Raw genomic sequence first — 121,242 nt, 5'->3', positions numbered from 1 at the left:
CGAAAACAATACGGCCGATAGAGATCTTTACCCGAGTTTCTGTTACAAATTAGCTTTACTAAATATCACCAAATTCATTATCAACTCGACTTATCTTGCACCAAGCTTTGCAATCCTGCAAACGTCGCTGGTATCCACCAACCGCTGCCACGCAGACGCTGCTGCAGTGGCTTAAACCCGCCAGTCTCGGCCATACTGACATTAGCACGTCTCCGTGCTATCCTCATAACAGACTTCCTTCATATTGTACATCTGCAAAAACAAAACGAAACCGCAGAGATTACTGTGTCACACCGCTCGTCTTATTCTGACATCATACGTATCATTACGATTTACGAATAGTTAATAATCATATCAATTAACTGTAAGAATGTTTGACCTTAAGGACATTAATAACTCCAATACAAAATTCTCTCCGTTACTAACTCATGGCAACATGGCTCAAACAATCAAACCATCTGCACCAAATGTCATTTCGTACGATAACGTCGACAACATCATTTCAAAGATTTACTTCTTAAATTTAGTAGAAGTCAAACTTCCTTATTCCTAATTTACAGATTTTAAAGTTTTGACGTTAAGTAAAGGAAAAATAACCAGTAAAGAAACAACAATAATATTCGTAATGAAAACATCCTGTCATTACATGCCATATTTTCATTCAGTTAGTAGCAAACTCTAAGTCCTTTTTTTTCTTAGCAAGCATAGCTCCTAGGCACCAGATTCAAATTCTCGTAAGCGTATTTATGATTACGTTAAAACCCAAAGATTTAATATCAATGCCAACCCGTTTTTATCGATTTTACTGAATTGTACTCGTTAATTCTAACATCTTTGCGACACCCACATTAAGTCCTAGACACAAAACCGTTTCAACTAGTTAATGTCAACAAACCATTTATTTACTTGCACTATTACAACTTAAGACCGAAGGCCCAATCCGCTACGGGAAAGCCATAAACAAGAAAATGAATTTAATTGAACTTAAGACCGAGAAGAGTTTACTATCTGTCAAATCTAATCACGTCTAAACACATTTTCGCTTTTAAGAAACAGCTACAAGATTTAATTCATTTCTGTTTAAATAATTTTCATTAAAACTGTCAGGGTCATGTCAGTTGACATTCAAAGAACTCGCTATATTTTTAAAATTTTGACAATCAGTTTCATTTTTCTGAATCGTCAATCATTGAGAACAACATCCTTTAATTACAAAATTGACATGACATTATTGATTAATGACAAATAAAAACCCCGAAAAGTAAAATAACCGACTCACTAAATAACTCCGAACATAACTGCATTGCACAAATAACCGAAATACTAATTGAACTATTATTTTGGTGCCACACATTAAACCAATAGTTTTAAATTATCGAATTTTACTAGAATACGTCACGACTAGTGCCCAATAGCATAACAGCTAAAACACATAATAGTACAGAAACGAACTCACCGGATGATTAAGTTGAAACCAACTACTGTTGATATGAAAGAACACACATTCACGCAGAATGCATTCAAAGCATTCAATAGGTTGCACGACCCAATTGCTTTTGGGAGACCTCTAGATCGTACACAAAATCAAATAAATTTATCATAATCTTCCACATCAACGTTTCTTATTTACGTTCTACCAAATTAATTGCGTAGTCGGAATAATTTTCTTTAATGACGGACGGAAACGTCATGTTATTTCTTTTCTTTTCTCAATGTTATATTTCACGGAGAATTTTACAAATACCAACTGAAAAAAATTGCGCTCATCTCCATTTTCTCAATTACGACTTGAACCGATATGGATCCCACTTCTGATAACGGCCGGGGTGGCTCGCTATCAGAATTATTATTGATTGAGATCACTTGTGGGCGGCTATTAACGGCCGGGGTGGCTCGCTATCAGAATTATTATTGATTGAGATCACTTGTGGGCGGCTATGGGTAATATCGGATTCAAGGAATACACTGCTTATCACTTCTCAACTCGTTATAATTGATTCACAGGCTCATGTACAACGAACAATGCTTTAGCTACGAACCATATTTCCAGAATGACTAATGTCAGATGCGCATCGTACAAGAAGTCTCTTCGAACACAGCTCGTGTTCTAATTTCGATTTATTAAAGTTGATTTCTTCTTCTGATTGCGACATATATATATATATATATATATATATATATATATATATAATAATAATACCGTGTAATATATATATATAATATATATATATATATATTACACGGTGGTAAACGAGCAAGCGGCCACATGAATTCGCCGAAATGGCGAAGCGACCGCTGTTCATAGACATTCGCAATTGCAGATACGTTGCCTACCCTCAATCGACAAAGGAGGAGACGCAAAAAAGAGAATATTTAACCTTCCCATGCATATCCTCCTCCATCAAATCCACTTCCCCTTCTCATGTCTTCGCCTGTCTTCTGTGTGGTCGTGGTATTTCACTGGGCGAGCCGACCAATTCGTGCAACTGATGTTGTTGTTGCTGGCGTCTACCACTGTTAAACTACTATTACATACCTATACACTAATTATTTATTTAATCATTTTATTTATTTATTTATTTATATTAAACAGGGTATAATAAACTCAGTTATAATAAAAGTGTCTATAAAGCTATACTCGATACTTGAAACTTTAGATTGCTTGGTGAAAGGAAAGCCTGTTATGCCATAATTTAAAAAACTGATCAATTACTGGACAACAAATTCTCTTATTTAAGCAATTAAATGTATTTATGAACATCGTAATTTATTACTTTGTCGTATTTTCTTGCAAGATATCTTTCTGTATGAAGTTTTTGTTGATAACAGTTGTAACAAAGTTGCGCTAAAGTTTCATAAATTATTAAGACAGGAAGAGTAACCTAGTTACATAGTATCTGAAATAATCAACTGACCTTATTTTATTGACATTATTTGTTTGAAATTTCAGGTTTATATTTTTCATATATATTTAAGTATATTAAATATACATGACTAGTGTTCAAATGGAAAAAAAAAACTCAATTTAATTTCACAGTGATATAATTTTCTAAAAAGCAGAGTTATTAATTATACAATTCAATTGTGAAAACGATTTGCAAATTAACTAAATACAGAGCTCGGCACAAGGTTTGATCTCTGTTACTAACGTTTCAAATTAAGCCTAGTTTTCTATTTGAAATAAGAACTTGACGGGAAATTTCTTTGATTTGATATAAAAAAATTTATATAAATTTATATCGAAGTAATAAAAAGCTGACCTTATAAAGATGTGTCAACTATAAATCAATGTAAATAAACAAATACCAACTTTAATTTATTACTTAACTAGCGACCCGCCCCGGCTTCGCACGGGTGCAATGCAAAATATACCTACTACAGAATAAATGCACAATTTATTTAAGGTACTTAAATGGATAAGGATTAATGCTGTATTGTTTAAAATCACTTCGTAAAAGAATAAAAATGGTTATGCTGGGTTATCCCTAAGAGATAGACATATACCATCGCGGACTTTTTTGTTGAACTTTTTAAGGTTAACAATACTGTAGTACATTATTTTGGTCTATCTCGTAGGGTTCAGCCAGCGTTTGCAATATAAGCGCAAAAAAACGTGCTTATTTACGACATCACATTAGAAAACTTTAAATTTATCAGTGTTTCTCTACTATATTATGCATTTATTATACATAAAAACCTTCCTTAAGAATCACTCTATCTATTAAAAAAAAACCGCGTCAAAATCCGTTGCGTAGTTTTAAAGATCTAAGCATACATACGGACATACAGCGAAAGCGACTTTGTTTTATACTATGTATTGATACGAATTATGATCAAAGTTACTCGCATCGCTTTTTAAAGTAATTACAGAAACAAGAAAAAAAAACCCTATTATCTCCAACCATGTAACACCCCGGGAAATCAACGAATTAAATAACTCTCCACACTTTATAATCGGTTAAGTTATAAAACAAAATTCTATTACAGTAAAATAGATATTCCTACTCAAAACATTACCTATCAATTGACAAAATAGTGTTTTCCGTTTGTCTGTAGAAATAAACCAGGGTTATGTACTACGACGTTACGTGCCGCTACGATTTTTAGAATATCTTCGTATGTCGCATAAATTTAATAGGGCTAGCTTCGACTAAGGGTGTTGCCGGCACTGGAATAATACTAAGGCGTATTCGTTAAGCACACTTGAAGGCGCTATTGAAAGTGTTTGAAGATGTTTCTTTCTTTGTTCTCAGGTTTGGCGGTAGCTAGCCCGGTGGTTAGTGCGTGAGTTGGTCGACAGAAGGCGTGTCGAGCGATCTCCATGATCTCGTGCGTGCGCTGCGGCAGCTGACACGAGCTGGATGACATGTCCGCGAAGAAGCACTCGCCGCAACCGAGTAAGTTTAATTTTAGCTTTATATTTATCAGATCGGATAGACGGACGGATATCGGATGACTTTATCGTACGACAACTAGTAGTTACTAACTATTACGGTTTTTAAAAATCAAATTAAACGTTTAAAAAATAGAATTCTTTAAAAACCGAATTTAACATTTTAAAACTCGAAGTCAATGTTTTAAAAATTACATTTAAATTTATATTAAACAAACTGGCCTCGAATTCCTCAGCGCAGAATTAAAAAATAAATAAAAAGTTGCCTATAATGTGCCTGCGCGCATCAGCTACCTTCCCACAAATTCCCGTTAAAATCGGTTCAGACATTCCGGAGATTACCCGAAACAAACGCAACCTTGCGGACAGACATACTTACAGATAGATAAAAAGACAAACAGAAAAAAAAAATTCAAAATTGGATACTGGACATTACATAAAGACATTCCAGTTTTATTCATATGTATACATGAATCTCTTTATATGTATACTTGTTCAAATATACTTACTAATTCCTAATTCTATAACTAATTGCTAATACTCATTAATATTTTTTTACAATATTTACTACAATTGATAATATCAACGTTTAAATAAATTAAACGGCGTTTTATTGAAACAACCCATTTTTATTTTAAGCTATTGCAACAGTTAAAAGTATATTGTTGATGTAAACATTGCGAGCTTTCAACGATAAGGTATACAAAAGCTCGTTCGTGTTACACTATAAGGCTCTGTGACATATCTGACATAGAGTAAAATCAGATAAGCTCCGGTCCCTTGTTATATTGTATTCCTTTTGCCGCCGTCATATTTCAAGATTACATGGCATTATTATAAAATACTAGCTTTTACCCGCGACTCCGTCCGCGCGGAATAAAAAAATAGAAAACGAGGTAAAAATTATCCTATGTCCGTTTCCTGGTTCTAAGCTACCTGCCCACCAATTTTCAGTCAAATCGATTCAGCCGTTCTTGAGTTATAAATAGTGTAACTAACACGACTTTCTTTTATATATATAGAGGTGAACTTATTATTTAATATTTACATTTGATACCAAATAGTGTGTTTTCGTTTTTCAAATACACATTACTTCATACAAAAACATTTTTATTTAATTTTTTTAGAGGGAATAAGAGAGATGAAAATGTTTTTGTTTTTAATTTTATTAATTTCATTTAATAATGGCAACCCTTTATTACACAAGTAAAGTATAGCATCAAGACCCAATAGAAAATAAAAAGTAACTTTAGAATGTGTAAATAAAATAGTTATTATAAAAATGAAACCGAAACAATGTCAATTAACCGTTAGATTAAAAAAAATAGAAAAGAAAAACACTAAACGCGTTACACAAAGGAACACGTGAGATGTCGTGACTCGAATGATTCCCAGGCGAACTCTACGCCGCAAATGTCGTATTTCTAATAGCTGGGTACTACGACTATTATTTATACTGGGTATTTAACTCCACTGGGTTTTTACAACATTTTACATGACGCAATGACGTTAAAGCATATTTTAGCGCTCTAACAATTTATGAAAATGTATAACTATTGTTTGTTGATAGATATTTTTATGAATGCCGCCTGTTTGCAATTTCGTATCAAAAGAATTCACAACGCGTTTCAATTCGGCAATTTATAATGGTCACACCTCATTGATAGGGACTGTCAGTCCATGATTTTTACCGGCTGTGCGGAAAATAACAGCTAATGAAGTATATAACCGGAAGTCTAATTTTAGTCCTCTTTCCCTTCCTATCTTTTGTTATTAAGAAAGAATGGGAAGGGGAAGTGGATTTGACGGAAGAGGGACTGAATACGAAGGAGCAATATTCTCTTTCTTTGCGTCCCCTCCTCCGTCGATAAGAGGTAGGCAACGAATCTTAAATTGCGGATGTCCATTTCGGCGAATTCTGGTGGCCGCTTACTCGTTTTTCACATGATATAAAAAAACAATTTGTGATTGAATTCATTCGACCTGTAATTTGATAAGTTATTATAATTTGCTTTGGTAAATTACAAGCTAGTGGCGTGATTTGACGATTACATACAAGATTTTAATAGAATCAATTAGTAACCAAGCATTTAATTCTAATAAAAACAGTGTAGCAATATAGAATACTAAAAATAACAGCCCCTCATTAAACCAGCACCACATTATCAATATTCCCACGTGAAAGCCTAGCGTGAGCTAAAGTTCACAGTTCATAGAATATTTATGCTAACTAGGACGACGTTATGCAGAATTGAGAAATTAAACGTAGAACCTTTCACAATGTCCAAGTAAGTCCTGAATAAGTAGAAATTTTTTATTAAAAAAAGACGGTGTTGTCGTTTTACAATCTCCAAATAAGCTGTGAAATGCAAACTGTTGTGACAGAAACTATAAATGTCAGTTAATTTATTTGTTAATTAGTTATCTAGCACTTGTTACTTGGAAATTGTTAATGAAATAAACTAGAAATAATATAAAACAATAAAATTCGTAATTTACAGATATAGACAGAAGTGGTTAATGCCAGATGTCCCCTAATATTTTACATTTAACAATAATATTATTACAAAGTACTGGAATGGCGGCCACGTACAGGTCGACGCAGCGTGGGCAGGCCTTTTTTTTTTTTTTTTAACGTCAGGAAATGCATTTACGCACCCCTACGCCGGGCTGTGCAATGGCGTAGGGAGTGTGGGACTCGCCGGCCGCAGAAGGCGACCGGAATACCCACTAAAACCTGACTGCCCTCCGACGCATTATGGCGGGGCCACGGGGACGCGTGAGCTTACTTCCGTGACCCCGCCTGGGCGTGGGCAGGCCTCCCGCAAGATGGACCGATGATCTGGTCAAGGTTGCGGGAGTATCCTGGATGCGGGTTGCACAGGACCGATTATCGTGACGATCTTTGGGGGAGGTCTATGCCCAGCAGTGGGCGTAACGAGGCTGAATGGATGGATGGATGGATAAAATTATTATGTGTACGCTCATGCTCTTTTCAATACTCATCTGTAGGATGGAAATAATTTCTGAAAAACGCATGAAATTCAACTATTCGATCTATTATAATGTATTAAATAAGTGTGTCATATCAAAATATGTTAAACTGTTAGGAGTTGATTCGTTTAATCAAAGCGACGCAATAAAATGACAAAGTTTGCAAGTCTTGCAATATCTGGATCTATGCCAAAGAGACCCTTACGTCTAGGTCTAGCTATGTCTTAACATGTTTTAGAAATGAATACTGTCCAAACGTAGATGAATAGATAAGGATTACTTCTTGTATATATGCTTCTTTTATAATTACAAATACACATATTATGCTCTTTAATAGATAGTTACATAAACACACTCGGAAACATTTAAAATGTTGCAATGGATTTCCATGAAGGTATCTTTAGCATGAAAAATATAAGGGATTGCTTATTTAACGACAACACCGGTCTTTGTAACTACACAAATCAGGTTGTTCAAGACAGATATTTTAGAAATATAAATGATGCAGGCTTGTTTTTCTTTATTTACCTTCATAACAAAATGTGAGGAAAAGTAGGTGATTTTTTCCGGAAACAAATGTTCGTTCATATGTTACTCTTGTTTCGAGAATCTCGTCAAATTAACATACAACGAAGCTCTTTGTTTATGTACTTTTGTATGTAATGAGTTTATCTTATGTAAATGTAATAGATTATTTTCATTCCAACGCCGTAATTTAGTAAACAAAGGAACGATGACTTTCATACTTGGCTATTATGATCATTCACCTTTTTTAGTTATTTTTCGAAAATTGCGAAGTGAAGTAAAGTATATCAAAAGATAATAAGTAAAAGATAAGAAAGGAAAGTAAAAGATTTAAAAGATGTTGGTCTGATTCATTTATTTTATTATTTTTTTTTCTTTTTTGTTTACTTTGTTGAAATAACACGCGGCTTGTAAAATAGGTCATATGACGAGTATGTCGAATGTAACAATATAAATAGTCAAAAAAAGCGAACAAAAAACTAACGAACTAAAACGTTTTAACGTATCTTTGTTGCAATAACAAAAGATAAAGAAACCAATACCTTTTGTATAGAATAAACTGTTTTTTTTAAATTACCTCGTTTTCGTACCTTTTATTGTCATGATCATGATTACGAAGCATTTATTCGAGGTTATATGACCGTAGAACTCCACTACTTGACACTTCTGTTAACACATATTGGTATGTAACATAAAATCTTAATAATATTATAAACTAGCTTTTACCCGCGACTCCGTCCGCGCGGAATAAAAAAATAGAAAACGGGGTAAAAATTATCCTATGTCCGTTTCCTGGTTCTAAGCTACCTGCCCACCAATTTTCAGTCAAATCGATTCAGCCGTTCTTGAGTTATAAATAGTGTAACTAACACGACTTTCTTTTATATATATAGATGCGAATGTTTGGATGGATGGATGTTTGTTTGAAAGTATCTCAAGAATGGCTCAACAGATCTTGATTAAATTTGGAATAAATTTAGAGCATAGTCTGGAAGAACACATAGGCTACTATTTTTTTTAATACCACGCGGACGGAGTCGCTGGCGAAAGCTAGTAGAATTAAAAGAATGACTACAATCACTATTTAAAACGTAAAAAAACTTTAGTTTACTTAACTGGGACTTTTCACTTTAATAGTATCTTAATCTAAATTAATAATTTATTGATAATATTGAACAAATAATTTATCAAGAAAAATATTACGTGACATAATATAGACAAAGAAAAACACAATTTATTCCCATCACGTAACATAAAGAACGTGACATACCTAGAAATGACTCGTAAACATAATTTAATATTATTTTTGTTAGTAAGCAGAAATACTCGTAATCAAATAATTTTTCGATACTACTAATTTGTCTAGACTTAATCACGTACAAACATTTTGTATTGGACCCTCTCACACTATTTCCTTTAAAAAAACTAACTAGACTCAGAGTAACATCCAAAAGTCTAAATAAACAATAACAATGAAAGTAAAATGAAGCAAAAAATTACAATAAAAACGAAAAACATTCTTAGATTTTTGAGAACAAACTACACAATTTTTATTAAATTCTGTTCAATTGTTTAAAAATGATTAGAGAACAAACATATAACTGAAAAAAAGTTTTTAATTTGTATAATAAAAAAATAGTCATCCGTTCGAAGTTCAAAAAAATGCTAATAATTAAAATTCAAAATGTAAACAGACTACCAACATGTTAATTATATGTTGAAACAAACTTCATCATGTTGATGTGCTACTTAATGTGATAGAGGGGAACTGGGCGTTTATCAGATTTATCCCACGTTAAATATATCTCAACATGTTGGTGCATGTCCACGCTTGGGGGACGTTTAACATAATTGTAGTCGATAAGATAGTGACTATATGTTGAAAGTGTAGGCTTTGATTGAATATGAGTTAGAATGTAGGAAAAAGCAACGATAATCTATATATATAAAAGAAAGTCGTGTTAGTTACACCATTTATAACTCAAGAACGGCTGAATCGATTTGACTGAAAATTGGTGGGCAGGTAGCTTAGAACCAGGAAACGGACATAGGACATTTTTTACCCCGTTTTCTATTTTTTATTCCGCACGGACGGAGTCGCGGGTAAAAGCTAGTAGTATATAAAATATGTTACGATAGTATAACTCTCACCATTTTGGAAACCATATATTTTTTGTACAAGTAATACCACGATTTCTTTTGATAGCTTAATCCCTACGAGACTATAAAAGCCTCATTACTTAGATACTGTGTAAACATTTAGATTTAAGCTACAGCAGGAATAAGCCAGAAGCGTAAGAGAAAACACTTTAAATGAATAGTAAAACAGCTTGGAATAAATGTGTGCTTAATACATGTTACCTCGTAAGTTATATAAGTAACCTACTTGGCTTATTGATAGTGTATTAAAATAACTCATTTCAACACTTTTGATGTACTAGAAAAGCAATTTAGTTTAACTAATAACAATACATAACAGTAACAGTGGTAGATATCAGTAATAACAGAATCTGTTGCTAGAATTTATTTGCTCGTCCGGTGTAATACCACGACCACACAGACATGCGACAAATGGAAACAATTCTGCGTACACTATGATGAGTGTGCGTTCCGGAAATCTAATTGTAGTCCTCTTTTCCTTTCCATCCTTCTTTTAAGGAAGGAATGGGAAGAGGAAGTGGATTTGACGGAGAACGGGACGCATAGGAAGGGGAAATATTCTCTGTTTGTGCATCTTCTCAGCTACAATTTCGAATGTCTATAGACAGCGGTCGCTTCACTATTTAGGTAAATACAGGTGGTCGTTTGCTCGTTTGCCAACCTATACTAAATAAAAAATGATCGTTATTTTATAAAGTAACAAGGGTAAATTGAGTGTAAGCTCTCATTCGTACAATAAGTGTGAACCGTATCATAGCGGATTACCTTCCTTTGTACGCCAACTGACTGCATCTTACAGCTCAGTGAATTTTATATCGGGAATTAAATGGTGCTTTCTTATTCATAATGCTTTTAATTCAGAAAATATTCTGTTTGAAAGATAATTTAAAATGTGTCCACAATCATGTTAACTTACTATGTTAATTTAACATCTATATATATAAAAGAAAGTCGTGTTAGTTACACTATTTATAACTCAAGAACGGCTGAATCGATTTGACTGAAAATTGGTGGGCAGGTAGCTTAGAACCAGGAAACGGACATAGGATAATTTTTACCCCGTTTTCTATTTTTTATTCCGCGCGGACGGAGTCGCGGGGAAAAGCTAGTTAACATTAAAAATGAAAAGTTTGTTTCTGCCAACTTTAGAACGAATAAAAGGATCTAGATTAAAATGGGAGATAGATTAACGAGAGATACAAATTTAATTTTTAAATTTTGGAACGAATTTAATATTAAAAAAAGAGACTCCAACAAAAACATAACACGAATACTGACTCAGTTTAATATTACGGAAAATCCCATGTGATTTCAAACGTAGGCGTGTTATAAATAAACGTAATAAGGTTAGATCCTGGTGTTTTATTACCGGATAAGCCTCACTCGACTTAAGGAATTCCTTTGAAATCTAAATAAGGGGTGATATCGAGGAATGGTGAAGATTTAGCAATTTATTTTTCGATCAAGATAAGAAATAAACTTGTAAATTTACGTGTTTGCCTTTTATGATACTTTTTCTTAGAATGTACGACTAAAAAGGTAGACAACCGAAGAATTTATGTATGGATTGTGTGAAAGGAAACATACGTAAGGAGTGAATTTAGATATGAAAGCTAATAGAGATGCCGTACATATTAGAGTAGTACATACTCCAGCCAACTCTCCGTAGAGCAAGATGATGATAATTTTTTACTGTACAAAAAAGTTAATACTCGTTTAAGCTGACCGTTTGATTTGAAAAACAACGATATTTTTAAATATTAAAACTATAATTATTACTGGTCTTTATTTTGGTCACACTTATCCTTTTAGGAAACAGAGGTGAAAATATGTTTTTATGAAGGTTTATCAGCAGTGGAAACTATTACAAGTGGATAGGATATTTTATAAGTGGAATTGGATCTCTGACTTTGGACTTACTTATCGAATAGAATACAGAATTATAAAATAGTAGCTGATCCAACAATATTAATATTTGAATTTATATATTCCGCTCACCTTTCGCATTTTTTTCTTTCATAACTTTGTCCTGACAATAATAAACAAAACAAAAAAGAAATATAGCAAAATATGTCCATCCTTTCGCGCGTGATGCGATATGTATCTTAATAATTTAAATTGTATTTCGACACAGACTATTTTATTCATTACATTGTAATTTCCTAGAATTATTAATGCAATTTGAAGCCACACCGAGCCCTAGTTTCCAGTCGTATAATGCTTTTAAAATAATTACTATGGCTTGTGTCATGAAACGTTTTACTTATTAATATTCGTGACTTTAATTTTGTTCAAGATGCAACTCACATATTGTAATCACTTAGGTCGTTAGATGGCGTAGTGTTCTTATTAGATCGCACTATGGTTTGGTTAGCGTGGTAATGTATACGGACCGCGAGTTAAAAATAAAGACACGCTCAGATCAGAATACAGTTGTGGTTTTATTTCATTATTGACCCTTCTAGTAGTTCACAAATTTCGAGGAGCTGTCAAGAAAACACGCGAAGTGTTAAACATTTGGTCCTGAACGAGCCGAATTGTTCCCGGTATTGTTTGGATTCGTGGCTCATTTGGCCACACCAGCGTGTACTCGCAGTGGATCGCTGCAAAGGAGTACGCGTCATCGCCAGGAGGTAGCAGTTCACAAGCGCCTACCGGTGGAGTTCAAGACAAGGTCAACGGGCGTCACAGAGGGCGCCACCCGACACTTGGACGTGACGCATATCAATCACAGAGTGAGTGAGTCAGTGAAGTGCAACTGTAAGTACAATTTAATACATACAATAAATAGTGCAAGTGAATTAGATCAAGAGATTTTGAACCTTATATACATGAAGATTTTAACTTAGAAAATTGTTGAAGAAATAGAATTTAGAAATTCGTTTGAACTTTAAATTAGTAGATTTTAGTTGTTAATTGTTTTAGTTATAATACTGTGTGCATGTTAGACTTAGTGTAATTTTATACAAAAACGGAGGAACGGGGAATCTATGCCGATTTCTGCGGGTAGTAAACTTACCTTTTAAACACTTGTAAACGTTTTTGCATTATTTTAAATTTATGTTGCTTATAATCATTTTCATATTTTACATGTGTATAATATAAAGTATTCTATTTATTTGCTTTAGAAACTTAGTTGTAGTTTGCTGTATTTAATATTTATTGCTTATTAGATCAATCTCGAATGTTCAAATAATTTTAGTGTAAAGGTTTTTGTATACAAATATTATAATGGAGGGTTTAGTTAATGTTTTAAAGGACATTCAGAATGTCATACAAAGAGGTTTCACTAATTTTAAAAAGAATCCCAAGGATAGGTTAACCGTAGAATATATGGAAACAAGACTTGAATTATTAGAAAACGATTGGGCACGGTTTAAAGAAAACAATACTAAATTACATGAAAAGTTCAAAGCTGAAGAATGTAAAACATTGGTAGACATGTATGATAGTACGGAAGAGTCATATATTACTTATAAGTGTTTACTCAAATCATTGTTAAATAAATGTAGGTCGGTCAATTCGTCAGAAAAAACTGGTTCAAATGATACTTCCAAGTGCAAAGGTTCAGTTAAGTTACCTAAAATCACTATACCCACATTTAGTGGTAAATATAGCGAATGGACGACATTTCGGGATTTATTTTTGTGCCTTGTAGATAAAAATGAGAGTTTAGACAATGTAGAAAAGATGCATTACTTAAAATCGCACCTTACGGGCGAAGCAGAACAATTTGTAAGACATAAAGAAATTTCTGACTTGAATTACGCCCAGTGTTGGGCCAAGTTAGAAAAACGCTATAGTAATAAAAAATATCTCTCAAATTGTATTCTAAAAAGATTGTTTAGTCAAAAGCGTATGTTAGTTGAGTCTGCCGCTGGTCTCAAAGAGTTGCTCGACACAACAAATGATTGTCTTAGTGCGCTTACTAATTTAAATGTCGATGTATCTACATGGGATATTATCATCATTCACATAGTCACTTTTAAACTTGATCCCGAAACTCGGAAACAATGGGAGTTAACTACAAATAGTAACGACATTAATGAATTACCTACCTACGAACAATTTGCCACCTTTTTAGAGAATCGTTTTCGCGCCTTTGAAAGGATAGAGCCAAACAAGGTTCATCAGGTCACCAGGTCCCATGTTCCTAAGGCAATGGTAACGACAAGTTCAAGCAAGATTCGCTGTGAATATTGCTCTGATTCACACAAATTGTGTTTCTGTAAGAAGTTCGCGAACCAAACAGTTGACTCAAGACGGGACTTTGTTGTAAAACATAACATATGTTTTAATTGTTTGGGTAGCAATCATAGTGTTTACAATTGTAAGAAACAGACAAATTGTAAAGTGTGTCTAAAACGGCACCATTCTTTACTACACCCAAGTGGTGAGTCCGTAAAGAAAGATCAGGATATACGAGCTAATGTGATGACTGTTGATGCTAGCTCTTCGGCTAGTGTTGATCATGTTGTTGCGTGTTTATCTACCAATAAAGTACCTAGAACTCGACAGGTTTTATTAGCTACAGCACTGGTTAAAGCAGAGTCCAAGGGGGGTGACTTTCAGTTGGTAAGAGTATTGCTTGACCAAGGCTCTCAAGCATGCTTAATCACTGAGGCCACAGTTCAATACCTAAGACTTCCTAAAATTCCAATTCAAGGAATTGTGTCTGGCTTAGGTAATAGTTCAACTGTTGCAAGGTACATGGTACAAATAAAAATTCAATCTCGGATAGATCCGCACTTCAATTTACAAGTAACAGCTTACGTGTTGACGAAAATTACGTCTTATTTACCGGAGCAGAGCATAAATAAAGATATTTTAAAATGTATCAATATATCAAGTAATGATCTAGCCGATCCCCAGTTCAACCAACCTAATAAAATTGATATTTTATTAGGAGCTGATGCTTACAGCTGCATTCTGAAGGAAGGTATAAGGAGAAGTCCATCAAGTAACTTGATCGCGCAGAACACCAATTTCGGATGGATCTTATCAGGTGCTGTAAATAATTCAAATGAAAATTCTAACTTCACACACAATAATATTAATGTAATGCATACACAAATAAGAGAAGAAGATGTTCTCAAGCGATTCTGGGAAATTGAAGAACAAATTAATAATAAAAAGATACTTACCCCAGATGAACAAAAATGTGAAGAATTTTATACCGCTACTACCTCAAGACGAGAAGATGGTAGATACGTAGTAAGATTACCATTCCGCATTGAGGACCCTCAATTTGAAGATACTCGTTCCGTAGCTGAAATAAGATTTAAATCATTAGAAAAAAGGTTAGAAAAGGACAAGGAGCTAAAGGAAAAGTACACTAGTGTAATAAAAGAATACTTACAATTGGATCACATGAGACCTGTAAATGATAATAAAGGGGATGTTGCTGTATACTTACCTCACCATGCAGTGATACGGAATGACAAAACAACTACCAAGGTAAGGGTAGTCTTCAATGCATCGGAAAAATATAAGTCAGGTGTTTCGTTAAATGATACACTCATAGCCGGTCCATCATTGCAAGCAGACTTGAGACATACTGTGTTGAGATGGAGAGTTCATCCTATTGGTCTAGTGGCAGATATTGTTAAAATGTACCGTCAGATAAGGATAGCTGATGAGGACACCAAATACCAACGAATACTCTGGCGTGATAGTCCAAATAAAGAAATAAAGGATTACGAATTGCTGACAGTAACGTTTGGAACCACTTCAGCTCCTTACCAGGCAGTCAGAACACTTCACCAGATTGTTTACGATGAAGGTAAAGTATATCCGCTAGCAGCCGAGAAGGTTTTAAATTGCTTTTACATGGATGATTTGATGACTGGATGCTATAATGTAGAAGAAGGACTAGCAATTTATAAGGAAATGACAGAATTGTTAGGAAAGGGGGGATTTTTATTGCAAAAGTGGAACAGTAATAATGAGGAAATTATAAATAAGATAAATGAAGCAGAGAGGCAAGGAATACAAAATCAATTAGATCAAAAGCAAATAGTTCAACAACAAGGAGGTCAAAAACAAATAGATCAATGTACGGAAATGGAAACTAGAACAAGCCAACAAGGAGAAAAAAATAATAAGGACATAGAAGATAAGGGAATAGATCATAAAATAGACAATGTTATTAAAATTTTAGGACTATCTTGGAACCGCAGCATAGATGCATTCCAGTATACGGTGAATCTTCCACCGCAGACAACTGCACCTGTAACAAAAAGAGCTGTAATTTCAAATATAGCACGTTTGTTCGATCCTCTAGGATGGCTAGCTCCGAGTGTAGTGATAGCAAAAATATTTATCCAAAAATTATGGCTCGCTGGAATTGAGTGGGATGAAGAATTAAATCCTGAGTTGAAACAAGAATGGAATACTTACCGACAGGAATTGTCTCATCTTACCCAGATCGCCATTCCACGCTGGCTTGGCACGAACTCCAACGATGACCGCGAGCTACATGGTTTTTGTGACGCTTCTAAGGCAGCCTACTCAGCTGTGGTATACTTGCGAATGACGGATGTCACAGGCAAGGTCAACATTGCCTTGTTAGTTGCAAAGACTAGAGTTGCCCCTATAAAGCAGATCAGCATTCCTCGTTTGGAATTGTGTGGAGCAGTGCTCCTTTCAAAATTATTGATGGAAACGGCGGAGGTATTGCAGATTTCAACGAATAAAATCTTCGCTTGGACAGATTCTACTGTTGTTTTAGCTTGGCTAAATAGTCACCCAAGCAGATGGAAAACGTTCGTGGCCAATCGCACATCTGAGATATTGACTTCAATGCAACCATCTCAATGGTTCCATGTGTCAACGACGGAAAACCCGGCAGACTGTGCATCAAGAGGACTTTTACCCAGTTTGCTTGTAGAGAATTCCCTTTGGTTTTCTGGACCAACTTTTCTTAGTTCAACCATTATTTATAAAAAGCAAGATGTTCTGAAAACGGACTTAGAGCAAACATTAAAAGTTTATGCTGTTGTAGCTTCAAGCAAGGATTGTGATATATTTCAAACTTTTGAAAGATATTCCTCTTTATCAAAACTACTACGAGTAATTGCATATTGTCGTCGATTTAAAAATAAAGGTAAAAACGATACTGACTATTTACAGAAAAAAGAACTCGAAAAGGCATTAGAATGCTGTATAAGAAGAACACAGGAAGATACTTTTAAGGAAGAATATGTACAATTGCAAGACAAAGGGTTCTTACGGCTAAAGAAAAGTAAGTTAAAGTCATTGTGCCCTTATTTAGACGAAAACGGTTTGATTAGAGTAAAGGGTAGACTAGAGAAATCTTCGCTAGACGAACAGATGAAGCATCCAATAGTATTGCCAAACAACGCACATCTTACTCGCTTAATAGTAGCCGACGCTCACATCAAGACACTACACGGAGGTAATCAGCTCATGCTAAACTATTTAAGATCAGCCTACTGGATACTTGGAGCAAGAAATTTAGTTAAAAGGCACATTAACAAATGCGTGACCTGTGCTAAGCAAAGAGCCAGTACCAAGGCCCAAATAATGGGTGACCTTCCGTCTGTCAGATGTAACCCGTCGAGACCGTTCTTGCACAGTGGTGTTGACTACGCAGGTCCTATAAATGTAAGGACAACAAAGGGTCGTGGTCACCATTCATATAAAGGCTACATATGTCTGTTTGTTTGTATGTCTACGCGCGCTTTACATCTAGAAGTAGTCAGTGACATGGGTACGCAAGCATTTTTAGCGGCCTTTAGACGGTTTGTGTCTAGACGTGGTCATTGTGCCAAACTTTATAGTGACAACGGCACTACATTTGTAGGCGCTTCGAGAGAGTTACAGCGACTCGCGCCATATCAAACTTCTATAGCACAACATTTAGAGGCGAACAACACTGAATGGCATTTCATTCCCCCACATGCTCCCAACTTCGGTGGGTTGTGGGAAGCGGGAGTGAAATCAACAAAGTTTCACCTCAAACGGGTTATCGGTGATGCGACACTTACCTATGAAGAGCTTACAACACTTCTTACCCAAGTCGAAGCTTGCCTGAATTCGCGACCGATAAGTGTTATGAATCTTAATGATCCTGGAGAACCAATACCATTGACCCCAGGACACTTTCTAATCGGTGAACCTATAATTTCAATACCAGAGTACACTAATTACGAAAGTTCAAATGTTCATTCTCTAACACGATGGCAATTTGTTCAGAGGATGTTGCAATCATTTTGGAGACGTTGGTCTCAAGAATATTTAAGCAATTTAATGCATCGTTATAAATGGTCGTCCAAGGCTCAAGAACCAAAGATTGGTGATATCGTTCTTATAAAAGAAGACGATATGCCTCCTAGTCGTTGGTTGATGGGTCGTATTATAGAGAAACATCCCGGTGATGATAAAATCACTCGTGTAGTTACGTTGCGCACAAAATCATCTAGTATTATAAAAAGGCCAACTAATAAACTGTGTATTTTACCAGTATTCGAAGAATGACATAGTACTTTTCTTAAATCATGTTCTTTTTTATTATTATTTTTTTTTGCATCTTATTTTTCTTACTAGTTTGTAATCATTATATAAAGTATTGGTTAATTTCAACATGTTCAATTGTCTCTTATGCGTAATATTGTCAATAAACTTTATAAAAAATAATGTATCACAAATCTAAATCAACGGCATGTTTATAATCATTGGCATATTATCAAGGACATTCTTCCACTAAATGTCCTTGGTGGGCGCTATGTTCAAGATGCAACTCACATATTGTAATCACTTAGGTCGTTAGATGGCGTAGTGTTCTTATTAGATCGCACTATGGTTTGGTTAGCGTGGTAATGTATACGGACCGCGAGTTAAAAATAAAGACACGCTCAGATCAGAATACAGTTGTGGTTTTATTTCATTATTGACCCTTCTAGTAGTTCACAAATTTCGAGGAGCTGTCAAGAAAACACGCGAAGTGTTAAACAAATTTTAGCATTGTTTTATTGCGACACACACGTTTTTAGAGTCGAGGACTTTTATTTTCTACCCATTTAGGTGAAATATTTGACGCTTACATTGCAATTAGGTTGAAAACTAAGTGCAAAGGAAATCAAATTCTTTAACTATATTATTCATCATTTTGAAATATGACCGATATAATTGAAACTTACATTCACAGTAGTTAGTATAGTTGGGCCAATTTAATAAATCATATTTGACACATGGATGTAAGAACTGATCGAACAAACATATCGACATCCCTGTCATTATCTTTGACAAAACAAAGATAACAATATGTTTTAAAAGGTTTTATTTTCAGAAACCCACAGTAAATTGATCCAACTATAGTTGTCTATAGTTAAGAAATATGGTTTCAACACTTATGTTTAGCTAACGAACATGTATTCACAGATTATATGACTATACTAGCGAAAGAGGTACAATGGACAGTGTTAGAAGAAAATCCTTAACTTTTAGCGTATACGCTTTTGACCAGTGTAGCTTTTTATAAATACTGTATGTAGTTAATTCATTAATAACTCATTTTCATTTACCAAAGTCGGCAAAAATGAAATTCAGTAGAAGTTTCGTGACCTTAATTATTGTGCGTGCGGTCATGACATGAGTTTTGTTTAATAAACGAAATTGCGTGTTAAATTTTTAATATTATTAAAAATACACCAAAGGATAAAACACTGGCTAAAATATTACAAAACTTAAATTAGTAGCATTCGTTTGGTTATTTTTTACTACTGATATTATAAAACCATAGATCATAAGTGGGATACGAATTTAATTCTTTCACCACACACGTGAGTTACGAATGTAGAAATGTTTAACCATTTGTAAATTTAAATAACCGTATAAAAACGTGAATAATATGTTAACACCAAGTTTTACATTGAATACATATGAGAAAGGATTCCTTGTGATCCCTAAAGTGAAGCACGCTCGTATTAAACTTAAAAGCTTTATTTTACTACACAACAAGATTTATATCAATAGCTGTTAAAATGAGAACTTTTTGTCTGAACTATTATTATATTACCAACTAGCAGTTGCCCGACATTTCGCCCGCGCGAACTAAAAAAAAGTTTTGTAATAAATGTAGTCTGTCACCCAGACATAGTGTAGTAGTGTAGCTTTCCAACAGTATAAGAAATTTTTAAATCAACTCAGTAGTTTCGGAGCCTATTATTGCAAACAATAATACCTATCATTCCTCTTCATAATATAAGTATAGACTATACTTACATTGTAAAGATGTAATGTCTGAAGTATACGTTTGTAGGGAACTGCCAAAACACTGACACAAAATATAACACCATATTTTGCATTCATTTTTCCACATTAAGGACAGTAACGTGTAACTAGTAATCAATTTTGAAAACCAAGAAAATAAGAGCGAGAAAAGAATAATTAAATATTACTTATTACAGTTCAACCTGGATAAGCGAGGAACCTCTATAAGCGAGAGTTATTGTCCGTCATTGTCTTCACACAGACAACCTTCATAAGCGAGAAATTCAGGTTAGAGAGAAACCTCTATAAACAAGAAAAATATTGTGGTCCCTTCGTCTCTCGCTTAGCCAGGTTTTACTTTATTAATATATAAATTAGATTATTATAAAAAACCAAACTTTTCTTTAACTAAATTAACTCATAAAACTTCGTTGGCTCCCGCATACATAAAATTATTAAACAACGCGTAATGCGACAAGGTTCTATTCAAAGTTAGTAATTTAATTCTATCCCGTGACCATTTTAAGTTACGCTGTGTAAATATCTATGTCGGATAACTTGATTTAACTAGACCTTAGTTTAGCTTTATCATATTTGAATCATTCCAGAGAATTGAGTACTTTCAATGGTTTTTTTTAAACCTAGGTTTTTTTATTTCATACCAAATAACATTTAAGCATTTTTATCTACTGAGTAAGATTCAAAATGACTACTAATGTATTAGAATATAACAAACAAATCTTCCTTTTTGTACAATTTACAGACGAGAACAATTGAAAGCATTGCAACTAAAAGCCTGCAATTTCTTTTCTTGGTGACTTCATTTGATAGAAGTCGCAGCCGTTTCGTTGATATATACATAGAATTTTCTTTTCAAAAGCAATTTAAATCAGGTACTAAATTATGCCACGAACACAAAGGTTTATTCTTTGTAGAAAAGTTCTATTTTCGTTTTATTATGCAAATTTACTAAAGTACACCTTGTTAGGTAGATTGGAGGAAAAGGTTTTCCTTGTTTTTATTCTTGAATTTAGAACGTAGAGTATATTGTTTCAAAATAAGTAACGACCTCTATTTTCCTCTGCGGTAAAACACATTTTACAGATAAACAGAACATATAGAACGATTTTTATATCTTAAAACCTATTTCATTATTATAATACTATAAGTATATCCCTAAGTAAATAGCCTATATTTAACACTAGCTTTTGGCCGCGAGTTCATTCGCGAGGAATTAAAAAAAAAATAGTAAGTAGCCTATGTGTTCTTCTAGATTATGTTCTACGTCTGTGTCAAATTGCATCGAGATACGTTAAACGGTTTTGGAGATACATGGTGAAAAATATCCATCCATCCATCTCAACTATCGCATTTATAATATTAATAAGCCTATGCTTTTAAATGTAAAAAAGTCCACATATGTATAATTTGTTGTATTGTTTGTCAGAGCGGTCGGAGGCGCTGAGCGGGCGGCTGAGCAAGTCTGCGTCGGAGCTATCATGTTCATCCCCGCAAAGCGGACCAGCGCCGCCACGTGCGCGCTCCGCACACCACCACGCGCCGCTCTCGGTTGTACACCGCACGCATCACTTCTTCACCAACTTAAAGGTATAAATCAATTCAAATATATCGGCGGTTCAAGGTAACTCCACTAGCTTTTACGCTTCGATACTCCTAAATTGTGTTCTGCACTGCGACACAAACGATGTTACGGGCCGCTAAGATATTATAACCTCAATATTTACTGTAATAGGTTCCACTGCAAAAGCCCATGTGTAATCTAGAACGTTTATTTCCTACACATTTCACGCTCACAATTACACCTTTTAAGTTGACAGTTTGCTGTTCAATATTCGATCCTAAATGATCCATATTGTCCAAGAAAAAGTCCATAAAGTCCAAGAAAATAGATACTGATATAAATAAATATATGTATTTACATTGTTTACCTTCTTATTATTTTTGTGCTATAGTTTCGAAGTTCGAAAATTTATTTTACTTGACTAATTAAGCCCCTTATGCTTATCGTTAATCGTTAAATTAAAAACGACTATTGTTATTTTTCTTTAAATGTTATAATAATATTTATTATAATATTTACTGTACAAAAATGTCGCAAAAGAACTTATATAATTACAATATTAACCATTGTACTGTTGCAATTTCATTAATTGTAGAAACGTGTTAATATCGTGTGCAAATTGCGGTATAGTTATTCATTCAAGCTGTTAGGGTTCGATAAAATATGAATTACTTATAGTTGTTACATATTGCAAGTGGCGTGGTGGGAAATAGGCGTATTTATACATGTGTCATCATTATGTGTCATCATTATTATTTTCAATTCAAATGAAACGTAATATTTATAACACTACTAGGTGTCGCCGAGTCCGTCCGCGCGGAATTAAACAAAAAACATGATATGTAGCATATGTATTCTTCCAGACTATGATCTACATCTGTGTCAAATTTCATCAAGAACCGTTGAGCCGTTCCGGAGTTTGGTTCCGTTCATCTAAACTTTTGCATTTATAATATTAGTAAGATTTAAAAATCGAATTTGTAAGAAATATGATATCTGGATGTATATAAATCTATGGTTCTCTCACCCTCCAGAGTCGGTGGCAGAGGAGTCGTAGTCGCGAGCGGTGTCCGGCGGGGACAACGTTTTCGTTGGCGCCGGGGCCCGACAGCAGCGGCAATGAGTACGCCGACCACAGCTCCGAGCACAGCACGCCCGCGCACTCGCCACGGCATCGGATAAAGAAAGGCGAGTCTAGTATATGTTGATTATCACTTCTGGCAGTAAAACATGGAGGCGTTTACACGGCACGTTGATGAGTGAACACCGTGTACTCGACAAATATCCATGGACGGCTACCACGCGTGGACTGCGAGTAAACGACGCGCAGTTTATTAGACGAAGGAGATGAATATAACAAGACTTCCCGTTGTGAGGCATTATTTTAAAGCAACATCACTTCTCCATTTTGCTTAAGCTGTCTCACAGCGGTAGTACTGGCGTTATATTATTATTATTATTATTATTATTATTATATTAGGTAGGTACGACGCGGATGGGCGACCGCTCAGGGCGCTGGACAGAAAATCAGTGACCCTGAGGGTAGGTAGAAATTACGGATTTCCATTTGACGCTATATTCGAAAAATCAAGATATTTTAATATTCATGTGAACTGGAATTTTTATATCAATAACAATACCAGCAGATACAATAAATTGGGTTTTATCAAATTTTATAAACGCATTGTATTTTGTTTTTATAACACCATCTCTTGGGGCACAAAGAAATATTTAAAACCGCGCCATCTAGTGACGCTTGTACCATTCTTATTAGCGCCTCCTTGCTTTGTCCTTTTTTGGAATTAAGTTCGAAAACCTTGTTAAAGATGGCAGAATATTAAGAAAAATGTTGATCTGAAACAAAAACTGCTTAATAAACAATTGTCATAGATTACACTTTGTATTTTTTTGTTCATTTGAATTTAAAAAAGTTGTAAAATTTAATCAAATGGACCTTAAATTACGATTAACGATAATGCTTTTTATTTCTTTATTCGAGGCTTTGTAGGCATTTATATAACCCACTATATACACATTGTACTAAATCAAAATTATATTGTGACGTACAAAAAAAAAATTACTCAATTACTAAAGTGCAGAAGTCATTAATCATATCAAACAGGTTATTAAAGATGAACTTGAACCCACCAATGTCAGTCCATTATATTACGACGTTATTCATGTCGACATTATGTCATCGAGCCACAAGTTCAAGAAATAAATTAACTTTAATTATTTTAATTATAGTCTATTTCAGAATAAGTACATTTTAACAGTCATTGTTTCATAATAATTTTATGTATCAATAACTAAGTACAGTAACATTTTCTCCATCGAACATTAAGTACACTGCATTTACAACAATCTTATTGAAAGATATACCACTAACTACCGCAATTAAAGTTGTTAGTAAAGATTTCATATGATAAACCTACACTAAGAGACTCCCATAACGGTCAATTAAGGTCTCTGAGTCCCCCTTACTTTTAGTTTAACACAAGACATGATCTCAGGCAGTCTACATGATCCTTGATCTAATTTGTCCTCATTTAAGTAAATCAACACTTGTGGCCATTCTTAGTACGAAGGTTATTATTATCAGTGATTTAACTACAGTTGTGTTAGCAAGTTGTGTACAACAAATGCGTTTTTGTTATCAAATGCAATTTTTTCGAATCATTTTGAATTTTTCTTAATTGTGTTAATTAATTTTTCAATACGTTTTAAATAAGTATAAGGGCCAATATGCAAATTGACAACTTCTCAGGAGAGGCTCTCAAAGTTTCAACCATATAGGACAAGATGCCGCATAGGCACTTCAGCAAAAACACGTTAATACCTGTAAATGTGTATTCGTGTTTAGTGCATGTTGTTAAATCACCAATTTGTTACTTTGGCCCTTATACATAGGACCCATAAATCTAGTGTAGTGTTGTTTTGAATACAAGACAATAGGAATGGATGTGCTTGGTGTTTTTAACGACATAGCTGATATTTGTAAGTAATTATAACTATCTAATGTTTCTTTTAAAAGTAAATTATCTTTGCCTGTGTGCATAAACGACAAATTTAATCCAATATTTCATATTTTAAATGTTCGTATTATTAATTTTATTCAGTTCGTTTCTTGTTGAAGATGTACAAATTTAATTTACCCTTAAACAATAGTGCATCTTATTTTGTTTCTATTTAAATATAGTACAAAATTTTATTCAAATCTTAATTATTTCAGTGAATGCATCTTGAATGTCTTATTGCATTTTTCATATAAGTACTAGCAACTATTCGACAGCACCTTTTATTATGAGCAAAATAAATGAAACGGAAAATATTTTTCATAACAGACATTGTAATATAGTGAAAGTTCTACGTAGTGCCTACAAATGCTACGGAAAGCGTAGCACCCTCTACAGGTTTTCGCGCTGTATTTGTGTTTTATTTTGATTTGTTTGTGGTTTCCATTGTTAAAAATATACATAAAGCATATGGTTGTCTCCGTATTTTTCTAAGTAAATGAAAATAAAAGAGAGAAAGTACGAGTATTTTAAATGAGTTAGATTTTCCTTAGCGTCATTCAAGTCTCAACTTATGAGTTTCAATTAAATATTAATTTCCGTATCCTTTTCATAGGAGTGATGGATTTTATTTAAACAAAAACGATTAAAATTGCTTCGTAATTAACTTTTAGTTTTTAGTTATGACAATAAACAAGTTAATAGAAAAGTTGATGTTTCGGCACATTTAAAGCCAAGTTAAATTTAATCACGATTAAGTTATTCTCGAGCTTAGGTCAAAGGTGACAACTTTTTAACGTTAAAAGTGCCGACATCGTACGTGCTTTTCAGAGTTTATCTATATATGTTAATAACATTGAAGTGTCTATATATTACATCGAAAAGATATATATTTCATAGCTGACAACGAAAAACGTGTTAAAATCTTTGTATGTCTATCTGGGCGTCAATACGCAAGGCAGCGTTTGTTCCGGGTAATCTGCGGAACGACTAGGCCGATTTGGACAGGATTTGAAAGAGAAGGTAGCCGTTGCACGCGGGCATATTAAAGGCAAGTTTTTTTTAATTTCGCGCTTACGAATTCGCAGACGACCGTTAGTCTTACAATAAAAATAAATCGTGCGTTGTTTATTAATACTTTATTTATTAGCCATGAGTTTACTATCGAATCACTTGTTGAAAAATATATAGTTATCTCCATTTTTCCAAAGGAAATGAGTGAGATGTCATGACTAGTTAGAGTTACTCATATTGCATACATATGAATGCTCGTAAACGTGGGTGAGGACATGACTCTTGGATGCTCACCCAAAACGATTCTAATTTATGATTCACGGTTAAATTAAATAGGATCATACCGCAATGCTGTATTTTTTAATCTCGTTATCAATAAGCAAAGGACGAGAAAGTAAAGAGAATTGGAGGGGAAGGAGTTTTTATTTTCTATTATTACCCCCGTATTTTTAAGGTAGGCAAAGCATCTGCAACCTTTCAAGTTATTGGAGATGTCTATGGGCAGCGGTCACTTCAATACTTTAGTAATATGTTACTCGTTTCCTTTTAATATAAAAAGTGGTAAACAACTGCAGAAAATATAACCAAGTTACTTCACGAGAAAATATTACGTAATTTTTTCATCAAAACGAATTTGAAAACTACTTATTTTAGTATATCGTAATATCAAAATAATTTGAGATAATATAAATTTTATAACACAACTCAAAACTAGGGAGTTGTCTTAAGTCTCCCAACTCAACGTTATTACGGAGTAAGTCATATGCTGAACTTTATAAGTCATTAGAACTTCATGTTATGTACTTTCTTGAAAATAATTAAATGCTTAAAACCAAAAGAAGAGAAAAGTTTTCTAATAAATAGATAGCATAAGAATTTGTATTTCTTATCTAAAAATATTAATTGTTTACAAAATGAAGTGATTAAAAACTGTAATGAGAATCTATTCTAATGTTTTACCAATTATGTAGATCTAATGTTTAAAGTTATCCGACGTTCTTACGATGAAGGAAAACATCGTGATGCAACCTGTACATAACTGAGAAGGGTATTTAAGTATTAATTATACCTTAAAGAATATCTGATAAGATCTAGGAAACATAATATATAAAAAAGAAATACTAAGATATGTGTGAAGTCAACCAACCCGCACTGTGCCAGTGGTTGACTATGGCATAGTCACGCCTAACTTAGACTAGGCTCCGAGCCCCTCGATGAGGACGTTTAGTGAATTGATGATGAAATGTTTAAAGTATCCAATAAAGTAATATTTTTTCTAATTATACTGTCTATCTAATTACATGTCAATCTATTCACGGAAAAAAAATAGATCAGACACATTCCAATCCGAAACAATTAATCAACCGATCATCATCATCAGCTCACTATACGTCCCCACCGAGGGGCTCGGAGCCTACCCCAAGTTAAGGGTGACTAGGACATAGTCAACCACGCTGGCCAAGTGCGGGTTGGTTGACTTCACACATATCATTGAATTTCTCCTCAGATATGTGCAGGTTGCATCACGATGTTTTCCTTCACCGTTAGAACTTTCAACCGATACTTTCACAATAAATAACGTAGCCGTTTCTCTCCCTTTTTAATAACATTTGATGTTTAAGTTTTGTAGCAAAATTCTGTGACATCTAAGATTACAAGACAAGGAATCATAAAAAAAATTGTAATTGGATATGTAACCTTTGTCCAATCTATTGAACCCGTATAACCTAACCTACATTTATATGAATCCTAGTTTTAGGCAGTAGCAACAAAGATGAGCAGAATTCAGTATTGCTCGCAGCGCCGTGCGAGAAGGTTGTGTTTGGTGTGCGTTTTATATTTTCCCGCGTTATTTTTTTGATTGCGTGCTGGAGACCCGACCTTTTGTTTTATCTGTGATATACACGAGGTTCCTCGGATATATTGCGTGTAATTTTGCGAATGCAGTGTTTGTGAAAATAGTGTAATTATTTCATGGGTTTTGTTATGGTTACGGTTCCTAAATGTGTGAAACTAATTTTGTACTAGATTTATACGTTTTTTCAAATAAGATGTAATAATGATTAGTGTACGATAGTCAATCATTAATTGTATTTTAAAATGTAGACAATTTGCGGTTAATGCTACACCTAATTGGTAAAGCTATTAACTCAAATGCAGCCAAAAAAATAATAATTTCCTTCTGTTTTATATTATAAATCAAAGTATGTATGATTTTTTATAATCCTTACATAGGAAAATAATCCTATTTCATGACATTCAAGTTTTATTTTTATGATTTTTTTTTACGTATATGCGTAAGAAGGGGATAAATTCAGATATGACGGCCGATATAGATGTACGGAGAAGTAGTACATACTGTGCCGATACTACATAAGGATAAGGGCAGGTTGATGATGATAATGTTTCCGTTCGAAGAACCAACAAATCATTCTTCATTAGGCATTTATAGTATTGACTTAATTGTTTAAGCGCAAAAAACTGTTATTTACTATATAATATAAGGTAGTGTAACCATAAAGATAGCTTTAGACCAGAAGTGGTCAAATCGAGATCTACCGGTCGATCCAGTCGATTCAAAATAAAAAAATTCTATAAGTAAAACTTAACGTAGCGTAAGTTCCTTACGCGCATTGCTCACACTAATATAAATAGGTATTTACTAAGAATAATTGATAGTTTTATTATTTCCCTTTAAAAACAAATGCTACACAATTGTGAACTGAACTATGTTGTTTAAATTAAGATTTCACAAAGTTTTTTTTTATTTATTTATTGATATTAAACAGGGTACAAAATACAAAGTTATATTAAAAGTGTCTGTAAACCCATCGTGTGTTTGTAATTGATATATCTCACAGGGTTTATCAATAAACAGTTGATCTGTTTTAATTAAGTCCTGCAAGGGACGCCAAATTCCCTCATTAATATTCCATGCCAAAAATTCTAAAAGAATGAAGATGTAAATATTTATAAGTACATTGAATGGAAATGTGTTGCAAGATACGTTTTAGTACTACAAATTCCTTTATTCTAGACACGACTTTGAACATGTATTGCATACGAAATTTCCCTCGCGTCTTCATAGCGAATGAACCACTCCCATTGAAAGTTACAAAACAAACTTTGAAACTCATCAAGTGAATGTTCCCTATAGATTTAGTTGTCTCCTCTGAGATTTTAACTTAAAATACTTTATAAGTAATCTTACTAATATTATAAATGCGAAAGTTGTGATGGATGGATAGATTGAAGGTATCTCTAGAACGGCTCAACGGATCTTGATGAAATTTAGCACAAAGTCTCGAAGGAAACCAGCTTCTAATTAAGTCTTCTTTTTAATTCCGCGTGGACGGAGTCGCGTAGGACAGCTAGTCCATCTATAAATGTGCACATAAGTTTCAGGTTAACTCAAAAAGTAAACAATTGATTTTAAAACTATTATTTTTTATTGGTCTATCAATGGGAGCATATTTTTGAACAAAGACTACCGATATTAAATTGAACATTGTTAACACTTGTACATTATATTTATGTAACGTATATTATACATAATTGTACATATTCATAACCTATATGGTTTTATTGTATGGAATGATATTATATCATAACATTTGTAAGCCCAGTTTCAGGAGGGTTCATAATAAAATTGCCAACAGTTTGTGCCTTTGCGTAAGATGCAGAGTAAATAAATGACGGCAATTTAGTAATTCAGTAATTACATTGTTCGTTTAGGTTAGTACCTAAACGAATATATTACTGCCTTTATTTTTTGTCTATTAATTTTAAGAATTAATAACATTTAACATTATACGTAAGAGGTTTCTAATTCCACTAAGAGTCCTCTAGTAGTCTCCAAAGTGCAATAAACTAAGTGTAGATTTAGAAAGGCAATACTACTCGTATGGGTCATCCTAAATAACTAAATACATTTCTGAGTACGATAGCAATAAACATATAAGATTTCTATCTCGAAATTAAACGTTAATAACTTACATCATATAATACACTATAATGTTAGTTGCCGTCAACAGCGGCTTCAGCAAGCCTTGCTAAAGACATTGACAAATGAACTGGAAACTTGAGACTTGAGAAATTGTACTCCTGGCTATAATTTCATACGATTAATTAGCTCTCAACAGCAACAATAATTATAATGCTACCAAGCTTATGTTATAGCAAGTTTCTAAACAATTGTGTTAAAAAAGTGAACCAACCAACACCAACTAAGCAGTTTAAATAAAATAATTCATTAATAAATAAATTCTAATATTAGCTTATGTGAAGTCTATTTTGGAAGGTATTATACGTAGATAATAAAAGCGAGCGTCCCGACAACGTAGAGGCCGTAAAAATAACATAAAAAGGTACCTTCTTTCTAGTTAGTCTGTTGTACTCAGACGTAATTAAGTCAATTTTTATTGTCTCTTTAACCTTCCGCTCCCACTAACTTATAGTCAAACAAGGATATCTGAACCGATGCTTTTCCCTTATAGCCTAGCCGCGTGCTTTCATTAAAGCAGTCTCCGTCGCCGCAGTGGAAATTTGGAATGGACTACTAGGGGATTACATGTAAATAGCGATGTATCTTTATGGAAATATGCAGTCCCTGGAATCGGAATTAAGAAATTACATCGTCTAGGACAGGGATTCTCAACCTTTTTTTTGTTGCGGCACATATTTAACAATTTCATAATTTGGCGGCACACAAAGAAAAAAATAAAAATTATTTACTTACACACAACACACTGCATAAATAGTTTATCAACTGTATAAAATTAATTGTATCTATTATTAGACGTATCATTTCTAGACGCAAATATTTTTTTTCAACTATTTGGATTTAAATATATATTCATGCTAAAAATATTTTTCTTTTTAAATGATATAATTTAATAATATTAACATTATTATATATTTGCAAAATTTGGCAGCACACTTTTGAAATTTGGCGGCACACAAAAGTGCCGCGGCACAGTGGTTGAGAATCACTGGTCTAGGACAACCTTTACTGACATTGTAATTCGCATTGGAGCCAAAAGTATGCTTGTTATTTGTTTCTTCATTCATATTTTGTACATCTATTTCAATGGAAGTACATTCATGGGTTTCTTTCTCAATAATTGCAGTTTTTATATTTAGGATTTGGTTGGGAAACTACACTGTACCCGGTTGATATAATTATTACAAAATTTACTGTTAGATTCTTTTTTAATTCCGCCTTGACGAAGTCGCGGGCAACTACTAGTATTTAATATATATCTATTAAGTCCAACACGGCGCGAAATGAGTTAGCGTTCAAGTTGTAGCTCGCAATTCCAATCGGTTACTTACGTAATATTTGCAAAGTGGGTCGAACTGTAAGTGAATTCAAAATTGAATATTATTCAGAAGAAATTTTCTCACTTACATTGCTCGATTTTTAAAGTAGTATTGAAATTCATAATTGGTGCTTTTTATACACTTTACGAATAACATAGGAATCCTAAATTCCCCGAATATAATAGATATTAACTTTTGCCCCTGAGTCCGTTGCGCGGATTAAAAAAAAACCTTAATAAGTAACCTATACACTTGAATCATTTCTTTTCTTTATCATCTTATCCTATTCTCTACGGAGGCTCGGCACCAACAACCTCTGTACATTGACAGGTTATAAGCCGTTGTCTTTTGTGCCTATTTGATTTTACATTTTGGCGCTGATGGTTGCGGTTGGTAGCGGTGGTGAGGATGGTGGTGAGGAACTAATAATAGAGATAGAATAAACTACCAGTAACTTCAACAGGCGCGTTTAAGTTTGAACGAAGCAAACGCTGTCATTTCCAAAGTATGATCTATCCATTTATAAAGATTTGTGGTAGGTACAGTATGAATTAGTCTTCCATACATTTCTGTCAGCTGTCATATCAGAATTCACTCACTTCTTACGTATATCCTCTTTCACGCAATCTATCCATACTTTCTTTCTTCTTTCACTTGACTGGTTTATACTTTAAAACTTTACCTACGCAAAGCAATACTTCTTGTAATTTTAAGTAATTTATTAATGTCCAAATTCATGATGATGATCCTCATACAGCTGACAACATACAACTGATATATTTATTGGATATAAAGGTAGCAACCGTCATATTATCAAGCAGTTGTTAACCCTAGTTGTAGGCTGTCACTAAATTCTGAATAGATTATTCGGTTGTCTACTATTTTATAAAACGATTCATGTACCCGTTTACATAGCTGGGGAAACTATATCAATGATATTAAATCCTTTGCGTGACAAAATAATAGTCTAAAAGGATGCATATTGTAAAGAAAATCTATTTTTAAACATCGTAAAATTTCACTTCCAAAACACTTGTATTAAATCATTGTTAACCCTGTTATTTTATTTTCAAAGAAAAAGAGTGACGGCAACATTATTTTCGAGTGGCGCTTTAATATGTCAATTTTTTACATGAGATAAAGTTTCGTATTCAACCATTGTTGTAGCTAATTTATATTCAAAATGCGTTTATTTGGCGTTACTGTAATCATTGTACATTATCAGCTATCCGGTGAACACGGATTTCCTATTAATTCTGATTATATATCTGTATTTATTACTCTTCTCAATATGTAACATAATAGGATACTTTTGCGATGAGTTCCATTAGGTAAATATTACAAAATACATATTTGTTATAATCATTTTTGTACTTCATTTCATACAAAGCAATTAATATAATTTTGGATCTATCTCAAGATTCAAATATTGATTTCGGCCGTTGTTCTCGTGTTGAAATTTATTAAGAAATGTTATTAGTTAATAATATTACGATTAATCTTTGTACTGTTTTGTTGAAAGTAATATTTATGTTCCGTGCTCTGAATCAATGTTCCACAAGAAAACACGAATTTGTATTTATAGACATACAAAGGTAGTAAGAGCTGGTAGAGTTAGCTAAACGAATTTACTTTGTCTTGTAAAGGGAACAGTGTACCGTCTAGACAAGTTTACGTCGGATACATGTTTACCTAGAACACGGCTATTGCTCCGCATTTTATTGATTCAATTTTACTTCTTACTAATACTATAAATGCGAAAGTTTAGATGTATGGATTGTTAGAAGGTTCTCCCGAACCACTCATCGTATCTGGATGGAATGAATGTAGAATGTAGTCCAGAAGAATACATAGGCTACTAATTAAATAGTTTTTTTAATTCCGCGCAGACGGAGTTGTGAGCGACTACTAGTTGAATTAAAAAAACGACTGCTATTTTAGAAATGAAAATATTGTTACTGTTTTGTTTTTAGGCAAGAGCATAAACTAGTTGAATTCATACCAAAGCGATGATGTGCCAAAATCAAAAGCTTATCTTTAAAATAATGTTAAACAATGTAATGTGTAAGCAATTTCAATGACTGTTTTTTTTTTTATTTATTTAAAGGCACATCTTTGTCTCTCATCCATAATAAACAAAATGTTTTTTTTTTCATAATACCAGACAATAAACGCTTTAATCGTAATCTTTAGTTAATGCCATGTTAAGTGCCAGAACTTTGTCATTGACTGTATTAGTAAAATGGCTTATTTTATTATATTTGTCTACTCATTAAATCTATCCCTTTGATAATTCGTAGCAGAGTTATTGCTTAAGCAATTAAAGAAGAAAAACCGAATTATTTCCGTACACAATCTTTATTACTTTGTTTACTACGTCTTCTTGTCTAAGCAAAAGTTTTCTACTATTTATACGATATCAAAGCTAAACTATATATTGTTACTACTACAGTATGTAGTATTTCTTTTAAAAAAAAAAAAAACAAAATGGAATCAATCTTCAACACAGTCACTTTAGTTAAATTCTATTCACGAATTACATCAACTACGTATTCATCACGTGATATCCCACTTTGTTGACCTTTGTGACCTTGAGACTTCGTGTCAAGTTATCTTTACTTAATACAAATGTCACCTAATGACAGCCATTTGTTTTTGATATTTTACGTTTTGTAAACGAATGGCTTTATACTTAAACAAATTTAATTAAGTATATCACAAAATTAGCTATGCATATAATATAAATCACATCACTTTATCCCACAAAATTACAAAATCCTGATATAAAATAACGCATTGATTGGTAATATGTGTTTGTGTAACCTACATAAAAGTATTAATTCAATCAATTTTGAGGTAAACGGCCGAGAAACAAAAGAAAATAGAACAACATAATATAGTATTTCTTTACATAACAATAAACAATACAGTGAAAGTGACGAACGTCAGGGACGTTTTAATATTTCAGCAGTCTACACGCGATGTTCCACAAAAGTTTATCAACAATACAGTTTTTCATTTATCAACTAACTCAGTTCGGGACTTTTATATTTCCCTTTCCAAATCTTTACAATCAGCCAGACTTAAATTCTTTATTAGGTTATTAAGCTTATATCTTACTACGCCCTTAGTGACATTTGAAGGAGGGTTTGATGAGGAGCAGTAACGTTTATAAGTGTACTTTCTAATAGTGACTACTAATAGCATCTATAATATTATAGAGTAAACTAGCTGTCTCCGTCCGCGCTCAGTTAAAAAAAATGAAAAATAGGTGTTGGCCGATTCTTAGACCTACTGAATATGCTCACAAAATTTCATGAAAATCGGTCAAGCCGTTTCGGAGGAGTACGGGAACGAAAACTGTGACACGAGAATTTTATATATTAGATAGAAAATATTTCTTTTTAATTACCTAATGGCTGTGTTGCGTGACAACTATCTGCATCGGACAATTTGTATGATTATAATCCGTTATTCCATTTTAAGAGTGAATGCTACTGATAAGAGATAGTACAACTCAATAATCGATCCTTTGCAAATATTATATTTAAACAACGTACACAAGTAAATATATAATGTTTTCTACTGAATTCTAATACGCAACAATCAAAGATTACCAAAATAATAGAAACAATCTTCATGAGTCTTCAAGTACAGTCGAACCTGGATAAGCAAGAGTCTGGTTTACAGACGACCTCCATAAGCATTAAACTCGTGTAAGAGAGAATCCTCTATAAGCGAGTAAAATATGGCGCACTTGGATTCTTGTTTAACCAGGTTCTACTCAGGTATTTCATAAAAGAATACTGTCATAATTAAATTTACCGTCACAAAATTAAACGTTAAAATTTTAAATGTAAGAAATTCGCAACAACTCAATTTCGGACATGACAGACGGTAAACATAATTTGTCTTTGAAAAATTTCGCTCACGCAGTTGCCCTTGACATTGTTGGCAACGTTCCAAAAACCAACAACAGTGTGAACATTTCTTTTTTATATCCAGAAAAGGAATTTACCCTTTTATCGTGTACCAGTTTAATAAAATTCTTATTTATTGTTAATATAAAATAATATATTTGGCTAGAAATAACGGGAATAATTTATTATTGTATAAATAGAAATTTATTTGCATTAGGTAATTCAATGCTATCTGTAATTATAATACTATTCCAAATTCTATTCTATTACTATATTCCGATTCGTTTTTATCACGTATTCTAATAATACAATAATATTGCATTTCCTTTTTTAGAATTAAAAATTATTATTTAATAATATAAATAACAAGCTGACGCTCGCGATTCCGTCCGCGCGATGTTAAAAAAACTTAATTAGTAGCCTATGTGTTCTTCCAGACTATGTTCTACATCTATAGAAAATTTTATCAAGATCCGTTAAGCAGATCCGGAGATAACTTCAAACAAACATCCATGCATCCATCTAAACATTCACATTTATAATATTAGTAACTTTTTTTTTGTTACTTTCTGATGTATATGTTACTACTGTATGTTAATTAATTAAATTACTAAAAAGTGTTAAAAATGCAACATTTAATATTCGACAATTACATAGACAATAATAAAACTTGATACAGACTATAAATGTGTTCAAAATGGCGGCAGAGAATATCGAACGCGTTCCTAAACTGTGTACTTATGAAGAAACTTAAGATTGCAGTCAGGAAGTGGCGAAGTATGCGCCTCTTCCGAAAACGAGACGGTGAGTTGGAAAACGTTTAAGAGAGACAAGGACGAAGATCGGCAATTCCTAGACAGAACAAATGAGATATTAGATACTGTCTATTTTCACTAGTTATCCGTGTCATTCTTGACAACTTATTATTGATTTTTCTTCATCAGATTTGTCAACAACTCGTCAACTATCGATCGATCAACCGTCAACATCTGGTACACCTGCACACCTACAACGGCCCATACCTGCCGACTTACAACTGGTGAGTAAAATTATATGTAAATACTAAATTTGAAATACTGTCGTCGTCGTCAATCGAAGGGCTCGGAGTCTACCCTATGTTAAGGGTGACTATGCTTGAATCAACCACGCTGACCCACTACACGGATTGAATACATATATATCTTTGAATTTATTCCTATATATATGCAGGTTGCATTACTATATTTACCTTCATCGTAACATATTATGTACTGAAAAAGTCCGTAGTTGCATTAGCTGCTGTACGACTGCCGAGCATGACTTTCGAACGTTCGAAGTTTCGCGAAAACCGCCCACGACACAAAAGTGCGACTGTCTACGCATTTATAACTCTTCTAAAAATAGCAATGGATAACGGAGGTTTTATAGCTTTTGTTTTCTTTTCATAAAAAGTAGAAATATGACGTAATTGACCATAAGTATCAAGTTGTTTATGTCGATTGGTATCTCTTTGCTATTACTATAAATTCTGAATTCTGAATTAATAAATGTTATTACTGTGAATTCTTTCTATTTAATACAAGAGTAATTTTTACAATGTTAAGTTGAAGTTCTTTCCTACTTCTGTTGAACAAAATGATAACCTCTTTTCATAAAATAATTTATGCAAACAAATTCTGAAAAGAACACGGAAAACATGGCGGTGAAATTTCCATATTAAAATTAGTTTCCAAAATGTTTTTCTTCAAACTACTATAACTTTCATAAATGGACAGTTATTACCACCAGTGTTACCTACATAGTTAATACGATAAGACTTCCTTTCCCCATTACAATATAACAATAAGCAATACAAAAAATGTTACAAAACTTTACTTTAATATGTGAAAGAAAACAAAATTTAATGCATACCAGTGACATTCGTAATCAAGTCTTAGTACGTGACATTTTAAAATTAGAACATTTTCCCCCAAAAATTTATTAATAAAACGTAATTTACTTTTTAAGTACATGTTAGTTTCCCTCAAAAATATATAGAAAAATAGATAACCTACTTGTTAACTATGAAGGTTGGTCGCTTTTCTTTCGTCAGGATAGTTTGATGGCGAAGATTTCACACGATTTTACAGCACCAATTTTAATTCCAACCACATTTGTTGAGAAGAAGTGATTTTCTCGAAACAATATACGACGCATATTTAAAATGGTTGTGTTATTATACCTTTTATCACTATTTGAAAACACTAGGAATAATATGAGCAATTTCTTTCATTTTCAGGAACCAGACGAAGGGCAAAAATTAAGGGAACAACAATTAAGACAATTCGCATTCTTCCAACTTAGGGTACATTTAAAAAGAGGCCAAAATTTAGTCGCCATGGATAAAAGCGGTAAGTTCAAAACGCACACCACAAAACACAACACAACCTCAAAATAACACGTAGATTGGCTGTCACACGAAAATATTTTTAATAACTATCACTCAAAAAAAAAGTAATAATATTTGCTTTTATTAGCACAAAGATCCTTATTTACATGAGCAAAAGGTTTAGAATATTTAATTTAATTTTACAAAATATTTCCTTTTTAAACTGATTCAGTCTAAAGCATCAGTGACGTACAGCTTGCGTTAGCGCACTGAAATAAATATGTTTTATTTAATTACTAATTCAAAATGTAACTAAAACTTTATAATTTTAAAATAACATATTTTAATATTGTTCTAAACCTTATTATTCTATGTTAAATTTAATACAAAACAATTTTAAAACAAACCACTTATCTTCTTTTACACAAATACACGTATTAAGGAACGTTAAATAAATATACTTTTTCTTTTTATTTGCACCTTACATTTTTTATTGCGCGTAGTTTAGTGCTTTTGCTTTAGTAGAATTTTGTATAAATTTAAACACATTATATTTAACTTTAAGTTATATTGGATTTCAGAACAAATAATACAATTGGAAAATGTAAATCATAATTCTCGTGTTTAGTTAAAATTTTATTTTTTTAATGTAACGCCCAAAATCATATGTTGTATTTTAAAAGTAAACGAGTGGGGTTTTCTTTCGTGTACGAGTAATAACACAGTTATAGAAGTTGGGTTTAAAAATTTTAATAAGAAAAATTGGTGTCTGGCCTTTTGTCATAGATTAAAAATATCATCGAGTAGTAGAGCTTACTTTATAAATTTTTATTTTCGCTTTTTAATCTAATTATACATTTTGTGGGGTCGAAAACCAGGTTTGTTATCAGGCACCAGTGACCCGTACGTGAAATTCAAGGCTGGCGGCAGACTGTTGCACAAATCGAGAATAGTGTATAGAGACCTTAATCCAGTATGGGATGAATGCTTCACCGTACCAATAGAGGATCCATTCGTACCAGTACAACTTAAGGTATGTACATGTGTACCAGTTTTTGTGTACTGAACCCTTTCATTCTCTAGCAAAAGGCTTAAATTTTTACTGACATTGACAAGTGACATTGAACTCTAAACCTTCAGTTGTAACGATGAAGTATTCGACTATCGCTGCTGTTTCTATTTTTTCATTGAATATGTAATGGATGACAATATGTGTCAATACAAGTGTCAGTGCCGTGGAAACTCACCGTAACACTAAAATTGTACATTAACTAAATTAGCAAACAATGGCTGATCATACCATTGTTTTGTTACAAAATATTTCTTCCAGAGAATATTAATATCGTACACGAATTTTTCTGCAGTTGTGATGTTTATTCGTTATGTCATATGATAAGCGTTTTTTACCGCTTAGTTTTTTTTATATCATAAGGTGGCAAACGAGCAAGTGACCACCTGATTCTGTGAAATAGCGAACCGCCCGCTTCCCATAGACATCCGTAATTGCAAATGCGTCTTTAATCAACGGAGGAATGGACGCACAGAAAAATAATATTTCTCTTTAGTATGCGTCCCCTTCTCCGACAAATCCTTATCCCATTCTTTCCTTTATAAGAAAAGGGTGGGTAGGGGTAGAGGACTAAAATTAGGCCTCCTGTTTTTTTATTATTTTAATTTACGCACTACAAGTTTTGCAATAAGAAAATTTGAAATGAACAACTTTCCCGACATGTAATAAAACTAAATAAAAACGGCTGAAACTCACGCAATTTATTCTGTGGCGGCACCCTCTAGTTTTGATCCCATCAAGGCCTCTTCTTTAGGGTTAGGGACTGTTAGTGGCGAGACCGGATAGATTGTGTGAGTATTAGCCGTTTATATTTAGTCTATAAAAAGGTCTCACGAAAGTTTAAATAATTTATTGTAATAAAAATTATAAGCTGTCTTTAAGCCACTTTAGCACTCTACACTTCAGGTGTAATCGTTTGTCAAGCGCTATTTTATCCTGAAAAGAATTCTAGTAGGAAAATTCAGGTTGAAAAGCTTTTTAAACTTCTAGAAGTTTTAACTGACATTCACTATACTTCCAGGTGTTTGATTACGACTGGGGTCTACAAGATGACTTCATGGGGATGTGCTATTTGGATCTGACAGCGTTGGAACTCGGCAGAACCCAGGATCTGGTACTCTGTCTACAAGATCCGAACAAACCGAACCAGGATATGGGAGAGATTGTGTTGAATGTCACGCTATGGCCAAAGTCACAGGAAGATAAAGACCAGGTAATTTTATCATCTCAAATATTTGGTAAAAGTTTAAAAAGATTGAATGTCACTGGATTAGCGACATATACGTCAACTCGTTAATCCATTGGTATTAATTGATAAGTTATGTTAAGAAACACTTCTTTTTTCTCTAAGCGTCTAGTAGCTGCAAGTTTAGTGGAAATAGAGTCTAAGACTTATCGTTTTGTAAATACTACTACTACAGCACTAAATTATGTGAAGAGATAACATTATAATTTTTTCTCTATCAGTATATTTAAACGATCGAAAGTTTTTGCCAATTTTAATCACAACATACTCTTGAAATTCTTACTATAAAAGACACAAATTCTTTTGCAAACTTTCATTTAAATTAAACACATTACACCAAATGTCGTTGTTTCCATATTTTTTATCCGCAGTATCGGCTTTAACAAATAACTTAATATAAATGTAAATTTCCTTTTACGATGATAATATTCCGTCCCAATTCGTTATAGCAGCGATTTAAGCCTCAATGAAATGTAAATAGTTTGGAATATCCGAATATAAAAGTATCTATAGTACTATTTCATAGAGCAGCAATAAGTAACTTAAAATTCAAATAAATTCAGAAAAGTACGTGGTTACAAGAAACTTTAAAGCCAGTAAGATATATGAAAAAAAAAAGTTACGCGTACCGACTCGATGCCCCGTTCACCGCCTGCAGGTGCCTGGTCACTCTGTCGGTGTCAGTCGAGTCAAATAAGTCACTGTCATACAGTCTAAAGGCGCCAGCAATGCCGCACTCCTGATGCACCCGATGCACCGCTTCCCGTAAGCGCCCTATAGACGCCTCGTTATCGAACCGAACGCGGAACCGTAAACTTAGCGACCCTGTACGCTAAAAAATAATAGACACGTCCGATGTGCTATCAAACTGCCGACCACTTCCTATGCTGACACGATGAGCTCTCTCGACTCACTCCTTCCCCGCACAAGCCCCCCGCAGGCCCCACGCCCGTCCGTAGCGGAGAGGGATTTCTAACTACCCGCTTGTGCGGGAGAATAAAAATGAATCGATCTACCTACATGAAACCTGTATATGTCAACCGCGAAATTCAAAAATATAGTTCGTCATTGAAGATGACGAACTATAGTGCATCTGTACCGAACAGTGTTAGAACATTATTTGTTGGGTGCACGAATTGGCCGGGTCGACCGGTGAAATACCACGACCACACGGAAGACAGACGTAAACTGGAAGCAATTCCTCGTTTCATTTGATGAGTGTGCGTGCCGGAGGCCTAACTTTACTCCATGTTCCCTTCCCACTCTTTTCTTATAAGGAAGGGATGGGAAGGGATGTAGATTTGACGCACAGAAAGAGCATATATCATCTTCGTATGCGTTCCCTCCTCTTTCGATTAAAGGTCGGCAACGCATCTACAATTGCGGATGTCTATGGGCAAAGGTCGCTTCCCTATTTTGGCGTATTCAGGTGACCGTTTGCTCGTTTGCTATCTTATGATACAAAAAAAAGCTTTGTTTTTAATCAGAGAAAAACAAAAGCCGTCAGGTGCTACCCGACCATGACATTGTCACTAAGATAATTTGGAAATATAGCTATTGTGTAGCTATTGAAAAACTTTGAAATAGAAAGTAGGTCATTCACGATATCGAACTAATACGGAAAGGGAGCGTTGGGTCAACCTATTTTAAGTTGAGCTCTGCTATTGATCATTCGGAGTTATATTCTCGAGGTATTCAGCATATTTTTCTAGAATATAACGGAAAAGGTAACAGATATATTTAAGTAGTGCAAAAAATATTCTTATTAAAAATTGTAATAATAATAATTTAATTGTTTATATTATATTTAATTTTAAGAAATTCCTCCCAAGTAAGGTTGGCGACAGGCAGGCGGCCGGCCGTAAAAACTTAAGCCAAAACTTTAAGTTTATAAAACCTTGTGTGCCGACCCCACGTGAGTGGGAAAAGGCCAGGTACATGATGATGATTTAAAATTGTAATCATCTAATTTGACAAATTAAAAAGTATAATTTTTGTAAGTAAACCGTCACAGAACCTTTTTATCTAGTTTAATTAGAGCCGAACATACAAAATTGGTATTATGTAAGGTTCCGAAGCAGATTCAGCAACGCAATGTTGAAATAATACTGTAGGTTTCATTACAGTGACCCTTGTATTAATATAATATATTTATTATAATAACCAGCCCTAGTGGCAAAGAATATACATCTGATCTCTTTTCTGTCATATCTGTAGTGGCCTCCCGGCTAGCGTTGCCAGGCGTCCGGATAAAGCCGGACATAGGTAAGCTTTTTAATTGCGAGTCCGGCCAAAATAAACGGTTTTCCGGCTTTTGTTAGGCTTTTTACATTTCCTAAACGAGAGTGTATCTATTAATACTGAGACAAAATTCTAAATAATACAGGTTGTACCTTTCTACCCAAACGTCCGGCCAAACTGGCTGGTCTGTCCGGCTATTAGGTTTGGCGACCTGGCAACCCCACTCCCGGCGATGTCCGATGTAAAAATCTTGTACCGCTTATTGCTTGTTTTTATGATATCTTCTAAAGTCTTCTAAAGTATTTGACAGATTTATATACTGTGAAAGTCATTATTAATCTATATTAATTTCTATTGATTAAAACACATTTTTATAAGGATTAATATTAAATAAAGTGCATGTTTAATTGCTTTTACTAAAGAATAAAGTGGTTATTGTAAAAAGCCGTAAAAGATAGAGAGAATTGTTGGCTTTTTTATAGCACTTTTTGGGATCTACAATTCTCACAGTTTCAAGATTCCAGTAATACACTGTTTATTTAAATTATCCTTACTTAATATTATAAATGCGAAAGTAACTCTGTCTGTTTCGCTTTTACGCCAAAACTACTAAACCGATTTAAATGAAATTTGGTACACAGATAGTCTAGAACCTGAGAAAGAACATATAGGCTTTTCAACGTGAAAAAAGGGTTGCAAGTATTTCACGCGGACGTAGTCGCAGACACAGCTAGTAATGAAATATAATACAAACCATCTGGAATACATGACCTACATGATGGTAAAAACGTATTTTTAATCCGTTTCGTGGCTTAACAAAACATTCAAGTGAAATAGAGGCCACGAAAAACAACTTTAACATGTAAGATTTAAAGATTATAGTCTCCATTTTGTAGAATATGTAAGGAATTCTGGGATTAAAAAGAATTTTCCATCCGCGGATTGAACCTTGTACTCGCTTTTGAAGCTAACTATTCGCACAAGGTCACCATCTCTAGCGTTCTTGCACTATATTTTATTTTATTCCAAACATCCGAAATCGTTAGTCGGCACAGCACGATCGTTTAGACGATGTTTTATTTAACAATTCTTTCGTAAAGACGGTAATCATTCTATTTTTTCTCACTTGAAATCGTCCACAGATTAATAAAACGACAGAGATTTTAGATTCGCAAATAAATATACATCGCGCTTTATTTTGATTAAAATTTTCTGTCCTTTTATTTATATACTTTTTGGATCGAATTAACTTCATTCTTGTCTAGAACCCTGAATGAGTCCATGGACACACAAAATGGTGTTCTTACTGGCACCCTTTATTTAATAGTTACTTAACACGACAAATGCCACTATGATTTTAATGCACTAAAATGGCACTAAACGTGTTAATATTTTAAACATGTACTCTTCAAAAACAAAAAAAAAACGCTAGGACCTAGGGATTTCAAAAAGGAGTGAACTAGTGTTACAGTAAATAAGTTTGCAACAATGTTACTTCCTAATACCATTACTGTATAATTATTCCTTTACACTTAGAAAGTACTATATTTTTACAAGCGTGCACTATGATCATATTTAATTAGTTTACTTTTGAAATGTTTGCAATAACTATAAAATTTGTGTTGACCTCTCTATTCGTTAATTACACTGTACCATTGGCTATACTCGTATTACAATAGCAGTACATTACAGTCAGTGGCCAGCCGCGAGAGACGCGGTTCGCGTGCTCAAGGTAACCTCAAAACAAAACAAAATAAACACATACGAGTGATAAAGTGCGTTGTATATTGTGAATATTTGAAGATTTATTATTGGTATTGTATCTTATTTAAGAAAAATACGCAGTAAGATTGAAAATTACAATATTAATTTGTTTGTTAAAACTTCAAGATGACTGATGTATCTCAGTTTATGTTATCTATGATTATAAATTATTACGAACACAAATAACAGTTACCGGCCGGTATTGGATTAATATACCTACTTATACGTTTTTATTCTATGTCACTGGCTATTTAGAAAAATAAACGATTAAATCCTTTTTCGTTAACAATACTAAGATTATTATTTGTTATTGGATAAATTCATAATATAATTTTTTAATCGAAATGAATACACTTTTTATGGTTCCTCGTTTCTCTTGGTAGTAGCAGGTATTCGAATGCATAAAAATACGATAACAACCTTTATAACGTTCAGTTTTCGGGTCATTGTTGCATGACTTAATACTACTTAGGTTTTATTTTATTTAACCCTGGAAGGATTTCATAAAAGTCGAGGTTACGAGGTTATTTGATATATGAACCCGAATTGAATCGTTAACCTTTTTTAATTATTATTATTAGTTGTAAATTCAGTGGCAATGGACAAAGGTAGCTGCTTAATTGCTTTCATTTAACCTCTTAAAATTTGCAATCAAATATAGGTCATATTTGAATCGGTTATTTCTGTTTCTTCACAACATTTAAAAGCTATCAATAACACATTGACAAGTGCATCCGCTCACAAATCAGTTAACACGCCAATAAAATATTTTGTAATTTCTTGATGACATTTGGTAAATAATAACGTATGACGTCATAGTTTACTAGTTGGAATGCCTACAGTTCTGAGGCTGTTTTTTTATTAAAATATGAATATTGAAATATATGTAGTGTACATATGTACAATCCAGGACGATTATTTCCTACCCATTCTGAATAAATGTCATATGACGCTTACAATTAAATTAGGTCGAAATCAACTGTATAGCTAAATTATAGCTGTTATTGTGAGATTTTGCACGATATTTGATCCTAAATGGGAAGCAAATTTATTTCTTATACTTTAAAAACTCCGTTCGTTGTTTAGAGTAACAGCGTTTTAGAGTAACATTTTGCGCGTCACAATAATGAAGTTAAACGTTCAACTTAAATATTCTTCTATGTACACACTTACGATAAGCATTTCCCGTTCTTTACTTCCTTTGTCATTTTAAAAAAGGCGCAGTTTTCTGATAATATGTTTGCACATGTATGACACTGTAGTTAAAGTTTATGATCATTGAAAATCCAAAAGATCCATTTTAAATTGCTTTTGGGGATTAAATGCCGAAAGATACTCTCTTTATAGCTTCTTATAAAAACCACTAATTAAATCAATATTTTCGTTCTTTCTGAATTTTGAACAGTGGTAGACGGCGGCAACAACAACATCTGTTACACTACCACGACCATACAGGCGTCAAGTGGAAGTTATTTCGCGTTTCGTTAGATGAGTGTGCGTTCCTGATGTCTAATATTAGTCCTCTTTTGAATCTAAATTGAATTTGATAGAGGTGAAGACGCATAGGAAGAGAAAATATTCTCTTTTTGTGTGTCTCCTCCTCCGTCGATTAATCGAGAGCAACGCATCTGCAATTGCTGATGTCTATGCCCAGCGGTCGCTTCGATATTTCGGTGAATTCAGGTGACCGCTTGCTCGTTGGCTTATAACGAAAAAAATGCGTTCTGAACTCAGATTTTCATAGAAACGTGTACCGTTATGGTCGTAAGAGTTAGATTAGGTTTAGTCGTGCCAGGTTAGGATTCTGCAGTAGAAGACTATTATCGTACTAAATTAATCGTGTTGTTTTATATAAAAAAAAATAAACATTTTAAATGTTTAGAAGAATTATCCATCTTGAAACTATTTTGTATCTACGTTCGTGTTTAAACTACTAATGTAATTCACGCATTTAGATAAAATTAGCGATCTGGTATTAGACCTAGGCGTTAGCTTTTAATTACAGCGTTTAATTATTTACCTTCACTCGATGTACGCTGTTGAAGTTCACAATATTTCATTCGTATATGATAGTTTAACACGATCTATGCCAGTAATTTTTTTTCATATGAAAGTAAACTCACCAGACGAGTCTGGTATTCAACTTGCTGAAACTTTTTGTACCAGTATATTGTATCGGAAAAATTTACTACCTAAAAGTTAATTACATGTATGTATTAATTTTCCCGCTTTCCAACCTTGTGGCGGCCATGATGTCACCATTAGGTTATCAGCGATCTAACACCATAGTACCAAGGCCTCGCTGAATGGCGGACCACGAACTAAGCCATATTGTATTATCAGACTCCACGATCGTCGTACATTTAGCGACATAGATAACAAACTAGGTATTACATATAGGATCATATCGCTTGAATGGTCGCTCGACGAGTCGGGCGGTCGAGTCTGTTTTGTCGAATAGTCGCTGGACTGACACTCGATTAATGTTATATTGATAGACTTTTTGGCCGACTAGTCATTAGACTTATCTACTAGCTGTCTTTCGCGACTCCGTCCACGCTGAATTAAAAACAAAAACTTAAATAGTAGCTTACGTGTTCTTCCAGACTATGCTCTACATCTATGCCAAATTTCATCGAGATCCATTAAGCCGTTTTGGAGATACCTTCAAACAAACATCCATCTATCCATCCAACCATCTTAACATTCACATTAACTGGATTTCCTTCAAGGTACCGGAGGCCTAATTTTAGTCCTCTTTCCCTTCCCATCCTTTTCCTATTAGGAAAGGATGGGAAGGGGAAGTGGATTTGGCGGAAGAGAGGACGCATAGGAAGGAGAAATATCCTCTTTCTGTGCGTCCCCTTCTCCGTTAATTAAAGGTAGGCAACGCATCTGCATTTGCGGATGTCTATGGGCAACGGTCGCCTCGCTATTGCGGCGAATCCAGGTAGCCATTTGCTCGTTTGCCACCTTATGATATAAAAAAAAGACTAATCGCTCAACAGATTGTTGTTATTCTGTACAAATATTAGGAATGAGATGCAAAGATTTTTTTGCAACAATCGTTGACTTCAATAGTTTTAACAAACAACTATATTTAAACGAACGATGGCGCCAGATAGAAGCAATATGTTTTTCTTCATACAATATACGTATAAATAGAATAACAATAATATTATAACATTTTTATCTTCAGTTACGTTACGATGTTTCGTTATAAATTAAATTAATTAACAATTAAATAATTGCATCGAGGATACATAAATTAAAACGATATATAGCCTATATGTAATGCAACTGTTTTTTCGTTCTAGAAAATTAAGTACATAAAAAAGATAAATCAAACTTAAACTTTCATATTTTGGTCATGGATTTCACTAGAAACAGATGTGATTCAAAAGGAATAATTCACTAACTAATTAATAAATGCTTTCCTTAAGTAACGATAATAGTATCGAAGTTTAGTTAGAATTTAAATTTAAAAATATTTACGTACTAGTATTCCCCTTAATAGATTCCAAGGAGTACTTTGAAAGTTTGTAAAAACATTTAATTACAAGAAATCATGTTGCAAAAGTAATACATCCTGTAATGTAAACAAACTCTTCTAGGGAAATGTTCACTACGCATGTTGTACAATGTAAAAACAGTTATAATCAAGCAGCCGTAAGATACAGACGTATTTTCCTTGAATTTTTTTATGTATTTTAAATACAGTTGAGTTTTAACAAACAATTTAATATCAACAACAGTTAAAAAATAAATGTGCTCGTCATTTTTTTATATTTGAAGTGAAACAAAAGTTTAAATAATGTCAGAGTTAGAAAACAAAATGGAAAGAATAAAAAATCGACTTATAAAAATACACGGCAAGATTCAAGACACGGTGGAAGATATTCAAGATCAAGTTCAAACGAAAATAGAAAGATCTAGACTAGCAAATTTTGTTTCGCATTTATCTGAAGACAGGAAATCTATCGACTCGGATGATAAATCTATTGATTCTAATGACAAAATAAAATCTAATAGTATACCATCTGTTATTATTAACGAACCGATAGATGGCGTTGATGATAAGGAAATCTGTCAAAATTTCATTAAAATGGAAAGCAACGGCGCAATGTATAGAAGTTTGTCAGACTCAGACTTGGCTTTTGAAAACGAGACAAATTTTGACAGTTCAAGTGATTCCTGTTTTTCATGTTTGTCCTCCAGTGATGAAAGGTATAACTATTATTGCAAATATAACATAGAAATAAGTAACATCGTATAGTTTATTTTGTGACCTAACTATACATATCTAAAAGAAAATCTTAATGTTTTATTTTTTATCAATTTAATTATTTCTAAAAAGAAAAAGAAATGTCTTTTTTCCCTCACCTCCAACTAAGAGGAGGTAATATTTTACGATTCATTTATGTTCAAATATCATTTAAAATACAATGAAATATTAAAATAATAGTCTTCATCATGTTCCTGTTATCATGACATTAATTCTCAGTCAACGTGATGTTATCATTAAAATCACTTGAATCATTAAAATTAATTTTCATTAAAAACAACAGAAGTTCAGAAATAAGACCGCGTGCCGGCAGCTGCCCTCCCGTTCAGAAGCTGGACGTTCCCAGCAGCTGCGACTTGTTAGAGAAGATCAGTAGCCGGTTCCCCGGACTCAGGAGTAAGGGTGAACGGATACATAGGGTATTAAGATTTGAGAGCCTTTGTCTTGGTGGCTTCTGCACGTTTTGTACCGCACTAAATTATTATCTGACACACTCAAAAACTCAATAATGTTCGTAAAAAACGGGTTTCTTACCACGATTAAGCTGATTGACATTAAAATCATTTTAGTAAAAACCATGTAAGTTTAAAGTTGCATTCAGAAACGTTTAATTGTATCTAAGCCCTAAAGTTATATCGTGTACATTTAGCGAACAATTAAGACACTAACCGTAGGTTTCTGAGGCAAAAATTCCCTTTTAAAACATATTGTTATCTCTGTTATGTTTAAAATAATTACTCCCATTCATTACAAAATTACGATATGTTTTATACAGAGATTTTGGTCTCGGAAACCTACACTAATTGCGTTAACCCTGAGTCTTTTAATGGTTCTAAACGGTTCTGTAGTGTGGCCGTTTGAATCTTCTATAAACCTAACGGTCGTAGTCTTAAAAAATATTGTTATTGTATCATATTAACAACGGTGGTGTCTAATTTATTTAATCTATTAAATGCTTATACTAACGTTATTTAATTTATTTATTTATATTCAAATATATTGAGAGTGTTTCAGTCATCCGAAGCGATTTCATATAGAATTGACAATAACTTTAGATTAGTCACGTGATTGTCGCGTGTCAGTTCAATTCATTTTTGAAGTTCGTTATGGAATCGCTTTGGAGCAAATTTAGCTGACTAGGTGGACAGGTTCTTGGAGTTAAAATTTAATAATCCTATTTGAATTATTATCCATTTCCCATCCATGATATATGAACCATATATATCTATTAAATCATCTCCTTTAAAAAATTCATTAGTACTACAGAATCTTTTAAAATAAACTTTTAAAGAAACAATTATTTTAAAAAGGTTGAGATAAGGTAAGCCCTTTATCTTACACTGAGTAAATTCCAGTTTTTTGAAGGATAGTAAGACAAGTTATCATAATATGTCACGGTCTTTCCATTAATTAAATTGTGTTCCCCAGTGATTCAATTTCGTCAGTAATTCGTCTTTGTTGATGAATCAACTTCAATTTACGTGTTACTAATTCGTTGCGTGACTTGGAACATAATACAGGACTAGCAAATGTTTGCGTGTAAATATTGTATTAGATTATTCTAAATTATGTTACTATAATTTTTGTAACAATTTAACTTTGGACATAATTGTAACTAAATTCTAACCTAAATATTTGTATGTACGAAGTATGTTGCGCTCTGTTTTGTCCACCTGAATAACGCCTGACTAAAAATTATTGGGGCGTATTGTATCGCTTTCTTAACTAACATTGTTAGTAATAAAAATAAAATAAAATGAAAAAACTCTAGACTGATGGCCACCGACAAATCAAAGCTTTAATATGTCTTCTACAAGATGTGCTGTTTTTGTAGTCAAGGTTCGAGAAGTGTGCTAGATAGGGGTGACGGATAATTGATAATCTGTGGCGACTAACATGAAAGCTTATAGTCTAAACCTCTTTGCTACACAATAATATGTTACTGTTATTTCCCTGACCAGTTCAGTACTATTTCCACTGGTACGGTTGTATTTGATATTATCAGTTGCACACATTCGGAGCCTCGCAGTCAGTCATTTAGTAAAAAAAAGAAGATCGTCTGAAACGGCAAAAAATGTAGGAAGAATTGTAAAAGTTTTTCTTTTTTCCAGTATCTTTTAAAGAATACAAGACTAAGTGACGTAAATAAGCGACTAAAGGCGCAGATATGGAGCTCGGTGGTGACAATAGTTCTTGTGGAGGCAAAGAATCTTCAGGCAATGGACGTTGATACGAGATCCAGTGATCCTTATTGCAAATTTAGGTGAGATACTTTGATGTTTGATTTATTTAAATATCCATGCAATAATTATATTTATAGCTGGTAAAAGCATATATCGATCGATCAAAGAGAATGGCGCGAAACTTTAACTATGATGTCTGAATGAAGCGGGGAAGGAAAAAAGTAGTCATACCTTTAATCAAAATCTTTTAGAATCTTCTAAATATCTTCTTGACATAAGATATATAGTTTACTTACTAGCTGTCGATTCCATCCGCGCGCAATTAAAAAAACTTAATTGCCTAATTAACTTTTTTATTATTAAGTTAATTGCCTAATTAACTTTTTTATTATTAAGTTAATTAACTAATTAACTTAATAATAAAAAAATAAAGCCTATGTATTCTTCCAGACTATGTTCAACATTTATGCCAAAGTTCATCGAAATCCATGTAGCCGTTCAGGAGATACCTTCAAACATCCATCTAAACATTCGCATTTATAATATTAGTATGATAAAGTATTGCCCACATTAAAAATGTACACATTTCATTTATCAAAAACTAGCTTTTACCCTCGTCTCCGTCCGCGCGGAATAAAAAAAATGCACATAAGATAAAAAAAGTTCCTATGTCCGTCTCCTAGTTCCAAGCTACCTCCCCATCAATTTTCAGTCAAATCGATTCAGCCGTTCTTGAGTTATAAATAGTGTAACTAACACGACTTTCTTTTATATATATAACTAGCTTTTACCCGCGACTCCGTCCGCGCGGAATAAAAAATAGAAAACGGGGTAAAAATTATCCTATGTCCGTTTCCTGGTTCTAAGCTACCTGCCCACCAATTTTCAGTCAAATCGATTCAGCCGTTCTTGAGTTATAAATAGTGTAACTAACACGACTTTCTTTTATATATATAACTAGCTTTTACCCGCGACTCCGTCCGCGCGGAATAAAAAATAGAAAACGGGGTAAAAATTATCCTATGTCCGTTTCCTGGTTCTAAGCTACCTGCCCACCAATTTTCAGTCAAATCGATTCAGCCGTTCTTGAGTTATAAATAGTGTAACTAACACGACTTTCTTTTATATATATAACTAGCTTTTACCCGCGACTCCGTCCGCGCGGAATAAAAAATAGAAAACGGGGTAAAAATTATCCTATGTCCGTTTCCTGGTTCTAAGCTACCTGCCCACCAATTTTCAGTCAAATCGATTCAGCCGTTCTTGAGTTATAAATAGTGTAACTAACACGACTTTCTTTTATATATATAACTAGCTTTTACCCGCGACTCCGTCCGCGCGGAATAAAAAATAGAAAACGGGGTAAAAATTATCCTATGTCCGTTTCCTGGTTCTAAGCTACCTGCCCACCAATTTTCAGTCAAATCTATTCAGCCGTTCTTGAGTTATAAATAGTGTAACTAACACGACTTTCTTTTATATATATAACTAGCTTTTACCCGCGACTCCGTCCGCGCGGAATAAAAAATAGAAAACGGGGTAAAAATTATCCTATGTCCGTTTCCTGGTTCTAAGCTACCTGCCCACCAATTTTCAGTCAAATCTATTCAGCCGTTCTTGAGTTATAAATAGTGTAACTAACACGACTTTCTTTTATATATATAGATGAATGCAAAATCTTTCTCCGTAGGTTAGGTAATGAAAAATATAAAAGTAAAGTAGTATGGAAGTCGCTTCATCCATCATGGCTTGAACAGTTCGACTTGCATCTCTATGACGATCAGGAGCAAATATTAGAAGTGACTGTATGGGACAAGGATAAACAGACTAAAGACGACTTTTTAGGGAGGTAGGTATGTTCCTTTTCATTTTAAAAACGTAGTTCTTAACTCTCATAGACTCGAGAACTGAAATAATCTATACGCCTAGTGTAATACTTAAATAGTACTAGCTGTACCTTTCTTTCCTTCCCTTTACGTATATATCTATCTCTCTTATGTAACGAAAGATGTCAAACGTGACGCGTGTTTGAAGTATCACAGTTTACCGATTATCGATTCTTAGTCTCATGTTCGAATTTAAAATATTTAAATACATAAATTTTCAGATGTACAATAGATCTATCAACATTAGAAAGAGAGAAGACTCATAATATATGGCAGGATTTAGAAGATGGCAATGGACAGATATTTCTATTATTAACAATAAGTGGTACCACGCAATCAGAAACTATTACGGATTTAACTAGTTATAAAGAAAATCCTAGAGATATTGAAATAATAGAGAGGAGATATGTAAGTATACCGTAATTAGCAATAGTTTTCTGCAAAATAATTTGCTAATATCCACGTACGATAATTTTATTTTAATTTTAAGATAGAATGACATCATAAATTGTATAAATTTGTAACAAAAGACCCTATTCTAATTACTTAGTTCTTAAAAATTTTGACTCTATTCATGAACCCGAATTAATTATTCGTAATACTTAGATAGTATGGTAAAGCAGTCAAAGAAACAAGATTTAATAACATATTTTAAGTACTATTCTACAATTTCCAAAATACCGTCAATTATTTTTTTCTATTCAGGCTTGGTATCGACTTAACGAACACTCGAGTGGTGTCGGCTGGTTGTGTGTCAAAGTATACGGCGCCAAGGGTCTAGCTGCCGCAGATTTGGGAGGCAAGTCAGACCCCTTCTGTGTACTTGAGCTGGGCAACGCTAGATTACAAACGCACACCGAATATAAAACGTTAACGCCGAATTGGATGAAGATATTCACTTTGTAAGTTGGATTTAAATAAACTTAAGGTTTAAATATATTTTATTTGTTACTTTTTTATATCTTTAATGGTAATACACTATCGTTTCCTATTCTTACATATTTGTTATGAATTAGAAATATTTAGAGATGAAATTGATAAAAATTATAATAATACTTTAAAGTATATTTTTATAATATAATAGAACAATGAGCCTCTACTGACGTAACAAAAGTGTTGCCATCTCTCACTTTCTCTCTACAAGAAACTGATATTTGTAACGAGTGTTTGACAGATTAAAACGCTTAGGTTAGAATCTAACCTTTTACAAACTTTTACATTTAAAGGTGGGTATAGACTAGAGCATTTACTTGTAACAAAACAACGAACGGCTCTATGATATGTTGTTGTGTATCACCCTTTCACGAACCAGACGTGCTTTGGAAACTATGCTTTTACCTGTAAAACGTTACATTACATAGAAATGCTTGAGAAAATGCTCTAGTGTATATTCACCTTAACGTTAAACAACAACTATGTATGAAATATCACATAATATTGTCATTTATGTACTTAAAAATTTTACTTTTTCACAGTACAGTCAAAGACATCACATCAATATTAGAAATTACTGTCTATGATGAAGATCATGACCATAAAGTAGAGTTCCTAGGTAAACTGGCAATACCGCTATTGAACATACGGAATGGTGAGAAAAGATGGTTCGCACTCAAAGACAAGAAGATGAGAGCCAGAGCAAAAGGGAATTATCCACAGATATTGTTGGAGATGACGGTTATATGGAATCCGGTAAGTTGACTATATTTATGACTAACGTTCGACTTCATCAGGGTGGAATAAAAAAGTAGCCTATAAAATTTCTTTATACATCAGTAATCTTCTACTAAAAGTCTCGTCAAAATTGGTCTAGACCAGTGTTTCCCAAAGTGGGGCGTACGCGCCACCTTGGGAACATTTGGGTTTAGAGGGGGGCAATTCGGAGATTTAAAAACTTAAGGCTACATCCTTACAATGATAGCCAGTGCTAAAAAGTACATAAAAACGTTTTAGAGATAAAAATCCGTTGCATTTAAACTATTTATATATTGTGTTTTCGTGTTTAAAAAATGTATATGAAATTGATCTAGTCAGCCAAACGTAGTGTTTAATTATTTCTCTAACATTGTAAATTTAGGCCTCCAGAGAAATTTATTTCGAAACAAAATTTATAAAGGGGTATTAGTCATGTTCATCCTGAAAAATGGGACATGGATCCAAAAAGGTTGGGAAACACTGGTCTAGACGTTCCGGAGATTACCGGACAGAGAGACTTAACACAGTCACATCATATTCGTAGAATACAGAAACTCCTATTTAATTAATTATATATCCTAGCACGAATATTTGTGACAATCCCTATCTTATCATCATCTACAAAATTTGTATTAAAATTTCAAATATCGAACTCGTAATCTATGACAATACGAAAGCAATTGTCACAAATATTCGTGCTAAGTCCAATGAATGAAATAAGGAAAGTTTTATTTTTTTATTTTTGATTGTTAAACTGTTTTTATATTTGTTATTATTAGAAAGATAAGAGCTAATAGAGATGTGTAGTAGATAATTTGCTAAGAAAATGACAGATTAATAATTTCAGCAGTCACAATTTATGATATTTTTATTTATATTTAAGCTAAAAGCTGCAATAAGAGTAATAAATCCAAAGGAACCAAAATATATGCATCTGGAATCAAAATTCAAACGCCAACTGTTTATAAGAAATGTGATGAGGCTTAAGGCTATTATAATGTGGTTCATTGAAGTCGGCAAAATTTTACAGTAAGTTATTTAACAATAATTAGAGAGATGCAACACTGACAGTATGGAAGTATTACACCGTAGTGGTAAAGTCTTGTGGCATAAGCTCCTCAAATTATAATATCACTGTTCTCTTTTCTTGATTTCGGCTTTGGATTTAAATTAAATATTAAATTTCGCTTTATTAGGCATCAAATGATTTGCTGGTAGTTTCCTTTTGTATCTGTCTAATTAATTTAAACTTTTCAGAGACTGTTTCGAATGGGAATCTAGATTGAGATCGTTCCTAGGTCTGTTAGCGTGGCTCGCCTTTTGTTACTATTATGAGATGTGGATGTTGCCGTTTCTACTTCTAGTCTTTTTCTCAAGGAATTGGCTCATCTATAGACTTACTGGTGAGTACAATCCGGTCACAATAACATGATACTTTGAACATGTGTCATCCGTTCAGTCTATTTCTTGTCTACAAAGTGACAAAGCTGAACTACGAAGTAAATCATTAGGTATATATCGATATGACGTCATTTACTTCTGGTTACTACTAATTAAATTTTTCCACCTTGTTTTTTCTTGTGTTATTTTTTTATTCTCTTATTTGTTTTTATTAATATTTTTTCTTTTATATTAAATATGTATTATTTATCTATGTTCTTTTTTTCTCTTAATAATTTATAGTTCGTTTAAAAAGTTTCCGGAATAACCCGTGGAGGTTTATACAGAACATTTTCGGTAGTAAGTAATATTCGTGCGTGTGTTTGTTAACAGCATGTTTGTTGTGGGTTTCCACTGCCGAAAGTATATACAAAAACATATTGCCATCCAGGTTCTCTTTGAAGCATAGATATGTAACAAAATGATTTCGTATATAGGTAGTGTAAACTCAAGGTTATGATTAAAAAAATTATTGTGTTTCTGTTGTTTATTGTATTGCTTTAAACGAAATTATAGTAAATTTTTCTTACTAATACTTACTCGTATATTAAGTATGTATTACGATTACACTAAGTACGTAAGAAGTACTAATTAATACAAAAGTTTGTTGCTTAAAATCAGCTAAGATTTAAAATTAAAATAAAACTTTTTTTATTTTGTTTTTTATTGCATTCCAGGAGGTAATCCTTTATTATTACCAGTTGATGATGAAGACTTACTGGCTGAAGAAGATGATGAAGAAGAGGTTGATAAGGTTAGTTTAGTAATACGGTGCGAATAAAAAGGAAACTTGAAATTTGGTCAGGAAATTTGATAATATGGTGTAAAAATTATTTCTAGTTTTGTGTCTATTCGCTCAATTTTATGGTGACATGTTTTATAACTACGGTGCAATACCATAACCAAATAAGACAGACGTGAAATTAAGTATATAAGTGAAAATGACGGAAGCCAATAATAGTCTATTTTTTTAATAATGTAATGATAAGCGGTCACTTCGATGCTTTAGCGATATCTGGTTACACTGTGCTGGTTTGCTGTCTCGTACTTATAGTATAAATACGAATGTTTAAATGTATGGATGGATGTTTGTTAGAAGGTATCTTCAGAACGACTGCATTGATGAAATGTGGTATAGATATAGAACATAGTCTGGAAAAACATCTAAGCTAGTTAAGTTTTTTTTTAACGGCAGCTAGTTTACTATAAAATAAAGCAAAAAGATCATTGAAACGCAATGTTACACATTTTATTTTCTTGCAGGAGGAGAAGAAATCGTTAAAAGAGAGATTGCAAGCTATACAAGAAGTCACACAAACTGTGCAAAATGCGATTGGTTACGTCGCTTCTCTGGGAGAGGCTGTTAAAAAGTAATTACTTTTATTAAATATTAGCAAAGTTTTAACCATTTTATCTAAGCTACAAGCTTTTGTTAGGATATGGTTCACGGTGATAAATATAATGTCGAATTTGAACCCAAAACTACGTGATCGAATGTTCATACATTTAACCTAATGTTTTTGACTCAACTTAATTTTTTTTTTTTTTGTTAAAACGGAAAAGGCGGAATTCTTGATATCCGTTATCCGTAAATTTTCTGATTTTCAACTTTTTTACTTCTTTATTAGAAACTGATAATCTTATATCTATATATATAAAAGAAAGTCGATTTGACTGAAAATTGGTGGGCAGGTAGCTTAGAACCAGGAAACGGACATAGGACCCCGTTTTCTATTTTTTATTCCGCGCGGACGGAGTTGCGGGTAAAAGCTAGTTTAACATGAAATTAAGATGTTGTTTTGGTGTTTTTTTTTCAGCTTGATGAACTTCACGGTGCCATGTCTTAGTTATCTAGCTATATTAATGTTATTTGGAGCTATGTTGGTATTATATGTGATACCACTGCGATACCTCCTGATGGCTTGGGGTATGATAATTTTACTTTAATCTAATTTAATAAATAAATGCGAATGTTTAGATGGATGAACGGATTTTGATGAAATATGGCACAGATGTAGAACATAGTCTGGAAGACTTATACATATATATTAATGTTTTTTTTAAATTCCGCTTAGGCGGAGTCACGGGCGACAGCTTGTCTTACTAATATCATAAATGCGAATGTTTAAATGGATGGATGTTTGTTTGAAGGTATCTCCGGAACGGCTGAACGAATCGTGATAAAATTTGGCACGATTGTAGAAAGAAGAATAGTCTGGAAGAACACATAGACTACTTGTAAAATTTTTGTTTAATGCCACGCGGACAGAGTCGCGGGCGACAGCTAGTTATTTTGTAATTAAAAATACATAAACTTAGAATATCACTTCGGACAAAAGACTCTTCTTTGCGCCAAGTCAAATGCCGAAAACAGTTAAAATTTCAATAAAAGCGTTAAATTTTAAATTGATATTTTGTATTTCAGGTGTAAATAAATTCACTAGAAAAATCCTCAGACCACACACAATACCGAATAATGAGGTTATAGATCTGTTATCACGAGTACCAGATGACGAAATATTGGTGAGTATGGCATTTTTATAAGGGTTCTAAGTTTAAAGCGTCATTGCTTTATTATAATTAATTAAACTCAAATTAAAATAATTATATAATTAACTCCAGTATTCAAATACAACAGATTGGTTATTAACAAAATAATTTTAAGGAAAGAAATGTTTGGTCGTTTCAAAATGCCCGACATAAAATATTTGGCAGGTAGGCTAGCAAATATTAAGAAATATATATCTGTTTAGTTTACTTTATACGATTTATAATAAACATAATATTTTATTTCAGCTTGATTGTAGAGAACTTAAACCTCATCCTCCGAACGAAGCACGAAGGGACGCAAGAAAAAAACACAAAGCCGCCTAAACTACAGATTATATTATCTAGTCAAGAAGATTAATGATCATAGACAATTTGATAAAGCAATGTTGTTAGCTTTTTCTAAAACTACTAAATGGTAACTTTTTTAAAGTAGTGCTGCGAGTGTCGTTGAAATGTATTTTAACAACGCAAAAGTTTAAATCACAAAGAGGTGCGAACATTTTTCATTAACCAAGAGGAAAAAGTTGTTGTTGAAATATATAATATTACCATTGATAAGTTTAATGGTATATACATTTTCAATAAATTGCGCTGACATGTAGCAGCAATGCACAACGGTCTGTAGACTGAAGATCTGATTATTATAGAGTTGTAATTTATCATTTACTTTTATTAATCATTTGGTATATAAATTAATATAAATCAATCGTCCACGTATTGAATACCATTATTAGATAGGAAGATATCATTGTATTAAAAAACTTTACTATAGTTTTATTTAACTTGCTGTCTCTTGTAAAACGAAATTGTATATAATGAAAACCGACATGATTTTTGAATCTTCACATTATGTAACTTTTGAATATTTATTGCATATTGTGATAAAAAATTTAAAATACAGTATTATCTTGAATCTTTATTACGTAATCATCACTTTTCATAAAATACCACCTTGTTTATTTACCACTTTAAATATTTATCACATTCTAAATATCTTGCAATTTTCATTTTATGTTATTAGGTATTTTAACTAAAAAAATATAATAAATTAAGATCTATGAAAAAAAATAATTAAACTTTATGGTAATTTTATTAAAGTTGTATATAAACAGACATAGTTGGACTATTAAATTCGCGCACACAATGGAGCAGAGCAGTTTTATTCAATAATTTTGAGAGTTTTATCAATTATTAATTACTATTTTCCGCATTTTTATGTTATGTGGTGTGCGTCTAAATTTCGAATGTCGCATTTTTAAAATGTATTGCTTTAAAAGTTCTTTGTTCCTAATTATAAATGCATTCATAATTTAACAATGTCTAGAGATATTTATATTTATAGCAAAATTAAAAAATACCACTATCATTAGGTTATTATTTACTATGTATAATTATTGCATTTTATCTAAAATTAAATAGCGTTATATATTTTCCGCCAAATTGTAAATAAAGTGAGATAAATATTGTTGGTCTCAGCAAAGGTGATATTTATGTACCTCGTAGAAAAGTTTATATGACTTTACGTTATTGTTTGACAGTTGTTTTAAAAGGTATTTTTTACAAGAAATAAAATTCAAATAGAGAAACGACGTTTTACTTGTTAAGGAACGTTTCTTTCATTAATCGACTGTTTATTTTTTTTAAATTATAGTTTTTATTGGTGTGGTAAAACTACTTAAAATTATTTGATTATCTTTAATAAAAGAAAATATCCGATGAGATGTACTAATTGTTGACAAAAACGTAGTCAAGCAAATTATCCAAATTACTAACATTATTGCATTTATTTCTAAAAATATATACACACAAATTTAAAATGAAATTGTTGTTGCTTATACTTTCGAATAAATATCTTAAAGCATACAATATTTGATTTTTAGTTACCTTAATATTTTATTTATACAATTATTAAAAAATTAAAACCATTAAATCGTGCTACTTTGGGATTCATTTGTAAAATGTTCTCCAAATTGTCATATTTAAATAGAACAAACAGTGATAAACGTGATTTAATTTCCAAAATTTAAAATTTTCGTAACGGAGCACTTACAAATAATATAGAATATAGACTAATAATAAAGAGATCATGTTTCTTCTATTTAAGTACGAAATGTTAAATTTATATTCTTCCAAAATTTCTATATTTGCTATTTAAATTTTAGCACATTTATGTAATCTTCATAAAGCACAACTAAATATCTTCACCATTGTTCAAAGTTGTCTAGACGTTTTAACGTTGTATTTGTCTTATGTAAAAGTCCGACAAGGAAAATGTGCAATCAAAGTTATCACTTTATACATTTTAAAATAAATTAAAATATAATTGTTTTATTTTTATCCCTCCCTGTACTAAATGAAAATGTAGCTTTACAGTATAATTTTATCGTGAATTGTGTATTTTTTAATAAGTAAGTCAAATAAAAATATAACTTCTACAACACGAAGAACCAAAAGTATATTTCAAATGACATCACCATGACCATGACTTCACCATTTCACCAGCGAAACTGCACGTTTTGTATGTCCATTGGTTTCTACTGTTGAAACACTGCTACAAAACATAGCCATATCTATTTTCTCTTACAGATCTACTGATGTATGTACTGACTTCTTCTTTTCACTTTGTTAATCAGGAACATATTAAAGTAGTATTATAATTATTATTAGATATTATTTTCGTAATTAGTTTTTCATTTTAAATCACTCGAAAGCTATTTTTTCCTTTAAAAAAATTGTAGGAAATTCACGTTTACACCTGGCAACTCCAAAAACCAACTGCGTCAGCCATGTCAATTTTTAAAATGTAATGTCATCTTTACTGTCACTTATTACGTTTTACTGCTGTCTGTCCTGTCAAATCAATCGAAGAGAGAGAGGCGGTCGTGAGTTGTTGGCAGTAGCTAAATCCACCAAAATTCCGTAATCTTAAAAAACTAAATCATCAAAATGAGTATCAGACTGCAAGAATACAAAGATGCGATTGAGAAGAACCTCAAGGACAGAAGCAAACCATGGACCAAATACTTCGACATAGCCGAGTCAAAAACCGGCGTGAGCAGGGTATATATATTCGTAGGTGAGTTTGGTTTTAAAAAAGGAGTTTATTTATATCTTTAGCGCTAGATTTGACGTTTGTTTTGTATCGGCAGGAATCGTCGCGTTCACCGGTTTATATTTAGTATTTGGAATCGGAGCTGAGTTGATATGTAATTCGATTGGCTTCGTGTATCCTGCGTATATGTCCATGAGGGCTTTAGAGTCGCCTCAGAAGGACGACGACACTAAGTGGCTGACATATTGGGTGGTATACGCCTGCTTTTCGATTCTCGAATACTTTTCGGACTTCATCGTCGGCTGGTTCCCTCTTTACTGGCTTATAAAGGTTAGTACAATAATTCCATATGTTCGCCATTTTGAGAAACTACAAAAAACCTTTTTTTTTTTTGTGAAAGGGCAAAGAGTGTTCTATTGTGTTGAAAAAATCAATATTTGCATGAAAAAGTTTTTACTTTATGCATTTATTTAAAAAAAATCGATATTCTATAGGTTTTGTAATTAAATCTATTAGGCTATGGAAACTTTCCCTTATTCTTATGTTATTATCTTAACATGCAAAGTTCTTCTGGAAAAAAATATAACTCATTCTTTACTTTAATATCTTTGAATTTATTGGAAGTAGATATTATCTTTTGTAAGAAATCCTTTTTATTACAACACTTTTACTTCTTTTGTTATCACTAGATATTTTATCTGTTTGGATAACAATTTTAACTGAAGTTCTGATACTATATTTTTTGCAATATGTTACATTAGTCATATACCCTACACAACTATAATATCACAATTATTTAATCCTGTTCAAATCTATAGCTGAAATGTTTCACTGTAGAATTTCTAGTAAAATACTTTGTCTTACATTTTCTATTATATGTATACACATATATACTATTTATACTATACACTTAACTTTATTAAGATACTAGCTGTCGCCCACAACTCCGTCTGCCTATTTCTTCCAGGCTATGTTCTACATCTGTACCAAATCACATTAAGATCTATTGAGCCATTATTTAGATACCTTCAAACATCCATCCATCTAAACATTTGCATTTATAATATTAGTAAAATAAACCTTTTAATTTATACAAAATATACTTAGTGTAATGGCTGCCAGGTATTAAAATTGAGGTTCCTCTATTTTTTTAATTAACAAGTTTGAACTGAAATATGTTCTTCAAAGATTATGTGTATATTTCTTATTATAATCAAAATGATGCATAGACAAAATTATTATTGACTTTGTTAGGTTGTAACAATATTTGAGTTAATGTACACATTAGATAACTAAAGCAAAGACATTATGAAGAAAAACATTCATTATCAGTTTGACTTTATCTATCTATGCAGTCGGTTTGTTTGTTATAAAAGTTGAACTTTATATTTTATATACAGAAATGAATAAAAATACTGTTTTTGTATAATCAATGTACATCAACATAGTTTTTAAAAACACTTTAATAATGACTTTAACATCCTCATGAAGGAAAAACTAACAAAAGATTAACATTTACATGTATATTATAATAGGTGATTCGGAAATGTAATTTTTTTTTCTCATTAAATTAAAACTGCAGAATTAGCTTAGAAGCTTTTGTCATCATTATTTTTGGTTTCTACTACCTATTTTTTTTAGTGCAAAATCACAGTAATTATTACATTTACAGTATTTCGTTGTAAATTATAATTTGCTTACATTTAATTCTACTTTTAGTAAAAACTTCATTAATCGTAAAACATTGTACATCATCGTACATCGTAAATATGTACAACAAAACTGTGAATCAGTAGTTTCTACTATAGTCTTGATTTAAATTTATTAAATTTGCAATAAATAATTCAGAGTAAGTAATATATATGACTTTGTATGACTGTAAATGTAGGAAAGTTTTTTTATAATACATCTTTGTATGTCTTTGTGTAGTCTACCTTTGTTATGGTATGACTCAGCTAATAACCAATATAACTTGAGCTCTTAACTCAGTACACATGAATGCACACAGTTTATGTTACAAGGTGATGTACATTAGTGTTGATTACATTTTAATTATATTATAATTATTTTTTTATCTATATGTAATTTGTTAATTAATTTAGTTGACTATGCAATCAACAATATTATTGAACAAACAAGATTGATTTCTTTATGGGGTCATTATATCTGTCAAATTTCGCTGCTGTAACACATATTGAAACAAACTGTTTAAACTTTCGTGAGACATCATAATTAATTAATTAAGAAACAGCTTAACTCACGTTTGATCGTCCGGTGACGGCACCGACTAGTTTCGAACCCATCGGGGGTCCATCTTCAAGGCGAGTGTTTATTCCGAGGACTTCGCGACGCGAACCGATGGGTCCGAAACTAGTCGGTGCCGTCACCGGACGATGAAACGTGAGTTAAGCCGTTTCTTAATCAATTGAAACAAACTGTTGTCTGTTTTTTCAAAGAAAATGTGAGGGAGGATAAAATGTTTAGGTGTTTGACAATGAAAATCAATGAACCAATCCAACAAAAAGAGATACGTCTCTTTATCTCTTTTTGTCAGTTGGGTTGATAGTTATACTTTTGTTTCAGTGCATCTTCATAATCTGGTGCTACTTGCCCACTGACTTCAACGGCTCTCTGATCATCTACCACCGTATCCTCCGCCCCTACTACCAGAAGCACCACCATAAGATTGACGACCTCGCCAACTCTGGTATGTCAAATTTATATAATTAATGTGAAGTTGATGACTCCAATGTAAATAATTGAATGTTATAAATGTTCACTTTGAATATTGTTAGGTTTATTTTTTTATATCAAAACGTGGCAAACGAGTATATGGCCTCCTGAATTCGCCGAAATAGCGAGGCGACTGTTGCACATAGACATCACAAATGCAGATGCGTTGCCTACCTTTAATCAACGGAGATGGGAACGTCCGGAAAGAGAATATTTCCCCTTCCAATGCGTCCCCTCGTCTGCCAAATCCACTTTCCCTTCCCATCCTTTCTTAATAGGAAAAGGGTGGGAAGGGAAAGAGGACTAAAATTAGGCCTCCGGGACCACACTCATCAGACGAAACGCGGAATTGCTTCCACTTGACGCCTGTCTTCTGTGTGTTCGTGGTATTTCACTGGTCAACTCGGCCCAACAAATATTGTTGTTGCGGGATCTACCATTGTTAAAGGGTCATATTCGAAATCATTATACAATGAAGAACATAGTGAAATTGATTTATTATATACTTAAAAAACTATATCTTTTAATTATTATTATTATTACATTGGATTCATTGACATCTGGCAATCTTTTTAAGTCTTAAATTATAAATTTGCATGACCTAAAAGGCTGTGGAACTGCCTTGCATTTTTTATTTGATTTATTTATTTCAATTATTGGTATATTGGAATGGATATAGAATTACTATTATCACTGGTAATATAAAACCCAACAAACTTGTGCATTGAAGCATAGCGTAAATATAAAGGTGTTGCAATATAAGAAAATAGCTGATTCATGTTGTCAAGTAAAAATGTGACCTAGTAAGAAAGAATTAAGTAAGTGTTTATGTATTAAAGTGAAAAGATTTCTTTGTAATATGGAATCAAAGATTAAAACTTGTTTTTTTTACCAAAAAAAAAAATAGTGTATACTCTGTTTGTTGGGTTTTGTATACACCATACGGTTTTTATAATGGTATGGTAAATATAAAAAATATGGTTAAGGATATTTCAAAAACGTTAGAAAAATGTGGATATGACATTATTATTTTTTTTTAATTTATATTATACTCTATACTCGAGGGATTGATGTTCCTGTTTCTAGACATTTTGGCAGAGATAATAAAGGACACCAACAAACATATGGATAAAACTCTAAAAACTTTCAACAAAAAACTTGAGCAGTTGCACAAAGATTAGATTTAGACTACTTAAGTCATGGTTGGGGAGAGTATGGTAAGATTTTAACAATAGATTAGCTTATGCTTTGCATGGGAAAGGGCACATACAAGTATATTGGGAAACAATTATTATGCTCAAGTTGTATTTTTACGTAATTTTACTTCCATTATGCTTGTTTTAATTGCTTGCGTGCCTTGTATATAGGCTTGCTAAATTTATGTACACACATAAACGAACTTAGTAATTTATCATTCAAATATTTTAGTTAAATAAAAATATAATTTGGGATAGAAATCATTTCTTTGTCACAATTAAAACAGATAAAAGTACTTCCCTCTAAATAGCATTTTTTATGTCAATATTATATGTTTTACTTTACTTCATACTTCTATGTTTGTGTTATGTCTGCCTTTGGTTGCGTAATATGTAACAGTTGATATTTGGTTCAAATATACAAGTTATATAATATAGAGGACTGAGCAGTAAGGATTTTTCCATACAATAATATTGATGACCCCATGTTGTTATTTATAACCCAAAATGTATTACTATTTTTTTTTCACAGTTTAAAACAATACATTCTCCTTTCATTTAATATAGTTTTATAATATTAGCCTGACAGTCATATCTACATGTTTTTAACGAATGTTTTGTTTATGTCTTAAAAATCTCAAAATCTAATTTTTTTAATCGGATTTTTTAATTGCATTTGAATTTCCTTTTTGCAAACAATACTCTTTTTATCAATTTTTTTTTTTTTTCGGAAAAAGATATTTTGTACTATTCCCTTTTATTTTGTTTTCCACATGGACAGATAAGTCACAATTTCAGGTAGCTAATGTCCATCAGTTGGTGCATGATGTCAATAAAAAAATGAACACATCCATGAAAAGGTTGACTTCGTAATTTTTGTCTTGTATGTTTCTTTTTTTTAATTTATTTTATATTATCTGTAATTTATGAGTAAAAATTATGTTTCATAAAGTATTAAAATTTAGTATCTATAACAACATTTTTGGGTAGATTAAATATTAAAAACATTGCACCACAATTTGATAGCTCCTGTGATTTTAGAATTATATTTTTTGTTATTTATCATATAAAAACCTCAACCTGATTACATAATTTAAATATTATTTTATTTATTTATTTATTTTATTTATTATATTTTTTTTAATTATATATTTTTTTTAGGATTTGTTAGTATTTTGGATATGTTTTGTGTTTGTTTTTGTCCTATATTTTAACAAAGGGTATAACCTTTTTTAGGTAAACAAGATTAGAGCACTTTCACACACACACACACATCCTCCGACATGTAAGTAATCACCAATGGATGGTCAACTTAACATTTTCTCATTGTCAAGATAAAGAAGTGATTTCATATTTCTTTTCTAATATATTTTTAGTATAATTAACTAACTATAGAATTAACCAAAATGAAAAAACATTGACTAATTTATTGAAAGTTAAAATATTTTTTATGTATTCTTCCTTACCGTAGGTTTCCACAACACATGAGTAAAACATATCGTTCATGCCTATCGTTGAATTTAAAAATTATAATAGTATGTTTTGCATGTGTTTACGGTTACGACAGTGGAACTCCACGGTTTAGTTGTTAAAAGATCTGATATGCCTGCATATATCTAAATGAATTCATTTATTATATAATATTAACAAATAGGAATTTTGCCCGTTTTCCTCCTTAACACTTTAAAAAAAAAAATCGTAATATTGCATAACTAAAAGAAATTATTATGCAACCAATGATGTCACTTGTTTATCTTAACTCATTTGTCACGCTTTGCATAGATAACTAGTGTGTTAAATTAACTAATCATAGATAAAAAAATAACCTTACATCTGGCAGGATATATCACGCCTTGATTTTTTTGTCTTAAATCTATATATATAAAAAAAGCCGTGTTAGTTACACTATTTATAACTCAAGAACGGCTGAATCGATTTGACTGAAAATTGGTGGGCAAGTAGCCCCAGAACCAGGAAACGGACATAGGAACTTTTTTATTTTGTGTGCATTTTTTTATTCCGCGTGGATGGAGTCGCGGGTAAAAGCTAGTATTAAATGAAATTTAATTTAAAACGACATCTTCAAATTTTTGTCGAATAATTATTATTTGTCACGACCTAAACTTGCGGTTTATAACTATCGCGCAAAACATAATTTTACGTAATAGCGTAAAGGGTTTTGGGGTGAACAAAACATCCCTTTCCTTTTGAATCTCGTAATAAGACCAAATTGATAAATGCAAATGCACGTTTTCTTCACTGGTATGTTTTTTTTTATCATTTTCACGTTTTTTTTATCATTGCCTACCCTGATCGTGTTCTCAAGACCTTGTATTGTTTACGTTTCATTTGACTCGTACAATTGCAAAGATTATAACTGTTTATTTTGATATTGCTGATCTTTAGGCTGACCTTTTATTGCCTGAATTGATATTTACATAAAAATGTCCTGTCGGCTCGTTGTTTGCTTACCTAAAGATATAAAAAATTGAAGAACAAAATAACGATGCTAGCAAAAAAAAATTTTTTCTTAATTGTACAACTACTTACGTATTGAAACATATACATTCATTGAAATGCCGAAGTCAAAAACATTAACCAAAGTTCAAATATTATCATAATGTAAACAAAAAATTCATTGAACTAGATAAATATGATTTTTTTTTATTTTTGGGTATAAAATTTCTTTGGCATTCAATGACAATGCAAATATACAAATAATTTGTTTTAATGATTTTATCATCTCTCATTAGATTGATTATATTAGTAGTCATAACAACAATGTAATATGTATGGACCATTAAAATTGTTTACTTAATCTAAACTAGCTGTCGCCCTCGACTCCGTTCGCGCGGGATTAAAAAAAAACTTAATAAGTAGCCTATGTGTTGTTCTAGACTATGTTCTACATCTGTGTCAAATTTCATCAAGATCCTTTAAGCGGTTTCGGTGATACCTTTGAACAAACATCCATCCATCTAAACAATCGCATTTATATTAGTAAGATTGCACCAACTGAGGATATACTATGATCAAAACTTATTTGTTTTTTTTTTTAATGAAACTAAATAAAACAAAGACTATAATTATTGTAGTCATTTAAAAATAAACAAATCAATGTTCATACCTTCCGTAATCTACGTAAACTTTATCATTAACTGTAATGCGGATTTACCTTTAAATAAAATTAAAAAGAAAGGTTATTTCCTGCCAGATATAAGTTCAACGTCTTGTAAGCCTTGTAGATTTAATGATACAGTATTCATACGTGTAAAAAATTAACATTTCTCGTATTTATATGCTTCACTAAAATAACTAAATTTAGTAGTTTTAAATGTACTAAAATAAAACTATGTTTTATGCAATAGCTATTATAGTTTTTTTTTAATAACGTTGCTTACTGTTTCGGCTAAAACTGTAGCTGTTAAATAAAATATAGTTTGTTTGGTTAGTTCTAAAAAAATAACGAAGTCTGATATTGTCTTGCTTTAGCTTAATTTTAATTGTGCATGTCTCGGGAATAAGGTGTTTTAGAAAAAATCTAATTTTACTAAAAATGTTTAATAATTATTTATTTATTTTTCAGCAAATCGCTTTGTATCTGAAGTCGTTGGGAAGAACAAATAAAACCTTTTTTTTATAACATCTGCAAGCAAAAGTACAAATCTTTACATTATCCTTTTGTATGAGCTTTTGTGTCACTGTATTTGACTGCTTTGTAAACTTTGGATATTTGAAACCAACTTTAGTGTAGATTTATATTCCATTTTTTTTCAAGTATTTTACACTAGTAAATGCTTAAATGAAATAAAGTATTCTTTTTCAGTTTGATTTTTCAAATTCTATGTATTTTTACAAACTTTTATGAGATAAAAAAAAATAGTATTATGATAAATTTTGACATGGCGACTTCAAAACTTATTGGGATGAGGTTATACGTAAAACATATGTGTATTGTATTTTGCCTTATGTAGTATACATTTTTTTTACTATTTTTCTTCTATTATGTTTAAATAAGATCTTAAAATTGTGTTTAGATTAATTAAGTGGATATCGTGGTTAGGTTATAATTCCACAACTATTATTTTTGTTTTAGTACAATTTCTTTGAATTTCTTAAAGCACTGTTTTTCCTTTCTCAAATAGTTTTGCTCAAGGGATGTTTATATTTCTCTGTTGGTTTGATTTTTTTGTTACATTGAAAAGACATTGTTGTGTATTTTTATTACGATTGAAGGGCAATTTTATTTCCCGCCAAAATAGAGCTTTGAGTGTTGCTACACTTAGAAATTTAAGTAATGCATTTAATGTTTGGATAATAGACATTGATATCTGTCAAATGATAGAGGTAACATAGATTATAAAATCTGGACGTGTGTGACGAAAATCATGTGACGTATTGTCTATGCTTTAATTGTAAACTTTAGTGTGCCTTTGGCAAAATTAGCTGCCAGCATTTTGTATTCACTCAAATTTGTCATTTTCTTTTTCACGGAATAAAGAGGAATTCATTGTGTACCAACTTGTTTTATTGTAAAGTATCCCAGTATCCCAGTTATTCCCACTTTTAAAACATGGATATAATAAAACCTATTTTCATCACTTGCATTGGTCTATGAAAAAACAGCGGAATACTTTGTATTTGAAATTAAAATAAAACTCCATCTTTGTATTGTTTCTAAAACTAAGCTTTTAATTATACAAATATTTGATAACTTATAAATAAAATTATTCAGCTTTAGCCGCTTCTGCGGCTTCTGCTTCTTTCTGTTTCTCTAAATTCTCTTTTTCTGTTCTTCTATTTCTCCAAGCGGTCATGTAGGAGCGGGGATGGATCGGGAAGAAACCAGAAAGACCTAAGAAAATTAATACAATTTGTACAATGGTTTATAAAATGTGGATTCTCCATTTGCGGCAGTGTTAATGTTACATTTTTTAATCCTTGATAATAGATGCTCATCTTCAGTTTCTATGTTGGAAAAGATGCTTACAATTGATAAAAATTAATATATTCAATAATAATATGAATCAAAAACCAACAATAAAAATGATCACAATTATAGTTTATCTGATTTATGATGATTTGTTTGATAACTGACGCATATGAAGTAAAAAATTAATTTTGTATGTAGTTTAATATCGCACTTAATAGACAGGAGTTGTAGTGTTGGATCGTATCCGCATAATAAACTAAAGAATTCTAGTAATAAAATTAATAAAACAAATAAATACTATAATTTAGATTTATTAAAATTGATTGCCTGTGTATCAATAAATTAACTGGAAAAAAAACTTAAAATACCTTATTACTTTTTTCGCCTTGATTTTTAGTTAAAGTTTTATTTATTTAGTTTTCAAAATACAATTCAGACACAATGATCATGTAATTATCAATTTTAAATTCCATGAGAACAACCATCAATTGCAAAGGTTCATAACCAACTTTATTCAATTTATACCTATTGAGTTGTGCAAATTGTCAAACGAATCAACATAAATGAACCAACTATATGTAATTTCAATGACATTAAAGTTATAATTAATTTTTACTGTGTATAGTACTGTACTGTAGTATAATAAGTTATGGGTAACTCAACTAAAATTGATGACCTTCTGATCAGATCACACTTCAAATGTGTAAATCAGATCATTAAATCGGCTTACAGATTAACTCAATTTCTACCTCCATGGAGTTATGATCGGTCTGAGCTACTTGCAGGCCAGCTTGTGGCTTATCAGCTAGTTATAGTACAACGTGTTGAGTCAATCTGCCAATTTAGTTCTTGAGTCGCAGCTCAATAGTTTAACCTAAGTAAGCTTTTGCACCGGTTCTCAGTTATTGTAATCACAAATAAAAAATTAACACACAACATTGTGGATGTTGCATGAATTAATGTTCAAAAATTCTTACCAAGTAATTCAGCTACAGGGGTTGTAACATGAGCTCCCTGGCCCAGCCAGAACTTCATTCTCTCCAGGTTAAGGGCAACCAGCTTTTCATTATTAAAGTTAGGCATTGGGTCATATGAACCAAGTTGTTCTATCACTGGTTGGCTGTTTAGCCTTCTACGCTGAAACAAACAAATATAAAAAAAAATCTTTGTAAGTTTGTAGTGATCCTGAATATAGCTAAGGTTCTACAAATTTAACAGACTCATTACGATTATTTCTTCTCATTCAAAGGCTACATACAATAGATATACGAAATTAAATTCCTTTTATGTTCTACTTTTTAAATTAACAAAGATCACATGTAAGTGGTTTTACATATCTTTACAATTATCTAATTTTGTTATATATGCTTACAAGTACTGAGATTACAAAATTACCTTTAGACAAAATTCAATAACAAGTATGTAAACATTAAAAAGCATGCGATATAGCCTAAATCCATATAATTCGGTAAGTACCCTTATATATTATGAGTTAATTGAAAGATATAGACATTTGATTAAAAAATAAAACTGTTTAAACTTACGTGGGTAACAGATATATGAAAAAATGGTCTATTAGTACAACCTTGACGTATTAATCGAATGGATTTTGCAGCTCTTGCAAAATATTTACCGGTTCCACTCGCTGGAGGAAGAGGCATTGTTAATTTTATTTACGTTTTAACAAAATGTTAAATAATATTATTTGGTTTAATAGGTTGACAAGTATTTGACAGCTAACATAACCTAAAATTATGAACGTTCGGAAACATGCATTAAACATAAATTATAAAATTAAACTTTGTTCTAATTTTGTGTAGTTTTTTTTACTTCAACTACAAAATAATTTTAATGAAATTGAAGTTTTTTCATAGAATTGAATGCAAATTTTACTATTAGTCTGGAAGTCAAAAGACTAACCAACATTTTTGTTTGACGCACTTACAACGAAAAGCCGTTTGACAAAACTGCAGAAAATGAAACTTTTACGGGGAAATCCCTGGAATGCGTAACTACCATTACCTAGACCTAGACTATACTCTTTTACTTACTATATTTTTTGGCACATACAACGCCCTGGCGTGTCGTTGATACATAAATTATAATTTGGATGTATACTAGAATAATAAATTGTCATAAAATACGAACCACAAGATTTTGTGTATTGTGTCATAATCAGGTAAATTAAATTTACATTTACATATCCCTAAAGATTTTGTTACTAATTGTCAAGTCATTTAATGAATTAATTAAAGCATCTATGATTATTGAAGTTGGTATTGGCAATTAATATTCCATTTGACGATTACTTTTTGTGCTGCGATATGGCACTATATAAACTAATGGATTAGATTTTCAAAACGGAAAATATATCTGAGAGAAAAAAATCGAGGAAATTAGTTCACTGTAGTAGGAACTAATATAAAATAACATTGGAATAGTGAAGTGTAAAATGGTGTTAGAAATAAGAAAGGTGTAAGACTAACTTTTAAAAAATATCAGTTTTTTTAAACTAAGTTGAAATAGTCAAAGCAATTTCTGAGCTTTGCGTCTTAGCTAACCTGTACCTAAACGATTTTTTTTATTTAAGATGCTCTTAATTAAAATATAAGCTATCTGTGACAAAACCATGTCTGAAGGAAGGCATACTGTACGGTTACTGTCTTTATTTATATTTCTGTTTATTTTCGTATGAAAAGGCTAGTTTGGTACATAGCACAAACACAATAGGATATCTAATTTACTTATCTGTATCCCAGAGAGGTAGGAACAGGCCACCGATATTCATTTGCCAAGAACCAGGCACATCTCTTGCGTTTCTTTTACATCCTTTTTCAACATGCACATCGATAACAAAGTATAGAACATCCCTAGCCTCTTCCCGATTGCAACCCGCTATGACCGACATAACTTCGACCTTACTAGAGATAGAGATGCAAACACATGAACCACATACGAGTGAAGAGTACACACTATGTAAGTAGGTCACGGGATAAAAAGCGTCTTGTAGTGACATTCTTAGATTTAAAGCGCTACACCGCTGAATTTCAGTAGAAATAGGAAACTGTGTCGATATCCTATAGATTCAATTAAAAAGAAAATTCACTCTGAGATTTACTTTTTTTATCGACAAAGAAAGAACGGTGATTGCTTTTAAGGCCATTATAATATATTTCTTTTGAAAAAATTTTAGGTTTTAATTCACCAAATTCAACAAAAACAATGTATACAAGGGACAAATATTCATATATAAAACATGAGGTCACGTTGGGTGATGAGATCACATTCTTAGGAAAATAATAAAGATCATATTCTTCAGAGGCAAAGCGACTAAACTCGATAATGTAGTTTTATTAAAAATATTTTTACAGTAAATTTAATTACATACAAGCCAAGAAAAAAGGTTAAGTAGGTAGGTACGTATGTTGACGAAATTTAGGTCCTTAAACGTTCCCTAGATTTGAGTCAGAGACATTAGATAACAAGCGGTCGACTTACTACTCCGTTACAATGATTACGAGAGCAGTAAAAAAATGTCAGTGCCCTACACCCTATTTCGGATTTATTCAATTAACCGCAACCGTATCCGCGCGGTCGCTTCAGCGGCTGGAGGCGCTCCTGGCGCATGCGCGAGTGGCTGCGATCGATCCGCGCGCCACCCGTCGCCGCCCGCCAGTGTCCGCGCGGCCGTCACGCAGTGCACAATGCGCTCCCACTGACGCGGGGGCAACACGTCAAGCTGTATCTCCGCGAGTACGCCGGGGAGGACGAGCGGCCGCCGTGCCGGGAGGACTGGCGCCGGCAGGAGTGGTCCGGCACGCGGAGTCGCCTGCCGCAGGTGGACCGCAGCCCCTCCCGCCGGAGCCCGTACCTCGCGCGCGATGACGAGCCCTCGCCGGCACCCGACGAGCGCGGCCGCTCGGCGTCCGCGGGCGCGCACCACCGCGCCCGCCCGCGCCCGCTCCGGTATCAGTCCCTCGAGCGGGACTATGACCGCTCCTATGCGCCCCCGCCCCCGCCCGAGGACGACTACTACCGCCGCGAACCGCCGCCGCTTTTCCTCGGCGAGCTCCAATCACAGAATTCGGACCTGCAGCGGGAACTCGGTAACCTCAAGAAGGAGCTGGAACTGACCAACCAGAAGCTCGGCTCCAGCATGCACAGCATAAAGACCTTCTGGAGCCCCGAGCTGAAGAAGGAGCGGGCGCTGCGCAAGGAGGAGAGCGCTAAATACAGCCTCATCAACGACCAACTCAAGCTGCTCAACCAAGAAAATCAAGTATGTCATTTTATTAAGACTATACTTCTGCCTACTACCTCATTCCTTTCAACCTTCTTATCACCATCTACAAATTTCACTTCTACCCTATTTTATAAAAGTAGCATTTCTATTGCATTTCCTAATTCTTTTCATTTCATTTTGATATATGATAATTATTAAGGCCATCCGATGTATTTTCTTTTTTCTTAATTAAAATTTTTATACCTAAAACTACGTGAACAAGTTACTATCCACCACACGTAACCTTATTCAACAATTGTCCGTACATTTGCAGTTACTAGTCGTCCTACGCATGCTTGAAATCTATTCAAACTTCTCATAGATCAATGGAGCTGCATTCATGAACATCTCTCTCTTTCTGTTCACAATTTAACAAATAATATACTAGTTACATACAAACCATTTTCTTGACTTTTTATGCAAACCAAGTAGATATTGAATTTCAGTTGTTTCAGACAAATTGGTAATAAAGTTTATGACAAAGATTATTGATGTTTCGAATTTAACGCTTCACTACAAAGAGTAAAATGACATCATCGGTATCTATCCTAATCAAATGAGACAGTTAAATTACGTAAGCCAGTTGAGTGTGAACAAATTACAAGATCAAAATGATCCTGTTATCCTTAACCTATATGATCTATTATAGGTATAAAGAAGATGTTTCTAGTAATATTTTAGAAATCTGGAACATCCGAATGATATCCTGACAAAAACTATATATTTAAACTCAAGCGACTGTATAAACCTAACATCCCCAACTTAGGGTAGGCTTCGAGCTCCTCGGTAAATGTCCATAGAAGAGACGGTTCAAAAAACAAAGAATTAATTCTTAATCAAGAACAACGTACTGCCATACTCAGACACATTTAACGGTCTCTATGAGCAACCTTTAGTGAAGATTTAGTACGAGAAATCACTAAGGGCTTAAATAACCATAGAATGGATGCGGCAGATATTTAGTATGCATTATCATATGCAGTATTTTTAGCTTTAAAATCACTATATTTTAAACAATATTTTATCTTTTCTTTTCTATATTAATTCAAAGTAATCCAACTTACTAATTATTGTCCCTTCCTCTTTAACAATGTTCACAATACAAACTTACGTAACCGTCAAATGAGCACAAAAGGAAATGGGGACGAATTATTTGTCGAATAGACATTTCATACGCTCGATAAAGTTAATGTGTAACCGAATACTATTGTTTGAGAAGAAAATTACTCTTACAATTTAACCGTAGAGTATAATGAAACAACTTAATCTTACTACAATAATAGGATAGTAAGAAATATGATGATTAATTTGAAGGTATGTCCGGAACGTCTCGAAGGATCTTGATGAAATTTGGCAAAGAAGTAGAACGCTGACGGAGTCGCGGGCTACAGCTATAAGTTATAATATAAAACAGCTATTATAGTATATAGTAGTCACATTGAACAAGTAACTGATAAAGTTATGAAGATTTTAGAAATTAAAAAAGTACGGCATTGAACGTAAAAATCTATGATGACTGACTAAGAAAAAGAAGTACAAGATTCACTGACTGGAATGTAATAAACTTTTAGATTTAAACAGAAGATTGTTAAATTATGAGAAACGTATGACTACAAATTAAAAAGACTAAATATGAACTCTATGCATTTATCATAGTTACAAAATCTAGATAGCAATTTCACATGAAATGATGAAAATGCAACGTTAACACATATGTGATCGATTTTTTTAAATACTTACGTAATTAAAACTGGATTTACGAGTATAATTAATACACATAGGTTGTTGAATACATTTTCTCTAAATGTAGTATTTGCATACAAGGATATAGAATTTATAATTCAGTGTTATTTTACAGTAGGTCCTTAGTATCCTTTAATTAAATAACAGGTTGAAATTCATTGTGAAACATAGAGTACTTCACAATTTACTATATAAAATATTCAACGACTTTTAAATGTGGAGGAAAACGTTTGGAGGGTAGGCGTACTCCATCTTTAAAACGCGTCCATAAAATTTTCTCTCTTCATTTAATTGCTTTGGTTATCTAATTTATTTTTATTTTTTTAGTTGAGAAACTGCACTACACCCGCGTGACATTTGATCTATTATTTTTTTTCAACTTCCGCACGTACAAAGACGCATGGTAAAGCCATATTTAGTAATTGTTATCCGGGTTAATTTTAATCAATATTCCCCATTTCTTTCGGCACACATTGTCAATACAGTATTGTTATTCATCCCTTACTGTTAATATAATATCCTTGAAATGAGACACCCTCCTATAATCCAATTGATACAAAATTCGTCGGATTTCTTCAGGAAATTAAATAGGAAATTGATTGTTACGTCATTTGATTTTTTTGTACTCAAAACATTTTCTTCAGTAACGTAAAGTTTATTTTCAAAAATGCGATTTATATAGAACCGATTTACTATAGGTACATAAAATATTTCATAAGATTGTGGTCTATTCAAAATGTCAAGATTTAAACAAGAAAAGAATGGCTCATCCGTAGACTATCGTAATCCACAATTTTGAGTTTTATGTATTTCTGTGTGTTTAATGTTTTGTTTTGCTAATACATATTTGTATTCCCAACATACGATAGTTTACGTAGGGGCCATTGAAATTTCATAGAGACAAAACACGTTAATTAGTAAAAAATACAAAAAAATGTTTTATTGAAAAAATGAATTACAACCTTTGTACCACTGAAAATTTCTTATGTAATATTGATATTAAAATAAATATTCACACAATTTATAAACAAAAATAAAGTACTCTAAATCCTGTTAAGAAGGTAAGCCAAATAGGAATAAGATCTAAATTCTGTCGTACATTCTTTTTCTACTTTAAAAATCTCTCGGGTAATCAGAGTCCTTGTGTAATCACAGATTTTTACTCTTTGCCAATTGTACCGACGGAAAAAATCAAAAACGACCGTATCTATAGAAGGCTTCGATTACCTTGATCCTTGTATTAAAACAATATTCTTCCTTTACATACTCTTTGAATAAACAGAGACAACAATAAAAGTTTTATTGCAGAAGAATTACACGGTAACAAAATGCCCTAAAGGGTTATAACATTTTGCTAACACCCATCACGTATTTATGAAGATAGAATGAGCTTTTAAGGAAAATTGTCGTTTATCTGATATATGATATATTTTAGTTGATGTGAAAATTTTATCGTATTTCTTTGTTACTTTACATTCCCAAAAAATTCCCGTACTATTTGTTGTACTCAGAAACACATAATAGTTATTTAAAAAATGCCTCATTGTGTGTGTGAGTGTGACCATTTAACGAACCTTTGATGACGATTTGCATACAGCACTTTTTAATTCGAACGTGAATGTAGATTTTTATTACTAGATCTACACTAAAGATTTCCGTTAGTGACAAACGACTCAGTATTTGCCAGATAGAAGAGATTAAAAAAAAGCATACATAATAACCTCCTTTAGGAAGTCGATTAAAAATGAAGCAAAGGAAAATATGCTTTAAGTTTTACGTCTCGTATCAACCATCTTACAAATAGGAAATTTTGTTCTAAATCTTGTTGCCAAAGTGCGTTTGGCATCGTTTCAAAAGAATTAAATCATCCTTAATATTTGCGGCCTCATTTGGCAATCCTTAATAAATAGCTGAGCAGACATTGCAGACGGGGAGGCGTCCCAAGGGATACCCTGTCAGTTTTGACTACGATTTCAGAGACCCAATTCGGAATTAGGTTAGTTTTTAATCGATAATCGAGTTCATGATTTCTATTACAATTTTAAATCAAAGATTGCAGTGAAGAACAATCCTTAATGTCGAATTTAGGAGTCGGACTAGGACCACTTTGATGTTACAAAACAACATTCATAAAGAGATAATGAATTGAAAAATTTGATCAAGTATCATTTGTCAATTTATCATTTTTGTTTTTTTATAGGATACGGTACGTTTCTCTTTGTCCACCCGAAAAATGTCAAATTTTATAAAACGAGTAACATTAAGAAAGTAATGCCGTGGGATTTTAAACTCGACTCTACCTCACGAAACATTGCTTTGATCATCTATATATATAAAAGAAAGTCGTGTTAGTTAGACTATTTATAACTCTAGAACGGCTGAATCGATTTGACTGAAAATTGGTGGGCAGGTAGCTTAAAATCAGGAAAAGGACATAGGATAATTTTTAGCCCTTTTTCTATTTTTTAGTAAAAGCTAGTTTTTTATATTTAACAACTATCAAATCACACAATCATGTTCAGAAACAAAACCATTCTATTAGAGATATATTTCATTGGAACTATTACCTCATTATTTCTACAAACGCAACGCCAGGGGTAGCTATGAGGTCGGAAGTACCTCATTAAAGATGGGAAAAGAGTTGCAGGCATTGTTAAACTTTGAATAATTTACGAGAAATATCGATCCTTTAGTTCACTACTTCTACCTTTAATTGGTTTTTTTTTGTAAAATATCAACGTATTACATATTACATTGAGAGTGAAGACTATTCCCAAAGGAACTTGCTATAGGTAATTCAGAAAATATCTCGTACTACCAGTTTCCACCAACCGTAAACAAGTGTACAAAAACATCTATCTCAGTTTTTTAGAGTTATATTTTAACAAGTATTTATGTAGTGGAAACGCACGCTAACTGCAAAATAAATCAGAGAAACATAAAAAAACCACGTGAACTTTGGTTGGGGAAGGTTGGGCTTTAAAATAACGTTGATCCAAATCTCTTTGAATACATTACGGATTGAATCCAGGCTTATTTTAAATTCACATTCGTCGTTACATTTTTCTTTAAACTGATTTGTATTTTTTTTAACGATCGATCGATTTACCTTTGCTAAGTACAACAAAAGTAACAAATGCTTTTTAATTTGAAATAAAAGAGTTACCGAAATATAAAACTTCAATTAAAAGCAAAGCCCAGATCCATTGAGTTGAGGATTTTTAATTTTAAATGATGAAATGATACGATGGGAAACATTTTTTTTTAATAATTATTTGAATGTCTTTTGAAATCTTATCGCTTCGATTCTAACGATCGATCGTCAATTATTTCTACTAATTTGTATATTGGACGCCATGTTTGCAAATTAAACGACTTATTGTTAGTTAATTTTTCCTATTTTAGTAAAAAAAAAACAAAAATACAATGGGCTCAAACTGTTAATTGTTTCGATAAAAGAAATAATGCTAATTTAAATTAATTTCCGAACCAAATTCTTAGTTTGGCGCCATGACGGCTGTCAGTATTGGCGCGAAGCCAGCCGCGGTACGTTCGGAAGCGCGGTCGTAGCACCTGTTGACTGGACTATTGCTAAATGTTTTGAATAGCTAATGAGGTGTTATAAAAGGAAAGCTTAGATAAAACCTCTTTTCTTTGTTAACTTAATTTTATTGTACTTTCCTAGATTGAGTCACGAAAGTGACAGTTTTACTCCATCTTTTTTTATTTATTGCATGTAGTTATTAACTTCTTTTAGTTGATTAACATGTAGTTTTCATATTAACATGTCAGGATCGCGCTAAAAGGGTCTTTGTCCCTCTAGGTTATGGGCGTCAGTTATACATAATAATAATCATATGGAATGTGGTCTATAATTCGTAAAAACTGTATAAAAATCTGTTTAACAGTTTTTGAGTTTATCGCTTGAATACAGACATTACAAATAGGTTATGATTTAGTTTATTTTGTACGTTATGATGTTTAATTATAAAGCAAGGACATTAGGGCGTGAGTGTCATGGGGTTATGTTATTTATTACGTTGTAATAATGTTTATTATCGCGTTAATGTGATAATTATACGATATACGCTTGACAATTTTTTGTAGCTTATAAATTGAGTGTCATGGCCGATATTTATCGGACCTCTCGCTCCCACGATTATCTTATTAGTGATGTGCCTAAAAATTTGAGTCTTTTATCGATATTTTTATAAAGATTTCAAAAAAGTCATTCAAATTTACGTTGTTTTATGCATTGACAAAATTATCTTCATAATATCAAAGCTATTATGAAAGTTTACACACAAGTCGAGGTCTTTTTCGGCCATTTTTGATGGATAACTTGTAATCCTATATCTTTGTTTGAAGAAAGAACCCGGATGGTTTTCATCGTGGTTGTTAAGTGCTAAACGAGATATACTGAACTAACATTATATCGTATGTATATGTTATAATTAATAAGACTTTTTATTGACATTGTAATCAAATTGGGTGTTTTCCATAGAATCAATCAGCTCAATGGTATAATAATAATCTAACAAATAAAATGAGATCACGATACAAAAATGAATTCAAAATCCATCGAAAATATTTCTGTTTTAATTACACAATTCAATCATTATTAAGAGAATTCTTTCATTAAAATTTTGGTGATGAAATAATTTTTAAAGTGAATATAATAGCAATATTTTCTTTTTATATTTTTGCTATTGCAAAAGATACATTAAAAACTTATAATGAAATCCGCATTGGGCCAACGTGGTTGGTTGACTGTGGCCTAGTCACCCCTAATGGGTAGGCGCGTGCCCCAAAAGAGGGGACGTGTATGAGCACATGACGCGACGTTCATATTCATAAAATTTAAGTGATACTTAATGTAAAAAATAAAGTTCCTGTAACTTCAAGACTAAAAGTATAAAAAAATGTTGTTTCTTCATTCTTAAGATTTGAAAAAGCTATTCAATGTGAATACAATTTTATACAAAACTATAACAATGGATATTCAGAAATAGAACGTAATAGTTACAATCGAGTTTTCACAAGCGAAAAGAACGGTTTTTCCACTTTTCCTCACTCACAGCAATATTTTTCCTTTCCCATTTTTTCTACCCTCAAGCCACTAGATTTTCTTTTTCCATTTGTAGCCTTTTTAACCGAGTTCTTTAAACTTAATTAAATAAGTTCATAACAAATGCATATTTCTTTGTAGTGCTATACAATGTTGAAGTATTTTAAAGCCATAAATATTCTTTTGTTCTTTGCTTTATCTACCAAGAAGTAATTAATAATAAACTAACAGTACGTAATAATTCTTCCTTTTCCTGATTTTTCTAAAAGTAGTAGAAACAGTTTAAAGCTTCCATGTTGTTATAGCTGTTTTTTTACTTTACTATAATTAAAAATAGCACAAATAGTTGAAGATATCGGTCATCTGCTTGCTTTTTTCCTTACGTAGTGTCGGCACAATCAGTACCGGAGTTAAGGTAGACCGCAGTTGGTCGACCGCCCAGAGCGCTGGACAGAAAGGGCGTCACAAGTAACCCTGTAAGCCATTCTCCCCCAAAAGATATGGTAAAAATCACGCCCAGAGCGCTGGTAGCCCTAAAACCGGCACTGAACAATGTATGTAATACTTCCATTTATCAGCAGTCATATCTGAATTAACTTCGTTCCAATCCTCCATTATAGTAATAGACTAGCTGTCACCCGCGACTTCCTCCGCACAATGTTTAATAAAAAACTTAATTAGTTGCCTATGTATTCTTCCAGGTTATGTTCTACGTCTATGCTAAATTTCAGCGAGATTCATATAACCGTTCTGGATATACTTCCTTACAAATATTCAAACATTTGCATTTATAATATTAGTAAGATATATGGTGGTAGTATCATAATTAAATTAATATTTTAATATTTGTAGTTCATTGACCTTTTGTTAATTGCAAACTGCAAGTCGAGAGGGAATAGTGGAGCAAATAAAAATCCGGGATCCGCTTTCATTAACTGAAGCCTCATCGACTGAATTACGTAATTATAAAGGATTCGATCCTCTCAGATATGAAAAATATAGTTTATATTAAATTAATTTTCTATTTCAAAATTAAAATGAACGATGTTTAATGATACAAGGCGATGGTTTTAAAAAGAATCATGTAATGATTATCGTACGTTTAGAAATTACAAATATAATAAATACAACTTCGTCAGCGCAGAGTTTAATAAAAAAAGTTGCCTATAAAATATGCCGGTAAGCATCAGGTACTTTCCCGTCCAAATCCCATCGAAATCGGTCCAGCCGTTCCGGAGATTACCCGGAACTAATGCGGCCTTGCAGACATACAGACAGACATCAATTTAATAATTCTAATATACACAGTGCGATATTATTACACAGGTCGTTAATGCAATGGTAGAAAAAGCTTAAAATGGTTTCAGTATCGCCACTTGAGGCAACAGTGCTAGGTTGTACTTCACTAGTTAAAAATGCAAATGAAGATAGACTTTGTACGACCAAGTGATAAGTGGAGAGCGTTTTTATTTCATTAAAATGCTATTATGAGATATGACGCTGAATAACTGAATTAGGATTAATATTGTCCAGGAAACTTATAATTTAATTATTTGGTTTTTATTGTTTTTAATTTCAATTTATTTTTCCAAGTAGAGTTTTTTTTTTTGGGCGGCGCTATGCCGCCCTCTCGTTCCCCTAACATGGCGATCAGGGACTTTAGGGTTCATGATTCTTTATTTCTTAATTTAATTTAAAATTCAAATTAACAAAAACATCTTATTCACTAATTTAATCCAAGTAGAGTTAGCGACAAGCAGCCGGCTGTAAAAAATTAATCCAAAACTTTAAGGTTTCTAAAACTTTGTACGCCGACCCCACATGAGTGGGATAAGTGGGATGATGAGGAAACTTATAATTTAAAAGAGTTACTACTCAAAAATATGAAAACTTGACTTGAATGTGTTGCGAATATGTGTTGCATTGATAGAGGCCGTGGAAGGCGCAATAGCCAGATACTAAGATTTGTAATTCGAGCACGTGTGCGTAGATTAAAAAGAAAAACTACATGTTCTTAAAAAAAATAAACGTTCAAATAATTAAATTATAAAACGCTTCCGCTTGTGTCTTGTAACACAAGTCATACATTAGCCAGTTGGCAGTTAGCGGTGCTTGTGTTAATTGATTGTCGACTTCAATGTCTAGGTCTGCTTTGTTATTTGAAGAACCAACCCTTAACTACACTTCATTAACGTCGATTGTTAACAGATTTATCGAGATTTTCTTGATTTAACTTTTCATTCGAATAGATTTCCACTTTTATGTCTTTTAAAGAAATAAGAAAGAATGTTGTAATTTAATAAAACTTCCATCCACAATTTGTTAACACCAGGTAACAAGTCTAGTTTGACACGTTTATGAGGTGGTATTTGTACGCCTTACATTCGCTCTACTAACGATTATGACTAACATTTTTTTAGAGAAATATACCGAACCTCCTCTCTATAAAGAATTTATTTGAACGACTTCGCTGTCTTTAAAATTAAGTGTAAATAAGTATGTCTTGATAAAATATTTTGTCATATAAAAGAAATGTATTAAATATTCTTAATCATCGACCCACATTTTAAAACAAGAAAACAATAAATAATAGACTTTATTACTAAAGAATAAAGATTTAAATTATACTAAGCATACCTGGTTGGTACGTAACCTATTAAAAACTGCTACATCGCATCAAATCCTGAGGACAGTGATCTCTTAACCTATATTAAGGAGTGGCAAGGAAGTGGAAATTTTTTCACAGCTCAGTGAGATTTGCACAGTGCACACTGTGCGCTCCTAGACTAACCTAGTTTTTGTTAAGTACAGGAAACGTTGGAAATTTCGTTAGCCAAGACGAACCAAGATAACATTGTGATCAAAGATTTTTTATATATACATTTTTGAATTTGAATTAAATTTAAGCGTACAAATTGTTACGTCTGATCTTTTTTAAAATCTCTTTTAAAATAATTGTTACACTTTGCTCATAGTAACAGGAAACAGCGCTTACAAAACAAATTTCGTTTCTTTATATCCTCCTGACATTTACCACACTGAAGATTAGTTAGAGTTACTAGTATATAACTTATACGCATCTCTTTCCTCATAAATCTATAAATAAAAACATCAAAAAACTCCCAGAAAAGAAAATTATTTTTGTCATGAAGCTTACAAACTACCAAAAGACATAACACTTAAGCGAAAAATCCCCCAACGCTACCCGAAAGAGGCAAATAACACGATGACGTTCGTTCCCGTTTCAAAACCGACTCAGAATGCAAATGTTACGGATCTCTTCACGGTTATTGCGGATTTGTATTCAGCTGACGGTTCAAATTTCCCTCCGCGTAGCTCTATATGTATAATATCTCCGCGTGTATACTTCCATCTTCCCGTGTATATTTGTATATCCGCAGAAACGACATTCATACGGATTTATGCTAATACTCGTGCTTTAACTGTATTGCTATTTTTATTTCAAATGTATTTAATAAAATAAGGCAAACTATAAGTCAAAGTTATGGTGTGACGTCAACATTTCTGGTTTCATATTTTCAATATAGTATCTTTATCTGTATAATTTTAAGTGATATCTTGTAATAGAGCGTCGGTGGCTAAGAGGACTTGCGATCTGCAGGTCCTGGATTCGAATCCCGCCTTGAAGAAATGTGTTTTTCGATTTTCGATTTACATATGTACATTTATCCGACTTTCATACGATGAACTTACACTTAACTTACATCGTGATGCTGTACGTATCTGAGAAGAAATTCAGTGATATGTGTGAAGTCAACCAACCCGCACTTGGCCAGCGTGGTTGACTATGCCCTAATCAACCCTCGACTTCGCTTATGATGATGATCCCGTAATCGTTTAACAACTCAGTATTCTTTATTTCAAGATATAACGCAATAAAAGTTGTAATTTTATCGCGCAATAAAGACTTACTGTAACTTATACGTAGCAAAACATAACGAGTTAACTGTAGACAGTAACGATTTTTATCGTCTTCCTTTGTGATTGAATGATCACATGATGCGGTCTGTTAATTCTTAATACGTAATAATGGTCAGTATAACGTTCTTAAGTCATTTCCAAAGTTGCTTTCTAGTTTAGTCTAATTATTGTCGTTCAACAGCTATTTCTAGCCTGAAAAACTTAACCGATTTGGATATAGAGACCAACAAAATGATCTAACCCGGTGGGCGTAAATCAACTTAAATTATAACAGCTTACTATGTCAATGTCAAAAAAGTCTCATATTGTTATATCCTTCTTGTACTGTAGCTGTCTTTTTTATGTATTTTGTGACAGAACTAACCGCGATAGTAGCAACACTGTGAGCTAGTTTATGCTTGTTTGACTATAGTTAAAACAAAGTTAAAACAGACAGACAGTAGTTATATCGGACTGTTTTTTCTTCGCACAATTCTTTTCTGACATAACTGCCGGCTTTATCACCGGGCCAAATAACTTGGTCGATCTATGCGTCTTTCTGTCTGACATCTCTAAGGATGAAACGTCTGCGAAATTTATTTAAAGGATAGAACGCAATTTCCGCTTTAACGTTTACAGTGATGCGTTGACTAAGCCGGTCTATTTATATTAAGATCAGTGTCGCCTGGAATCACAGCATGTTTCCTTCCAGAATATTCCATTTAAATAAAATAAAATGATCAATTAATTATTAAAGTGTTTGGGTAGTTGAAATCTCACCTGTGTTTAAGACATAATATTTTGATTTATTGTTTATTATTATTGTAATATTTGTTTTTTAGTATAGATTACTGTGGTTTTCCACTATGAAAATAATGGTACAAAACATATTGTCATTCTTCTAATTTTCATTGAATCGTGTATTGCAGTAGAAATATACAGTTAGAATCGAAATAAACAATAAGGTACAAATAGAAATTAAGAATAACTTACGAAAAACTTGACTTAAACTTCACAGTAAAAGCGCTACTTTCAGTTTAAACAAAGTAAACATTGTATATTCTTTTAAAAGTAGCTTTCAGTAAACTTTTATAAAATCCTAACAATGGTTCAATAAAAGGATTAACCAACTTGGCGAGTTTAAAAAAAGTATTCATACTTCATGCTGACGTTCACGGATAATAAAAGAAAAAAATAACCTACTGAATGGCGCGATTACGTAATAACGTTGTACTATTTTCGGCGGGCGAGGTGAACGGATCAATGACGTGGCGGTACAGCGCCATCTAGCGGCGGGCGGATGAAACTTTGAACAAAAAGTTGCGCTCGTGACCCCACTCAGCAGGGTACCGCCTAAGGCCGTAGTTACACTGTCAAAGTTCTTTGACAGTTGTACAGGAGGGCTTTTAGAGTACATTCTACTGAAATAGAGACCCGAGAGCTAAGTGTCAGTAGGGTAAGAGGGTGAAAACCATAACGACTATAGCTACGCAAATATTTTTATAAACGTCCATATAAAGTAAGCTGATAACAATTTATTTGAGTTTATCCGAAAGTAAAAATCATATCATTTTTAGCTTATGCCATCTAATTACATAGTAGTTATATATTATTACATCGTGTAGTAATTTTTAACTACGAAATTTTTATGTCAAATTAGATTGATAGCGGTAAAAAGACGATAAATTTAACTAACGCTTACTTACACTAATAATCAGTATTTAAATTAAAGATAAAGAACTGCGTGTTGAACCGCATGTCTATAGTAATTAGTTTGATAACAACCCATTAAATAAAGTAATTGACACCGAACTGCCCAATCTAGCGATCGTGGGTTCGATTCCCAGCATTAGACTATAGTGGTATACATTCTAACACCTGGTATTTCAATCTTGAAATATTAACAAGAAAAAGAAAAATGTACTAATATCTTCATCATACAATATAAATACTTTAAACATTCTTTTACTCTCACAAGAAAATATTTCTCGTTAAAATGTCAAAGCGTGGGCGCCATCTTGAATCCTTGCAAGCTCTTAAGTATGCAATCGACGTTCTTCAGACAGTATGGCGGTCATAGTATTAAAACGTGCAGAGTTGCCAGTTGAATATTTAGCAATTCCAAGTGGCAGATTAAAATTTAATTAGGTTAATATATTGGAAATTGTTATTTGTGCATTTATTACGAGTAAAAAATGCAACAGTGTAACTTATTTAAAAAATATAGACAAACTATTTGAAAAAAAATAAAATAATAATCTGTTTTTAGAAGTATTTTGCCAGTGTTAATTCCCGGTGGTGCTTTGAAATTAAGTTAGCTATTTCAAAACACAAATTTATAGGTACTATTAAAAATAACCTATAAATGTCCATAAAACAAAGATCACAATTAACAGTTCAAGACATCGACAGTACAAAGTCTAAGCTTAAATCTAGACTACGGTATTAAATTAGTCTAGCAGACAAGTTTATTTAAGCGTCTACTATAGATATAAACTACGTGCCTCGTAAAATCGATAACCATCTGACTACGAGAAAAGAGACGGGGAGAGGATTCTTTGAGCGGAGTAGGGCTGTCTACTTTTAATAGATCTAAATTTGAACACTGGCAGAAAAAAAGTTCAGTGACTTAATCTTTTACGGACGATGAAATATGTCAGTGTCCTGTTTCATGACATGACACATCATATGGCATGGCATACATGACATGACATGTACAATCTAGGACATTCATTTCGTATGCATTTCGTTGAATAATCTCTCTCGTTGAATAATAATAATTAATGAATAATCTCTTGCGATGTAAATTTGGTGTAAGATATTCGGTCATACAGACATATTTCGTACTGTAGCTGTCATGTCATGCTTTTTTATGTCATTTTCTATACTCATGTAAGTTTTACATATTTATTGACAGAAGTAATTGCGACAGCAGCGCCTCCGTGCCAGATATCCTTGTTTGACTATAATTAGGAAGTGAACCTAATTCTTTAAATGAACTGTGAAAGCCTGAGGTGGCGGCCCTTTTATAATTGCCTGTCATTTCAAGTAATTCTCATCGTATTAGAAATTATCCGTCCAATTTAGATTGTTGAGATTAATTAATACCAGCGGTTGACTTTGTTAAACTTCAGTTTTGATTTGTCATCTTCTTTTCTTTACTTCAATACTTTTATCTTTTAAACAAACGTTTGAAACTTAAATGAAATGAGTGAATTCAGATATGACGGCTGACAGAGATGTATATAAATAATTTTGCCTCCTGTATTAACATACTGCCACACGTGAACACATGTGATGGGCAGAGAGCCTTTTATTGCAGACATACACATTATATGACATAAGCATGCTATGCCAATACGCATGCTACACCATACGCATGCTACGCCATACGCATGCTACGCCCTACGCATGCTACGACTTACGAATGCTACGGCATACTTATGCTACGCCATTATACAAGCTACACTAAGGGACTGTCTAACTACGAGTACTAAGAAATTGTATGGCAGTAAGTCTACTATGAAAACTTTAAATAAGGTCATTCTTAAATTTTGTAGAAGGAAACTTCATATAATATTAAGTGTTAATTACAACACTATCGTAACTCCCTTAAGTAATTCAGTATATACTTGTAACTAGATAAGCGATTGTTCTAGGGGACTCGATATTATTCCCGCTTTTAGAGGTTTCTCTCTGACCCGTATTTCTTGCTTATGGAGGTTGCCTGTCGGGACCAGACTATCGCTTACAGAGATTTCTCGCTTATCGAGGTTCGACTGTACTATTTAACCTCAATTGTACTTAAGTCATCACTGAAAAGTCCCTCTGATACTATAAATAAACTATATTGTAACTGTCGTGTTATGTGAAAATGTCGTGTTATTTTAAATAAAAATCTTAATTGTAGGGACATTTTATAGCGTGGGGTTGTTTTTAAAACTAAACCAATTTAGTAACAAAGCAATACAACGCTTGTTAGTATTGTTATGTATTTTACGACGTACACTTCTATACAAAAACGCAAACATGACGTCATCAAACTAATGTAATGAAATAAACATTTCTATTTTAAAAAAATATACGAGAGATAACACATCGAGTAATAAATTGAAATTACTGTGTCAAAGCCCAAACCTAGAAGAATCCTTAATAAAGTATACCACAAAAAGGTAAAAATTGTAGAATTATAAAGCTCTCTTCTTACGCCCTGATTATGAAATAGTGTCTGTCTGATCCAATACATGTTACAACCGTGAGAGGTTCTTTCAAGAACATCTTCAAAAACACGCTTCTCCTAATTAACAAAGGACGTCTACATAACCACTTGTAGACGGATAAGAGTGACTTCTTTGAAGAGATTCAACTTTGTATATTTAATTTTCATTCTTAGTAAACATAGTATATAATTAAAGACATGTACGCCTTCAATTGATAAGGACAGGCAGAGATAACAGAATGATATTTGAAAATACAAACGTATAAATATTCTACTCCAAATTCTGACAACGTCACATATTCTGGTAGCGTATTTATGTTATACTAGCTTTTACCCGCGACTCCGTCCGCGCGGAATAAAAAGAAAAGAAAACTGGATAAAAATGATCCTATGTCCGTTTCCTGGTTCTAAGCTACCTGTTCACCAATTTTCAGTCAAATCGATTAAGCCGTTCTTGAGTTATAAATAGTGTAACTAACACGACTTTCTTTTATATATATATATAAGATTTATCAATTTATTTAATCTCAATACATATACATATCAAGGTTCGCTGTCACAGTGTAGGTATTTCAGAGGTTACATGTTAGGTAAACATGACAATAAACAACCGTAAATACGACATTGGCATGACTCAAAGGATTCTTAATTTGTTTTACTGAGTATACATATACTATGACTTAGTATATACAAGATTTTACCCACCACTTATGTTTTTTTTTTATATCAAAAGGTGGCAAACGAGCAGACGGCCACCTGAATTCGCCGAAATAGCGAGGCGACCGTTGCCCATAGACATCCGCAAATGCAGATGCGTTGCCTATCTTTAATCAACGGATATTTCCCCTTCCCACTCTTTCCTAATAGGAAAAGGGTGGGAAGGGGAAGAGGACTAAAATTAGGCCTCCGGGACCACACTCATAAGACGAAACGCGGAATTGCTTCCACTTGACGCCTGTCTTCTATGTGGTCCGGTGCAACGGTCGACCCGGCCAATTCGTGCATCCAACAAATATTGTTGTTGCGGGATCTACCACTGTTAATTATGTTGTCATTTCAAAAGCTCAGTAGAATGTTGTATAGTTTTATTGATATTTATTCTTTGATTTAATCTCATCTCTCATAAGTATCTAAGACAAACTTTTTAGCCGACTTCAAAAAGAAGGAGGTTATCAATTCGACTGTATTTTTTTTATGTGCGTATTACCACGAAACTCCGCCCCTGGTGGTCCGATTTTGATACAAAATATTTTAATCGAAAGGAAGTGCTTGCACATGGGTCCCATTTTTTTGATTTTTTTTTAAAGAATTATAGTATAAAGACTGTAGTGAAACTTGTATTGACATAGTCATCCCTTTCATTCTTTTTGAAAAAAACAGAGACAACAATATGTGGCATTAAATTCGGAACCTCCAGCAACTTACTATGAAAAGCTTACTACGAAAAACTTACTATGAATGTATTTCAATAATAATTTTAGTTTTGACTTTCCCGCCTTTTTCTCAATAGGAAGGGATGGGAAGGATAGATCGACTTTGCAAGGAGACGTAGAGAAAAGAATATCCTCTTTCAGTGCGTCCCCTACTCTGTCATTAAATAGGCAACGATCACTTTGCTATTTATTCAAATTCAATTGGCCGATTGTTCGCAACTGTTTGCTAAAAATACGTGAAAACATTGAACAAATTAAAATAAGCGACATTATTTTCTTTATTTGGTAAATATGAAAAATTAATGCGGAAAAAATTCCATTGTTACTACGAACATTCATGTTTGCTACGAATTTTATCACGCAAGAAAAGCTCGATAATTGTTACGCTACAAATAAACGTACAAGAGTAAATAAAATTAACTTATTTACCTATACGATTACATTCAAGCAGTTTTAAGAATTGTGAAAAAATATTATAATTGCATTTTTGCGGGTTTAACAGAAACATTAACGTTAAAACAGAGTTAGTTAAAACTACAAATACAGAAGAATATGTTTCCATACAATAGCATTGAACAATTACGTTATCCTAATGCTTTTAAATCTTATGCCCGCGACTCTGTCCGCACGGAATTAAAAAAAAAACTTAATTTGTAGCCGTTGTACTCTTTCAGAGTATGTTCTACATCTAAGACAAATTTCATCTAGATTAATTGAGCCGTTCTAGAACTACCTTATAAACATCCATCCATTCATCTAAACATTTGCATTTATAATATTAGTATGATAATATGTTCTAAAACGCAATATAATTTTCCGAATTGGAATTCTTACAATCTCAATACGAATGTAGCATCAATGTTTAATACGTATAAACGCCATTGGACCTTCGGAATATCGATTCCGTTGAAATTAAGGAAGAAAATAGGGCAAAGGGATTCAAAAGGGTCGCTCAGGGAACGACTTTAGTGACAAGAGTAGCGGAAAACAATTGAAATAAAACTATCAAAATTGTTACTCAATTATTTAATTCTGTTATTTCGAAGTTTAAATAGTTTTTTAAATCCGTAAGATTCCTCTGCCTATAATAATTAAATATTTAGAAGAATTGCATGAATTATACATATTATTATAAGTTATAACATTTTATAGTTGTTATGCTGCTGCTGTCTTAGAGACAGGTAATAACTTCCTCTTAGATAAATAAGACAACGTAATTATTTTACATATTTCTGATTAACATTGGATATGAATTGAAATAACCTAGAAACGTCACGACGACCGGAAAAATGACTGTTTTATTACAAGATATTCTTTAACTTATTTCACTATATGACTTTACTTTCTGACTATGTCATTACAAGTTTAGTATCATTAATATTTGCTTTTGTTTTTTTGTAATATTGTGACCAAGATAATGGCATAATTTTACAATGGTACTGGATTTTCATGTAATACAAATTTCTAACCTATCTCTGAACCAATCTTGTCCATACTTATAGATGCCATATGTGGCCGATCTTAAATGTTACTAATCTATCATTTTTAAAAACGCTACCGCTTATGTAATGTAGTAATAGCTTAATTCCGGTGTCGTATACATTTGTATAATACGTAACGGCTACACAAATATTTTTCCATTGTATTGGTCCGTATGTAGCACATATGTTTCTGATTTATAACATTGTCGCGTTCGCGGTATGATTTGAGAAAAAAAAAACGTTAAATAGCTTCTACTGTTTTTGTTTAGCTTTGTTTTTTTTTGTATTATTTTCACTGAGAGTTATATAAAGCTTTACAATTTTATAGCTTATGTTACTGAAAGATAAATTCAACTACAAAATGCTAAATCTGTTTTACCTTAAACTTAGTCAATTATTCGTTTTATTTGGCACAGAATAAATCTGAATCTATTGCATCACTAAACACTAGATGTAGACTAACAATAGGCGTATTTAGGTCGTTCCGTCTCCGTAGGTTACTCGAGCATAAGTAATATGTCTGACGGAAAATACTACACAAATATTTTAAATGACAGTGCTTGTTAAAACCAGTACTCAATTTAAAAATATATAAAATGATACTAAATTAAAAAACCTTCCAAAATGTTTAGGTCACTATGGGTCAGACATACTAGCAAAATCCCTTCAGCCTTTAGGCTTTAGCCTATCACTTGGAAGAAATTCTGAATGAACCAGACTACAACCTTTCGATTTATGAATTAAAAAAAAATAACAAAATTACAATTCTGGCTGAAAGTTACAAAAACTTTGCATTTAAAATTAAAAACAAAATAACAAAAGAGAATCGGCGTTTGTTGTAACAAAATGTTAACATATTTTACGCCACCTAAATACAAGTTAATAATCTCGTCAAACACAAAGAGTTTCTCATTAACTTAACAATCGATGTTCGGGGAAACAAGAAGAAACAAGTCAACTACTGAAGTTACATCATTAAATTTCGCCAACGAACTTCAAGTTAGGCCTAATCTTCACTTAAGTAACAAGAAAATTAGGTAATGTTAAGTAACTTTATTAAATACAAAAATATCGCTTTCTAATATTAGGAATCGAACTTTGAATTTTTTTAACAAATAGAAATAAAAAAGCTTTCATCTTAATATAATAACATCATAAATGTGAAAATTTGGATGGATGGATGTTCGTTGCTTCTTATCTCCAGAACGGCGTAACGGATTTCGATGAAAATTGGTACAGATACAGAACATAGTCTGGAAGAACACATGGACTACTTACTAAGTTTTTTTTTAATTCTGCGCGGACCAAGTAGCAGGCAAAAGCTAGTTATATATAAATCAATTTACCAACATTTCAACAAATTTTACCACAACAATAAATAACTACGCAAATATTTCACAATTTTCTTCAAAGATTTTACAAAAATCCATAGAAAATGCTTTGTGGACTGACGTATGAGTAATGGAAGTAAGAAAGCAATATACATTGTATACGTGGAAGTGGAAGTATACAAGAAGTAATAAAAGCAAATAAAATACTCAAAGAAATAGAAGTAAAAGCTTGAATCGTTGACATACTCTCAGCAATTTACACATATCTTTAACAACTTAATATAAATAACTTGAACAACAAATAATGGAAATCATGAGAAAATTATAAACTACAAATTAAAAACAAAACATATATTTTAATACGAGTGTGGCGCCGGAGGCTTAATTATAGTCCACAGGGATGGGTTCCACCCTTTTCTTGTAAGGAAAGGATGGGAAGGGGATTTGACGGAGAAGGGGACACATAGGAAGAGGATACATTCTCTTTCTGTGTCGATTATAGGTAGGCAATGCATCTGCAATTGCGGAGGTGTATGGGCAGCGGTCGCTACGCTATTAAGGCGGATTCAAGTGACCGCTTGCTCGTTTGCCACCTTATGAAAAAAAAAAATATAAGTTACCTTTGTAATAAAAAATTTAATGCTAAAATGAATAGGTTAATTCTCAAGACAATTTACCAACAAACGTTTACTTACTGTGTTGAAAAAATAGTTAAAAAGTCGACAGGACTTTCATAATACGTATGTTAATTGAAACTTTGCGTGTATTCCAAACTCGTATGCATCGTAAAATGCAATTACGAATAAAAAAAATCCTACGAACGAACACGTAACGAACTATGTTACGGTATGAGCTTTTCAACGACCTGGATTTTCTGGATTATAAAAAAATATGTGTTTTTCGTTATATAATTCTACTCGGCAAGCAATAATATGGCTGGTTCCATTTGTTTTTTTTTTTATTATTTATAGTACAAATAATAGGGAAGAAAAGGAATTCTTTAATTTGATGTTATAGTTAAAGTGGCTACTTGCCAAGAGCTTCGATGGCTCAGGAGTTAAGCACTTGACTTCCAAACTGCAGGTCCTGGGTTCGAATCCCGCCATGTACATTTATCCGACGTTCTCACGGTGAAGGAAAACATCGTGATGCAACCTGCACATATCTGAGAAGAAATTCAGAGATATGGGTGAAGTCAACCAACTCGCACTGGGCCAGCGTAGTTGACTATGTCCTAGTTACCCCTAACTTAGGTAGGCTCCAAGTCCCTCGGTGGGGACTTGTAGTGAAATGATGATGACGTAGGAGCCATTGAACTAGAGATTTTTATAAGACTAGAACTTAAAAATGGTAAAAGCAGTTAAAAGAATTTAAGATTCACTCCTTGCAATATTTATGTTTCTTCGTTCCAGATTGCGAATATTACAATAGAAGTCCGTAGACAAATTAGAAGACAATAAAATATGAAGCTTCAACAAAACAATGCAAAAACAAATTGTGTAGTGAAAATTAAAACGTAAACTGAAACAAAGAACATTCTGAGATAACAGTTATTCTAACGGTACGATATGAAAAATAAATCTGAGAGAAAAAGTTTTACTTGACGTTAACGAATTATACAAAAATAAAATAATAGAAGCTAGGCTTTTAAACTCAAGATTGCGTTTGATTAAAATTTAAACTTACGAATAAGAATTTGGTTTTGACGAGGAAGAAGATTTTTAGGAGAGAGAAATATAATTTTTCTTTGCATCCTCTCCTCTTTTCTTTAAAGATACCGCATCTAAAACCTTTTATGTTATTGCAGATCACTATCCATGGAGAGGCAATTAACCGTGGTATTTTGTGCGTATTTGATTTCCGCCATTTTGGCGCTGAATGTTGCGTTTGGTAGCGGTGGTGAGGATTCGAACTAATAATAAAGATAGAATTAATTGTCGGGAAGTTCAACAGGCGCGTTTTAGTCGGTACAAAGCAAAAGGCAGCGATCATTGCGCCTTTCTAGCGATATGCGGTAGCCGTTTATTCGTTTACCAACTAGTTCTACAAGAATATGCTATCTTTGGTTTTTGAGAGAAAAATCTCTGTTAAAAATTTATAGTCATTCCTATCATTATTTTTGACAGAACAGAGATAACAAGTATGTTTAAGGATCGGCTCACCTTCTGCAATAACACGACCACACAGAAGATAGTCCTGAAATGGAAAGAATTCCACGTTTCGTCCGAAGATTGGCGTGCCGGTGACCTAATTTAAGATTTTACGATGCATAGGAAGGCGAAATATTAGTCGGGGATATAGGAGGGCAGCGGTCGCTTCGCTATTTCGGCGAATTCAGGTGTCCACTTACTGGGTTGCCACCTTATTATATAAAAAAGTATAAATAATAAAAGACTGTCTGTCGTAGCTCTATATCGACGGTCTTGAATATCGATTCTTGCTATCGTGTCGAAGTTGAACATCTGCCGTGGGAAATGTATGAATAAATTTAAAACTAGTATCTCTCTTTACCAATAAATAGGTAGAAAAACGATGTTTTGTATGGATTCTCTAAGTATACCACAAGCTGTCGTCTTGTTAAAAGTATAAAATCGCAGCGCAATGAAACAGACTGTAGCATTTGTTGCAAATAATTAATCGACTTACGATAGTCCTTTTTTCGTCCACTTATATTAGTCATTGTATATTTTTAATTACTCATAGCTCATAGAAAAAAATTTGTGAAAAACATTGGAATACTACTAGCTCCATCTGTTGCGAGCCCTTCGCAATAATTAAATAAAATTGTCATTCATAGGAAATTCGAATAACATGTCTAAATATAAGTTTCCAATTCCGAAAAACGAAATGTTTGTTCGCAGAATGTTTGGCAAAAAATATACTTTTTTACTGATTGGTTTGTGGGCGGTTTAATGATGTATTGAAAATATCTTTTCTCCGAAAGGTTCCAAATCTCTGGAATTATATTGGGAAAATTCTGATAAAAACATATTTATTTGTTGCTTAAATTGTTGACAAGAAAATCATTCTGTAATATATATTTCAAGGAGAGATTCGATTTCTTATATAAATAATATTGAGAATCTTGAATAAATTTCATCGTACTGCAGAAACAAACAAACAGAACTTGAAATTCATCGTAATATATAATCAGACATATTATAAAACTACAGCAAATTGTAAACTGATTCACAATTTGTCACTAACATTACGTTTGAATTTAAATTACAATTATTAGATAATTAGGTCTCCTAAAATGTGTTTGACGTGTAAACTCACTATTATTTCTACGTCTACTTGAATATTTTTAATACTAAAGTACTTATTGCTATGAGATAGGGTGGGAACTATGAAAAAAATCTCTATCAAAAGTTTAGTTCTTAACCGTGAAATTCTAATCGTTAATTTCCGAGGTCAAAGTCACTGTATAAAACATATCGTCAACCCTGTCATCTATATATATAAAAGAAAGTCGTGTTAGTTACACTATTTATAACTCAAGAACGGCTGAATCGATTTGGCTGAAAATTAGTGGGCAGGTAGCTTAGAACCAAGAAACGGACATAGGATAATTTTTACCCCGTTTTCTATTTTTTATTCCGCGCGGACGGAGTCGCGGAAAAAACTAGTATAATTTAAACGGGAACACTTTATTATATTGTTATCCCTGTTTTTTTAACATAGAACAAACAGTCATCAAACACACACTTAAATATTATCCTGTAGTACTCGTAATATCGAAGATTTATCAAAAAAGTTGAACAATTTCCTTCACATATTATGTAATAAGATCCAGATGTTTGTCAAATATCGTCAATTTGTTGCGACTTCGAAGCTTTTATTGTATCGTTTAGATTACATTAAGAAAAGCCATCTGTCTCGTATGACTATATACAAGTCCTCCAGCTTTTACAGGTTGAATTTCTGCGTACCAAATTCTAACCTAACATAACCTAACAGTAATGTTACTATGTTATGAAAAAAATCGTAACAATTGTATCTTATTGTTGTATATGTAAGCGTATAATCTGTGCGCACTATATATAGAACGGCTGCTGCGTCTGCCGTCATTTTGACAATGACGTCAATAAACCAGTCTGCACTAAGCTAGCGGTCGTATCATTACTCCCTATATCTTACACTTATTAATACTGTAAATGTGAAGGTTTACTTTTATGAATGACAACGCGGAATAACTTCCACTTGAGACCTGTTACGACCACATTTCTGTGTAGTCCAGTATTACGCCAGTCTAATACGTGCAGCAGCAATATGCTGCGGCGGACTCAACTACTAGACTTTTATTATGTTAGTACGTCGTCATATCATGTATCTCAACATCAAAAATATCACCTTAACCTTACCTTTTATTTGCAGAAACAAGCAATGCTGGTGAGGCAGTTAGAAGAAGAACTGAGGCTTCGTATGCGTCAGCCCGCTCCCGAGCTACAACAACAACTGGAAGCTCTCTACGCCGAGAACGAACACCTGCAGAGAGAAATAGCGATATTGAGGGACACCATCAAAGTGAGTAGGACGCAATAAGTAATTGTAAAGACGCTAAAGCATCTACTGAAATACTTGGATTGAAACATATAGTTATCTCTGTGTTTCGCAAAGACAATATATGTTTCGATGGTGGAAATTCACTATTACTTCTTAGATTGTCAAAGCCTTCGTGATCAGAATCAAATGGTGGAAGCGTTGTATACATAGCTAGACAAATTCAATGAGATTTTTGGTAACAATTAAAGAATTAGTGTATCTACCCTCCATCAGACTAGATAAAAATGAAGTTAATGCTGTAATTGTAGTAATAGGACGTTTTTATAACAGTGAAGATTTATTGAAATGTTACAGAATTTATATATATTAATTGAAAACTATGGACATTTTAGTTACTTAACATATTAAAAAAAAACATATAATAATAACGACTACTATATGTGTCGTAGTATCTTTAATATTTTTAAATTTACTGTCTGTCTGATTGCAGTCAAATTATCTTAATTATTATTTCTTTTTGTACTGTCTCATCTGTTACACTAAGTATAACAAAGACTTTTTAATAATGGCAAGTACTGAAAGTCTTTGTGAGTTGTCGCTTGTGATTTTGTTGCGTGCATTGTCATTTGTTTTTTCTCGTTATCAATCACAAACAATAAAGTCTGTTTGAGTGATAAAAGCTACTAATAGGCTATAGAAAATAGGTATGTTTACAGCTTGTTTAAATCTCTTACAAAAACTAGATAAGCATTATTTTTATTGACTGAAGTGTTCTATGGCTAAAATACTTTCTAAATTTGGAATCTAATTGATGAAAACTTTTCTTAGTTTATTTCAGTTGCTCAGATTATTTTTAAGGTATCTTCTTATATCTTGTAGGAACTAGAGCTACGTATTGAAACGCAGAAGCAAACGTTGCAAGCCCGAGATGAAAGCATCAAGAAGTTACTCGAAATGCTACAAAATAAAGGCATGGGTACGTTTACATTACTGAGACAAGAAATGATTCCACTGCTAAATAGCGTTTGTAAGAAGAAGTACAATTTGAAACAATTTCAGGTAAAGAGGAAGAAAGGCAAATGTTCCAACAAATGCAGGCAATGGCACAGAAACAGGTAATTATCCGCTTTCTATTATATAACTGGTGTTGCATGCTGTTTGTTGTCAACAGAACTTTCCACTTCAATCATAAGACGTCAACAATGTGGAAGGTTTCGAGCAACTAGTTGTGTCCCTACACTTAAGTTACGTAGTCGTATGTATTGTACTGCACGTCACTCAGCTTTCTCATGTTATGTATGTATAGATACGAACCACATGGGCGTTTTATTTTGTGATACCTTTATCAGTCACTGTTTCTGTTAGACTTGCTCTTGATAGTTTCATTTTCATTCATTTGTTCATCTCAGCCGAATGTGATTGTCGCGTCGCCTGTTTATGTTACAATCGATCGTTCTCTCCTTTTGGCTTCATTCAACTCTGATCAATTCTCGCTTCACTCTTCACACCCGCGGTCTAAAGCCTTTCTGTGACACTTCGAGCTTCCCCAAGCACTAGTTATCCATTTTTTTTTATTCTCCTCCACCATCCACGTCACGACAATATAAACTTTGGAACGTGGGGCGCTTTGAGCCCGGACACGACATTAATAACTCTCTCAATAACGACACGAACACGATCACAACATTGCATGTTTAGCGAGCTCATCCCCCGTCACGAGCCTTAGCGAAGACCGTCTCGTACCGTCACTGGGCGTTCAGTAATGATTGTTTAGCAAGTAATGTGTGAACGCCTACAACTTGGGGCTGCGGCCGGGGCTCGCGCGGAACGCAGCCCCAGGGGGCGCGAGGCGGCGGCGGCTGACCGAGTCCGTCCCGCAGGAGCTCAAGGCGACGGCGGACACTCTGCGCGCGCTGCAGGCGCAGCTCGAGCGCGCGTTGGCCGCGGCCGGGCTGCCGGGCGGCAGCGCGGGCGCCACCCTCACCGCCGTGCTCGAGACCAAGGAAGCGCGCATCGCGACGCTCGAGCGGCAGGTGGCGCTGCTCGAGAGCGAGTTGGCCGCGCTCGCGTCGCCGCCGCCGCCCGCGCTCGCGCTCGCGCTCGCGCCCTCGCACGCCTCGCTTTTCGATAAGGCCGACCCTCCCTTCAAGAGACAAGTAAGTTTTCTGCTGAACGACGTGCGCGTGACGAAGGACGGGCGCGTCAGCCCGCCGGGCGCGCGCGTGCTGAGGCCCGCCCTGCGCGCCCCCCCGCCCCGCTATAGCGCCACCACTCTGTGACCGCCGCCGCCGACACCCGACACCCGACTCCCGCCGCCCGTGGGGATACCGTGTCAATTTCTCGCTTTAAGTCCGAACTTAGACGCCGACTGTGTTGATTCCGAATATTTTTGTGTGAACTTGTTCATTGTTAAAGCTATTTTTACTAAATATAAGAGAAAAATTATATTCTTGAAAAACTTGTCGAATGATTATATTTTTGTTAATTAGAGCTTTAGGTAGAGCGTCTTTATATTATATGTTAGATTGTATATTGTAAAGTTAGGAGAAATTTGTGAGATCGAATAGGTTACACCGAACGTGTTTAGAGTTAGGCCGATTCGAATAAAGACTGCTGAGGTCGAATGCATCGAATGAGTGTTTCAAGTGCGTTACCAGTTGATGTTGTTTGACTCACAATCCGCTTTCGATGTTTCGATCATCGTCCAGTACCGCTTGGTCCCGCGTCACCCGCCATCAATAGACTAGCTCACAGACCCGACCTCTCATGTAGTGGTCATGTATCATCAGTCTCTCTCACAGTATCGGTAGATAAATGTATCACAACGTAGGCGCCCGTGCATTCAGATCTGTGTCGATATTTCCCTATTTTAGCTCAACAAACGTGTCTGGAAAGCTTTCTACCGTCTCTTCGTCGTCATCATCGTTTCTATCGTTACTTAGCTTAGAAAGTTTTCCAGCTTTAAATGTCCATTTTTCTATTGTTGAAATGTTTTCGATGGTTACATTTTTGATACTTATTGTTGCGTGAAGGATGTGCATGTCGTTTGAAGGTTGAAACAATATCGAAATGTCTTCCACGGCACGTTGTTAATGTGAATTATTTGTTCCTCGGTGCCGGAAGCGTTTCTTATATAGGATTATAGTTACGAAGCTTGCTCCGCTTTTCATACATCGAATTAACATCACCGATTTGAATTTTATACTTGAAGACATCAGTACTGTGTAGAATAATACTTCTGTCATCAGTATCATTTTCGCCATCACTTTTGCCTTCGTAGATAGTCTTTTGAAGTTGATAATCTTGACTAATGTTATGTTTGGATTTATTTAATTCTATACCGACTTTCGGGTGGATGATGATGAGCAGTTGGATGAGTTCCGGTTGGAGATCCAGCGGAGGGACCAGGAGATTCTCGCAATGGCGGCCAAGATGAAAGCCCTGGAGGAGCAACACCAGGACTACCAGCGCCACATCGCAGTTCTCAAAGAGTCACTTTGCGCTAAGGAAGAGCACTACAGCATGTTGCAAACAGATGTAAGTACAAATATTCCTATTTTCGTATCAGCAGTTCATCTTCTATTTAAATGCAGTCAATTTTGAATCTACCTTCTTGTATTTCTTTTTTTTTTATATCAAAAGGTGGCAAAAGTGCAAGCGATCATCTAAATTTGTTAAAATAACAAAGCGACCGTTGATAATAATCATCCATAATTGTAAATGCGTTGCCTACCTTTAATTGACGAAGGAGGGGTCGCACAGCAAGACGATATTTCCCCTTTCTATGCATCCCCTCCTCAGTCATATCCACTTTCCCTTCCCATTACTTATAAGAAAAGGGTGGGAATAAATAGAGGACTAAAATCAAACCTCCCCAACGCACACTCATCATGCTGTACTCGGAATTGCTTCCATTTGAGGCGTGTCTTCTGTGTAGTTGTGGAGCCAGACGAATCGGTCCATTCGTGCAACAGATGTTGTTATTACTCGCGTTTACTACTGTTATGTTTCGTATACTCACATAACGTCTTTTTCGCCTAACGAATAAATTCTATCAATTGCCTTCTTACAGAATAGAAAGATGTAAGAATCTTTTAGTCGTAAACTAATCAACAAATGAAACGTCTCGTGAATATTTGATGTGATCTTTTTGAAGACTTGACTGAATTTTTTATAATCTTCAGGTGGAAGAACTGAAAGCCCGTCTAGAAGAGAAGAGCAGGCTGGTAGAGAAGAAGACAGCAGCAGCGCTCGCCGCAGCTCACGAGCTGGCTGAACTCAGGGACCACTCGGAAATCAAAGACCGGAAGATCAACGTGCTTCAGAGGAAGGTAAAAAGAACGAAATATAGATGCTGCTAGACATAGTTACGGAATTTATCAGTATTTTATTGAATAATTTATATTAAATGAATGCTAGATTTATTTTTAAATGTTACTTTATTAAAGAATGGACGTATTTACAGTAGTTGCTATAAAAAGCCCTTTTTTAAATTCATTTTAACGTGACTAATATCGAAGAGAATTTTGTAAAATATGGATAATTAATAGTACGAGTACATTGAAATGCAAATTAACTTTATATTTAAAAAAAATGACCTAATTTTATCTTATCCTCGACATCTTATCGTCTTATAAGAAATTAGCCCTACTCTTAGAAATGGAGGAATTTCTAATGGCTCCTTTCTGCAGGGTAAATAGCCCATTCATTTTTATTGGACTTCTTTAAAGTTATGAAAATATCTCGCAGACTTAGTGGAAGATAAATTTTCGTACGTCTAAGATAATTCTTAAAAGGTTTATTAATACCAACACTGGATTTTATTCTATTATGTTCCTATGCACGAATATATGTAACAATCGCCATCGTATCGCCATTGTAATTAACGATGGCGATATATAGTACCAAATATATCAAAAATTGGATGCAAAATGTCACTATTATATTCATAAGTGCGTTATTATATTTTAAAAATATTTAATTAATAAAAGATTGGGGCGCATGTAACACACACACACCTATGTAGATCGTGTAAATGCTCATGCTTGGTTAGGCATCTAAGAACATATATAAGGCGAAATACACATCAAATACAGCTGTTCCGTTAACCAGCATTAGGTGGTTTTATTTCCCCGTGCTCCGCATTGGGGGTGCACCGTTGATTATTGCCGGTGCACCTCCCGTGCGAGTTGTTCTGTATATCCGCAGTCAGTCCCCTACCCGGGGCCGATTTAGGATGTACAATATAAAATATCTAAAGTACATACGATACGCTATTTCTTTTAAGGACCTCATAAGCTCAGAAATGTTAACAGCTTTCACTATCTCCGTATACCAAGTGGCTATAAAACATAGCTTGTTTATTTTACGAGCACCTACGCTATACTTTAGTCTTATCTTCAAAACCTGCGTTCATTTATTTAATAAACCTTATCATTAATGAAATACCGATTATAATATATATAAATACCGAATATAATAATTTTAAGAATTATATAATTATCTCTTTTTCCCTATAGACACAATATGTACTTCTCTTTCTTACATCTCCATCAGCCTTCATACTTCAATTTACTCCGTTTAGAATCTTGTTTCTTTTTACAATCTAAAACATAAGTTGGCAACAAATTATTAACTGCATTTTTACGCTAGTTCTTATTCCCAGAATAACGTCTTTTTGTCTTTGATATGAAAACTTTTCGGATGGATATTTAAAATTCCGTAAGGGACATAGAAATTGACGTTCCTCTATTTTAAAAAGGCATTCATCTATCTATATACATATATAAAAGAAAGTCGTGTTAGTTACACTATTTATAACTCAAGAACGGCTGAATCGATTTGACTGAAAATTGGTGGGCAGGTAGCTTAGAACCAGGAAACGGACATAGGATAATTTTTACCCCGTTTTCTATTTTTTTATTCCGCGCGGACGGAGTCGCGGGTAAAAGCTAGTTTGAGATAAGTCTTGGGTTTTCAAATTTTTTTCACTGATTAAACTGTGACAGTTGGACAAAATAATACTATTTAATCTTAAATACAATCTAATCTAGAGAAGAGTAAAGAGTTCAAAGGAACGGATAATGACTCTCGCTTATAAAGGTTTCTCGCTTATCCAATTTTTGCTTACTCAGATTCGACTGTAATCTTGTTCTATTCATTGCACTAGGTGTGAATGGGGCTAAGGAGATTAACATATAGCATAGTGATAGCTATGTTTTTACATTTAATCGTCTGCAAAGCTGTTCAGTTGATTTACATAACAACATATATACATACTATGTACGATGAAAGGCATATATGTTGATTAATAAAAAGGAAATAGTAGTAGGAAAATTAGAACATTGTCACATTTTACGGCAATTGAACAGTTACTTAGCATTTTGGTATATCTGTACTTTATATTAAAATTTTATATTTGTTTATCTGTGTGCACAATTTAAAAGTTATTTTTTGTCTTTTATAATTTCCCTGTCTATTTTATGTTTGTTTTGTACCCGTAATCCTCGGTGTTTTTTCTATTTATTTTTGTGTTGTGTTTAGTTTTTCATGCTAGATATTTTTTTTATTTATTTCAAGGTACGTATTTATTTATTTTATGCTTTTATTTTTTTGCATTTAATTTAATTTTTATTTTATATCGATAACATTAATAAAGTATATTTTCATTTTGTAGATTGAGAACTTAGAAGATTTACTTAAAGAGAAAGATAATCAAGTTGACATGGCAAGAGCAAGACTGAATGCAATGCAAGCTCACCATTGCTCTTCTGAAGGAGCTTTATCATCTCTTGAAGAAGTGATCGGTGATAAAGAGAAGCAAATCCAACAGTTAAGAGAACAGAGAGATAGAGCTGAACACGAAAAGAACGAAGAAAGAGAACTACACGAAAGAGAGATCGCTGAATACAAAATGAAATTACATGCATTAGAAAGCGAAGTCGAGAAACTTGGAGCTAGATTAGAAAGGGCACAAGCGGAGAAAGATCGTCTCGAAGCTAAGCTAGAAAGCTCACAATCTGAGCTAGGAAAATCTAAAGCTGAGCTAGATAAAGCTGCAAGTGAAGTCGGTAGGTCAGGTGCCGATTGGGAAGCAGCAAAACAACGTCTCGCCAGACTTGAGTTAGAAAACGAAAGACTCAAGCACGAATTGGAAAGATCCCAAACTACATTCGGCAGAAGTACTTTAACTACGTCTCAAGAATTAGACAGAGTTCAGGAAAAGGCAGATAAATCTGCAGCGGAGTTAAGACGGACTCAAGCAGAGTTAAGAGTGACGCAGGCAGATGCAGAAAGGGCCAGATCAGAAGCGAGTGCGTTGCAGGATAAACTGGAGAAGTCTCAGGGTGAAGTCTATCGCCTCAAAGCTAAACTGGAAAATGCACAAACTGAACAAGATAGTCTTAAAGAGGAGTATGATCGGTAAGCTTTTCAGTCTCAATGTTTCAAATTACCTTAATTAAAACAATTTCGATGATAATTAGAACACGTTTATTTTGAATCGCAATCTCGCAATTACCAATATATCGATGTTAGCATTTATTTTTCATAGTATTTATTAATTCAGGGTACAATCCTCAATAAGCCGCCTACATTCAGAGAGGGACAAAGCTATAGCTGAACTTGAGAAAGCAAGAGAAGAACTGGAACGAACGCAAGCTACTCTCGGCAAGGCCCAGCTGCAGCAAGACAAGCTGCAAGCGTCGCTGGATTCAGCTCACTCTGAGATAGATAAGCTGCAAGAGAAGTTAGACAAAGCATCAGTTGAAGTGCGTAAGGTGGGCTATTATATTGATTAAGCCAAACAGTACATGATAGGCCAGAGCTACTATTCTACTGTACTGATATAATGTGAACCAGACATAGTTTCTTAAAGTGTTAATCAGAGATTCCCAAACTTTTTACGGAGCCTCATTAAAATTCTAGCCAAATCCGTGAAATTTTAGAATTACTGATCTAAAGTTTTCTAGCTATATATCTATTACAGTTGCAAGTGGACAGAGAGAAGCAAGCATACGACTTTGAATCCATACAATCTCAGCTGGACAAGGCTTTGGGCCAGGCGGCGAGGCTCCAGAAGGAAAGGGACACCGCTCAGTTGGACGCTGATAGATTCCATGACAAGCACGAAAAGGCACAGGTAAATATTTAACTTGTACTAATGATAACTAATATAGATCTAGAAGTAAACATTTCGTATATCTGTGAATTAGGCACTTTGAATACCAATGCCTTTAACTTATAGGTGTTTTGTAAAGCATTTTAAGAGTGTGAGATATGCTCGACAATCAACTAAACCATCGAAGACACTTTAATTCTGTTAATGAGTTACTATTTTGCCACAATTATGTTGGCAAAGGGAGTAGATATCATTTGCTAAAATTCTAATATCCTCCAAGGTCAGTGTAACCGTAAAAGTGTTTGTTAAATTGTAGAAATTCCGGGGATCTGATGATTTTAAAAAAGATATGAAAGATTCGTGTTATCTATACTAAAATTAATCGAATCTTACTAATATTATAAATTCGAAAGTTTAGATGGATGGATGTTTGTTAGAAGGTATCTAGAACGGCTCAACGGATCTTGATTAAATTTTACAAAGATGTAGAACATAGTCTGGAAAAATATATAGGTGAATAATTACGCATTTTTTTTTATTCCGCGCAGACAAAGTCGCGTCCGACATCTAGTTATTACATTAAAAAATATGTCAAATGTATGATTCATACTTAACAAAGTTTATGCGCAAGTTATTACAAACAACTTCAAAGTCCAGACGAGTCGTCGCCTTGCTTTAATGTACCAAATGAGGGCGAATGTTCTCAAGCGTCCTCTTTAAGTTTCCTTTGAATTATATAACGTTAGAGCTGCCAACAAACTTATCGATAACTATTCCTAGGACATTGACATCGACATAAAATAAAGCATAAAATAAAATGGCTGGTATTTTTATACAGACAAATTGGTTGATATATTGCGATAGTCCATTTTATTTAGAACATTAGTTTTAAATACAAACATGTATCGAAAAATTTGTACATTGTCTTTATCATTTTATGGCTAAATTTTCAAGTTTTTTCCATTTATTTATTATGTTACTACAAAAAAACTATTGACGTAAGATTTAAGCATAAAAATATTTAAATTGTTTTTCAAAGCTAGAAAAATCCCTACGTATTTTAAAAAGATAGTAAGAAAGTAATCAGAAAATAGTGATCTAAAAATTCTCCGTGTAAAGTTCACAAAGCATAGTTTCGCTCAAAAGAATACGTTTATCGGAACTTTGTGAAATGATTGCTTGTGTAATACCGAGCTAAAAGGAATAGATCAATGTACTCGATTTCATACGATCTACTTTTAAAATACCCTACTACGAAAGATATCTATAATAATATAATTCGATTAATTGCTAAGGAAAACACTTTTTTATTCTTTAAATTACGATCGGTATAATCATAAAAGGTGTTATGATAAAAATAAATGAAAGTATTTGACAATTTTAATGAAACTTTTCGATTGAAATCTTAAATTGTTCTTTTATTTTCTAAAGAACACATATATCATTTAAAACATAATTTAATATATTGAAAATAAATTTTTATAAAATATTAATATTAAATATCATTAACATAGTAACCCGAGTAAATGCAACATTCATAGTCTTAAATCATTCCCTCAATGTAGATTTCTCATACTAAAACTACAAGTAAAAGACCCTTCATCTGACAGTAAAACAATTGTTAATCATGAATTCTACAGTACATTAATACATTTACAGGCACTAGTAGCTCGTATCCAGAAGGAACGGGACACTGCACTAGCGGAGGCCGCGAGCTGCAGAGAGCGAGCTGAAGCGGCGGCTGCAGCTGCCAACAGAGCGGCCAGGGACAGAGACAGCGCGGCCACAGAGCTAGATGTGCTGAGAGAACGATGGGAGAAGGCTCACCAACAGCATCAGAAGTTGACTGTAAGTCACCATGACTGGATTTCTACTGACTAGACATTTAGATTGACACATATTACTATCTTTATTTTTCTCATAAGGAATGAGAGGTATAACAATTTGTTAAAGAAAAGTGTCGCTGCAATAGACTTTTGTAAAACATCTCTGGATCATATCACATCTCTAAAAAGAGATTGCGAAGGATCAAGAGAATTCCCACAGATGGATTTTCAATCAAATTCAATAAGTTTATTAAAGAAAGAATGGCAAATGTATTAAGGTTAACTCGACTGAAATAAGTCGGTAACCAAATGTTGTCGTTGACGTAAAATTACTTTCTTGTTTCAGATGGAACGTGACGATGCACTTACAGAACTCGAAATATTGAAAGAAAAACTTGATAAAGCATTGTATTCTACACAAAAGACAATAGAGGAAAAGGAGACAGCGCACAAAGAATACGAAAAAATGCTTGAAAAATACGACAGGTATATTTAATTTTTTTTCAGTTTTTAATTAACTGAAACTATTGCAGTTGAATTTGTGTAACAAGAATTTGTTTTTGTTTTACAGGTCTCAGAACGAAATTTACAGATTGCAGAATAAGATAGATATTTTAGAAGCTGACAAAGATCGTATTGAGCTTGAACTTGAAAAACAAGTACATTTGGCAAACAAGTCTCGCGAAGAGCAACGAAAGTTACAAGACGAATTGGCTAGATTGCAGGAAATGTATGACAGAGCATCTTTACAGCTTGGCAGGACAAAGGAGATGGAAGAAAAGGCCAAAGAAGACATGGATAGAATGAGTGTCGATATTGAAATGGTGAGAGAACGGTATGAAAAGGGTCAAATCGAACTGCGAAGACTTCAAGCAGAAAAAGAAAAATTACTAGCAGACAGTGAAAGACTTCAGTTTGAATACGATCGTGCAATGACTCAGTGCGGTAAAGCACAAGCTTCAAATGAAAAAACTCAAGAAGAAATGGCGAGAGTACAAATAGAGCTCGAAAAAATGTACGATAAGAACGATAAAGTATCGGCTGAATTACGTAGAGTACAAGCCGAGTTAGATAAAGTAAAACAAGACGCTACTGGGGCTAGAGAGGAAGCCGAAAGGTACGCCTCTCGGTATGGAAAGTATCATGATAGTAAGGAAGAGCACGAACGAACTAAGTTGGAGGTGGAACGTCTGCGCACGCGGCTTGAGAAGACATCGCTTGAGTTGGAGCGGGCACGCAAAGCTGAGGAAGAGGTGACCCGTCTGCGCTCGGAGCTCGAACGCGTGGAAGGCCTCCGAGGTAAATACCAATTCGAACAGGATAAATGGAGTAATGAAATAAATAGAATGCAGGCTGAACTGGACAAGCAGCGCGAGCGCTACGAATCGTCGCAAGCCGAGATACAACGTCTTCAGGCAGAAAAGGAGCAAGCAGAGACCAAACTACATGAATCTAATATACAACTGGAGCTGTCTAAGAGTGAAGTTACAAAACTAAGCGCGGCGCTTGAAAAGCAAAGAACAGATCTCGAACGTGCTCATATTGAATGCGAGAAATTCAGGGACCGATGTGAAAAGTTAAAACTGCGCACAGACCAGTTGGACAAAGATAATGAGAGGCTCAAAGGTGAATTGCAACAAATCGAACGGATGAAGTTGCAAGCGGTAGCAGGAGACAAAGCGAGAACAGAAGATAGATTAGAAATAGAACGTCTTAGAGATAAATTAGAGAAAGCCATTCAAGCGAGAGATGCAACCGAGATGGAAGCCGGCCGATTAGCGAAGGAACTTGAAAAGTCACAGATGCATCTTGCTAAGTACCAGGAAACAAATGAAACGACGAGAGTCGAATACGATAGAATGACGAACGAGTTAGGCCGTATGCATGAACGGCTCGAGCGTACCATTCTTGAAATGCGACAGATCGAACAAGAGAGAGACGCTCTCAGGGTAGAGATACAGAACACGCGGCGTAATGTTGAACAACAGCAAAGAACTCTAGACCACAGGACGCAAGAAACTTTAGTGAAACTACAGCAAGAGTTGGCGCAGTCTGTTAGAGACAGAGAAAAAATGGCGTCAATATTAGAGCAGAGGGATAAACAAGCCGATGCGATAGAAAAACAAATTGTCAAGTTAGAGGCTGACACTAAGCAATTGACTATCGAGCGTGATCAGTTGGTGGCACAACTAGAGAAATCGCAGGATATGTTGGTCAATTTCCAGCGAGAATTGAATTCATCTGAAGCGGAACTGCAAAAGCAGCGCGAAGAAGTTCGCAGACTGAAGGAAGAACAGAGAAAGATCGTCCAAGATTCGGAACGTGGGACTAAAACCGTCCTCGAGAGTCGCGATAGAGAAATCGCGAAACTTCAGCAACAAATGCAGGCAGTTAGTAAAGAGAGAGAGTCGTTCAAGCAAAGGGCCGAGAAAGCGGAGAAGGAGGCTCAAAAAGTGGGCGAAATCGACAAGTGGCGAGCGGCCGTGGAAGCGGAAAAGACGAAAGCGATCGCGGCGGAAAAAGCGTACTCGGAATGCCACCAGCGGCTTCAATCCCTGGAGAAGCAGTTCCAGGCGCAACAGCAGCAGCTGCAGCAGCTGCAGGCGCGTGGGCCTTCCGACGTGCGCGAGGTTCAGAAGCAGCTTGAGGCGGCGCAAGCGGAGGCGCGCTCGCTCGCCGTCGAGAGGGAACGTTGCCAGTCGCAGCTGGAGATGCTCGTTCAAGAATTGGAAAAGAGCCAGGTCAGTTGGAGGATCGCCCGGCGACGAGCGGCTGTCGGGACGGCATTGCGTGGTTGAATCGAGTTCGATTATATTAAATTTGAAAAAAATATTTATTTAATTGGCATATCGATGGGAAATATGAACTCGATTAAACCGCACCCGAGTCGCGTACGTTGTCTGCTTCAGTCATTGCACCGGTGTCGCGTAGATCTTGGTTTCGATGTTCATACATTTTTTTGGTTTGTGATCATCATCGCCGGTCGTCATGTATTGTTGTTGTATAGTAGCATGCCTCCCACAGCCCGCTGGGCATCCTCCAACCCCTCATTATAATTATTCGTATTTGTTTTATTAGTTTCACCATCGCAAAAGTAATGGACGTCGAGTATCATAATGATATTGCGAAAGACGTTTTTGCACCAGACATTTCACATAACAGTGCACTATGAGTCCAAACCTGATCGGTGTCGAGTTAAATGTTCGGTGCATTGCAAGAAGCTTGACTTTCGACTTTTATTAATTTGTATTTGTCTCTTTCAGCCGTACATGCTATGTTTTACTGTGTTTTTGCGATACTGTTCATCGTGCGAATTAAACATATTCAAACAAAAGATATTATTTTTGTCATTAAATTTGTTGCTGCGAAAAATATAGTTTGCAAATTACATGTAAAAAGTTATGCTTATACTGAGCTTGAATATTTTATTACAATGGTACTTGCAAATATTTCAAGCTTTTCGAACAAGTAACATGTCCGTAATATGAAATATTTGAAACATGGAGCAATGTATTCACGATTTGCTATTTTATTGCATTTATTTAAAGCATTTGTCATACTTTAAAGCATTTGTGCCTTGACTATAAAATAGCAATTTCGAGTGAATTTATGACTCTATACTAAATAATCACTATAAAAATTAATAAACATATTTTGATAACAGCTCGACCTCCGCGAAGCGAACAAGAAATTACAAACGGTTGGCGCTCAGAGCGCCAAAGCTGGGGAAGATTCAGCGCAAGCTAGAAAGCAATTACAAGAAGAGATGAAGAAGTTAGAAGACATGAAGAGACAGTTCGATGAACAGAGAAGAGCGGTAGAGAACAAGAGGAAGGATGTAGAAGAGAAGGAAAAGTCACTGACGGAACTGGATCGACAGTTAAAGAAGAGAAAAGAACAAATGGACCAAATGGAAGCATCTTTGAGGAAGGTAAGAAGCAAATGTTATATTTTCAGACTATGACACACGTGGAATTTCAGTTCATCTTCTATTCCAACATACACTCAAACAACTGTTCTTAAACTACCTGAAATTTAAAGGTTTCGAATAATACCTAAGTTGAATTGTTTGGGTATACCTTGGTTTGGGTATAAATTATGTCATCATGTATATTATGTGTTAAAACAATTAATGTCAATTCAATTCGTCCATACTATACTAGAACAAGTACTGTTATAAAAGAAATGAACAAGCAATACCTCCAAAGTATACTAACAGACCTACTTTTAAAATCAAATCAAATTTCTATTAAAGGCGGGCGGTAGCGCAGCAGCGGTTTCCGAGATGAACCGCAAGCTGACAGACACTCAGAAGGAGGCGGACCAGGTGAAGCAGCAACTGAAGCAGAGCGAGGAGGAGTCGAAGCGGCTGACCGCGGAGACGGAGCGCTTGCTGCAGCTCGTGCAGATGTCGCAAGAAGAACAGGCCCAGAAGGAGAAGCAGATCATGGATCTGCAGCAGTAAGTTAACAATTCAGTTACACTAATCTATATAATATAATAAAAAACAGTTTAAATTATTTAATTCCAATAGATATACTTTCTTTAATTATTTGGGAAACCTAACACTTTTTTAAAGATAAATAATAGATTTCGTCTTTCTTCAGATCGATCAGAAACCTTCAAGCCAAACTGAAAAGTCAGCAACAAGCACAAGCACAAAAAGAAGAGGTGTGTATACGATATTTGATCAAATATTTTATCCATACATCCATTACTTAAGCGTAGTTTTCCACGACTGAAACACGTGTACAAACTACTACTCTTTGAGACAACAAACTACTTAAAAATAAAAAGAATAACCAGTGTTTCCGTAGTGGACCTAAAGTAACTAAATTTTACTACTTTTTCTTTTGAAAGATACATTTTAAATAGATTTATGATCTCTATTAAATTATTTTAATAGTCTCTTATATAATTAAATATGTTATTTGATGATTGTGGAAGATAATAAATAGATTTGTAATTTTTTTAATAATATAATAACATTCCATTTCTTAACATGTGTGGTTATACTTATTATAATCCTATTGGTAACTTGGTAACTATAAATAACTACTAATCAAACTATTATTAATTAATGACTGAACTATTATTAATTACTGATTGTACTACTATTGTATTACTAACCAACTAACGTTTCTGTTGCACGCTCCAGGCCGGACCCGCAGGCTTCCTCAAAAGCTTTTTCTAAGTTAATCCTTCACCAAGACTGTCGTTCGATTTTGTTTACTATTTAATTTTTACATTTTTTTTTCTTTTCTTTAACTGTCGCATTCAGTACAGTGAGTGAGTTTTATATCTCATCATGTCTTCTTAACATCACCAAGCTTTACAGACGCAATTCTTAATAAATATAATGTTATCAATATTTATATATTGTATAACAAAGTGTTCAGATAATAAATAAACTTTCATCTCTTATTAATAAACCGTTAACCGTGTATACAAGTTTCGCGAGTTCAGTAAAAATTTGTAAACAGCACACAATTAAATGTAATTGTTAGTTTAGCCATAATTTCTAAGTGATGTTTATTAAAAAAATGATAATCGTGTTCAGCGGGAATTATTTTTTAAGTATTAATAAAAAAAATATATAACAATATTATTGTAAAACTGTTAAGTACTCATGTATCTAGATAGAGGAAGTAAGTTGTCCATTAGTCGATGTTAATCAGCTTTCAGTCTTGTTATGCGAAATTACAATTGACGATAAATAAAATGAAATCAACGTTGAAATCTATTTCGAGTGATTTTTTTTAAGTTTATATTGTTAGAACATTTTTTTGTTAGATCAACTTAATAATAATTCGTTTTTTATTTATTTATTTTTTGTTTTCTTTTTTTCTTTCTATCCACCCTTAAATTAGGAACTGTCGCGAGCGAAAACTAACGAGCTAGCAGCTTTCGGTGATTTAACAAAAGCTTTGAAAGAAAGAGACTATTTAAAAACTAAATTAGAAGACGGCAGAATGAAAATAATCGATTTAGAGATAGAATTGAATCAATCATCATTAATATTGTCTGAAGTATTGAAAATATCAGATGGTCAATTGGGTAATATAAAGAAAAGCAGAAGTTTCTTTGAACTACAGAAGAGCGGTAAGGTAGTGGATAGGTTAGATAAATGTAAATACAGTCAAAGTGCAAGCAATTTAAATATAATCCATAAGAAAGATACAAAAATACAAACATCACCAAACGTGAACAAATTAACACGAAAAATTTCAGATCTAACAAGAGAAATGGAAATAAAGAATTCCAAAATTATAGAACAGCAAAGATGCATAACTATATTAGAAGAAGCGTTAAGAGAAAATAATAATATTGCTGAATTTGAACAACTTTTAGCAGTTGTTCGTAGCAAAGATGAAAGAATTAATGAATTAGAGCAAATGATAAATAACAAAGTTATTACTGTTTCTGTGGATAACAAGGAATCTAGGATTTTAGAGTTAGAAGATGCATTGAAGGAATCTATCATGATAGCAGCAGAAAGAGAGAAAGTATTCAACGAAGAGGAACAACGAAGAATTGATACATTGCAAAAGGTTAGTTAAATTTGTGGAAATATATAATGAAGTATGATTGACTTTGGAAGTTGTCTGATTGTGGAAGGTATGTCAGGACCGCGTGTAAACTTTGCTTGCCTCTCTAGATTACAGTATATTCTCGAGTGGCGAGCTAGGGGGAAGCTCGTCACTCTGAGTTGATGAGGAAGCGCTGGTTACCCGCGCGCGCACGAGGCACGATGATTGCAGCGGAGGCGTCAGCCAATCACCACTGGGGAGTGAGATGAATGGTTTAGCGTGCCCACACCCCGGTGCTCGGTGAGCTGAGGGAAACAGTGGGGTTTTAGTCGTTAGTCTTCTGTAGGAGGGAGTCGGACATAACCACCGCGCCTTTCCCCTCTGGGGCGCAGTGGTTAATAAATCTTGTATGTTTTTAACAGATGTAATGTTATTACAGATGGGAAAGATGGAGCAACGTATAAGATCTCTACAGAACGCTTCAACGTTAAATTGCGAGACCTGCTCGTTAGTACTAAAACGCTTGAAACTGCTTGAAGATCAGCTTCAAAATTGTGAGAGTAAAAAGCAGGATATACTGCGGCATACGTCGCATGTTATGTAAGTAAAAAATTGCATTTTTAAATGAATGCTTCTGCTGAAAAACGTATTAAAAATAGAATGGAATAAAGTAAAAACAATGAGTTGATGATTCTGTTTTAAAAGGAAAATTGTGAAGAATACAACAAAGTATAGACAACTGAAAACTAAAAGTAATTTTAGTAACTTTTTAAATTAACAAATGTAACATGAACAAATACTGAAATTATTGTGCGATATAATTATTTACGTTGTAGCCTTAAAGTTGTATTTACAATTTCCAACTAAAACTAAATTTATAACCCTTCCACTTTCAAGTGTATTTGTGACGCAAAATGTTACTATTTCTAGTTATATTTAAAGAGTCCTTAAACCCTATGTCGTGTGAGTGAAAACATAGGTCTTATTCAATGAAGATTACTCTACAATGTATTATATATTTTTCAGACAAGACATATTAGAAGAGGCGATCAGTGGAAAGGATTCAAAAATAGCAGAGTATGAGATGAAGGGAGTTCTGGACGAGAACGAAACAAAAGCTTGTGACGCGCTGAAAAGTGAGCGAGACAGATTGCTGCATAGACTTAGGATTGAGGTAACTGAAAATTAACTATTCCTTTAGCCTTGGTAGTAACATACCGTTATTTAAGTCTTTTACTTGACCAAATACAAAATAAATACATACATGTAAACAGAGAAGCTTCAAATAATTCGTAGAGCGTCAATTACTTTATTTCAAATATTCAGTTATTTTGTAAAAATTGTCAGATAAAATTGAATTTAAATGTATAACACGTGCAGCTTATGTTATAAAAGTTATGTGAAGAAAAGGATTTCACCTGAAATATTATTGAACTGGCTGTCGCCCGCGTCTCCGTCCGCGCGGAATAAAAAAAACTTAATAAGTAGCATATGTGATCTTCTACATCTGTGTCAAATTTCATCAAGATCCGTTGAGCCGTTTTGGAGATACTTCCTAACATCCATCCATCCATCCAAACATGGCATTTATAATGTTAGTAAGATTTACCAATTGTAGCCATAAATGTGCATAAACTATGTTGAAATTTGTGTATTAATTAGTCAAGACGAAATATACATTTCGTTTTCTAATGAAATTATTTTAACAAGACTTTACCTATAACTAGAATGGTGTATTAACTCGAAGTGATCTCGGCCTATTGCGAGTCTTTGTCTAAATTTATTGATTCTAAAAAAAAAAATATTAATTTATTTTCATTTTCATTCCAGAACGAATGGTTAGTGGATTCCCAACGTGACATGCCATTGGAGTCATCACAAGACATCTCTCTGCCTGATCTAACTCTAGCCGACGGTCAAATAGCGGTTTGCGAGGATGCAATCGTCTGGGTATCGTAAAAGGAGGATCTATTGAGAATGCGGGTGATTTTTTTTGTGTTGCCAACTTTTAGAAAAATGGAGCAGCTGTCATTAGCTGTCACTCAGCTGTCAGAACAGTTAGAAATATACTCATTTTATAACTTCAAACTTATGAACAGTATACTCATTTTAATTATTTCACCACTTAAAAATCATTAAAAATATGTAATATTTGATTTAGTTATTTTTTTTTCGTGTTCTAGTCTTATCCTCTACAACCTAAAATCTTTATTTTGCGTTTTTGCAATTGATTTTTTTGTAATTAAAGGAATGCATGTTGGTTTGAATCTTTAAAATCATAACCTAATTGTGTGAGCTAACAGATTTCATTTTATGTACACCATAAATTAGCCAAATTTACGACAAAGAGACAAGGTTTTTTTTATCATTCTTAATCTGAATAAATTATTTTTTATTCGATTTAATAATACAGATATTTAGTTTAGAGTTTATGAATTATTTTATTTATATTAAGTAGATATGTAATTTCTGAGTTGTGAATAACTAATTAGAGGTAAATTAGTATATTATAAAGTCGACACTTTAAAAAAGGCCTAACTATTAAAACGTTTTCTTTTATTTTCCTATTTTAATATTTGATTGTGTATTATTGTCAGGTATATGAAACAATATATCAAAAATTGTTACATAGCACGATTGTTTTTTGAAATCAGCAATATTTCTCTTAAAGGTTACACTTTTTTTGCTGCATTTTTTTAGTTACGTTGTCATATGTTAAAATAATTACGTGTGTACGTTAGTTTGCTATTTTTTTTTTACAAGTGAATCGTGGCATAGGATGTGTTCATTAAATGTAGAGATTACGAATATTTTGTGTATTCAATTAGGTAAATTGTGTAAACAAAATAATTATTATTCATAAAGAAGTTTTTTAATATCTAATAAACAATTTTCCATGTATCAAAATCACCGTAACTATTTAATTTCAACTATAAAGAGTGAATCTATCGCACATTTAAAAATTCTGTTGAAATATAAGTCTGTTATTGCTTTAACAGGAATATTGACATAATTTGACGTTTAATGGTGGTGTTGCCATATATTTTAGTTTTTTTAAACGTGAAATAATTCCAGGAGGAGGACATCCCAGGGACAGTGCTATGACAACAGAAAGCTAAGTTTTAAATAATTATGTTGTGGCCTTAGCCCCATCACCACATTGTCACCATCACCCGCTACCTTACCAATCATTCTGCTTATCACCAGCATTAACTGAAACTCGCTCTCAAAATGTATGCTGCGAATTTCCGATCGTGTAACTGTCAAATGTCATACCAAAGAGGTTTGTTTTTTTTTTTAAATCCAAAGAAGTTTTTGTTTTTTTTTTTTGTGTAAATAAAGTTTTTTGTTTACATTTTTGTTTTATTTTTATAATGTTAATATTTTTGATTTAATTGAATACTAAATAGGAAAACCTAAAGGGCGTTTGAAAATCGTCAGGAGTATAAATATGGGATTTATAAATTACTTTTATAATAGTTTACCTTTTTATTATTATTATTATGAGTTGTTAATACTAAAAAAAATAATAAAGCTACTATGTTTTTTAATTTAGTTTATATTTATTTAATAATAATATTTTTGAACAATAAAATAGAACATTTCTAATATCGTACCAAGTGTATGAGTTTTTTTAACGTATGTATGAATCAGTTGAAGTTGAAGAAATATTAATATTTTATCTTTAGCGAATGTTCTGAGTACTAAAATATAGTAAAAAAATTGATGTTAAATCTGTATACCTAATATAAGCAATAATATTCATATAAATATTTAGAAATTTTCTCAATCGATGTCTATTTTCATCTGTCAAAACTGTAGTCAAATTCATTTGAATATACGTGGACATTTACAATATAAATAGCAAGGAATAACTTTAGCGAAAATAAATCTGTTAAAACGGACTAAATTTAGCCTTCATATTAAATTTATTATTCGAACACATAAACAGATATTATAGTATACAAATTCACAAATACTTTTATCGCATGCAATTAGGTTATTCACGAATTACGCAAATGTTTATGTTATTTATACATATCACGTATTGCGCAAATTTTTTATGCGTAATTCATATCATACTGTCCTGTGTTTAAATTAGCTTTCACAACAAAATTGTTGTTGTTATGAACAATTGATAAGTGACGCTTAAAAGTCTATGAAGCACTGCCTTACATACTAAGTGAATTTATAATTTTTCGTCTAGTCTGTTCAGCTTTACGCATATCGACACGTCCATCCGGTTCGACGTCTAGCGTTAAAGTGACGATCAGAAAAATTTTGTTGGCAGCTATTATATAAATACCCACATTTGATAAATTCCGTGGGTGAACCGCGAGCTTTTTATAAGATCTTTACAGAATTATATTTGTGATAAACATTACAGAGGCGATATCCAATTTTTGAAAACTACATTTTAAAAAAAATAGTCACTACCTCCTACATTAAAAAAATATACATTGAGTTACGTTATATCAGATTTTATTATTGTTACATATTAGTTATGTCTTTTAAAATATTTATTTCATAAATTGGATCATTCGCAAAAAGGATTAACATTAAATCTAACTATTTTCTGTAAAATGCCTTTCGAAATTAGGACAATGGCCAATTACAAATTTAGTTTCACGGCAAATTATAATTCCATAAACGTCAGTAGATTATAAAAAACAGTTGACAGTATCATTTAAAAAATGTATTTTTAATCTGTTTTGGGTCCAAAATGACCATTGTCCTTTTTAGCTTCTATTCATACTTTCCCTGAATAAAACTAATTTCTTTGTAATCTGGGTTAATGTTAGAGTTGAAATGGCTTTTTATATACATGATGCATTTAGAGTGAATTTCTGGTAGGCGGAATATTTAGGGGCTGCAACGTTTTGTCGAAATAACGTCCCATTTTTTGAATTTTTGTATCACCCTGTTTAAAAATCGTTGATCTATATTTTTGATTTTTTTTTAAATCTATGATCGACAAAGTGTTGCAGCCATTTTGTATTAACTCAAGTGTAGCTAATTATATGACGTCACAATAATTATAATTATATAATGTTTATCAATATTAGTTACTTGTTATATATAAACGGTATGTACTGTGGCTCTTATTGTTTGACACATTGTATTGACCGGAATTAAGCTGATAATAAAAAATACATGTTCTTTGAAATATAATATCTTCATATATGATGTGGTGTTTTTATACCTTTTATCCTTCACATTTAAAAATGCTTAACTGAATTAAAAAGTAAAGCCTACTGGATATTGTAAGTATATTCAGATAACGTTATAATAAAATACTACTAAATGACCTACAAAAACGTTTAATTACCAAGAAGATGTGATGAGCCAGGCCTCAAAAATATTTTCGTTTACTAATCTGGTCCTTTGTTTAGCACTTTTCAAAGTCCATATGAAAATTAGATTTTAAATGAGCTTAACAGAAAGGTAGAATTGAAAGGAAGGTCGACAATTTTGCAATCTATTACACCTATCAAGTTTATTCTTATTTTCATGGATATGTTTTATGTGTTTCATTTACAATTATAGATGGCGCTTTTTACAAAATATGAACCTCTTGATTTATTATTTCTCTTTGATTCCTGCAAGTTACTGTTGAAGATATTTAATCATATCATTATTTTGTAACAGCTGATTTATACTGCTTTTCAGTTTATCTAATTTTAATTTAGCTACTCGACACTAGATGGCTCTAGTCTACCACTTCCAAGATAACATTTAAAATTTTTTGCAATCGAAATTGTTTATTTGTTTTGATTTTTCTTTCAAACAAACGTCAAATGGGTGGATTAAAAAGCTAATGAAGTAATTATTTGTAGCAAATAAGTTAAACTCCGGTAGACATAAAATTAAGAACCAAAGCATAGAGGTTTCAATAAAATTTACGCAATCGTTATATATTGTTTAATTTAACTATAATATTATTAAATTCAACTATAAGAATTTACAGTTGATATTTAACGTTATAATATCTATTTTAAAGTCGTAAATATTTCATTGTAGTAAAATTAATATAAACAATGACCACATTTGCAAATTAATTCTTTACAAAACGTGGATCCCTTCACTTAATAAAATAATAAAAAAGCATCAAGTGTTAAATGTAAGGTCTTTAAATTGTACACATTGCCAAAACAGACAATTATAAAAATACGTTAAAAACAATTAGCATGTTTTGGAACATTTCGCGGCAGTTATCAAGTCATCTAACTATTGTGACCTCTTTAAGGTTGAGGTTACATTACTGAGCGGGTAGCGGTTTAAATTTTTTTATGGTTTTGTTTTTTTGTGTAAAAATATTGATAAAAATATGTCAAATAAATGAAATTAATTTTTATAAGTATGCAATGATGGTCATTATTTTTAATAAATGTATTATCCATAGAATTATAAATTGACAAATAAAAGATAAGGTATGTGTATAGTCAAAGTGAAAAAGCAAAAAATCACATTTAATTACAATCAACAGCTAAAATAAGCTTAAGCTTAGGATTTAAATCCTGTTTTTTAAAAAATTAAAACTTTTAGTTTGTTAGGTTTTTTTTATATTACAAGGTGGAAAACGAGCCACACGAAAATCGGCCACATGAATTCGTCGAAATGGCAAAGCGACCGCTGCCCATAGACATTCACAATTGCAGATGCGTTGCCTACCCTCAATCGACGAAGGAGGAGACGCAAAAAAAGAGAATATTTAACCTTCGTATGCATCTCGTCCTCCATCAAATCTACCAGGAAAGAGGACTAAAATTATGCCTCCGGCACCACACTCATCATACGAAACGCGGAATTACTTCCACTTCACGCCTGCCTTCTGTGTGGTCGTGGTATTTCACCGGGCGAGTCGACCAATTCATGCAACGGATGTTGTTGTTGCTGGCGTCTACCACTATTAAAAACATTTTAGTTTCAATTTATTACTGTTTTCGTCGATTTTTGTTTCAAACTTATTTAATCCATGTATATTTATTATTTACATTATTTTCAAGAA

At 33.2% G+C, this 121,242-nt stretch overlaps 4 protein-coding genes across 12 annotated transcripts; 3 read left to right on the top strand and 1 right to left on the bottom strand.

Moving 5' to 3' along the window:
* The first annotated feature begins 4,276 nt into the window (after positions 1 to 4,276).
* Positions 4,277 to 58,657, top strand: LOC106721072 (multiple C2 and transmembrane domain-containing protein). Of its 5 annotated transcripts, XM_045684316.1 has the most exons (20): positions 4,277 to 4,397; positions 21,753 to 21,913; positions 22,922 to 23,075; positions 36,102 to 36,196; positions 37,415 to 37,526; positions 38,383 to 38,537; positions 39,595 to 39,786; positions 50,221 to 50,372; positions 51,983 to 52,141; positions 52,400 to 52,586; positions 52,884 to 53,080; positions 53,654 to 53,867; positions 54,754 to 54,899; positions 55,128 to 55,273; positions 55,554 to 55,610; positions 55,988 to 56,064; positions 56,574 to 56,680; positions 57,128 to 57,237; positions 57,736 to 57,833; positions 58,107 to 58,657. In XM_045684316.1, the coding sequence occupies exons 1-20, from the start codon at positions 4,367 to 4,369 to the stop codon at positions 58,182 to 58,184; spliced, it is 2,628 nt and encodes an 875-aa protein (XP_045540272.1). In that variant the 5' UTR covers positions 4,277 to 4,366; the 3' UTR covers positions 58,185 to 58,657. The 5 variants fall into 5 exon arrangements, with proteins under 5 accessions (XP_045540272.1, XP_045540273.1, XP_045540274.1 ...); XM_045684317.1 differs by lacking the exon at positions 55,554 to 55,610 and having other exon boundaries at positions 58,107 to 58,656; XM_045684318.1 differs by lacking the exons at positions 4,277 to 4,397; positions 21,753 to 21,913; positions 22,922 to 23,075 and adding exons at positions 27,728 to 27,742; positions 35,837 to 35,961 and having other exon boundaries at positions 58,107 to 58,654.
* Positions 58,658 to 60,686: 2,029 nt separating this feature from the next.
* On the top strand, positions 60,687 to 68,579 carry LOC106721085 (receptor expression-enhancing protein 5). 4 transcript variants are annotated; one of them, XR_001357487.2, is made up of 6 exons: positions 60,687 to 60,936; positions 61,010 to 61,242; positions 63,496 to 63,619; positions 64,732 to 64,862; positions 66,078 to 66,126; positions 68,428 to 68,446. XR_001357487.2 is itself a non-coding variant. In XM_014515958.2 (5 exons), exons 1-4 carry the CDS (start codon positions 60,807 to 60,809, stop codon positions 66,089 to 66,091), a joined length of 501 nt encoding a protein of 166 aa, XP_014371444.2. In that variant the 5' UTR covers positions 60,687 to 60,806; the 3' UTR covers positions 66,092 to 66,126; positions 68,428 to 68,579. The 4 variants fall into 4 exon arrangements, 3 of the variants coding, with proteins under 3 accessions (XP_014371444.2, XP_014371442.2, XP_014371443.2); XM_014515958.2 differs by lacking the exon at positions 64,732 to 64,862 and having other exon boundaries at positions 68,428 to 68,579; XM_014515956.2 differs by lacking the exon at positions 66,078 to 66,126 and having other exon boundaries at positions 68,428 to 68,579.
* A 938-nt stretch (positions 68,580 to 69,517) lies between these two features.
* On the bottom strand, positions 69,518 to 71,510 carry LOC106721093 (probable 28S ribosomal protein S16, mitochondrial). Its single transcript, XM_014515966.2, has 3 exons — positions 71,319 to 71,510; positions 70,752 to 70,911; positions 69,518 to 69,696 (listed from the first exon to the last, which is right to left on the bottom strand). Exons 1-3 carry the CDS (start codon positions 71,433 to 71,435, stop codon positions 69,569 to 69,571), a joined length of 405 nt encoding a protein of 134 aa, XP_014371452.1. The 5' UTR covers positions 71,436 to 71,510; the 3' UTR covers positions 69,518 to 69,568.
* Positions 71,511 to 73,856: 2,346 nt separating this feature from the next.
* Positions 73,857 to 117,564, top strand: LOC106721096 (myosin heavy chain, skeletal muscle). 2 transcript variants are annotated; one of them, XM_045684301.1, is made up of 20 exons: positions 73,857 to 74,053; positions 97,630 to 97,779; positions 98,638 to 98,734; positions 98,824 to 98,873; positions 101,128 to 101,295; positions 101,943 to 102,089; positions 104,435 to 105,180; positions 105,326 to 105,536; positions 105,746 to 105,898; positions 107,537 to 107,725; positions 108,050 to 108,189; positions 108,275 to 110,444; positions 111,368 to 111,634; positions 111,959 to 112,164; positions 112,311 to 112,374; positions 113,574 to 114,254; positions 114,673 to 114,833; positions 115,260 to 115,407; positions 116,064 to 116,183; positions 117,309 to 117,564. In XM_045684301.1, the coding sequence occupies exons 1-20, from the start codon at positions 73,931 to 73,933 to the stop codon at positions 117,336 to 117,338; spliced, it is 6,021 nt and encodes a 2,006-aa protein (XP_045540257.1). In that variant the 5' UTR covers positions 73,857 to 73,930; the 3' UTR covers positions 117,339 to 117,564. The 2 variants fall into 2 exon arrangements, with proteins under 2 accessions (XP_045540257.1, XP_045540258.1); XM_045684302.1 differs by having other exon boundaries at positions 98,818 to 98,873; positions 116,064 to 116,216.
* Positions 117,565 to 121,242: the final 3,678 nt, after the last annotated feature.

This window comes from Papilio machaon, chromosome 25 (assembly GCF_912999745.1).
Source record: "Papilio machaon chromosome 25, ilPapMach1.1, whole genome shotgun sequence".
Classification (NCBI taxonomy): Eukaryota; Metazoa; Arthropoda; class Insecta; order Lepidoptera; family Papilionidae; genus Papilio; species Papilio machaon.
The sequence above is the reverse complement of the archived record's forward strand: the minus strand, read 5'-3'. Positions and strand labels throughout refer to the sequence as shown.

Coding starts and splice junctions, on each gene's coding strand:
- LOC106721072 (XM_045684316.1), top strand. CDS start 4,367: ATGTCCGCGAAGAAGCACTCGCCGCAACCGA. Junction 52,587..52,883: donor AAATAATAGAGAGGAGATAT/GTAAGTATACCG, acceptor TTTTCTATTCAG/GCTTGGTATCGACTTAACGA. Junction 56,065..56,573: donor ATGAAGAAGAGGTTGATAAG/GTTAGTTTAGTA, acceptor ATTTTCTTGCAG/GAGGAGAAGAAATCGTTAAA.
- LOC106721085 (XM_014515956.2), top strand. CDS start 60,807: ATGAGTATCAGACTGCAAGAATACAAAGATGCGATTGAGAAGAACCTC. Junction 60,937..61,009: donor CAGGGTATATATATTCGTAG/GTGAGTTTGGTT, acceptor TTGTATCGGCAG/GAATCGTCGCGTTCACCGGT. Junction 63,620..64,731: donor TGACGACCTCGCCAACTCTG/GTATGTCAAATT, acceptor TCCTGTTTCTAG/ACATTTTGGCAGAGATAATA.
- LOC106721093 (XM_014515966.2), bottom strand. CDS start 71,435: ATGCCTCTTCCTCCAGCGAGTGGAACCGGTAAATATTTTGCAAGAGCT. Junction 70,912..71,318: donor TTCATATATCTGTTACCCAC/GTAAGTTTAAAC, acceptor TGTTTGTTTCAG/CGTAGAAGGCTAAACAGCCA. Junction 69,697..70,751: donor CCCTGTAGCTGAATTACTTG/GTAAGAATTTTT, acceptor TAATTTTCTTAG/GTCTTTCTGGTTTCTTCCCG.
- LOC106721096 (XM_045684301.1), top strand. CDS start 73,931: ATGCACAGCATAAAGACCTTCTGGAGCCCCGAGCTGAAGAAGGAGCGG. Junction 74,054..97,629: donor TGCTCAACCAAGAAAATCAA/GTATGTCATTTT, acceptor TTTTATTTGCAG/AAACAAGCAATGCTGGTGAG. Junction 105,537..105,745: donor CATCAGTTGAAGTGCGTAAG/GTGGGCTATTAT, acceptor TATCTATTACAG/TTGCAAGTGGACAGAGAGAA.